Here is a 144,179-nt window from a genome sequence, read left to right on the forward strand (position 1 = left end):
AGAAAAAGGACGCAGGTGAAAAAACTAGTGAAATTTGAATAGAGTCTCTAGTTTGGTTAATAGAACTGTACCAATGCTAATTTCTTAGTTTTGATAAATGTACCAGATTAAGGTGTTAACATTAGGGGAAGTTAGATAAGGGTATAGGGGACCTGTCTGTACTATATTTGAAACTCCACTGTAAATCCAAAGTTCTTTCAACATAAAACTGTTGAAGAAAAAAATATAATTTCTTATGTGGTAGGTACACATTTAATGGTTTTATGATTCTTTACATCTAGTACATCCATTATATTCTTTTTTAAAATTTTTTATTTTGAACAGTTTTATTATTTTTTATTTATTTGGTTTAATTTTTATTTATTTGGCTGTGTTGGGTCTTCCTTGCTGCACGTGGGCTTTTAGTTGCAGCGAGTGGGGGCTACTCTTCATTGTGGTGTGCGGGCTTCTCACTGCGGTGGCTTCTCTCATTGTGGAGCCCGCGGTAGTTGCAGCACGCGGGTGCTAGAGCACGCAAGCTTCAGTAGTTGTGGCGCGTGGGCTCTAGGGCACGTGGGCTTCAGTAGTTGTCGCTCGCGGGCTCTAGAGCGCAGGCTCAGTAGTTGTGGTGCACAGGCTTAGCTGCTCCGCAGCATGTGGTATCTTCCAGGACCAGGGATCAAACCCATGTCCCCTGTGTTGGCAGGCAGATTCTTAACCACTGCGCCACCAGGGAAGTCCCCATCCACTATGTTCTTTTTTTAAGTTTATTTTATTGAAGTATAGTTGATTTACAATGTTGTGTTAATTTCTGCTGTACAGCAAAGCAATTCAGCTATACAGATGTATACATTCTTTTTTATATTCTTTTCCATGATGGTCTATCACAGGATATTGAAGATAGTTCCCTGTGCTATACAGTAGGACCCTGTTTATCCATTCTCTATAGTTTGCATCTGCTAATCCCAAACTCCCAATCCCTCTCTCCCCTACCCCCCATTATATCCTTTTATACACATGAACTATTTTATAATTTAAAAACCAGTATAGGAAAAATGTAAGGGATCTAAAACAAGCCATCTGTGGAAGGGACCTACAAAATTTTTAATACTCCAAATTCAATTAAGTTGATTTGGGGTAAGCACAGGATGGATTGTTCCAGTAGGTAAGAAGCTTTTATTTTAGCAAATATACGGGCTTTCTTTAGTTGCGTCGAGTGGGGGCTACTCTTCGTTGTGGTGCGTGGGTCTCTCGTTGCGGTGGCTTCTCTTGTTGTGGAGCACAGGCTCTAGAGCGCAGGCTCAGCAATTGTGGCGCTTGGACTTAGTTGCTCCGTGGCATGTGGAATCTTCCCAGACCAGGGCTCGAACCCGTGTCCCCTGCATTGGCAGGTGGATTCTTAACCACTGTGCCACCAGGGAAGCCCTACTGAGCTCTATCTGACGAAATGGAATATTAACAGAACAAGGATAGTCTGCAAGTCATCAGATACAAGAGTCCAAGGTAGAGGCCAAAGTCATCAATATTCCCCAGCACTGTCTAGGAGGATGTTCTGGTATCAAATCCATGCCTATACAGAAGATGGGTACATGAGGTTATGACAGCTTGATCCCAGCCATTCAAATTGGCCCGTGTAACAACCAGATAATCGTGTGCCTCCTGATGTGATGCAACAGGAAGCACACACCATCAGTTATGAAACATCTTGTTCCTCCCCCTCCCTCGAAAATAAAAACATTCTGAACTTGACTCTAATCAAGCCTCCTGGTCTAACTTCCCGTTTACAGGATATACAGGGAATAGAAGACTATTGGGGATGCAGTCAGCCATACTGGGAGAAAGTCAAAGTGACCTGGTTTTCTCAACAACAAATGCCACTAAAAAAAGAGAGAGAGGTGGAACTGTTAAAGATTAGAAAGGACTTAAAAGATGTGAACCAAATATAATGTTTGAATCCTGATTTCAACAAGCCAAATGTATACCTTTTTTTGAGACAATGGGGACATTTGTGTATAGATGGGGTATTAGATAGTATAAGGGGATTTTTTTGGGGGGGGCTGTGCCATGCAGTATGAGGGACCTTAGTTCCCCGACCAGGGATCGGACCCGTGCCCCCTGCAGTGGAAGCTCGGAGTCTTAACCACTAGACTGCCAGGAAAGTCCCATGATTATTGTCATTTTTGCTATGTGATAAAGGTAGAGGAGTTTTTAAAGTTTTATCCGTAAGAGCTACATAATGAAGAATTTTCTGGCAAAATATGATCTCTGGGATTTACTTGAAAATACTACAGCACCTCTCCAAGAAAAGGGGGAGGGATAGATGAAAGAAGACTGGCAAAATGTTGATAATTGTTCAAGCTATATGAGGGGTTCATGAGGGTTCATTATACACCTCTACTTTTAAGTAAGTTTGGAATTTTCCATAGTAAAAATTTAAAGGTAAAATCCAACTTACTGCCCTGGTTCTGATTGTCTCCTCACTAAGCAACATTCTGATTACAATGTCTTCTCCTGTAGACTTGTCAACTAGCAGAGAATGTACTAATGAGCAAATATGGGTACTTGTCTATTTGTTAAATTTCTCATTGCTGATTAACAAATTAGTAAATGTTTATATATCAGTTTGCTTTAAGGTTTAGACACAGCTTCTGATTGGTGAGGCAGAGACCATGGGCTGGGATGAATGCTACCACTGGTCAACTAACTGGGTGGCCAACTGGTCTTCCCTGAGTGGACGGATTACCTCCCAACAGCTTTACATTCACTGTTTTACCAGCGTGCCGTGCTTTCCTACTTGAACTGCAACACTGGTAAATTGTGATTTAGGAACTGATGAGCTGTGGAATTAGAACAAGGAAAGAAGGTCCACCTCTCTTCTCCTACTCATTATTTGTAACAACAAAATGAGAGTTAACACATACTGAGTGCTTACTATGTGCCAGACATTATTCTAAGCACTTCACAATGTATTTTTCATTTAATCCTTACGATTATCCTACTACCCTACATTCACAGATAAGGAAACAACGCCCAGGGGACTTGCCTAAAGAGCCATAGGAGTCTGACTTAAAAGGCATGTTCCTAGGCATTAGGACCTATTATCTTCATTGGAAAACACTGTCGTAAGTCATCTGGTTTATTCTGTAAATCACACACAGGAGCATCTCTGAACTGTCTCTAGGCTCTGAAGCAGCATATTACAGACTAGGCAAGTAAATATGTCCCTGGCAAAATGCACAAGGGTATCATATGTTGGAGAACAGAAGATTTTGTAATGAGTACTGGGGGGAGGGGACAGGGCAGTATAGCCTCTTTTACCTGTATATTGAGAGATTATCTTCTAAGTCTTGGGCACTACCTATGTTAAGACAGGACACCTAGGGAAAGCGCCAGGCTGTCCTCTTTACACAGCTCCCACTGAATCAAAAGCAGTTTAAGTGCTTGAAATTTTAATAATTAGAGGTTTGCATGGAAAAGCTTAGAATTTGTGTTATAAAATGAGGAGCCCTTGAAACTAGAAATTAATTGACTAAATGGGTACGTGAAATGTGTATAAATTGAATGGATGTATTACTATGTAATAACTTACTTCGAAATAATAATTTAAAAAATCATCATGCTAGGAAGGAGTCAAAGAGAACAACTTCTGATTTAGTTGCAAGAAATTTCTCGTCTTACCTTTCTAAAGAATTTATATTATATTTTCTGGCAAAAAAATTCTGCCCAGTCTGATATTTATTGCTCAGAGTTAGGAGAAGCCATACTTGCTTGGTGATCTGAGGGTTAAATCTCATAACTTACAATTTGATTCTAAAGTAAAAAAAAAATGAAATGAGAAGCAAAACTTTTAAAACCCCAAGTTTTGGGAATTCCCTGGCTGTCCAGTGGTTAGGACTCGGCGCTTTCACTGCCTCAGCCCAAATTCAATCCCTGGTCAGGGAACTAAGATCCTGCAAGCCGCTGTGGCCAAGCTTTTATTCTAAACTTGAATTTCAGAAACACATCAAGTAACTTGGAAGAAAAGCTAAAATATTTTAATTACAAAAGTTAGTGGTGGACAAATTCTCACGCTTTTTTCATATCTGCAATAACTTGGCTATTTTACAGTACTTGGAGCTGTCTAGAGTCGTCAGATATTTGTGTTTTACTTTTATTTGACTGTGTCATAAAGAGTTGTTTATTTTAAATAAAGGAGAGTCAAGTAAACTGAAAAGTTGTTTTCTGGCCCTGCCAGAAAGGGAGATGAAGTCAATACATGGTTATGAAGATTTCCCCTCTACCTGTGTAGATTCTCATCCGTAATAGTGACTCACCAAGGCACTGATTTTCAGCCAAGGGGATAATAAAACTCTGGGTGAGAGTGGAAGCAACTCTCCATGTGGGGTGAGAAGACTAACAGGGAATGGGAGTTTGAAAATGTCTCTCAAGTAATTCTGACAAACCCTCCCTTCCTGAGGATTTCTACTTGGTCTGGAATATTTTGCAATTTCACATTAAGGTCGAGGTTTCACTTTAGGGAGCTAGAATAACTTAAATTGGTCTGAATGTGTGAACTATTGTTTATTCAGAAGAGATAATAACCACAGCTAACATTTACTGGGTGTGAACCATGCGCCAGGCACTGTGCTGAGCACGTCATAGGCACTATCTCATTTAACTCTCACTACAACTCTGTCAGATAGCTGAGGAAGCAATGTTAGTTAATTGCTAGTAAGCTGTTATACATAAGTATACATGATACTTAAGCCTGTATTTCAAACCACCACACACTACACTATTTCTAAGACACTTGGATCTGAAATGTGGGTTTTTGTTGAAATTTTTTTTTCCCTGTATGTGGGCCTCTCAATGTTGTGGCCTCTCCTGTTGCGGAGCACAGGCTCCGGACGTGCAGGCTCAACGGCCATGGCTCACGGGCCTAGCCGCTCCGCGGCATGTGGGATCTTCCCGGACCGGGGCACGAACCCGCGTCCCCTGCATCGGCAGGCGGACTCTCAACCACTGCGCCACCAGGGAAGCCCCTGTTGAAATATTTTTTTCCTCACAGTCCACAAAGAGATTCTACTGGAATCTGGAGCTGGCAATCACAAGGTTGGAGAAAGTGAAACGACTGATAAATTTACCTCAGGAGAATGAAAAAGTGTTGTCCCAACTTTTCTCTCTATTGTAAATTGGCGATCGAGCCTGTAACTTGCTTATGATTTTGTCTAAAGATTTAGGAGTATTTAAATTATGCTCTATTGTTTGCAACTTAGATACCCTTGGTGAGAAAGTTACGTTAAACCTCAGACTATACTTCTTTTTAAATTACTTTCTTAACCAGGAGTCTAATAAGCACCTGATATTATATACAAAACGTATGTACCCACCGCTATATTTAAAATAGATAACCAACAAAGACCTCCCGTATAGCACAGGGCACTCTGCTCAGTACTCTGTAATACGGACTTCCCTGGTGGCACAGTGGTTAAGAATCCGCCTGCCAATACAGGGGACACGGGTTCAAGCCCTGGTCCGGGAAGTTCCCACATGCCGCAGAGCAACTCAGTCCGTGCGCCACAACTACTGAGCCTGCGCTCTAGAGCCCGCTAGCCACCACTACTGAACCGGTGTGCCACAACTACTGAACTCCGGACGCCTAGAGTCCATGCTCTGCAACAAGAGAAGCCACCGCAATGAGAAACCCGTGCACCACAATGAAGAGTAGCCCCCGCTCCGCTCGGCGCAACTAGAGAAAGCCCGCGCACAGCAACAAAGACCCAACGCAGCCAAAAATTAAAAAAAAGAAAAAAAATACTCTGTAATAACCTAAATGAGAAAAGAACTTGAAAAAGAATAGATACGTGTATATGTATAACTATGTTGTACACCTGAAACCAACACAACATTGTTAATCAGCTATGCTCCACTATAAAATAAAAATTTAAAAAAAAATTTTTTTAAATAAAAAACCCTGGGCTTCCCTGGTGGCGCAGTGGTTGAGAGTCCGCCTGCCGATGCAGGGGACACGGGTTCGTACCCCGGTCCGGGAAGATCCCACATGCCGCGGAGCGGCTGGGACCGTGAGCCATGGCCACTGAGCCTGCACGTCCGGAGCCTGTGCTCCGCGATGGGAGAGGCCACAATCAGTGAGAGGCCCGCGTACCGCAAAAAAATAAATAAATAAATAAATAAAATAAAATAAAATAAAAAAACTTTATGTGTATTTATATCACAGCTTTTACTATATTTTCAAAATTGTCCATATCCCCAAACAGGGTAGGATCCATTATTTTAACCACTGTTTGATAGACTGAGAGCTGTTTGATAGAGAACAAAGGTAAAGGCTGAAAATTCCTCATTGATAAGAAATCCATTAGTTTCAAATTTAAGTATTGAAGCCTATGAATTGTTTTAATATAATATCGGGGAAACTTCATCAAAGTGTCTAAATCAGGGATTGGGGAAGGATGGGGTGGGGGGTGGGGGGAGTGGGGCAGGTCTTCCTATCACTTGGGAGGCTTTAAAAAAAACCCTCTTCCCAGACTCTGGTGACCTTCCCTACCACCAGAATCTAGAGCCACCCTGTCCCCCCCTCTCCCAGAATCTAGAACAGTTGTTTACTAATGAATGCTCTTCTTAACTCCCAGTGTATTGGGGGAAGAAACAAAGAAACAAATAAGACTGGTTTAAACTCTTGCCTTCAGGGTCATAATATGTGCCCAGCACTATGCTGATGTTATTTTAAAAGATAGGCAGACTGTCAATATTTAGGATAAAGGAATTTAGGAAGTAAGTTGTCTAAAATAAACAGCTTCTAATATACTTTCTTCTGATACAGCTGTGAAAACTGAAGCAAAATATATCTGGCACCCTACCAACCTCCATTTTTCATTGATAAATTCTTTTTCCTTCCTAAGTATTTAACTATGTCTCTAGTTTTGGGAACTAGAGCAAATAAATGTGCTCCCAAGTTTTCCCATACAGCTGTTTCCTCCCTTTATAGTATTCCAGATTTCATAAGAAGGAAACACAGGAAAAATGAATAAATTTGTGATCATTGATATGACATACCCTTCACCTACTAAAATGTAATTTAATTCGGCTTACTCTGTTATTTGACCACTTCTTACAGTTAACTCAGTCAAATTTTTGGTTGATACAAGTTCTTATTTGTACTCTGTAAGTGAGAGAGTCACAAACACAGGATATAAGTACACATTTTTATTTTAACGTAAATCAGGATGAGTGGGTATTTTTAAAAGTTAAAAAGCTATAATGTGCAGTTGATTGAAAACACTGCATTCTGAGACCCCAAAATGTGGAAAATCCAAACCTGTACAGGCAGTTTTAAATAAATGATTTTTAAAGTCTTACATCTATTTAAACCAACTTGCAGAATTTATAATTTATATGTAACTTGTCAGTTTATATATGACATTTATAAATAATAGATTGAATTCATAACATTAAGGGTAATTTATTAATTTTAAACACCTTGAATATTAAGTTATTATGAACCAAAAAGCAAAGGATAAATTTGTAATACTATATACCTGATAATTAAAATATTGTGATTCTATATTTCTTCTAAAGTACTTATGTTTACCAAAGGATTATTATGAATATTGTTGCTAGTATTATTTTAAGGACTATCTGTATCAGAATTATAGATGTGCATGTTAAAAATGCACATTTCAAGCCCAGGAATTTAAATTTACAATAAGCAACCCCTATTCCCATTTTGATGTAATACTTGTTGAAGAACAGTGATGCCGAGCAGGAAACTCTGGGGCTCCTGGGCAGGGAGGCCTTTTTGTCCCCCATTTCTTGTAGGCAAGACTCCAGCCTCCATGACCTTCCCTGAGTTCCAAAGGGCAGACCTGAACAGTTGCTAATCAAGGGCCTGAGGCAAGACTAAAGGGACCAGAGAAGCTCAGGAGGTTAGGAGACCCTGCATACACCCTAATCTTGTCAGCAACCCCACCCTTTTGAAACTTTGCAGAAGAAAGAAGAATGCAAGACTGTTACTGCCTTGATCCTTATCACATACCTCTGACCACTACCCCTCACTATATAACCTCTCCCTATTCCCCAGTGAAGGGGGCACAGTTCTTGAGGTGCTAGCCTACTGTGTTCCCCTTTGCCTGGCAAAGAAAGCAAGCCACTCTTTCTCCTCCATAACACTGTCTCCATATTCCTGTTTGGCATTGCCGCACAGAGAGCCAAGATTTTGGCAACAAAACTGGGGGCTCGTCCAGGATTGACTTGTGGGCAGGAGGCCCCGTAGGGCCCTCGGCTTGATCTGTTGCTCAGGGATTTCTCTCCACGCCACCCTCCTCAGGGAGAGCAGAGGGTTGGAGGATTTTTCTGAGGCCAGATCGCCAGGGTTCCCCTGCCATAGGGCCCTGCCCTGATCACATCCAACCCGCCGTCTCAGCTGCAGAACTCCATGGCTGCGGCGGAGATGGGGGAGAGGTTGCCCTAGCAGCTGCCGAGGCTTTCTTTGCCTTGAGGACACCTTCCTTCTCCCTTCTCCGCATCAGCCCGGACACCTACTCCGAGAAAACATTAACTCTTGGAGGATTAGAAAGAGGGCGTTTGGTACGTCGCAACAAACCTGCCAGCAATTTGGTAAGTCCCCTGGAGTGCACACCATGGCCTTTTTGACTTTGTTCAGTTGGGGAACTTCGGTTCCAGTTTGGGGAGTGGGAGTTCTCCCTATGAAGGGAAATTCCATTTGTAAGGCGCCGCTTCGGACAAAGGTCACAGGTCTAGTGGGACTGGGAAGTCATATTTGGGGCATTTTTGCCATTTGGTTTTTGATTTCTGGGCATCTCTTTGCTGTTTTTTTAAATTTTGAGTGTGGCTTCCAGCTGGCAAGGTCTGGGTTCGTTTGGTTACTTTGGTTTGAGCGCGCAGACATGTTACTAACTGCTCAAGCTAGAATGGGAAGCGCTTCCTCTAGGGTTCCACCCCCACCTGGGAGCCCCTTAGAACACTTTTTGAATGACTGGTCAACCTATAGCTATGATCCAATGACAAAGAAAAATGGCCTAAAAATGGGTCTCTTACAATTAGATCTTTATTGCCACAGGATGGGAAAATGGACTGAGGTTCCCTTATGTCCAGGACTTTCCCCTATAATTGAAAGCCTGAGGAATCAGAAAAACTCTCCTGGCTCAGGGAGGAAAACAAGCCTCCCCCACTTCTGCACGTTCCCTTACTCCTTCAGATTGTTCTGATAAGCCTTAGTAGACCCTGGAACGTGGAATATCGAGGTTCCCGGCTTGGCCAAAGATATCCAGCCGGTGATTATTAAGTAAAAGGGTTATATAGTATCTAAATATAAGGTACCAATTTCTGAAAAGTAGGGAAGATCCTCAAAAATTGTTTATAAATAGATTACCAAAATAGGAGGCCACTGGTCTGACTAAACTAACCATAGCTGATATTCAGAGCCTGATAGGAAGTCTGGAAGAGGCCTTCTCCCCTAAGCTAAATGAGGAAAAGTAAAACTTTCCAACATGGGTGAATGGGTATGTCAGTCCCTCAATATCATTGAGGTAGCCACCCAATTCTTTGAAAAAAAAACAAAACTGTCCTTGTTTTACAAATGTAGTCTTTACCGGACCAGAGGTGTGGCTCCGAAAATAATTCAAACCCCACCAATCTCTTTTACCACTCCCAAAACCTTCCCTATTTATCTTAAGAGGCTTATAAATATATATATATATATTTTTTTTTTCTTTTTTGCTGCACACGGGCCTCTCACTGTTGTGGCCTCTCCCGTTGCCGAGCACAGGCTCCGGACGCGCAGGCTCAGCAGCCATGGCTCACGGGCCCAGTGGCTCCACGGCATGTGGGATCTTCCCAGACTGGGGCACGAACCCACGTCCCCTGCATCGGCAGGCAGACTCTCAACCACTGCGCCACCAGGGAAGCCCAAGAGGCTTATAAATATTAAACAAAAGGGAAACAAAGTCATCCTAGGAGGAACTTGCCTGTACCATTGAGATGCAAATGTCCCATCTGGTCTTCTCAGGAACACCTACCTCTGCCATCCTTTTACACTGGAAATTTTAAAGAGGGTAATTTAGAATTTGACTTGTCAAGGATAAATAGAAATCTTAAGTGTCTTTTCTTCTGTAAACACTAGTAAAAAGGGTTTAACCATCTAGATAGGTGACCTTGATGTGTTCCATCTGCTAGAAGCCCAATTTGAATCCAACCCCTTGTAACTGATGGCTTTTAATGTTGTATCTGACTCAGGGCTGAAATTCGAATGGAAACGATGGGGCCTCTATGTTTGTTTGTGTGTTCGTAAGTGTCTATATGTGTGTTTTGGGTGTATGGTATTGCCAAAAATGAATTCATAAAAGAGCTCTACTTAGTTGGCTTTTTAAAAAATTAAGTGCTTATATAAATAGAAAAATAGAAATAGAAATAGAAAATAATCTGGCTAGAATGAATTTCAGGTTCATGTCATCTGGAAAATATTCAGTACTAAACTGATATCTGGTATTGAAGGTGGTTTAAGCTTGTTTGTTTGATTAATATAGATATGTTAGAGTCATCAATGTCAAGTATAATACTTCTGTTGTACACCTAGGTTTACTAGAGATCAAATAAGACCTTATTCTGTATCTATTACAAATTTATCAACAAGAAAATGAACTCAATGGGAAAAAACTTTTAAGGAAAGTGAGATATGTGTTTTTAGTAAAAGAAGTTATGAAGGGCTTTCCTGGTGGCACAGTGGTTAAGAATCCACCTGCCAATGCAGGTGACACGGGTTCCAGCCCGGGTCCTGGAAGATCCCACCCACATGCTGTGGAGCAACTAAGCCCGTGCGCCAAAAATACTGAGCCTGCGCTCTAGAGCCCTTGAGCCACAACGACTGAAGCCCGCATGCCTAGAGCCTGTGCTCCACAACAAGAGAAGCCACCACAATGAGAAGCCCACACACCTCAACGAAGAGTAGCCCCCGCTCCCACAACTACAGAAAGCCTGCACGTGGCAACAAAGACCCAACGCAGTCAAAAACAAATTAAATAAATTTTTTTAAAAAGCATTAAAAAATGTGTGAAGAATGAAAAATACTGAAAAGAGTGATACATGATCAGGATTTTCTAAGACTGGACTAAATTTAGTTGGGTACATGGATTTCAATAGGAATGGGCTAGAACAAGACTGGATTTGGTTTCTCCCTCCAAAGTATTCTTTTCTTTTTTAAATCTTTATTGGAGTATAATTGCCTCACAATGGTGTGTTAGTTTCTGCTTTATAACAAAGTGAATCAGTAATACATATACATATGTTCCCATCTCTCTTCCCTCTTGCGTCTCCCTCCCTCCCACCCTCCCTACCCCACCCCTCTAGGTGGTCACAAAGCACCAAGATGATCTCCCTGTGCTATGGGCTGCTTCCCACTAGCTATCTATTTTACATTTGGTAGTGTATATATATGTCCATGCCTCTCTCTCGCAGCTTATCCTTCCCCCTCCCCATATTTTGTTTTTTACAGATATATGCCCAGGAGTGGAATTGCTGGGTCGTATGGTAGTTCTATTTTTAGTTTTCTGAGAAATATCCACAGTTTTCCACAGTGGCCCTGAAACATCCCAAAGAGAGATACTAATCAGGTTCATTTGGTATGTTAAATTACATGGGAAGTATTGTCAAATGAGTAATAAATCTTCTTAGGTTATATTGTATGGTAAATGTTACTAATACAGATATTCTAGAAATTATATGGACTTCATAAAGATCTGATATGTCCTGGTAATAAAATGTTATCGGTCATAATTCTAGTTATTATCTTAAAATGTTGTATATCACAACAGTAACCAAGTTACTCTGTCAATTGCATTGTAATCAGATTTTAAACATGGCTTTTTTTTTAAACATCTTTATTGGAGTATAATTGCTTTACAATGGTTAGTTTCTGCTTTATAACAAAGTGAATCAGTTATACATATATACGTATGTTCCCATATCTCTGCCCTCTTGCGTCTCCCTCCCTCCCACCCTCCCTATCCCACCCCTCGAGGTGGTCACAAAGCACCCAGCTGATCTCCCTGTGCTATGCGGCTGCTTCCCACTAGCTATCTATTTTACATTTGGTAGTGTATATATGTCCATGTCACTCTCTCACTTTGTCACAGCTTACCCTTCCCCCTCCCCATATCCTCAAGTCCATTCTCTAGTGGGTCTGTGTCTTTATTCCTGTCTTACCCCTAGGCTCTTCATGACTTTTTTTTTCTTAGATTCCATATATATGTGTTAGCATACGGTATTTGTTTTTCTCTTTCTGACTTACCTCACTCTGTATGACAGACTCTAGGTCCATCCACCTCACTACAAATAACTCAATTTCGTTTCTTTTTATGGCTGAGTAATATTCCATTGTATATATGTGCCACATCTTCTTTATCCATTCATCCGATGATGGACACTTAGGTTGCTTCCATCTCCTGGCTATTGTAAATAGCGCTGCAATGAACATTTTGGTACATGACTCTTTTTGAATTATGGTTTTCTCAGGGTATGTGCCCAAATCAAAACTACAATGAGATATCATCTCACACGGGTCAGAATGGCCAACGTCAAAAAATCTAGAAACAAATGCTGGAGAGGGTGTGGAGAACAGGGAACACTCTTGCACTGCTGGTGGGAATGTAATTTGATACAGCCACTATGGAGAACAGTATGGAGGTTCCTTAACAAACGTGCCTTAAGTCTTTTGTCATTATAGACACTTAGGGTTTCAATCTAATGCCTTTGCAAAAAATGCTTCCCCTTCAAGATGAATTATAGAAAGGACTTTTGGATATATACAAGTTTCTGACTTTCAGACCATAATGATGAACTGGGTAAGAAATTGAAGAATTCTAATGAAAAACCTGATGGCCTCATAAAGCTGTTAACCAAAAAAGGATTAGTTATATAGGATGGAGTGAACTGGCGAATATGGTTATTTTTATGGTTTCTATCTGAAAAAATTACCGGTTTAAACCTGTGTTTTCCAGGTATAAGGAAACCTTCCCCTCAAATTCATTGTAACTTACAGAAATTTGGTAAATTATACTTTTTTGTAAACAGAATTGAAACATTTATCTTATCTCTCTATCTGCTCCCTCCGGAGATTGGAAACTCTTAGGTTCCCTGCAGCTTTATCAGATAAATTAGGAAGGCTACCTCACTAGTGGTTACAGAAATCCCAAGGTATTTTGGAGACCTCAAAAAGGGAGGAATTCACCTACATCTGTTAGGCAAAAATCTGTGATAAGCCCTTGGCGTGACTTTCCTAGCCCTGAGAGGTCCTTTAAAAGTGCAGTCTGAGACTCCTTATAAGAGTTTCAGCAAGTAGGGCTTCCCTGGTGGCGCAGTGGTTGAGAGTCCGCCTGCTGATGCAGGGGACATGGGTTCGTGCCCCGGTCCGGGAAGATCCCACGTACCGCGGAGCGGCTAGGCCCGTGAGCCATGGCTGCTGAGCCTGCACGTCATATGATCAATTACAGTTATATAATAAATCATCAAACCAAGTTTATTGAGACCACACTTATTTTGCAATCCATTGATTCTTAATTTGGTTACATTTAGTAAAAAAGAGGGTAATTTTAGAGAGAAAAAGATTTTTCAATAAATGTTAAATCCCAGTTTTTTTTATAGTAGGTATATATTTTATGCTAATGTTGCTCTAATAAGAACAAGATAAAAATAAACACGAAGATTTCTTGGTGGATCAGTCCCGGGGTTTCTCTAAGTCTGTGCTCTTTTTCTTTTGCTCACACAGCTCTTTGATAGCATCTATCTCTGCAGGAGTGAACTTGGGGGTTAGAATCACAGCATCATAATCAAATTCTTCATCAAGTGAGAACAGCCGAACTTCACCTCCGACTATCTTTGTTTGTCTGCTCCTTTTCCAGTGGGCCTTGGCTTCACTTCAGAGGTAAGAGGCTGGGCCACAGAAGGAATGTAAGAAGGAACACTCATGCTCATGTCCTGCTCCACCTCTCCTGGAAGCAGCAGCAAATTCATTTGGGGCTTAATGTCTTCATCCAAGTCCAAATCTTCTAAATCAAGGAAGTTGTCTACCTTCACCTTTCCTGCATGATTCAGATCACCTTGAAAGGAACTGCCAACTTTTTGGCCTTCATCCATCACTATCTGTTCCTCTTCTGAACACTGTGACGAAGTACGAAGAAAGATGGCTTTATTGCTGAGATGGTGATCATTTGGTTCATTTCTCTGAGTAAATTTTACTGAAGGAAAATTGTTTTCTGAAGAATTGGTTCCAAAGGCTCCTCTTTTGGTCACATTATCTTTTGAAAGATGAGCGAAAGTGCTCAGAAATTCTTCATATGTTTGCTCGTGACAATTAACAAACTTATCCAAGACTTCTTCAATATGCCGATCTTCATCCATCACCTCCAGTTCTGGTATCTGGCAGGCATTCCTATTCATGAAGCCACATTCTCTCTCCTTCGCTAGTTTTACGTCTTGGCTCCCATTTAGTCATTTCGCGTTTTTGGCGTCTTTATTCACAGACTCCTCTCGCGGAGCCACAGAGACAAACTCCCCAGGTTTTTTTTTTGTTTTTTTTTTTTTAAATCCCAGTTTTGTTAATGGAGATTTGTAGTTACTAAGACTCATCTCTCACATAGTTCTTTGCTGTTATGTTAAATTAATTTAAAGCTTAATTGAATTATTAAAGGATACTCTAAGCTTGTTTCTGAAGCTTATCTCAGTAATTTCTTTGGGTGAAGATCAGATGCCCCATGACCTGCAACCAGGGGATTATGCATACTGGAGAAGTTATAATGGACAGGAGGACCCTTTTCAGGTACTCTTAACTATAGCTTATGCACAGCGAAACTGAAGGGAATTGACTCTTCGATTAATTTCCACTCACAAAGGGCCCCTGCACTGGAGTGGCCCATAGAGAGGATGGCTGACCTCAAAATCACCTCAAAACAATGATCCAACAAAGGAGAAACTACACGCACACCAGGGCGAGAAGACGACGACATCAGAAGTAGACAGCTTGCCCGAGATCCTCGACCTGGCTCATCTCCCTCTCACCTGGAAGCTCTCTTACATCCCTTCAAAGGGGGAGACGGAGTGCTGCTGAAGTATCAAAAAGAGCAATGACCTGAGCAGCAGAAGCAGCCTGAAGAAAAAAATGAAAGGGATCTTATCTTAGGACGTTCTTCTTACTACTCACACCTCTCTAAAATTAGATAGAGTAAAACCGTGGGTACATCATACCAGAGTAAGAAGATTATCAGCTATTGACCAGCCAAGGCTGCCTACAGCCAGCACAGACTCCTGCGAAGCAGACATCTCACCCTTTGGGAAACTTTAAGTATTTGTTCCGACAAGTGGAATGAAAGTTCTGTTTTCTTATCCTTTCTCATACCTTCTACCTATAGATTCATATGCTGATTCTTTCGATAATTCTAACTGTTAGACATGTGGTCAGCTTCCTATTTCTGGGTCTTCAGGATTGCCTTGATAGGTTTTCCCCATACAGGGAATGGTTTGGAAACAACTAGCTACAATAAGTCTCTCTGAAGTGCTGGTTCCAGACTGGGCTTCAGACTTACTCCCCTGAATTGCCAAGGAAATGAGATCTGTTCTGTCTACTAAAGTTCTAGTTGTCACTCCTCTTACTTCTAACTGGGTCTGCTACACCAAAATGGCAAAACAAAGGACTGAGATCTTAATCACATAAGACTCGGATCCAGGACTTGGAACTCAAATATTTCTAATTCGTTATCTATTCCCCCAAATTTAGGCAGGAATACGCCCCAGTTCAGCAAGAAGTAGTTAAAGCTGTTGTCGCCCCGTTCCCTAAAAGATTTGGGGAAAGATACAGCTGAAGTGGGGATGAAAACCGAGTCCCCCTAAAGCTGAGCTCCTCTGCCTAACATCTCTACCCAAAACGATTGTTCCCTTTTCTTGTCCAACATCTGTTCTCCTCAAGATTGAGGAATATCAAAGAAAAGGGAGGGACCAATGCTGAGCAGGGCCCTCTGGGGCTCCTGGGCCGGGAGGCCTTTTTGTCCCCCATTTCTTGTAAGCAAGACTCCAGCCTCCATGACCTTCCCTGAGTTCCAAAGGGCAGACCTGAACAGTTGCTAATCAAGGGAGGAGCAGCCACAAAACCACCTGAGGCAAGATTAAAGTGACCAGAGAAGCTCAGGAAATTAGTAGGAGACCCTGAACACACCCTAATCTTGTCAGCAACCCCACCCTTTTGAAACTGCAGAAGAAAGAAGAATGCAAGACTGTTACTGCCTTGATCCTTATCACATACCTCTGACCACTACCCCTGACTATACAACTTCTCCCTATTCCCCAGTGAAGGGGGGCACAGTTCTTGAGGCACTAGCCTACTGTGTTCCCCTTTGCCTGGCAAAGAAAGCAAGCCACTCTTTCTTTCTCCTCCATCACTCTGTCTCCATATTCCTGTTTGGCACTGGTGCACAGAGAGCTAAGATTTTGGCAACAACAGCTGATACAGAGGATAGCATTAATTTGGGAATGTTGCTGAATCAGAGTTTCCCAAACTTCTCAGATAAGAATCACTTGGAGGGAATTCCCTGGCAGTCCAATGGTTAGGATTCCACACTTTCACTGCCAAGGGCACGGGTTCAATCCCTGTTCGGGGAACTAATATCCCCCAAGCTGTGTGGCGTGGCCAAAAAAAAAAAAAATCACTTGGGCCATCTGTAAAATATACACACCACCAGTCTTCCCCAGACATTCTGACTCAAGAAGTTTGAACTGGGGCCTGGGAATCAGTACAAGTACACCAGTGGTTTATCTTCAAAGTCAGGGGGAAACAAATTAGATTATTATATTTAGGCAAATATTTGCACTATAATACCGAAGACCCTGGAATTGCCAAAGGAGATTAAACTACCAGTAGGAAAAAATTTGTCTATTTTTACACTGATATGGAACCGGTGTTTTGGAAACACAATCCTGAGGTTACCTTCTCAGGCTCCAGCCCTACTCCCACTGAAAAATTTCCCACTACTTTTAGAATATAGACAAAACTCCTTACCATGGTCCACAATGCCCAGAGTCATGGTTTCCTTCCTACTGCTTCTCTATATCCAATACCCATCTTTCTGGTCTTAATTTAAAGATGGCCCTTCTCTAGGCCAAGGCTAATCTCTTCTACCCTTGGTGCTCCTGAGGAAGTTTCCTCATTTGTAAAATGGGAATAATATTGATCTCATAGATGGTTCAGGATTAAATGAGGTCAGGTAAGAAGAGCTCTCTGCACAGAGGCTGGCACAGTGAATGACAGCTATTATTTAATCAAATCAAGCTCTGTTTCTACTTCACATTCAATTCAATTCTTAAACCCACTTGCCATCTGGTTTCTGCATCCACCATTCCAAAGAAACTATTTTCATTAGGCTCACCAACTGCCAAGTCCAAATGACATATTTCAGTCCTTATCTGACTAACCTTTCTGCAAATACTGGACATTGCTGACCATTCCATCCTCTGAAATTCTCCTTTGGCGTCCCCAAAAACTGTATCCGTTTTCCTCATACTTCTCTGGCCAGTCTTTTAAAGTACCTTTTGTGGTTCCTTCAAATTAAAAAAAAATGTTTTATCACAGTAATACATGCATATTTATACGCCAATGAGAGCTACTCAGCAAGGTCTTCCTTGACCATTAAGTTAGAACCCTCATCCCATACCCTCTCACATCACTTTGTTTTGTCTTCGGAGTACTTCTCTCACTCTCATTCACTTGTCTGTCTTCCTCCCCCACTAGATCCTAAACTCTCTGAGGGAAGGGGGTATGTTTTATTCACTGCTGTATTCAGAGCACAAAGAATAATGCCTGGCACCCACCAGGCTCAATCAGCATTTGACTAACTGACTGAAATATCCCCCACATTTAATCAATCACTTGTAGATTCTACCTCCTCAATTCTCTCAAATCTTTGCCCCCTGTTCTTGTTTCACAACTGACTCGTATCTTGCTTAAATGACTGCCACAACCATCTCCAGTCCTATTCTATAGTCCATAGCCCAAATTGCAGCTAAAGTGATCCAAATCCTTCAGTAGATTCCTACTGCCTTTAGGATTATGTCCAGATTCTTTAGCAAAGCATATAGAGCTCTCCATGATCTGGACCCTGGCTAATTCTAGTTTCAGCTTTTGCCAGCCCCTTCCATATGCACCATGCTCTAACCATCCCTAACTATTTATAGTCACATGCAAACTGCTTTACCTTTTCTGCTTCTACACCATGACAGCTGTGTTGCTGAGGACCTTTGGAAAAAAATCACACAATAAAGTAAATCGGTACCATTTTAGATAAACAGACTTTAACCACATTTGTGAATTGAACACCTATAACAATCATTTTATGGATCCCATGTCAGCTCCAGCTCCCATTTCCCTCATGACCATTAAAAAAAAAAATACCAAGAAACACTTCAACATTAATAGAAGGGTTTACAGTGAAAAGAATGTGCCCCTCCCCAACCCTACCTCACTCCTAGAGGTGTTAACAGTTTGAAGCGCAACATGCCAAATCTTCTCTGTGAATATGCAAATATGGATTTACATTCCTTTTGTCTCCTAAACAAGTGAAATTAAATGCCACCTACTATTCTAAGACTTACTTCTTCAAGAATATCTTTCCATATTAGCACATATAGATTTTCCTCAATCTTTTTCAACAGTTGCCTATTTTTTGACTGGACGTACCGTAATTCAACCTCTCTGCTACTAATGGACATTTAGCAGGTTTCCCGTTTTTCATTCTCTCAGCAGTTCAACACTTTTATTCGAGCTCCCATCCCATTTTCACTTTTCTCACAAGGATGATTTTACCTATTCCACAGAGGAAACTGACGCTATGAAGTGTGAATTCCTCCAACTTTCTATCTCCCTCATCTATAGGCCTGTAACTGTAACTCCGTCCCCGTCCTTCCTTTGTCTGGGGGGCGGGGGGAGAATCTCTTCTCCTATAAGAGAAAATGCTATCTATGCTAACATTCCTTCCTGTTTTCACAGAGGTCTTTCCAACAATTATCTTCTCTTGCTTTTTTCCAACCCCTCCTTCTCTATTGCTTTCTCCCTTAAGCCTACATAAGCGTACTTATTTATCTTCCATCTTTTTTTTTTTTTTAATTTTTGGCTGCGCTGCACAGGCGCCGCATGCAGAATCTTAATTCCCTGACCAGGAATCAAACCTGCGGCCCCTGCAGTGGAGGCGCAGAGTCTTAACCACTGGACAGCCAGGGAAGTCCCTATTTTTCTTCCAGCTTAAGACTCTCTCCCTCTTTTATTCCTCACAGCCTAGCTTCTTGAAAGAGTAGTCTATGATCTCTCTTGTCACTTCCTCATCTTCCATCTGTCCCTCACCCTCCTGCTTGGCTGGCTTCTATTCTCACTCTCTTGCTAGCTAAGGTCACCAGGGACCTCCTAGTTGCCAAACCCAAAGGCTCTCAGGCTTTATTTTACTTTTCTGTGGTATATATGCTAAGTATTTTTCTTTTTTCCTTTAAAACTCCTTCCTTGGTTTAAGAAATATCATTCTTCAAGTTTTCCTTCTATTTCTGACCACGCCTAAAAATTGGTCTATACCAGCATTCTGCCCTCCATACTCTTCTGACTCTACACAGGCTTCCTGTGTGATTTCACCTACTCCCAAGTTTGCACAAATCCTAAGCTTTCTACCTATCATAGTTTAAACACACAGGTTCCCAAGCGAACTTAGCTATTTCTCCTACCTTCCACCCTCAATCTGTTCAGTGAATGGCCATCACCATTTACCCAATCACCTAAGTCAGAAACCTAGATTCCACTTTTCTTTTTAACTTTCCATTATCCAATCAGTCACCAAGAGGTACCTCTCATTTCACCCCTACTGCCAATGCCTCAGCCAATTTAATTTCATTTCACCCCTACTGCCAATGCCTCAGCCAGTTTAAGTCTCCATCATCTCTCATCTGGCATCACCCCTCCCCAGCCCATCCATTTTTCACACTGTGCCAGTGATCTAAGATGAGCATTTGATCCTGAGCCTTGTAATCACTACACTACATATGTTTCCTATATTCCATCCATCCAGAACTATTTGTTGTTCCATGAACAGACCATGTACTTTTATGCCCCTAAGCATTCTGTTCCCTCTGCCTAGAATACTGCCAGGAGGACCCCGGCAAAGTCCTCCCTACTCTTCATGATCTATCTGAAGGGTTCCCCTCTATGAAGGCTTCTTATCCTTACTTCATAAGCAGAGTTGGTAACTCCTTATCACCATGAAACTTTGTAAATATTTATTGAAATGATCATTTCTTATTAAACTTATTTATATTTATGTGTCTACCACTCATTCTAGACCTTAAGTGCCCTGCCATCAGAAACTATATCTTAACGTCTGTATCAGCATCTAGCAGACTACTTGATAAAAAGGTGGCTCGATAAATGCTGAATGAATGAATGAATACCATGTACCCATCCAATCAAGCTAAACCAAAATTCTGGAAGCCACCTTTCATTCTTCCTTCTCTACTCCCAAATGCCAATTGGTCATCAAGTCCTGTTGAGTCTATCCCCTAAACAGCTCTCAAATTCATCCCCCTCCTCGCCATCTTAATGCCACAGCCCTAGTTCAGGCTCCACTACCCTATACTTGAACTAGATTTGCCCCCCTCCAAACCACTCTCCGCACTAGTGCTGGAATTTTAAAAAAATTTTTTTATTACAAAAATAATACATTCTTGTAAAAAATTCAAATACAGAAATAAAAGCACAATACCCCACCCAGTATACACACAAGCATATAGCCCCCTCCCCTCCAATCCCACTCCCCAGAGGTTATCACTGTGAACAGTTTTGTGTATATCCTTTCAGACCTTTTCCTTTGCATATACACACATATAAAAACACATATAAATACACACACATGGGTTTTGTCATTTACAAAAACGGTATCACACTTGTTACATGATTGTTCAATTTTTCTTCATTTCATATACAGAAAATTTCTAAAACACCAATCTGATTATATCACTCCACTAGAGCGCCTCATTTCTCATAATATGAATTCACACGCATTAGCATCAAATTCAAAGCTTTTGACGATACGCTTCCTATCCATCTTTCAGTCTCATCTCTAGCCATTCCAGCATTTGAGGGACTCGAACATAAACCACCTTAAATCCTTTCTGGAACAAGGCAGGTACAAACAAACAAACAAACAAACTAGAAACACACTCTGCCATTTCTGGAGTTCGGCCTTTTCACTTCATGTTACACTCTGCCTGGACTTTTCCATCTGGCAAGCTCCTACTAATTCTTCAACAATCAGCTTAAAAATTACCTCTAGGAAGACTTCCCTGACTTTTTCAGACATGATCACTCTTCTATTTTCCCCTATACTTTAGATCTAGCTTCTTAATTGCACTTATCTCACAGTACTGTAATGATTTATTAACATGCCTTGAATTCCACCCCCCCTCCCCCAACTGGATGGTGATATTGTTCAGTGAAAGGAATGCATCTTATTTAATTTTGCATCCCAACGTTTTGATGGAAATGCTTACCATGGAGCAGATGCTCAGTAACGAATCTGTTGAGGATTTTATGATTCTAGGAACATTTACTGAGTACCTACTCTCACAGAACCATATCCTAAGCATGAAAAGAAACAGAAGACAGTCTTTGCCCTAAGGAACTCACCATTTCCCTACCATTTCCCCTGGGGGGGAGGGACAGAACACATTTACATGGTGACATATTTCTGACATATAGGCTGTTTCAAAGATTTATAGTTATTTGCCTCCAATCCATTTAGGAACAAGGCATTGTATAATCAAATAAATAATAAATTAATGGGCAGTTCAGTTTGTCCAAGAGGTTTATGCTTTTAGTGTGGCATAGAGTCCACCAGAATCTAATTCTCTGTCCCAGCAGAGGGGCTGTCCCCTGTTCCAGCCTGCAAATTAGAAAACTGAGCTGATACCATGCTTGGAAATTTTCTAATACATCAAGAGGACATAAAGTTATTAGTTCTTTCATGATTTCTCTTCTTTCCCCAGGAAAGAATGATACTAAGGGCAATAAATGGAGTTAAAGGGGGCACTGGAGAAGAAGATTACTCTCTGTTAGTGGTAGGGGGAAGGGGGTTGCTTGATTTTAAATCAAAGGGTGGCACTGCCCCCGGAACATCAGGAGAGGTGATTTTTTATCATTTACTTACTTACTAATTTTTAAAGGCTACGGTATTAGTTAATCTGGTGATTTCAAGATCAGACACTGTACAAATATAAACAAATGGGGGAAAGGTGAACCACCTAGGCTGGAGAACAGGGAAGGCTGACCAAGGAGGCCCAAAGGAAGCCTCATTCATCAGAGTCCAAGTCACTGTCCCCAGCAATGGAGTGGAAATCCTCACTGTCCTCCTCGTCCTCTGACAGGTGGACCTGGCTTAGTACGCTCGGCCCAGAGCGCTGCTCTTCCTCCTCCTCATCTTCTTCCTCCTCTGATACCTCATACCCACCGATGCTGCTGAAGCTTGTGTCTTGGGTGTTCGACTTGGGATCAGGCTCCTCATAGCTCCCATAACTGAGAAGAGAAACATGTCATCTCTCAAGCTCGGACACCATCCTCTAGCTGACCAGTCCCGTTTTTGGTGCCACCAAGGGATCAGCCCATCTCACCTCCCCTGGACACTAAAATGACGGTTCTGGACTGTTCTACAGGTCCCTGAGAGAAAAATGATCCTATTCAAAAACATCAACTTGCCAACTTCATATATGCAAGAATCTGAATGAAAGAAACTCCCCTACACCTGAACAACACACTGCCAGCTTACATGACCATAAATGCTCTGAGAGCCTCATAGTTTTGTCTGCCACTTACAGCTTCACTCATCTACATATCCAATTAGTCAACAGTCCTGAAGATTCTACCTTTTCAATATATCTTGTCTCTATCCCCTCCTTTCCAGCCCTATTCTGCCTGCCTTGGCTTAGTCCTTTGTGATCCCTGGCCGTCTGCACCACTGAAATCAGTCTTCATGCCTCCAGTCTTGCTCTCCCCCAATTAATTCTTCACATTTCTGCCAGAGTGCTGTTTATTTTTGTTTGTTTGTTTATTCTTAATTTTACTTAAAAAAAACCCACAAGTAATGCACGTTACTGGTTAAAAAAAAATTAGAATATACACCAGAAGGGGCTTCCCTGGTGGCACAGTGGTTAAGAATCCGCCTGCCAATGCAGAGGACACGGGTTCGAGCCCTGGTCCAGGAAGATCCCACATGCCGTGGAGCGACTCAGCCCGTGCGCCACAGCTACTGAGCCTGTGCTCTAGAGCCCGCAAGCCACAACTACTGAAGCCCGTGTGCCACAACTACTGAAGCCCACGTGCCTAGAGCCTATGCTCTGCAACGAGAAGCCACCACAATGAGAAGCCTGCATCCCGCAACAAAGAGTAGCCCCCGCTCACTGCAACTAGAGAAAGCCCGCGTGCACCAGCGAAGACCCAATGCAGCCAAAAATTAAATAAATGAATAAATAAATTAAAAAAAAGAATATACACCTGAAAAAAAGAAAAAAAAAAAAAACACCAATAAAGCTACCACCCAGAGATGATCTTTTGGTATATGACCTTCTAAATTTTTTTCTATGCACTTCACTTTGATGCTTAAACATTTTCTTTTTATTTACAAAATTAGAATACTCTACATACTCTTCAGGAATCTGCTTTTTCACTAATGTTTATAATGAACATCTTTCCATGTCAATAAACATACATCTGTAGCATCATTTTAATAGCTGCATGGTATTCCACTGTATGGCTGTTACAGGATTTATTTCACAGTGTCTCACTAGAACATTTAAGCTGTCTTCAATTTTCCCACTATTAGAAACAATGCTGTGATAAACATCCTTGTACAAACATCTTGATGAAGGTATTTTATTGTTCCCATGGAATAACTTCCTAGATATGGAATGTGGGGGCCAAAGCTCCTGATTTATAATGATAGATTGCTGTCTCTCTCTCACCTACCCCTTTCAATTTACATTACCAACCAGTCATTTCAGAATGTCTTTTTCCTCATGCCTTTTCCAACACTGGGCGTTATCATTTATTTTAATCTTTGCCCATCTTATAGGTAAAAATTGTATTTCATTGTTTTATTGCATTTCTTTGATTCTTAGGGAAGCTACTTTTTCATATATTTATTGGCCATTTGCATTTCTTTTGTAAACTGTTAATTCATGGCTTTTGCCCATCTTTCTTTTAGGGCACAGAGCAACCTTTCCAAAATACAGGTATGATCATACTATGCTCATTCAATGTCTGCCCCAAATTTTCAGACCCTTCATGACTTGGTCCTTACCTACTTCTTTAAACTGTCTCTATTACACGGATCATGATCAAAACCTCCAGCCACACTGAGCCACTTGCATTCTCTAGAAGTGTTTCATGTTTCTGTGTCATCATACATGCTGTTCTTAGTCTCTGGAATGTCCTTCACTTTCTTTTTCATTTAGCTGATTCCTATTCTGATTCAGCTCAGTTTCTCTAACCAGCTCCCCTACTCCACTCCTACCCAAGTCCCCAAAAAATCCTGTTGTTGCCTATCACAGCACTTTTCTTGTTACACTGTGATCATCATCTGTTTGCCTGTTTTAGATTTCCCACTAGACTGAACTCCTTGAAGCAAGGACAACATCCTTGCTTTTGTACTTGTAAATATTTGCTGATGAACAGACTCTTAACTGCTTGCTGGATACCTGTGGCTTAGATGTATCTTATGTACCTTAAATCCAACATATCCACAGACAAGTTCATTTTTTGCCTCCTTTCCCACTCCATCTAATACCTGTTTTTCCTCTTTCTTCTCTCAGTGACATTCCCATTCATTATATATCTAATCTCCTTACCTCCTGAATCCAATTGATCTACCCTCTGAACAGCTCTTGAATATGTCCCTCCCCTTTCTTCCACTCCTAACAGATTCTAGCCGAATTCCTTATCACTGCCCTAGAGTTATTTAACACAAAAATTTGATGTTACTTTCTTTTCCTTAAAGTGATGATTCCCATTAACCACAATCCAAATGTCTTAGCATACCAGTTAAGGTCCTCTACAGTATAATCCCTTGCTACTTCTAGAGTCACAACGCCCAGAAACCTCCCTTCTGTCTGGAATTTACTTTGCTATATTTCTGTGCCTTTGAACATACTGTTCCATCTCTAAGGATCTCCTTACCTGCTGCCACTTATCCACTTAGTAGACTCCTATTCATCCTTTAAGGCCCAGTTCAAATGTTCCCTCATCTGTGACACTTTCCCTGATTACTCCAAGCAGAGCGAGATACTCCCTCCTCAATGGTGACTTGGCACTTTGTACTTAACCTATGCTACGTAGCTCTTATCACACTGTATTTGTAATAATTTTGTTGTATCAGTCTCTTCCACTAGACTGTGAGCTCCTCAAGGGCAGGATATGTCTTGCTCCTCTGTGTATCCCCAAGGGCCTAGCACAGTGCCTGGCCCTAGTAGGTGCTCAGGAAATGTTTGATGGATGAAAGTAATCTGATGCTGGGCCCTCTGACATCATAGCTGGGCACTGATGCCACAGCCCTGTAGCGTGTTGCTACCGATTACCTGATGTTGCTATCCTCCAAACCATGAGAAGCCTCCCCACCGTCTCCCTCATAGGACATCATGCTTTCTTCATTTTCCATGCCCATCCTTGTGTTCTCCTGAAGCATGCGGGGCCGTTTGGGTCTTATCCCACCAGATTCCACATCAGAGTCACTTCCACTTTCACTCAGCTGGATAGCTGTGAAAAGAGACAGATCCTGAGATAAGTTTGACAAAGAATTAACATCTTTGGCTTAGTCTTCCAGAACTAGTTAATCCCATGCATCTACAGAGGCATCTTGCCTGGACTCCTCACTTCAGAGGACTGCCTAGGGTCAACATTGACAAGATCCGTAGTTTGGAAAGAGAATTAAAAAATCATTTCCTTTTTCCATTGTTATCTATCTGTTCTTTTTCCCCCCATCATCTCCTCCTATACTCATCCCCTGCCATTGCCATTAATCCACAAAAAAATCCCAAAGCAGGATCTTTTTTCTTCATTTTCCTTCCCTATTGCCACATATAACACTTCTATCTCATTTTTATCAAGTATTCAAATCAAAACTGCTGCTTTGGCATTGCCTTTTTGACTGTCATCTTTTGTACCTCCTGTGTTGTATCTTTTCACCTCTTCTGAGACTAATGAATTTGATCAGCCTATGAGTGAGTGCTCAGTACCCTGAGGTCTATTAATGGGACTTCAATAAAAGGGCAGTTTCTGGTAACAGCATATGTAGCCCAGAGCTTCCTCCCAAGTCCTGAGGGTGCCATGGTGAGCTACGTACCAGAGAAAGGGTTATCTCCTTCTTCATCACTCCCGGCATCTTCCTCATCATCTTCTCCTTCAGACATAAGCAAATCCTCATACAGGACACTGGCTTGAGGCTGTTGCACAGTTCCCTCCTCTTCATCTGCAAGATCACCATCTACATCTTCACCTTCCTAAATGAGACCAGTTGAGGACAAAAGTCCCATTAATCGACCAAGTAAAAGACCAGAAGCCACCACCAGCCGCACCCCCCTTGCTGCCTTACAAGAAGTTACATAATTTTGGTGGATAGATTTGTTTAGCTGGTTCTTAAAGTCAGATTGGGCCTCACTATGGAGACCTTCTGATAGCGCCTGGGGATTTGGCCTGTCCTGTACTACTGGGGCTCCTACCATATAAGGGTATAATGTAACCATAAGCTTTCTGTAAGCATACTCACTGGGGCTGGAGTCTTAGGTTTCCCATCCTCCTCATCATCATCATACCCTTCAATATCTACATCAGAGTCTTCCTCGCCCAGCCTACCTCGGCCCTGGCGCATCTGAGTAAGGAACACAAATAGCACATCACTGAGGGACGTGCCAGTAGGAGGAGTTAACCAAGGGCTCTCACTCAGGACCGATGCTCCTCCCTGATATCCCAGCCAACCCCACAGCTAGTGGGGGCTGTTTACACAGCTCAAGCCATGTGCATTTTCCCCCATTCATTCTTTGGAAATCACAGGTAGGGTTAAAAAAGAAAAAAAACCCAAAGAACAGGAAGGCCTCGGTCTACTATTACTGTATCATCACAAGGAGACTCCTCCTTTCTAAACCAAGCTTTCCCTAGCTTGTGTTGGACTCTTTGGGACAGAAAAACCCTCCTGGATTTTGCACTCTCCAGTGGAACCCTGACTGAGATCAGCTGATAAGATTTCTGGCTTCAGAACAGGAGTATCTGCTGATACCTCTAGAAAAGGCCAAGTTAAAAAACTTAGTTTTAAAAATAACTTTAATTTAGATAACTCATATACAGTAAAGTAGCGGGGCAATTATTTTGAACTCTGTCTCTGAATGCAGTTGGTCTTTCTAGTCACCTGTCAGGTTGCTGTGATGCCTCACACATTTTTCACACTTGTACCTTCCCTTAAGTTCTGCTGTGCCTGACTCTGCCCATGGTGACAGACAGAAGATAATGCCAGTCATGAGACCTGCCGCCGTCCCACCTTGAAATCACATTTCCAGGCCTTCATTCCCAGGGCCAAGGGGTCCAATCATCGTCCTTGACACATGTCCACACATCACCACCATCACTCCCCCATCCCCTACTCCCAAGCATACTACCAATCTCACAAAGAGAAAAAGAATATCCTACCTGTGTCACCTGCTTTTCTGGAGTGGCAGTGGGAATATCCAGGACAGACATATTGCTCTCATCTTGAAATACAGAGGCATCTCGAGACATACTGAGGGATGTGTTGGTATCATACAAATCAGGAGGCTGTGGCACAAATCATACAACTTAGCTTCTATTTAGTAAAGGGAGCAAGAAATACAGAGAACTCCCCTTTAGAGCATTCACTGCAGAAAAAGGTCATGCAGAACAATCCATTTAAAGAGAAAACATAGTTTTGACATAGTTTTATGGACAGGTTTTTGGGAATCTCACAAATGTTGCTCATTCTAGTAGAGAGGCATCTGATGTATATGATCAGAAGCCTGAAGCAGAAAAGCATCAAAGCTATGGGACAATTCTATGTCCTAACTGCCTTTATGGTCAATAATCTAATTTCTTCTAAGCCTTGTCTTATTGTTTTTAGCCCCAGGGCTTCATACCAGTGCCATTTGGATTGTTTGGTTTAGAGACATCTAATAGAAAATGGGATAAAGAAATTTCAGTTCCAACCAGAGCATGGAATGGAGTAAGAGCTTATGAGCTCACCAGAGGATGCTACGAGGCAAAATGGCATGGTGAAAAACCATGGACTTCGGAGTAAACCGCCCTGGGTTTGAGTCCTGGCTCTACCATTTGCTAGCTGAGTAACTTTAACAAATTACTTCATTTCTCTAAGCCTTGATTTCCTCAACTGTGAAACACGGATGATAATGTCTACCTCACAAGGTTGTTTGGGAGAATTAAGAGATGTGTATATGCTCCTTACCCAATGCTTGGTAGTCAACAAATTATAGCTTCCTTCCTTCTTCCCTCTCCTGAAGAGAACAGGGACTTAACAAATGGACTATTCAGTGAAAGGAGGGCAGGAGGGACTAAAAAAGAACAGGCTGGAAAAGTAGGAAAACATTCTCTAAAAAGCTGGCTGAGGGTAGAAATAATTATGTGGCTATTAAAAAATGTTTTCAAAGACTATTTAATGAAATAAAAGGCTCATGATATAATGTGAAACGAAAACAAGACAAAATCATAATGACCAATTTCACTTTAAAAATGTGTCTAGAAACGTACACGTACACGCATTACAGATTTGAAACACACCAAAAATGTTCACAGTGGTTGGTTCTTTCTGACTGGTGGACTTGATTTTAGGTAACTTATTTATTCTGTATATTTTCCAATGTGTCCCAATGAACATGTTACTTTTATCAACAAAAAACCCACGTGTTACTTTGTTGTTGGTTTTGTTGTTGTTGTTGTTTTTAAAGCAAACAAACAAGGCTGATTGGGAACAGGGTTTTGGAGAAAGAGAGGCAAAACAGAATTCAAAGCATTACACTGCAAATAAACTAGTTGTGGAACAAAAGAAGAGAAAATCAGGGAATGAAACGCTATGTGGGAAAATGTAAAGCAAGCAATTTTAGAGAAAATGTTAAGCTGAATGTATGGTGCAATACAAGCTGGGTAGAAATAGTTGAGTGAAAATACATTATTGATTACCACCATTTAGAGCTGGAAGTAAAGTACGATTTCTGTCATGTTTCTACACAACAAAATTGTATTACGACAGGTTAAACTTACACAAACACACTTTAATAACATTTGGGTTTGAGAGTAGTAATGAGTAAGGACAATCACTCATGCGCATCTTCCTCAGGTTTAGAAATAATGCACTGGGCTTACTAATTTAAAACGTGTATATATGAGTGAAGGCAATGATCAGAGAGTGAACTGGAATAATGAAGAGGCAATACCTACACCCTACTCCTCATAGGAGATCCTCTTAACTGCACAAAACAACAGCTACTGCTCCAGAGGAAGAACAGTTGCCAGGTTTTCCTCCACCATTTGAGATAGTGTGGGAGGGGAAGGGAAGAAAGGAAGATGGCTTCTGGGTCTAAGGCTCTGACTCACCAAACGGTTAGCCTTAGGCTGTCATAGAGCAGAGCAAACCACACTCCACTCAGTAGTTAGACTCTCCTGGGGAATGATGGCTAAAACCCAGGCTTTAACTTACCACAAAGGGTCTTGTGGAAGCTGTGGGCCTATTAGCAAATAGGACCTTCCTGGGCAACATCACTCACCCAAGCCCCCTTGACCCAATCTGCCCACACACTCCAAGAGCCTTTCCTTGTTCTGGGCCTGGAAGAAGTATCTTAGGGCTCTTTATACTTGGCCCCTCAGTGGCCTAGGTTTTGGGGTGAAAGAGAGAGTAAAAGATAGATAAGGAGAGTGCATGAATGAGATATAGACAGCAATTATCCAACAGAGATCACACAGGTTGCATTATTAGTTCAGAGTGAAATCTGAGCAGAATGGAAAAACGTTTTCCGGTGGGAATTGGGAGAAATATGCATTAGAATATTTGGTTAAATTTGAAAGGGCCTCTGAGAACCCTGTAGGTGACTTTCATACAGATAAGGAAATAAACATTTCCTGAATGTCTACTATGTGCTGGGCAAATGACCTTGTTTAATGTCTACAACAATCTTGAAAAGTACATTTTAGAGAAACGGAAACTGGATTAGAGGGGTTAAGTTAACTTCCCAAGTTCACAAAGCTAGATAGCAGCAGAGCTAAGACTCAAACCCAGGACTGTTTTATACCAACCTTCATGTACTTTCCACTTTACCATAGTGCCTCCAATACAGTTATATTCTGGTAAGTCTTATTTTTCAAATATACCAGCCCTCTAAGAGTATAGTATAGATCAAAGAGACTCAGTATATTCAAGGGTCAGATCAGAAAGACTAAAAATTTCTTATTAATCTTGCTCTCTAGTCTTTGACATGAAAATTTAAGAACATTATAAAACATTACCTGTCTTCATTTACGGGGAGAGCGAGTCAATCCAGGAAAATGGGTGACATCTGAGCTACACTGAGATATCTCAGAGGGAATGAGTAATCAGGCATCTATAAGGCACAGGAACAATGTGGCCCATGTCTATACTCTAGGGTTGTCCTAGAACCCCGATGCATGAGGCAAGGGAGCCCCAGAGACTCAAGAGAATGCCTCTGGCCATGGTAGTCAGGAATCTGGTATTCCTAAATACTGCCTAAACAACTAAGACCCCATCCCGTTCATTCATCCCATATCTGTCTCTTCTGGATTCAACAAGGCTACCAAGACCCACGGCCCTCACTCACCTTAGCCTTTGAGAAGACAAGAAAGCACACGAAAGGCATATGAAGAGGAAGGACAGAGAAGAAGGGTATCTCAGTAAATACATCTGTTAACATGCTCCCAAGTTCCCAAACCAAAAAGAAAACTGTAAGAGGAAGCTTCTAGTCCTCAGACTCACCTGAGGTGTGTAAGGCCCTGGGGTCATTGGGTCCAAGCTTTCTAATTCTGCTTCCTCCAAAGCTGCTTCTTTGGCTGTGCAAATATCCTTCTCAAGTTGAGTCAAATGCTCATCATACTGAGAAATAAAGAAAATTAGTGAATTCATTCAACATTTGTTTTAGACACTGGGGACACAAAAGTTGTAAAAAGAGCAAATGAAAATCCCTTTGAGGAGCTTCTATTCTAGTGGCAGGACACACATGGTAATTAAAGTAAATAATTACATAGTTTATTAAAAACATTTAGTGCTAGGTAAGAAAATAGAGCAGGGAAGGAAATAAGGGATGTGGGTTGAGGTTTGGGGTGGGCTATTACATTTTAAAACAGGATAGGCAGAGAAGGCCTCCTCATCACTCTAGGGAACAAAGGGATTCCAGAAAGCTAGATCCTAAGGGGACCTCCTCTTTACCACTTACCTCAGTCAATGTCTGGTAACAGACGTTCACAATCTCCTGAGCAGTCTTGGTATACTGACTTTCAGGCCCTAAAAATGAAAAGAGAATGCCATTACCTTTGCAGACTTCAGTTCCAGAAATTTACATTCTGTCACCAGCGGTAGTGTCCCATTATCCTAGATCCAAAGAATCATGCTTCAGCTTTAACTTGGACTCTTGCTCTACTTTTGGAGGTGGAAAATTTCAAACACATACAAAAACAGAGACACTAATAAAATGAACTCCCATGTACCCATTACTCAGTGTCAATGATTATCAATACATGGTCAATCCTGTTTCATTTACACCAACTTTGACACTTCCCAAATTATTCTGAAGCAAATTCCAGCGTTTCATTTCATCCATAAAATGTTCAGTATGTGTCTTTAAGGACTCTTTAAAAAAGTAACTATGCATGATACTATAATGGTAGATACATGTCACTATAAATCTGTCAAAACCCATAGAATGTACAATACCCAGAGTGAACCCTAATATAAACTATGGACTTTGGGTGATAATGATGTGTCAATGTAGGTTCACTGATTGTAACAAATGTACCACCTTAGTGGGGGATGTTGATAACAGGGGAGGCTGAGCATGTGTAGGGGCACAGGGTATATGGGAACTCTCTGTACCTTCTGCTCAATTTTGCTCTAAACTGCTCTAAAAAATAAAGTCTATTTAAAAAAAAACAAACAACTGTATTATACCTGAAATAGTTAACAATAATTCTTTAATATTATTAAACAGCCAGTCAACATTCAAGTTTCCCCAACTGTTTTATAAATGTTCTTTTATATTTGATTTTTTGGAATCATAATCCAAATAAGGTCCACACACTGCATTTGACTGATGTGTCTTTTTAAGATACTTTAATCTATTAGGTGATTCTTAACCAAACTACAAAGCTCCCCATACAGTTTTTGTCACAAGTTGCAAACTGGTGGCTTGGTCAATCCAATTTTATTTGGCTCACAAAAAAAATCAGTTCAGGTGGTGATTGTTTCATAATGTGCAGAAATGTCCAAATCATTGTATTGTACACCTAGAACTAACATACTGTTGTAGGTCAATTATACTTCAATTAAAAGAAAATCACTTCAGTTTGTGAAAATGGATTGAGCTATGCACTCATAATATATACACTTTTCTGTATGTAAACTGTACCTCAATAAAAAGTTTAAAAAAAATCTTAGTTGGCAACATTCAACAATCAAGAGATTTCATATAAAAACCCAAATGTCTAGCTTCTCTTAAAGAAGTAAAAGATGTGGCAACACAGGGTTAGCATTCTCATAATGCACCAATGGGGTGGATCTGAGTAGCAGCTGTCCCTTTTAGATAAGGCATGTGTTTCCCAGGTTACCTTGGTCCCTACCAGGTCTGCTTAACTCATTTACGCCTGGACCATGAAGGCATCTGAGTTTTTATTCCCTGCCTTAAGTGCTTTATAATATTCTTTAACATACTGTTCATTCACCTACTCATTCATAAAACATTTTTGAGTACCTTCTAGGCGCCAGGCACTAGACACAGAAAGGAGTAAGATATAGACCATATCCTCAAGAAGTTATGGTCTAACACAGTGAGATAGACTATAAACAAATGGGGCAACACAATGCAGTGAAAAAATCTATACAGGGCTCAGTAGAGGCATAGAGGAGGAAGTGGCCAATTCTAGGATGTAAGAAGGAAAGCAGAATTAGGACAGGCTTCACAGAGGAGGTGATGCTTGAATTAAATCTACTATTTATCAGGATGTAAAGGATAAAAAATATACCACATGTGAAGTCTTTGTGCCGTAATTACTCTGATTATTGTAAGCTACTATACAAGTAAATAAGTCTCCTTCAGTTAAAATCTCTCACAAGCATAGGTCATCTGTTCATTCATTCATTCATTCATTTATGGCTGCGCTGGGTCTTCGTTGCTGCACGCAGGCTTTCTCTAGTTGCGGCGGGGGGCTGCTCTCTTCGTTGCGGTGTGTAGGCTTCTCATTGCCGTGGCTTCTCTTGTTGCAGAGCACGAGCTCTAGGCGCGCGGGCTTCAGTAATTGTGGCACTCGGGCTCAGTAGTTGTGGCTTGTGGGCTCTAGAGCGCAGGCTCGGTAGTTGTGGCGCACAGGCTTAGTTGCTCCGTGGCATGTGGGATCTTCCTGGACCAGGGCACGAACCCGCATCCCCTGCATTGGCAGGCGGATTCTTAACCACTGAGCCACCAGGGAAGTCCCAGGTCATCTATTTTTTATAAAAGATAAGTAAGCTGTGTCCTCACACAAGCTGACTGTGCCAAACACAAACCAGAAAGAAAACGCAGTCAACCAAAAGATATTCAGGACATGTATAAAGACAGCCAGAGCTGGCTCACAGTCAAGAATAGCTTGAGTGATAAGACCGAAGCTGAAGTTTCTGAGTTCTAATCTTCTAGGGCCACCAGTAGGTTGGTCCTCAGAGTACTGATGGAGACAGACTGCAACAGTTATCAGACAAGCTTTCATGCTGATAGAAATGCATGATGTTAGAGAAAACAGGCTGCATACAGGTTAGAGCCCTCCTTCACCAAGCCAGTACAACATCAGCTTATTGCAGTATCCTGGCTCTTACACCTACCTACCTGACTCATCGCTCAAATTCCAGCCTATAGAATAAGAATTCAGCTCTTCAGTTTTGAAACCTAAACATAAACCAACCCTTTCAATCTCAGTGCTCTCATAATACAAGGAAAAATTAGTTTTATACATTTGCAAAGTTTTCTCTTACTTTAAACCATTTAAAAGATGTGACCTCTTCGTCGCCCATTTTCTTTGCAACACACAGCTCTAAAGAAATACCCACGGGCTTCCCTGGTGGCGCAGTGGTTAAGAATCCGCCTGCCAATTCAGGGGACACGGGTTCGAGCCCTGGTCCAGGAAGATCCCACATGCCGCGGAGCAACTAAGCCCATGCGCCACAACTACTGAGCCTGAGCTCTAGAGCCTGCAAGCCACAACTACTGAAGCCCGTGCGCCTAGAGCCCATGCTCCGTAACAAGAGAAGCCACCACAGTGAGAAGCCCACGCACCACAACAAAGAGTAGCCCCCACTCGCTGCAACTAGAGAGAGCCTGTGTGCAGCAACGAAGACCCAATGCAGCCAAATAAATAAATAAATTTGTATTAAAAGAGCCCCTAAAAAATTTTAAAAATCCCCACTAATAAAGCCCCCAGAATATAAAAAAATACTTAACTTATATAGCTGAGATACTTCTCTGTGTGTGTTTTGATTACTAGCTGTGTCTGTTCTCAGTTTTTGACAGTCCATGCTCTCAAGAGCTACAAGGGTTTCAGCTATTTAACTCTATTACTCTACTATATGCAAAGTGGCACTGAAGTATAATGTTTTGGATGAAAGATGGTGGTGGAGTTGGCAAACCACTGTTAACACCACCAAAAAAGGATAAAAATGCACAGATATTTTCTTAACCCTACCTATATATACCAGAAATTCTTTATTTGTTTGTTTGTTTATTTATTTATTTATTTATTTATGGCTGCACTGGGTCTTTGTTGCTGCACATGGGCAGTGAGCGGGGGCTACTCTTTGTTGTGGTGCGTGGACTTCTCATTGCGGTGGCTTCTCCTTGCGGAGCACGGGCTCTAGGCACGCAGGCTTCAGTAGTTGTGGCACGTGGGCTCAGTAGTTGTGGCTCACGAGCTCTAGAGCACAGGCTCAGTAGCTGTGGCACACGGGCTTAGCTGCTCCACGGCATGTGGGGTCTTCCTGGACCAGGGCTTGAACCCATGTCCCCTGCATTTGCAGGCGGATTCTCAACTACTGTGCCACCAGGAAAGTCCCTGTACCAGAAATTCTTGAATGGAGTGGTAATGAGAGAGATCCATGAACCTCCTGAAACTGTAAACAGAATTCTGTATATAATACATATTTTTCTGAGGAGAAGATCCATAGTTTTCCATCAGATTCTCAAAGGGGTCCATAACCATCTCCATAATGCTAAAAATATTGCTCTATATTCTGCAGCAATCAGGTGCTTACTAAAAGTAGGATGATCAGGGCTTCCCTGGTGGTGCAATGGTTGAGAATCCGCCTGCCAATGCAGGGGACACGGGTTCAAGCCATGGTCCAGGAAGACCCCACATGCCGCGGAGCAGCTAAGCCCGTGCGCCACAACTACTGAGCCCGCGTGCCACAACTACTGAAGCCTGTGTGCCTAGAACCTGTGCTCTGCAACAAGAAGCCACTGCAACGAGAAGCCCGCACACCGCAATGAAGAGTAGCCCCCGCTCGCCGCAACTAGAGAAAGCCTGTGCACAGCAATGAAGACTCAACGCAGCCAAAAATAAATAAATAAATAAACAAATAAAAGTAGGATGATCAGCTTTAAGTTTCACAGCTTAGGAAGGAAAGAGTCATCCAGTGAAAAGACATACACAGACAACAGGGCCTCTGCGGGAATAATAAAGATACTGTGGCTATTGTGGGGGGAAAAAGAGGAGGCAGAAACTGAATTCCAATTTCCCAGTCCCTAAAGGATTACTATAGAGAAAATCAGAATTTATGAAGAGTAATTTCCAGGATGACATGAAAATGAATGTGAACGATAAAACTGTCTATGAATTATCACTGTGCCCTACAGGAGAACAAGTGACCCATTTGCAAAAAGAAATGTTTTTCTGAATATATTTTGTTTTTCTTCTCTCTCCTTATTTAGTAAATCATGGCAAAGCAACTGCAAATATCAAAGAAATATATTTATATTTATACTTTGCCTCATTCATAAGGATTGGCAGTAGCCTACAGAATCACATGTAGTTCAAATCAAATGTCCTTAAATAGTGATAATTCCAATGACAGCTTTGGAAAGTTGATATTCCACCAAAATCAAAGAAAACTCCTTTTGTCATTTCTAAGTTAATCTTCCTCTTTAGTAATGTCAGGAGAAGAGAAGAAAGTTACAAGCTTTGTGGTTCTAGTTAGAGAGGGAAAACAAGTATTATTGCTATCTAAAAGGTTTCAGAGAAAAATACCAGTTGAGTTGGTGAGCAGTCCTGTGCAACCAAGAGAAGAGGGTTTGTGATCACTCCTAAGCTCCTATTTCCTTTGAGAACATTTCCACAAATACTAAAAATAACCTTCCTCCTAAGAAGATGAGCACTGTGCCAAAACAAGCATACATTATTATTCTGACAGTGAACGGTGTGGGGGATATGCATGTGTTGCAATGTGAATCATTAAAATTATAAAATAAAATCTCAGTAGCAGTAGAAAGCTTAAAAAAAATCAGTGCCAGATTTAAAAAGAAAAAAAGGAAAAATCTGCACAGCTAATTCCTAAAGAAATTAGAATTACTAAATTCAATTATGCATAGTCCACAGATCCCCAAAAAGATGAGCTTGGGCTCTCCCAATTCTTAGATATTTATCTCAAACTAGGTCCAGAAAAGGTAAAAAGAGAAGTGAATCTAACCTTTCAGACTGTAGCTAGGCTCTTTACATTAGGAATGACGTAGATAAAATGCAAATTAAGATGTTTAGTTTCCAAGATAAGAGGTTTGAGCTCTCAAACCACTGTAACAGAACTTTACTCAGATTCTGGACTAGAAACTCAAGAAGCTAGAAAATCCAGAGGGGAACTGGGGTAATAAATCTCACTGGGCACGGGTAGGATTTACATTCAGGACCTACCTCATAAAAGTCCCGAAGAATGTTAAAATACTTTTTTCCCCCAAATGGACCATTCCATTTAGCAACTTAGAAAATACACACATAGGGCTTCCCTGGTGGCGCAGTGGTTGAGAGTCCGCCTGCCGATGCAGGGGACGCGGGTTCGTGTCCCGGTCCAGGAGGATCCCACATGCCGCGGAGCAGCTGGGCCCGTGAGCCATGGCCGCTGGGCCTGCGCGTCCGGAGCCTGTGCTCCACAACGGGAGAGGCCACAACAGCGAGAGACCCATGTACAGAAAAAAACAAAAACAAAAAACCAAACAAACAAAATACACATATAGCCTTAGCTAAACACACTCATCTCATATTTCTACAACAATTAGAAAAATAACAATACAGACAATTCAAAACACCTTTTCTTGTAGAATAAAATTTATAACAGCCTAACTCTTCATTTTTAAGTACTTACTGGAAGCCAGGTATAGTGCTAGGCTCTGATGATACAAAGATACAAAAATAAACAGAACAAAACAAACAAAAAACAAGAGATAAGTCCTTGTCCTTGATGCCCTTTCACAGCTTCATGGAAGATAAATATACACAAACTCGTAACTTCAATAACATACCAAGCACTAAGGGATCATAGAGAAAGTAGCAAACGTGTCAGAGAATGAGGCAGTGTTAAAGAACAAACACTTCTTTGAAACTGTTTTCATCAGGTCAACAGTGATATGCTTAACTGCCAAATCCACTCAACATTTTTCAGACTCAACCCTAGAAGTGCTATGTTACATATGCAATTGACGTTCACTTCTTTTCCTTGAAATTCTCTAAGCCCGAGCTTCTACAGCACCACTCTTCACTTATTCTTGGTACTGCACCTCTTTCTTTGGCCATTAGTTCATTCAGCAGATATTTACCGAGTGTTTACTATGTGCCAAGAATTATCCTACACACTGGGGATATGAGACAGACACGGTTCCTGCCTCCATGGAGCTTATAGCGATCACTTATTAGATTTAGGCCATTTTTCTTTCTGTGCCCATTTTTCTTTCTATACTCTTCACCTAACTCTACATGATGCCAACTGTAATAGCTTATATAGAATAAACATGGGGAAGTTAACATTGATTTATATCCTTCATGGTAATAAGGTTTTGTTTTGTTTCTCCTGGCACCACAGAAAATACACTGCCTTGACAATACATTACAGAAACTCCCAGGCTGACAGAAAGCCTATTTTTCTATATCTCCTTTTTCTTTTAATAAATAGTAATTTTTATTTTCCCAAATGCTGTTTTTGGAAATGTGGGCTTTGTTGTGTAGCCTTAGCACTTTCTGGTGCATATTTGTTTTCTAGCATATTATAATATCTCACTCACCATAAGTACAGGACTTTCAGTGAGATGATGCCTTGTAACAGATTGCTATATCACTATTTACTAGCTCAATACAGTACATAAGAGAAAAGGGCTAGTAACTTATGGACATCCTATGTCTATTCCCTATCAAACTTAAGCAGATAATGAATTCTTGAACAACAAACAAGTATTCTCACAGAAATGAAATGTCAAAAGACAATTATCACTGGGCAATCTCCCTCTACTTCAGCCACAGTATTTATTTATATATACATACACACACACACACATTTTATTGAGGTATAGTTGATTTATATATTAGCTTCAGGTGTACAACATAGTAATTCAAAATCTTTATCGATTATACTCCATTTAATTACAAAATATTGGCTGTATTCCCTGTGCCATACAATATATCATTGTACCCTTTTTATACATAGTAGCAGCCACAGTAGTTTTTTTTAATTGAAGTAGTTGATTTACAATGTTGTGATAGTTTCAGGTGTACAGCCAAGTGATTCCATCATACATCTATATATATCTATTCTTTTCAGATTCTTTTTCATTATAGATTATTGTAAGATATTGAATATAGTTCTCTGTGCTATACAGTAGGTCCTTGTTGATTATCTATTTTATATACAGTAGTGTGTATCTGTTAATCCCAAACTCCTAATTTATCCCTCCCCCCACCTTCCCCCTTTGGTAATTGTAAATTTGTTTTCTATGTCTGTGAGTCTATTTCTGTTTTGTATCATTTTTTTAGATTCCACAAAAAAGTGATATCATACGATATTTGTCTTTCTCTGTCTGACTTACTACATCTAGTATGATAATCTCCAGGTCCATCCCACGTTGCTACAAATGGCATTACTTCATTCTTTTTTATGGCTGAGTAATATTCAACTGTATGTATGTATGTGTGTATATATATATTACATCTTCTTTACCCATTCATCTGTTGATGGACATTGCTTCCATGTCTTAGCTACTATAAATAGTGCTGCTATAAACATTGGGATGCATGTATCTTTTTTTTTTTTCTTGCCATGCCATGCAGCATATGGGATCTTAGTTCCCCAATAAGGGATTGAACTCGTGCTCCCTTCAGTGGAAGCATGGAGTCTTAACCACTGGACCACCAGGGAAGTCCCCTTGCACGTATCTTTTTGAATTAGAGTTTTCATCTTTTCCAGATTAAATGCCCAGGAGTGGAATTGCTGGATCATATGGTAACTCTATTTTTAGATTTTTTTAAGGAACCTCCATACTGTTCTCCATAGCAAGCAGCCACAGTATTTTTAAAAGCAAAGTAGAAATCCAATTTAGATTTCTTTTCCAGAAACATTCAAAATGATATTCAGTTCACTCTTTTGCCTTTTTGAGTCACATACGAACAGATTTTACTTAAACAATATCACATACTTAGATGAATGAAAAATTGTCCATAATACAATGTCAACTGAAAAAAGAAAAAGTATATGGTGTGTACAGAAAAAGGCCCAGAATGCTTCACACCAAAACTAACACTACTCTGGAGAATGGGATGGATAAAGGGGAAGGACAGGGAGATTTTTCCTTTGCACTATATACAATTCTATATGGTTTGTTTTTTTTTAATGCACATGTCATTTTTTATGATGAAAACTTTTAGTTTAAGTTATATACTTGAATTTTACAGAAATAATTTGGCAAAGATTTTAAAACACTGATAATCTCCAGTGTTGGACAGGCTGTAGGGAAACAGGCATTCTCCTTCACTGTTATTTTTATTATAAACAGGTACAGCCCTTTTGGAACACAATTTTAGAACATCTATCAAAATTTCCTACAAAAATATTCCTACAAATGTGCAAGGATATCAATTATGATATATATATATTTATGCTATGGAATACATTAAAAAGAATGATAGAGATCTCTATGTACTAACAATAAGACAGGATCAGTAAAGATGTCAATTCTCCCCAAATTGATCTATAGGTTTAACTCAATTCCTATCAAAATCTCAGCAAGACTTTTTTGTAGATATAGACAAGATTCTTCTAAAATTTATGTGGAAAGGCAAAAGAATAAGAAAACAATTTAGGAAAAGAATAAAGTGAAAGGAATCACTCTACCTGATGATAAGACTTACTACATAGCTACAGTAATCACAGCAATGTGCAGAGGGACAGATACATAGGTCAGCGGAACAAAGTAAACCCAGAAAGAGACCCACACATTTAACTGATTTTTTACAAAGGTGCTCACAGCAACTCACTGGAGTAAGTCTTCTCAACAAACAATAATAGAACAATTGGACATCCACAGGCAAAAAGAAAATGAACCTCAACCTAAATCTCATGCCATATATAAAAATAAATTCAAAATGGATCATGGGGCTTCCCTGGTGGCACAGTGGTGAAGAATCTGCCTGCCAGTGCAGGGGACATGGGTTCAAGCCCTGGTCAGGGAAGTTCCCACATGCCGTGGAGCAACTAAGCCCGTGCGCCACAACTACTGAGCCTGCGCTCTAGAGCCTGTGAGTCACAACTACTGAGCCCACGCGCCACAACTACTGAAGCCCATGTGCCTAGAGCTTGTGCTCTGCAACAAGAGAAGCCACCTCAATGAGAAGCCCGTGCACTGCAACAAAGAGTAGCTAGCCCCCGCTCGCCACAACTAGAAAAAGCCCGCGTGCAGCAATGAAGACCCAAGGCAGCCAAAAATAAATAGATTAATTTAAAAAAAAGGATCATGGATTTAAATGTACAACGATAAGAGAAAACCTTTGTGACCTTGGGTTAAGCAAAGACTTCTTAGAGACATACCAGAAGCACAGTCCAAAAAGAAAAAAATTGATAAATTGGATTTCATCAAAATTAAACATTTATGCTCTTCCAAAGTTACTGTCAAAAGACTGAAAAGACACAGGTTAGAAAAAAATCTTTGTAAATCATATATCTACGGACTTCCTGGTGGTGCAGTGGTTAAGAATCTGCCTGTCAATGCAGGGGACACGGGTTCGAGCCCTGGTCCAGGAAGACCCCACATGCCACGAAGCAACTAAGCCCATGCGCCACAACTACTGAGCCCGCGTGCCACAACTACTGAAGCCAGCGTGCTGCAACTACTGAAGCCCATGAGCCTAGAGCCTGTGCTCCACCAACAAGAGAAGCCACTGCAACGAGAAGCCCGTGCACCGTAACGAAAGAGTAGCCCCCGCTTGCCGCAACTAGAGAAAGCCCACAAGAAGCAACGCAGACCCAACGCAGCCAAAAAAAAAATCATATATCTAATAAAAGACGTACCTAGAATATATAAAGAACCCTCAAAACTCATTAATCATAAGAAAACAACACAATTAAAACTAGGGCAAAGAAATGAACAGACACTTCACCAAAGAAAATATATGGATGGCAAATAATCACATGAAAAAACGTTTAAAATCAACAGCCATTAGGGGAATGCAAAGTAAAAACACAATGAGATAGATGAATGGATACAATTTTTAAAAACAGCGGTAATACTGAATACTGCAGAGAAACGATGATTCATAATTGTTGGTAGGAATGCAAAATGGTACGGGCACTCTGGAAGAGTACAGCAGTTTCTCACAAAACCACACATACATCTACCATCATATTCTTAAGCATTTATCCCAGAGAAATGAAAATTTATATTCACACAAAATCCTGTATACTAATGTTCACAGCAGCTTTATTCATAAGCAAAATACTGGAAAACTGAATGTCTTTCAACGACTGAATGGTGGAACAAACTCTAGTGAGATGGAACACTACTCAACAATTCAAAAAATGAACTACTGGGCTTCCCTAGTGGCGCAGTGGTTGAGAGTCCGTCCGCCTGCTGATGCAGGGGACATGGGTTCATGCCCCGGTCCGGGAAGATCCCACATGCCACGGAGCGGCTGGGCCTGCGAGCCACGGCCGCTGGGCCTGCGTGTCCGGAGCCTGTGCTCCGCAGCGGGAGAGGCCACAACAGTGAGAGGCCCGTGTACTGCAAAAAAAAAACAAAAAAACAAAAACAAAAAAAAAACAAAAAAAAAAAAACAACTACTGACACAATAATTTTGATGGATCTCAAGAGAATTATATTTAGTGAAAAAAATCAATCTCAAAAATATTATACTATTCTTTATATAACATGCTCAAGTTTCAAAACTATAGAGATGGAGAAGAGCAAAGAGGTTGCCAGGGAACAAGGAGAACGGTGGGTGCACGTGGAGGGACGTGGATGCAAAGGGGTAGCGTCAGGGAGTTCTTTTGTGATGACAGACCAGTTCTAAACCTTGATGGTGGTGGTGGTGGTGTGATGGCATAAAACTGCATAGAACTATACACATGCACAAATGAATATAGATTTTTTTAAAGGTGCAATCTGAATAAGGTCTGTAATCTAGTTAATGGTAATGCATCAATACCAATTTCCTGATTTTGATATTGAACCACAGCTATGTAAGATGTCACCATTGGAGGAAGGTGGGTGAAGGGTATATAGGACTCTACACTAATTTTGTAATTTCTTGAGTCTAAAATTATTTCAAAATGGAAGCTTAAAAAAGAGGACAGGATATATTCATGAGCAAAGAGAGCAAATTACAGAATAATTATCTATAAAAATGACAATTTTTGTAAAAAAGAAAACCCAAAAGTTAAAAACTATTTATGTGTAATTACTTAACATGTTTTGTATAAGTACAGAAAAAAGTACAGACGGGGCTTCCCTGGTGGCGCAGTGGTTGAGAGTCCACCTGCCGATGCAGGGGACACGGGTTTGTGCCCCGGTCCGGGAGAATCCCACATGCCGCGGAGTGGCTGGGCCCGTGAGCCATGGCCGCTGAGCCTGCGCATCCGGAGCCTGTGCTCCGCAACGCGAGAGGCCACAGCAGTGAGAGGCCCGCGTACGGCCAAAAAAAAAAAATATATATATATATATATATATATATGTGTGTGTGTGTGTGTGTAGACGGATATACACCAAACTGTTACCTCTAGGGAATAAAACTATGGGAGATAGGAGTGGGAGGGCAGGAACAAGCTTTTTTTTTTTCAGGAGAAGGATGGATTTACCACTTGCAGCAAGTAAGGAGAACACTGGGGATCTTTCCCAAAGCAGTGTCTCCGGAAGAAGCTTTAATATTTAAATCTATCTATTTCTGTATTGTTTGACCTTTTTGTAAGTATGAATTATTAAAGAGGTCTATCTGACAGGAATGTGAATGATAGGTTAGAAAGAGATAAGTCTAAAGGCTGGGACACTGGCCAGGTGACTACTTATTTTAATAATCTAGGCAAAATATAATGAGGGTTTTAGTGATATGCTGGAAGTTGGAGATTTATTCAAGGGAAAGAATCAAAAATAACTCTGAGGTTTCCAGATGTAGCTACTCAGTGACGCTAGTACCCCATTCAACCCAGATTGGAAACAGTAAAGGAGTGAGTCAAGTAAAGGACAGAGGGAGAAAACTGGAATAGAGAAAGATTGGAAGAACACTCAGTTTGAAGCATGTTTCAAGTTCCACTGGGACATCCAACAGGAAATGTTCAGCAGGTGGTTGGGATATATATAGATCTTTCCCCAGAATAGAGTTGAGAGTCATCAGGGAAGAGGTAGTGATTAAAGTTGTAGGAACAGGCAGAAGAACATTGAGTAAAGGAGATTAAAAAGGAATGGTCAAAGAGGTAGGAGGAAAGTAAGAGCTGAAAGTTGTTATGAAGCCAATCATACTACAGTTTCAAGGAAGAAATGGTCAGTAATGTCAAATACTGGGGTGAAGTCAAGATAAGGACTTGAAAAGTGCCCACTATACCAGGCAATTATGTAATACTGTTCACTTGGTATGCCGGGCAGGGTAGAACCAGATTAAAGCTAAGTGAGGCATGAATGGCAGGTAAGGAACAGGAGAGAGACGTTACATATTCATTTAAAAAAAAAAAAGAAAAGAAAAAAAAAAGAGAAATCCTCATCCATGCTACAACATGGATGGCTGAACCTTGGAAACATTATGCAAAGTGAAATACAAGCCAGACACAAAAGGACAAATATTCTATGTACTGTATGATTCCATTCATATGAGGTACCTAGAAGAGGCAAATTCACAGACAGAAAGTAGAATAGAGGTTACCAAGAACCGGGGGAATGGGAGAATGTGGTTACTGTTTAATGGGTACTGAGTTTCTGTCTGGGATGATGAAAAGGTTCTGGAAATGGATAGTGGTGATGGTTGCACAACACTGTGAGTGTACTTAATGCCACTGAATTGTAAACTTAAAAATAGTTTAAAAAGGTAAATTTTTATGTTGTGTAGATTTTACCATTTTTACGATCAAAAGAGATTTTATTCTCCTCAATGATGTGAGAGACTTAACCTGTATGTAGGAATACTTATACCTTGGCCCCAATCTAAGGAGAGTCATCGACAGAAAAAAAGAAAACCTTAATATTTATTAGTGGCCAAACTTACAGAGTAGTCTCAAGGACAGACTTAGAAACTAGTATACAGAAATACTTTAAGCATTATATTAACCTATGAACAATACTATTCTTCAAACTGATTGAAATCTTTAGATTTAATAATCATTTTGGGGGCGGGGAGCACATGTACAACAGTAGCAAAACTTTTAAATCAACTAGGAATAGGGACTTCCCTGGTGGTGTAGTGCTTAAGAATCCGCCTGCCAATGCAGGGGAAAGGGGTTCGATCCCTGGTCCGGGAAGATTCCACATGCCGTGGAGCAACTAAGCCTGTGCGCCACGACCACTGAGCCCACGCACCGCAACTACTGAAGCCCACGCGCCTAGAGCCCATGCTCTGCAACGAGAGAAGCCACTGCAATGAGAAGTCCGCGCACCGCAATGAAGAGTAGCCCCTGCTCGCTGCAACTAGAGAAAGCCCACGTGCAGCAACGAAGACCCAATGCAGCCAAAATTAAAATAAATTTATAAATTAATTAATTAATTAATTAACTAGGGAAAAACTCAACAAGAAAAATGTAGATGCTCAACAGCAACAAAAACTATAAAACATATAGAAATAATCAAAAGATGCCTAGAAATTATACAAAAAACCTAGAAGTCTTTGTTGCGGGGAGTAAAAGAAAATTTGAATAAATGAAGAAACATGAGATCCTAGATGAAGAAACGTATTATTATAAAGATATACACTCTCTTCAAATTAACCCACAAATTAAAATGTCAATATTATCTACCTACCTACCTATCTATTTATGGACAAGATAGAATCTAATAAAAACGATCCTAGAGTGTATTTAGGATACTTGGGTGAAGACAGTCTAGCAGAGGAATTTAAAATGATAAAGTATGAATGATGATCACAGTGATACTATCTGGTGGTAACAGTGCAGACTGGATAAACAAACACATAAAACAAAATAGAAAGCTCCAAAATAGGTTCAAGAATATATATAAGAATTTAGTATATGATAAAGGCGGTATTTTGTACTAATGTAGAAAAGGATAGACTATTCCATAAATACAACTTGAACACTTTGGCTAATCCTTTGGAAGAGAAAATAAGTTAGATATTTACTTTATACCTTAGATCCTATTTTTAAAAATCAATAAACATTCAAACGTTTAAAATGTTATATGTATTAGAAAAAAATACAGTTGGGTATCTTGGGGGTAGGGAAGGTCTCTTAAACAATTATACCAAAGACAGAAATCATAAAGGCAAAGACTGATAAATGTAACTACATAAAAATGAAGTTTCTATATGTCAAAAATACCATAAACCTAAAAGACCTCTGGGCATGATAGAGTAACTGCTATTGGACTAGTCTTCCCACTGTAACCAGAAAACTGGAAAAAACACATGAAACAACTGTTTCCAACCAGGAAGTATAGGACTGTGATTTTTGAGAGAAAGGAAGTAAAGGAAGTGAGCCCTATAATTGTCCTTGGCTTTCTGCCAAACCCAAGAAACGCACAGCAGTCTCGCTAAGCCATAGAGCCAGACAGTGGAGTCTGAGGAGGCTAAAACAGCTGTAAACTGCAGGACAGATCTGGAGAGAAGAGAACTCCACAGAAAAATAACCTAAGATTTTCAGAAAGGCTCTCTTGAGTCTTCAGCTGAATACTAAGCTGCACATGTACATAACGAAACTCCGGAAAGAGTCCTATAAGCAGAACAACTATTAGAGCTCACACAGGGTTGGGAATTACTCAAACAAAAGTGTAGGAAAAAAACTACCCTAGAGATTTTTTGGGTAAATTTATTTTTTATCTAATCTAGATTGTAGGGTCCCACTGAGCATTCTAAAACGTCAGGAGCTCAGATTTTATGATATATTATCTACTTATCGTAGGTAAGATGGCTTCTTCTTGGGGTTGACTTGTTGGTTTGAAGAACACCGGAGGAGGAACTTGCTAGGAAATTCTTTGGGAAAAGGGCTTTCGTCATGAATAGCTCGGCATCATCTATTGGTACAGACTATGCAGTTTACCTTAAATTTACATCAAACATTAAGTATTAAGGCCTCTGCCAACGATTTAAGACTTTGTGGCTTTGTTAAGACCAGTAAAAAATGCGGGCTGTGTTTTTCAGACAGGATTTCTTTATCTGTATGACTCTCTCACTGACATGGAATGTTGTGTGCCTTTTAAGACTAGTGCAAATAGTTCCAATCCCAAGTTTTAGGTTTCCTTGATTATTAACGTTCCTTCAAATGTAAGTTGAACATGAACAGAGGCTGAGATTGATTCAGTACCTATGTGGTATCTGGAAGGCCTAAAGGCCTAAACTCCAATATCAGTGTGCAGTCCATCACCACTACCTCAAGTACAAGACTGTGCCCTCCAATGTGTACTGCATACTTCCAGATGCAGTTTCATCTGGAGTACTACTTATCTTCCACTTGTTGCCCGATGATAACCTTAGTGTTAAGCATTCTAGCTATGTACAATATAGCTCATGTGTCATATACATGATTATACAGGATAAGTCAATGAAGGTATATAAAATGCTATGGAAATACGCCACTATGCAGTGTGATATTTATTATGTGTGAAGGATCTGAATGGAAAGAGTCAAAATAATGTTAACTAGAGATACCATTCTACTAATTTTGGTTAGTAAATTTTTTTGAAATAAAAATTTTAAAGCAGGGAATAGATTCCACATGGATTTTGTTAATTATATATATATATATATATATATATATATATTTTTTTTTTGCAGTACGCGGGCCTCTCACCGCTGCGGCCTCTCCCACTGCGGAGCACAGGCTCCAGACGCGCAGGCTCAGCAGCCATGGCCCACGGGCCCATGGGCCCAGCCGCTCCGCGGCACGTGGGATCCTCCCGGACCGGGGCACAAACCCGTGTCCCCTGCATTGGCAGGCGGACTCCCAACCACTGCGCCACCAGGGAAGCCCCTGTTACTGTTAATTAGAAAGAGGCAGGTTCGTATCTGGCCAAACCAACACAGTTTTAAACAAAAGTATTATTTTGTGTATAGTACCTGATGGCAGGAAACATCTCATATGTGCCTTCAACTCCATGATGGGTGTCCTTTTAGTATAAAAAATGTGACATTTCAAAAAAAAATGTGACATTTCTTATCTCATGACACCATTTACCCTTACAGCCCTATTCAGAGGTTACTCACACTCTCACCCACTGATTAAGGATGGGGGGAAGACAGCCTTCTAGGCTGTCCACTGCTGCTACCAAATTATTATTTACTTCCCCTTGGGGAAAAGAAAAAAATCCCTCCTACTTTGAGGCTTGTTCTCTACTATGCCAGAGGTTGAAAATCAGCTACCTTGGAGCCAGATTTGGCCTGCAGATAGATGTTTTTATTTGGCTTGCACAATTAAAAAAATTTTTTTTAACTATTTGCAAATATGTAAAAATTGGGAAATGTTATACACACACAAATCCAGATTTTCAGCTTCTCTTGAAAAATTAAGATACCTAGTGACACTGTATACTCATCTCCTTAGGAAAACAATCAGATGTAGTAAAGTACAAGCCTCTTTAGATGGAATATGTACTCTTCCAGTTTACCACAACCCACACCTGGCCCACCTCACTCATTTGCATTACTTGCCTGGCCCCTATAGGCCACTTGAGTCTGAGATCTTTGCTCTTCACCTTTACTCACCATCATTAACCTACTCACATTCACCAAGGACTTGCACACCTGGCACAATCTTCTTGGCTCCAAATCCCTCCCCATCATGGTGGGTTACTCTAACGTTCACATGTACCACCCATCCAAAATCCTTGCAAATCCTCATGCCAATGGTTCACACCTCCACTCCAGCCAAATATATACACGACTATATCCAGAATGTTCTTTACTAAAAACTGCTTCAGGGCTTCCCTGGTGGCGCAGTGGTTGAGAGTCCGCCTGCCGATACAGGGGACACGGGTTCGTACCCGGTCTGGGAAGATCCCACATGCCGCAGAGCGGCTAGGCCCGTGAGCCATGGCTGCTGAGCCTGCGCGTCCGGAGCCTGTGCTCTGCAAGGGGAGAGGCCACAACAGTGAGAGGCCCGCCTACCGCAAAAAAAACAAAAAACAAAACAAAAAAAAAAAAAAAAAAACTGCTTCACATCTGAAAGTTTCAATGTCAATATCCTACACTTCCTTATCACAGCCTTGTATCTGTCCAGTTTTTTCATTCTCTCTCTCTGATCTCAAGGAAACTTGCATCCCCATTAACTCCTGTCTCTATCAAGCCTCTCCTGGCTTTAGTTCAAAAACTAAGGCAATGTGTAGCAGTATACTGAAGAAAGCTATAGGATCACTGTCATTTATCTTTCTTCATCAGCAGTTTTACTTGGAGATGGAGGTGAGGGTGGGGGAGGATATAAAATAATTTGGTAAGAAATTTGCAACATGTTAAAGTACAAAGAGATTTCGCCTAATACAAAATCAGTATAAATTTAAAAGATAAAACATGAATTGCCAAAGAAATTTCAAGCTTTTGTAGAGCTGCTTTGGGATACTCCCCCCAAACTAGAGGCTATGTAGTCATAATCCTCTGCTATAAAGGGACCTTTGGTGACAAAGTTTGAGAAGCTCAACGATCAACTTTTTTTTTCTTGCTAACACTGTCAATTCCCAATCTTTGCAACACATCCAGAAACAAAATCCCAATCCTGAATCAATTCTACCATCTGCCTTGTTTCCTCATGTGGTTTGATGAGCACTGACAAGTTACCCAACTGTGCCAATTGATGCTGTTATAAAAATGAATGATCTCCAACTTCAGCTGGACCCTCAAAGGCTGCTCAACATTTCTGAAATGTCTCTAAGTCAGCTCCTTTTCAAATTTCCTACAACAGATAATTCAAACCCTTATCTACATTTCTCTTCAAATTCTCTCTCCCACCACCTCACCCACTCTTAGCAAAAAATCCCATTTGCTACTTTGCAGAGAAAATGAGAGGCTACTGGGCAGAAACTTTCTCAATGTTTATATTCCCATTCTCATAGGGATCCTATCTTATATTCTTAATTTTCTTCTCTTTCACCTATACAAACATCCCCTCTGTCCAACTGCCTTCGTCCCCTCCAAAACATTGATTACAGTCTTCCGTCTTCCCTTCACGGGCAAATTTCAGTCTCCACTTAATTCTCACTCATTTATATCCTCTGTAGTCTGGCTTTTGATTCTACCACTGCACTGAAATAGCTCTTCTAATGACCGTTCTCTTTGGTCTTCTCCGTAGCACTTGACCTGTTGGCCATTTTCCTCTTCTCTTGGTTTCCAGGACATCACTCTCTTCTGGTTTTCCTTCTTTCATTCTGGTCACCCCTCAGTATTCTCCACCTGATCCCTTAAATGTTGATTTGGTATTTGTTGAGTATATTCTCATCCTACATTCTCTCTTAACAGTGGTTCTTAACTTTTTTGGGTCACATACAACTTTGGTAATATGATAAAGCTATGGTCTGAAAAACATACAACCATATTTCACCTACAGCATCAGGGGGTTCAAGGAATGTACCCTACTCCCTATTTGAGCTCATCTACTTATATTTTTATATGCTGATGATTTGAAAAAAATATCCATATGTACAAATAGTACAGACTTCCCTTCTGAGCTTTGGACCCCTATATAGCTAACTACCTACTGAAAGTCTTCACTTGGATGTCCTACCTTAATACAATATAGCCCAAATTGAACTCTACCACATTTCTCCAAAACCACTCCTCCTATATTTCCTATTATAGTCATCCCTCTGTATCCACAGGTTCTGCAACCATGGAAATCAACCAACTGTAGGTCGAAAATATTTGCAAAAAAAAATTCCAGAAAGTTCCAAAGAGCAAAACTTGGTTTTTCTGCACACTGGCAACTATCTACATTGTATTTATAACTACTTACACAGCATTTACATTGTATTGGGTATTGTAGGTAATCTAGAGATGATTTATTAAAGTATATGGGAGGGGCTTCCCTGGTGGTGCAGTGGTTGAGAGTCCGCCTGGCGATGCAGGGGACATGGGTTCGTGCCCGGTCCGGGAAGATCCCACATGCTGCGGAGCGGCTGGGCCTGTGAGCCATGGCCGCTGAGCCTGCGCGTCTGGAGCCTGTGCTCCGCAACGGGAGAGGCCACAACAGTGAGAGGCCTGCAAAAAAAATTATAAAAAAAAAAAAAAAAAAAGTATATGGGAGGATGTATGTAGGTTATATGCAAATACTATGCCATTTTATATAAGTGACTTGAGCATCTGCAGACTTTGGTATCCATGGGAGTCACGGAACCAATCCCCTGCAGGTATCGAGGGACAACTGTATTAGTCAATGGCACTGCCAGTTTGCCCAAGTCAGAATTCTGAATGTCATCTGACTTAGCCATCCTTCCAAAAAATGGAAATTTCTTTATTTTTAATTACAAAAGTATTTCATGCTCAATTAAAAAAATTCAAACACCTAAGTACAAAAAAGTATAAAGTGAAGATTATCCTCCACCTCTCCCTTTAGTAATTCTACTCTGTGACAACAATTGAACAAAATAGTGACTGAGCCCTTTAGATGGGGGATGTGCTCTCCAGTTCATCCAGTCCTACTGAGCCTGTTTTACTCATTTATGTTACCTGTCTGGCCTCCATAGGATCTGAATTTGCAACTCCTGTAAATACTGTTGAGTGATCTAGTTTTCAATAGTACATATCCTGGATATATTTTGATATCAGCATTTGTAAGGTACAGCTTTATTTGTTAGCTGATCTACCATTCTGATGGCTAAACAGTATTCCATCATATAGATGTACCATAATTTAACTAATTTCCTATTGTTGGATATTTAGAATGCTCCTATATTTTTGCAATTACAAACAATGTTGCAATTACAAACATATGTACATTTGTACGTATGCCTTTGCAAACCTGTGTGGAGTATTCCTTTGAGATGAACTTGCTTAGTCAAAGGGAATACACATTTATAGTCCTCTAAAAAGTCTGTACTGATTTATGTTCTCACCAAGAGCATAAGAGTACTTGGCATCATTTTGAATTCTCCCTGTCCTTTACCCATACTCTCAACTTCCAACCATTTATGAAGGTATCAATCCTACTTCCTCAGTATCTCTACCATCTGTCCCCATCTTTCCATTCTTATTGCTACTTAACTTAGTTCAAGCTCTCAGTACTTTTAACTTGGACTGTTGTCAATAGTTTCTTTACTGGTCTCCATATTTCATGTCCCCTCCTATCTATTCTTCAGGTAGCTTCCAGAATGATCTTACTAAAATACCTGTTATGGTGGTCTGTCCTTTTAAAGGCATACTAGGCCTTTCATGACTTGGTCCCATCTAACTTTAAAAACTAATCTCTTAACACCAAAACTAGCTCCCACTTTGCACCCTAGCCAAACTCAGCTATTTGCACTGCCCTATCCAAGGCACTCTCATCTTTTTAGCATTTGCACTATCTACCTGGAACTTCTTCCCCACCCTTCTCCACTTGACTATTTGCTTGGCACAGCAGGTGCTCACTAAAAAATTAGCTACAATAATCGTCATCCTTCAAAATTTAGCTCAAAAATCACCTCCTCATGCAAGAGTTTCCTGCCTTCCATACCAGTAGAAAACTTGGAAAACATACAAAAGATGAAAATGAAGACAACTGTAACCTTACATCTCAGAAATAATCACTTATCACCAGCACGTCTTTTTTCTATGTATCTTTTCTTAAAAGCATAACTGAGATGACATAAAGTTATGTTCTGCTTTCCTCACTTAACATTCTAAGCACTTTTGTCATTAGCTTTTTTTTTTTTTTTTTCCTTTTGCGGTATGCGGGCCTCTCACTGTCGTGGCCTCTCCCGTTGCAGAGCACAGGCTCCGGACGCGCAGGCTCCGAGGCCATGGCCCACGGGCCCAGCCGCTCTGCGGCATGCGGGATCCTCCCGGACCGGGGCACGAACCTGTGTCCCCTGCATCGGCAGGCGGACTCCCAACCACTGCGCCACCAGGGAAGCCCTAGCTTGTTTTTTTTTTAACACCTTCATTGGAGTATAATTGCTTTACAATAGTGTGTTAGTTTCTGTTTTATAACAGAAAAATATGGAACGCTTCATGAATTTGTGTGTCATCCTTGCACACGGGCCATGCTAATCTTCACTGTATCGTTCCAATTTTAGTATATGTGCTGCCGAAGTGAGCACTGTCATTAGTTTTTAAAATAAGCTTTCAATCTTTACACAGCAATCCATCATACAGGTGGCACAATAACTAGTCATTCCCTTTACATTAACCGTTCAGGTTATTTCTAATTAATATAAATGACATTATCATGAACAGCTTTGTCTGTATCTCTGATTAGGATAGATTATCCTACCACGTGCTAAGCACTTACATGCATTATTTTATTTAATCCTCACGATAGCCCTCTGAGGAGGGTATTATTATTTTCCCCATTTTACAGAAAAGAAAGCAGAGTCTAAGTTATTTGTCCAAAGTCACAGTGCTATGAAGTGGTGGGGCCAAAATTCAAATTCAAGTCTACCTGACTATAAAGTCTGTTCACTTAACGATTTTTAAGTCTCAATGCTGTCAAAGAGCTTTCTAAAAATGTCTAACAATGTTACACTGCCAACAGCATATGTGAGAGTAACTGTCTCACTAGCATATTGAATACTTCCATTAAAAAAGAAATTGAAAAAAAAAGAGAAATTGAGCTCATCTAATTAGGCAAAAAAATGGTCTGTTTCAATTTGCATTTCTTTGATTACTAGGTACAAGTGAATTTTCATTTTCATTTGGTATTTAATTTTTGTCTTCTGTGATTTGTCCATCTGCCCTCTTCTCATTTCAATTAGCATCTTCTGGGTTTTTCTTGTTGCCTTACATAAGCTCCTCATAAATCTGCCCTCTATCTTCAGGCAGCCATTACCAGGCCAAGCATCCTCTCTGTAACACTCCAGCTTGCTTATTACTTGTTATACTCATTTTTAGACACCTGTGAGCCTGCCAACTTCTATTACCAGAATTTTGGCTGATTAGCTTTAGGTGTTTTCAGGAGACAATAATGGAGAAATAAATGACCCGACAGAGGTCATTTCCACTTTCCAATCAGCAATAAGAAGGGCACAAGGGACAACGCAGATTCTTTTAATGCAACCCAGACGGAAGAAAAATGGAAGGCTCATCTCCTACAACTTCTCTCTCTTTTTTTAATTTATTAATTTAATTTATTTATTTTTGGCTGTGTTGGGTCTTCGCTGCTGCGCGCAGGCTTTGCTCTAGTTGCGGCGAGCGGGGGCTACTCTTCATTGCGGTGTGCGGGCTTCTCATTGCAGTGGCTTCTCTTGTTGCAGAGCACGGGCTCTAGGCGTGTGGGCTTCAGTAGCTGTGGCTCACGGACTCTAGAGCACAGGCTCAGTAGTTGTGGCGCATGGGCTTAGTTGCTCCGCGGCATGTGGGATCTTCCCAGACCAGGGATCAAACCCGTGTTCCCTGCGTCGGCAGGCGGATTCTCAACCACTGCGCCACCAGGGAAGCCCTCCTACCACTTCTCTTAATGAAATATATAGGTTCTAGTCAAGTACAGTTCCTTGAACTTACCCTGTTCTTTCATTCCTCCATGATATTCTATTCTCTATACCCAGAATACCCATTTCCTCATCTGTCGTTCTGGTTGTCCCCTCCGTCACCTCCTCTTTCTAATTCTCTGTCCCTTCTATCTGGCAAACTTAGCAGCCACACTACTTGGGTTCCTGAATATTGTGGAGAAAAGTCATACAATCAGGTGGATTTTTAGCTGAGACCTCAGTATGCTAGGCAATTCTCTCAAATGCCCTTAGCTCCCTCTTCTGTTTTGCTTCAGGAGTTATTTGGGATTGTCATTTTGCTGCCTAATTCTTTCAACGTTTTTCCATTTAGGATAATGTAAAAGCTCTTAAGTATGACATATGGCATACACTAGGCCCTCTTATGATCTGACACCTGTCTACTTCTCTATATGTAGCCAGTCATCCATCAACATGTACACTTAACTGCAACCCCAGTAACTTGTTTCTTAAACCCAAGATGTAATTTCAGGTCTCTGTGCCTTCATATATTGCTGTTCTCCCTGCCTAGAACGCTTTCTCCTCATTTTTTGGTTAGCAAACTCCATATCCTTTAGAACTCAGCTTAAGAAAACTCTCTTCCCACTCTGATTTAGATACCCTGTTTCTGTTTTCCTTTGGCACTCTGTGAATGCATCTAGCATAATACTTAAGTTCTGTAATTTTTTTTTCTGTTTTCCCAACTAAACTATAACCAATTTGGAGGCAGAAAACATATCTAATTTGACTTTATATTTGTATCATCTATCAGTGCCAGCACGTATTAGGTGCTCAACTGATGTTTACTTAAGTGAGCCATTCAAAACTGAACTGTATTAACTTGTTTATGAAGGCTTCCCTAACCCTTAGGTGAAGGTGTCCTTCCTCTCCTCTAGGGCACTTTGTACATCCTTCTAATATAGCCCTTGCCAAGCTGCATTTTAACTGTTTCTCTTCGTTGACTTGAGGACAATGATGTCTTTCCCACTGGTAGATTAAGCAGCTAGCACAGCACCTGAGATACATTATGCAATCATTTCATATATTGAGCAAAAACTCCATGCTCTGAGGAAGCACACCATGGTCTATATTTAACACATTTCCCTAAGCTCCATCTAAGGGCCTGGGGCATAGGTGAGTTTTTACATCTCATGGAAAGCAGTGATGGCCCAAAGTAATACCCAGTTGATTTTCATTCTCATCTCATTTTTCGGTGCTTTCCAAAGTTTAGAAAATAAATATACGTTGTTTTTTCATCATTAAACGTTATTAGCAAACGTTACAGAACACACTAAAGTACGTGCCTGTTTTTAAAAAAATGCAGAGTAAGTCACATGACTGATTCTACTGACTATCATGGCTCAAGGCTGCTTTATGCACTTAAATTTTAATAATGCTAACTAATGTTGGATGGATATATTGATGGAAAGAGAAAAAAAGGAGAAATACCCACCATTGTATTTAACACTGTTGGCCAGAATAAGGTTGACATCGTCTAGAAAGCTCTCCCGACTCTGATACTTGTGCTTGGAGATATTCTGTGATTAAAAGAATCGGGGATTCAGATACACAAAGTTACTTGATTCCCAAAAGACATTTTAGACCAAATCACTCACCTTACGTATGGTCTCTAAATCCATTGGACTGACAATCACTTTGTAATAATCTGGAACAAACTTCTTATTAACTGGGTGATGAAATGGCCAAGACTAGCAAAAAGAAAGCATGAGAAATTAAATGGAAACCATTCTTTATACCAGAGATTCTCAAACTTCACTGGGTCACAAATATTCTTAAGACTCCGACAAAAGCTATGGACCCTTTTCCCAGAAAGACACATAATCATACAAAACTATGCATATGATTTAAGGGGATTCCTTTATGGATTCATGTGCCCTGGTAGGGTAAGGACCCCTGCTCTATATTCACAATTAAAATCTCTCATTCCCTTGTCCCATGCAGAAGGTTTATAGCAGGGGTCCCCAACCCCTGGGCCATGGACCGGTACCGGCCCGTGGCCTGTTAGAAACCGGGCCGCACAGCAAGAGGTGAGCGGCGAGCAGGCGAGCGAGCGAGTGAAGCTTCATCTGTATTTACAGCCACTCCCCATCGCTCACATTATCGCCCGAGCTCGACTCCTGTCAGATCAGCAGTGGCATTAGATTCTCACAGGAGCGTGAACCCTACTGTGAACTGCGCATGTGAGGAATCTAGGTTGCGTGCTCCTTATGAGAACCTAATGCCTGATGATCTGAGGTGGAGCTGAGGTGATGATGCTAGTGCTGGGGAGTGGCTGCAAATACAGATTAGCAGATGATAATTAATGATAATTAGCAGAGAGGTTTGACTGCACAGAGACCATAATAAATCAATTGCTTGCAGACGCATATCAAAACCCTATCAGTGAGTGGCAAGTGAAAACAAGCTCAGGCCTCCCACTGATTCTGCATCATGGTGAGTTGTGTAATTATTTCATTATACATTACAATGTAATAATAATAGAAACAAAGTGCACAATAAACGTAATGTGCTTGAATCATCCTGAAACCATCCCCCACCCACCATCCGTGGAAAAATTGTCTTCCACGAAACCGGTCCCTGGTGCCAAAAAGATTGGGGACCGCTGGTTTATAGCGTAACTGCATCCACAACATATGCCTACAACACAAAAGGAAACTCAGTTCAGAATTCCCTAGGGAGGATCATTACAACAAAATGATACATAGAATCAACATGGGACTCCTGCCATAAAGTTGCAAGACAAAAAATGAAACAAAAAACAACCAACGCGGGACTTCCCTGGTGGCACAGTGGTTAAGAATCCACCTGCCAATGCAGGGGACATGGGTTCGAGCCCTGGTCTGGGAAGATCCCACATGCCTTGGAGCAACTAAGCCCGTGACCCACAAGTACTGAGCATGCACTCTAGGGCCTGCGTGCCACAACTACTGAGCCCATGTGCCGCAACTACTGAAGCCCGCACGCCTAGAGCCTGTGCTCCACAAGAGAAGCCACCGCAGTGAGAAGCCTGCACACTGCAAAGAAGAGCAGCCCCCGCTCACCGCAACTAGAGAAAGCCCGCGCACAGCAACAAAGACCCAACGCAGCCAAAAATAAATACATTAAAAAAAAGAAAAGAAAAGACAACGAATGCTGGGTAATTATCAAACTCTCATTTGTTAAGAAGCACCTCTAAATCCAAAACCTCCCATTACCTGGCATCCTAATTTCTCTCCAGGGCTATTCAGGAGCATTAAAATACTGAATGTCAACAACAGGTATAAAGAACCTCTCTATATCACAGATTCCTGGCCTCTTTGATTTCAATGATAATGCACTCATAGAGCAAAAAGGTTTCTTTTTAAAATTATATACCAGTTTGAACTGACAAACACCACACTCCAGACTCCCAAACATACATACACATGCACACATCCTTTCACCCTTTCCTCTCCCCTGTCCTATCTTCACAATATTTAACACACAGACCACTTACATCTGGAACTGCCATCATTTTCTGGGTGACAATGTTGTCCAGAATAAAAGAAAATGCCACTTGGTCATCATCATCCAGCAAGGGGTTGATAGCTTTCTCTAAACGAGCCAATTTGTCTTCTTTCTGACATGAAACAAAGCAAAGGAAAGGCAGAGGTTTCCCTGAGGTATAATCACCATAGAGTATTAAGGATAATTTAAGGTTCAGTTGTCTATTTCCCTTGTCCCAAAAAGTCTAACTTTGAATTGTGGTCTATTCAGTTCCAGACAAAAAGTCCAGATAAGAGAAATAATATTCCAGTAAAAGGATCAAAAGAGATGTACTGACCAATTCCTTTAGGTATTCTATCTGCTGTTCTTGTAGATCATCAAAAATACACATCATTGGGCATCAATAGCTTAGCTCCCACAACAAAAACATCTTCACCAAATTAAGTTTTAATATCAGACTGCTTTTGTCGTAAAACTATTGCTGAAAACACTGAACACATTATTGTTGAGTAGTGACTTCTGTGTAAGGGAATCTAACCCAATAAATTGATTTTAGACTGTACTAGGAAAAAATTTGTGTCAACTGCTCCATATCCTCATCCAATAAAACTCAGACTTTTGTTTTTTTAAGTCTTTTTAAATTTTAGCCTTCTAAGGGAGGTATGCAGTGTTAACTAATCATGGCTTAAATTTGTATCTCCCCAATGATCAATCAAATTGAGAATCTTTTCATGTTTACTGGCCATTTGGTTATCCTCTTTTATGAAATTTCTACTTCAATATTAACATCACCATACTTATATTTTTTAAGCCTATTAAGGTGCCATTTTTTTTTTGTTGTTAAGAAGATGAAATACAGATAGAGTATCTTTTAAAAATTAAAATTTCTCCCTGCCAAAACAGTCTCTTAGCTTCAGCTGACTTCCTGGGAAGTCCATTTCCTCAGAGTTATGTGGATTTTATATTTTAGTCGTAGCCCTACTGTTTAATAGCCATGATGCCCAAGACAAATTAGTTTCTTCTATGGACCTCGGTTTTTCCATCTACAAAAGGGAGGGATTAGACTACATGATTTCTAAGGTCCCCTCCATACTCTAACATACAAAAGACCTGCTACTCTCTCATTTCTCTACTCTTCCTTCTGTTACATTCCCTACTTCCTCAATACTGGTACCTGCCAGCTTCATTCTACTGCTTTTCCCTCATTTTAAATGTCTTACCTCTTTAAGTTTTTCATCACAGAGATCCAGCATGGATTGAGAGATCTGGGTCAATGAGTGCTTCGGCCCTAGATTACAGAGGAACAATAAAAGAGATGGGACCACTAAAAATGGGAGGCAAAGAGCTACCAACACCTCTCCAGACTTTTAACTCATTTAGTTAATCACCTAATATGTGCCAGGCACCAGCCTAGCTGCTGGGTTAGACAGATGTATCAGTCTTATCTCCATTTTTCAGTGCCTAACACATAGCAGATGCACAATATGGATGAATACTAACTAATTTTAACTCTCTCCCTTATTTGTGTATATCCATACATAGCGGTACTACTGTCGATACTGCTGCCTTTAATACCTTGAAAATAAAACTATGGATGGGGAATGACAATTTGTTTAAGGATGTCTAAGGAGACCAATGAATGATTTATAATCTTTCCATACTCAGCATACAAAATTTGTGACTGCAATTTTTGTTTGCAGAACTCATGGTTTGTGATGTCCACCCAACATACGGCCAATCCAAAGCCTCTGTCAGAAAAGAATCTCCACCCCACCTCAGACTATTACTTTAGTTTCCCTGAAATCCGTAACAAGAGCTTCACAGAATCCTCCAACTATCTCCTACATTCCCTGCTTATGGCTACCCTAATTTAAGCTCATCATAAGGATAGTGAAAACATTTTCATGTAAAAAAAACAGTAATTCTGGCTACTTCCTTTCAGTATACTTTCTTATCTTCCTCTGTCAATTCTTTCGTGTAAGTGCTCCCCAGAGCCTAAAACTCAGCTCTTTTCTCAACTACTTATTAATTAATTAGCAGGGATTTGTTTATTCATTCAACAACTGTTTAATGACTGTCTGTGATGTATTCAATGTTGAGAATAAAGGGAACATAAGACACAGTCCCTACCTTAGAGAGTTCTTGGTTTAGTCAAAGAAAATGATATGAAAATAAAGCACTGCACGACAGGGTGTAAGTGCTTGAAGTACCTACAGATGAAATGATATGACGTCTGGAAATACAGGCTAAACAATGAACAAGACTGGCCATATATGCTGGTGATTGTGGAAATGGGCGAATAGGTGCACTGAAGTTTATTTACTTTCTCTCTACTTCTGTATATGCCTGACAATTTCCATAATAAAGTTTTTAAAAAGTGAGTGTAGGGCTCCCCTGGAGGTACAGTGGTTGAGAGTCTGCCTGCCGATGCAGGGGACACGGGTTCGTGCCCCAGTCCAGGAAGATCCCACATGCCGCGGAGCAGCTAGGCCCATGAGCCATGGCCGCTGAGCCTGCGCGTCCGGAGCCTGTGCTCCGCAACGGGAGAGGCCACAACAGTGAGAGGCCCGCATACCAAAAAAAAAAAAGAAAAAAAGAAAAGTGAGTGTAAGTGCAAATAGAGGAATACACTGATTACTATGAACTATGGAGGGGTTGCAACGTGTTTTAAGTTGTTTTACAACAATTAAATCTGAGTACCAGGGAGGAGTAGGGAAGGCTTGTTGTGAATGACAATCGAGCAGTGTTATTAAACAAGAGAAGTCTATCTGGTAGACAGTAGGGTTGAAAAACATTCCAGAGGGAGGAAAAAGTATGCAAAAACATGTTAAGTAAGCAAATTCATGGAAACATGAAACAATACATTTCACAACAGGAATCACAAGTAGTTTGGTACAACTGGAATACAGGTAGGTATGTGTGGAGGAGAAATAGGAAATGGAACTTGGAAAGGCAAGAAGGGACATATTACAATGGTCTCACAGGAGATACAAAGGCACTGGAGATTTTAAGCTAGAGAGTAATTTTTCAAATTTGTGTATCAGAAAAAAATACCCTGTCAACAGTGTGAAGAATTAAGGCAAGCAGCAGAGAGAAAGTCTGGAAGCTATTGCAAGAGGTCAAACAAGAGACGACAAGGGCTTCAACTAAGATAGTAGCAATGGAGACCAAAAGGAAGGTAATGTATTTCAGCAAAATTTAGAAGGTACAATTTATGCAACTTAGTGATCTATGAGTATAGGGCAGGGAGAGTGGAATAACAATGGCCAACATTTCTAGGTTGTACAACTAGATGGACAGCAATACTAGCAATGGTGGCACTACTACTATTATCACCATTATCAGCATTTGGGTATGAGGAAGAAGGAAGACTGAGTTAGAGGGGGATGTGGAGAAAGTCATAACTTAAGTTCCCAAATTTTTACGAACACTGCCACCTAAATGACCCACAAGTACCTCAAGCTCTGTATTTTCAAAGTTAACTCTTACCTTCCCATTCCCCTTCCAAGCTGATTTTTGTTTATGCATTTATCCTTGTCACCTTGAATGACAGTTGGGACTAATAAATTTCTTCTTCCTCTGTATGTGTCTAGTACTCTGCTAGGCCCTCGGAATACAAAGATGAATAGTTTCTCTAGAAGGTCACAAAGTGATGGGAAAATCGGATATATAAACAATTATATGTAACACATAAGAGCCATAAAACTTGATTTAATTGTGCTAGGGGGGGCACAGAGGATTGAAAAAAATGGGTACTTTGGGCAATCTGAATAAGTCTTCATGAAGAGATGATATGAGTTGGTCTGGAAATATGAATGGAAATGGAATAAAGGGCACTCTGCGGACAAAGACTATACAAAGACATGAAGACATGGTATAGGATATTTAGTTAAATACAACACTGAGCATAGCCGGAGTCTCTATCTATAGTAGGTCTGGGAGCCAGTCTCTGGAGATGAGACTAGATAAATGGGTCAGGCCTGCCTGTGAAACGTATTAAAATCTAGGTACTACTATTGTCCCATGTGTACAGGTAAGAAAACTGAAGAGGCTATGAGAGGTTAAATAAGTTGTCTAAGGTAACTCAATTAGTAAGTGGCAGAGCCATAGTTCATACTCTATCTGTAACCTTAATCCCTACACTAAGGATAGAACTGGAAAGAAGAAAACTTTATCCTCTGCATGCAGAAGCTATACTGTTTCTTGAACTCTTTAAGACTCAGAAAACAGATTTCTTCCTCCTTGCCTTTCCAGCTTTTGAGCAAAGTAGACATATAACAGCCCCTGTAACAGATTTGTAGACCAAATCAAAGACAAATATAGTCAACAAGCATATACTCTGCAGGGGTTCCATCCACACTGAATGCCTCTCCCTTCTACTTATTTAGGCTCACTCCTATCTCCCACTGCTTCTCATGCAATTGTTTCAACAGATTTTCTAAATTCTCTAGAGGATACATAAAAAAGCGGGAATAAAAAGAAGCAACACTTATTAAATGATTAAAATGTACATTACCTGATTTTCATAACCCCTGAATGCACTAATACATTGTAGGTCCCTTCAGTCAGTCCAATCTAGTCTAAATTTAGGACTAGTAAGGGATAAATAAGGATCTGAAAGGTGACCTTTGCAGTCAAAGAACAGGTGATTCTTACCATTGTAGGTTGCACTATTTTTCACAATTAGCTCCAAATGCTCTCTGAACTCTTCCCGAGATGGGTAAAGGCGTTTACGCACATTTTCACGGAGCGTTTGTAAGTCCATTGGTCGGGTGATAATTTTGTAGTAGTCCTTTACAACCTTTGCATTGACTGGAGTGTGGAAAGGGTACGTCTGTGCAAACAAGAGCCAGCACCATCCATGAGCAAAGAACAATTGCCAGACCAATTCCTGAAGACTTTCTCACACCTTACCTGTCTCTACCTGGCCATGAACTCTCAAAGGAATCTCTCTAGATGGAGCAGGTCTGTTTCCTCTACTAAACTATTAAAAATATAAATGAAAAACTATATCCCAAAGAATTAGGAGTTCCAGGTTCCTAGGACTATACTCTACTGCCATCTATCTGAAATCACACAGAACAGCCTTGCCATCCATACTGTAGGTCTGAATGCAATGAACTCACATTTGGAAGATCTCTCATGTCATTGATGATAGACTCCAAAATGGATGACAATGTCACCATGGGGTCTGTCCGGCGCCGGTGAATGGACTTATGAGGTCTCTAAGGAAAAACAAGAAATCAGAATGCTTCTTTAGATTAAAAAAATAATAAACACAATACATATATATTTTGGAAACCCTGTAATGAACAGTACATGTAATTCTCAGGGCAAGGCCAAAGGGAGAATCTAAGGCTATATCAGGGCCATGGCTTAGAGGGCTGGGGGAATGAATGAGAACCCTATGTGGTCAGAAAGCAGCAATGTCAATACTCACATTCAAATAGTCACAGTGAACAGTGGTTCCAACTCGCCGTTTCTTCTTGGGAGGAAGTTGCTGCTTAGGGAACTTGAGAACCAGAGATTTTCTGCGAACCTCATCTGCACTGCAATAAATAACACTTTCATAGTGTGCAGTCCCTATTTCTAGTCCCCAGAAAAAAAGCAACTACAATGAAGAAGTCCAAGGTACCCGAGCATGAGCCTGGGGAGGAAAAAGCCAAACCAAAGGCCAGACATCCACATTCTAAGGCTCAGATCAGGCAAGGCCTCATAGGATCTCCAAATTAATAAAGAACTAGGCAAGCCACAACTTCACCTCAGTTTCCTATTTGGAAGATAAGGCAACTAGGCTAAAGGAATTTCAAGAATCCTCCCAGCTCCAACATTCTATCTTTAGGTTAAAGGGCTAGGAAATTTAACTCACTCAGAATAGAAACAAGGAAGAAACTATAGCAGGTTTGAAAAGAAAAACTAATTTGAGTCTCCCTCAATCATTAAAAGCCCATCCACCTTTTTCCTTTCCATCATATGGGATCAAGATACTACATTTTCCTTTTCTAATGTGCTTCAAAACATGACTACTATAGACACTGATAAATTAAATTAACGAGGATGGAAAACAACCCTCAAATCTAAACAGAAACGGATGAATATAACTGCATATCAAATTAATTAAAAATCATATACTCAAAAAAGAATTCAAATATATTTTGAATAGAATACCCTGACTGTACAACTTCAGTGGCACATAATCCAAGGACAACTGATTACAGAAAACACCTTGAACCTACTGTACAGATTTGTTGTTGGTAGTAGTATTGGTATTGTAATTCTCAAACTATTTTGTACATATCATAGGATAGAGCAAGATGTTGGGAACCAAAGAAAGGATACAAATATGAAACGGAGGAAGATAAGGAAGCTGTAGATACAATTTGAATTGGAGCTATTGATATGAAGTTGTGATTTACAATATATGTATATTTCCTAGTTCTGTCTACTAAGAGCCTAGAAGCAATGACATCTCAGTGGCAATGAGCATACCTAACACCTAGATATTGGTTTCTAAATACCATTCCCCAATAAAAGGAACCAGGACTCTCTGAGAAATGGCTGATTCTGGGTCTGGGACAGGGAAATTTCAAGGACAGCCTGGAACATCTCGTGCCAAAAAGCAAAGAAGTTTTCAAAATTTATAGGGTCATTTCAAAAGGACACAGGTCAGGCTTGAAGGGATCAAATTTGGGACAATCTGGCCATCAAAATTAATAATGATGTTAATAGATTTTAATATATTAAAGTTTCCAAAAGAAAGAATTTCAGAATCTATAGTAATACCCAAACAAAAAAGGGAGGGGGAAGCTCTTTACAGAATGCCAGTTAACGCAGAAAGAATGAAAAGAATTAGAAAAACCACCATTAAGCAACCCCCAGTGTAATAACTGAGTTATCAGGTAATGATCATCAATGGATGTTAAAACTATTGAGAGAAAGATTGTTAGCAGGATAGACTGCAGTCCCTAGCGACACCTTGAAGGCAGCCTCTGAGCAGAGGACCCAGCTGAGCTGGGCCCAGACTCCTGACCCACAGAAACTGTGAGATAATAAATATATGTTGTTTCAAGCTACTGGGAAAAAAAAAAGGGACTTCCCTGGTGGTGCAGTGGTTAAGAATCCGTCTGTCAATGCAGGGGACACGGGTTTGATCCCTGGTCCGGGAAGATCCCACATGCTGCAGAGCAACTAAGCCCACGAGCCACAACTACTAGTGAGCCTGCACGCCACAACTATTGAAGCCCACGCACCCTAGAGCCCACGTGTCACAACTACTGAGCCCACATGCTGCAACTACTGAAGCCTGCATGCCTAGAGCCTGTGCTCCGCAATAAGAGAAGCCACTGCAACAAGAAGCCCACGCACCGCAATGAAGAGTAGCCCCCACTTGCCACAACTAGAGAAAGCCCACGTGCAGCAATGGAGACACAACACAGCCAAAAAAAAAAAATTTTAAAAACCCAGGATATTCACCCACATATTAATTACAATGGGAAAAACATATCTTTATTATAGAGGAATCTGGGGATTAACACTTTAATAAGATAATCAAAATACTAAGAAAACCTGACGTTATCTGCTTCCTGATGTGGTGCAGTAAGTACATAATACCACCTATGCTGTAATCTTGCCAAAGACATTTACTCTGAATATAATCAATGCGAAAACAGACAAATCCAGAATGTGGAATATTTTATGAGACCACTGGCCTGGACTCTTCAAAACATTCAAAGTCATGAAAACCAAAAAGGTGGGGAGGACAGTTCTAGATTAAGAGAGACTCAAAATACTTAAAATGTTTGAACTGGAATTGGATCCTGAAGGGGGGTGAGGGGCAGGCAATAAAGGACATTGAGACAACTGGGGAAATTTAAATAAGGACTGAATACTAGATCCTACTGAATTAATGTTAATTTTCTTACATGTAGTAATAGTATCATGTTTGCCACATCTTTATTGTTAGGAGATGTGTGCTAAAGAATCTGAGTGAAATGCCATGATGCCTAAAACTTCCAAATGTTTCAGCAGAAAGAAAATGTTTTAGATATATAAAGATGAAACAAATGTGACAAACGTTAACAGCTGGTGAATTAAGAGGAACAACAAACTTAATTATTCCTTCAGCTTTTCTGTAGGTTTGCAATTTTCAAACTAAAAATTTAGGGAAGAATTTTTTTTTATTTAAAAACTTTTCTACTTGCTTATCAAATTCTCTGAGGGCAAGAGACAGATAAGTATAAGCACAGTTTGTCTCCTTAATCTTTTTGGATGGTCCATTATCAGAACATCTGAGATCAGGGACCTTACAAATATTACAAGTGCCTGGAAGTAGAATAGGAAGAGCATCTACTACATGCCAGGCACTATACTACATTTTTTATACAGTCTCCCTCATTTTACCTTCACAGCTACCGTCGTAAGGGTGATTTTATTTTGTAAATAAGGAAACGAAGACTCAGAAAAGTTAGGTAGCATGCCCAAGGGCAAGTGGTGGAGCTTAATGAGTGCTTCACAAGACTAATTTTCATTACTGGCAACAATTAGTGAGGAAAATCCATCAAAGTTCCTATGTCCTCAGTTCCACTTCAGAGAACACATCACATCCACCCCTGCCACCCATCGATACCACCAACCTCCAACAGATCTCTCCCACCTGCTATCTCTTACCTCTCAATTAGCTGTTTCCCTAAGACAATCTTGGTCCCTTCAACCTTGATAAGTTCTTCATTATCATTATGAATGACTGTCTTTTCCAACTCTTCCTCCTGCTCCTCTGTCATGGCAACAGGGTTGGAAGGTGGAGCATTTGTTTGATAATAAAGGGGGCAAAATTTGTTTGTTCTCATGTGCCCAATGGCACCACAAGCCCCACATTTCAGCTGCAAAAGGAAAAGTATCAACATGTCAGAGGTAAGCAGGCTTCTTCATGTGAGCTTTAAGAAATATATAGAAGGCAGACAAGAAACAAAGGCAGGCCCAGAACTTTTATTCTAACAGAATCGTTATACGCCTTTCAACCAGAAGGCACTAGACAAAAGTGCATGTATGGAAATGACACATTAAAAACAAAATGAAATCCAGAGACTGAACATTACTTTAAAAACCAAGTGAGGGAGAAAACGGAGAGGATTTCTATCCCCAATTCAAGTTGTAAACTATGAAAATATTAAATATGCATAAGAAAGGCTATTGGAAGCCCAAGGCTGCATTCAGCCTCACAGGCAGCCAGCATGGGTGTATTCCCAGCCTTAAGGAAAAGGCTTAATAATACCAAGTCTCTGGGAATTCCCTGGTGGTCCAGTGGTTAGGACTCTGTGCTCTCATTGCAGAGGGCCTGGGTTCAACCCCTGGTCAGGGAACTAAGATCCCACAAGCCGTGCAGTGTGGCACAAAACCCAAAAAACAAAAAAACCAATCTCCATCTTACTTTTGCAACTGCCCTCAGTTTCATCTGTAAAATGGATCAATACTGCATCATACAACACTTATATAATATCACATAGAAGAAACATTAAAATACTTAATGACCTCAGTACATGTTAATAGCAGTTCACATTTGTTGAGAATTTTACAGTTTATAAAGTGCTTCCCATGCATTATATACTTTAATACAACACCAGTGTGAGATAGGTATCATTTTATAGAAGAGAAAACAGGTTTGGAGAGGTTACGGTCACAAAGCTACTAAATGGCAGAACGAGAACCTGAACCCAGATCTTCTGTTTCCAAGTCCATGGCTCTTTCCACTGTACCACAGTTGCATCATTTTGTGATGCACGTTACAGTTACACTGCACAGTAATATCTGGAATCCCACCTAAATTATGCAAAGCAACCTGTATTGTATGTTTTTTTCTGTTGCTTCTTTTAATACATGCAATTTAAAAACAAGATGTGTTCACATATGTACATACATGTACATGTTAAAAAAAGTCCACCACACCTATCTCAACTCACAGAAAATATTTCCAATGGATGAAGTATAAATGACACCCAATGACACCAGATCAAGTCTGGTGTTGTCAGTACCAGTCACAATAGTACTAATAACACCCAAGTGGCCACATCAATTCAAACTAGTTTTCCACAATACTGCCCTCATTCCCAATAAGGGAGGATGCCAAAAGCTAAGGGAAAAGGTATGCTTTCTTAGTTATGATCACACCACATATACTTACTTTTAGGTCAGGACGCTCCTTCATTTTTTTGGGCTTCTTCTCAGGAGGACCCTTAAGCTTCTCCTTTTCCTGGTTTCGCTTAAGCCGCCTCAGTTGCTCTTGAATCCTCCGCCGTTCTTTTCGCATCTCTTCTCGATGCTGCTCATCAAAAAGGGCAAATTTACGACTAAATAATGGGGAAAAAAAATCACAGATCCATAAGCAAACTTAAACCAAGAAGACTGTCCTGATAGCAAACATCTCAGAACTAAAGTAATCCATCAAGAATGAAACAAAAGGGGCTACCTGGCATCCCCATCTATCCTGTTCATCATTCTTCCACGTGCAGAGAGGCACCTCTCTCAGAATGAGAAGCCCTGAGGAGTCCCTAAGATTTTTGCCAACCAACCAATGAAAACACAAAGGACCCAGTGGAACTAAAAACATGCCTTTATTTTGCAGCAAATTTGGAATTCTCCCTGTGATTTGGCTTTGTTCAAACCCAAAGTTCTAAAGGCAAAATGGTTGCCAATTAACACAGACTTCCAGGGACAACTGTGCAGAATCCTGTCACTAAAACTCAAGCAACAGGAGGAACCAAGATGGCGGAGTAGAAGGATGTGCTCTCACTCCTTCTTGTGAGAACACCAGAATCACAACTAGCTGCTGTTGGACAATCATCGACAGGAAGACACTGGAACTCACCAAAAAATATACCCCACATCCAAAGACAAAGAAGAAGCCACAATGAGATGGCAGGAGGGGCACAATCACAGTAAAATCAAATCCCGTAACTGGTGGGTGGGTGACTCACAGACTGGCAAACACTTATACCACAGAAGTCCACCCACTGGAGTGAAGGTTCTGAGCCCCATGTCAGGCTTCCCAACCTGGGGGTCCAGCAACGGGAGGAGGAATTCCTAGAGAATCAGACTTTGAAGCCTAGTGGGAATTGACCGCAGGACTTCGACAGGACTGGGGAAAACAGAGACTCCACTCTTGGACGGCACACACAAAGTAGTGTGCGCATCGGGACCCAGGGAAGGAGAAGTGACCCCAAGGGGAGACCGAACCAGACCTACCTGCTAGTGTTGGAGAGTCTCCTGCAGAGGCCGGGCGGGGGGGGGGGGGGGGCGTGGCTCACCATGGGGACAAGGACACTGGCAGAAGAAGTTCTGGGAAGTACTCCTTAGTGTGAGCCTTCCCCCCAGAGTCTGTCATTAGCCCCACCAAAGAGCCCAGGTAGGTTCCAGTGTTGGGTTGCCTCAGGCCAAACAACCAACAGGGAGTGAACCCAGCCCCACCCATCAACAGTCAAGTGGATTAAAGTTTTACTGAGCTCTGCCCACCAGAGCAACAGTCAGCTCTACCCACCAACAGTCCCTCCCATCAAGCCTCTTAGATAGCCTCATCCACCAGAAGGCAGATAGCAGAAGAAGGAAGAACTACAATCCTGCAGCCTGTGGAACAAAAACCACATTCAGAGAAAGACAGACAAGATGAAAGGGCAGACGGCTATATACCAGATGAAGGAACAAGATAAAACCCCAGAAAAACAACTAAATGAAGTAGAGAAAGGCCCCCAGAAAAACAACTAAATGAAGTGGAGATAGGTAACCTTCCAGAAAAAGAATTCAGAATAATGATAGTGAAGATGATCCAGGACCTCGAAGAAAGAATGGAGGCAAAGATCGAGAGAAGATGCAAGAAATGTTTAACAAAGACCTAGAAGAATTAAAGAACAAACAAACAGAGATGAACAATACAATAACTGAAATGAAAACTACACTAGAAGGAATCAACAGCAGAATAACGTATAAGTGATCTGGAAAACAGAATGGTGGAATTAACTGCTGGGGAACAGACTAAAGAAAAAAGAATGAAAAGAAATGACGACAGCCTAAGAGACATCTGGGACAACATTAAATGCAACAACATTCACATTATAGGGGTCCCAGAAAGAGAAGAGAGAGAGAAAGGACCCGAGAAAATATCTGAAGAGATTATAGTGGAAAACTTCCCTAATATGTGAAAGGAAATAGCCACCCAAGTCCAGGAAGCACAGAGAGTCCCATACAGGATAAGCCCAAGAGGACACACACCGAGATACACAGTAATCAAACTGGCAAAAATTAAAGACAAAGAAAAATTATTGAAAGCAGCAAGGGAAAAACGACAAATAACATACAAGGGAATTCCCATAAGGTTAACAGCTGATTTCTTAGCAGAAACTCTACAAGCCAGAAGGGAGTGGCATGCTATACTTAAAGTGATGAAAGGGAAGAACCTACAACCAAGATTACTCTACCCAGCAAGGATCTCATTCAGATTCGATGGAGAAATCAAAAGCTTTATAGACAAGCAAAAGCTAAGAGAATTCAGCACCACCAAACCAGCTCTACAACAAATGCTAAAGGAACTTCTCCAAGTGGGAAACACAAGAGAAGAAAAGGACCTACAAAAACAAACCCAAAACAATTAAGAAAATGGTCATAGGAACATACATATGGATAATTACCTTAAACGTGAATGGATTAAATGCTCGAGACACAGGCTTGCTGAATGGATACAAAAACAAGACCCATATATACATACTGTCTAGAAGAGACCTAGGGACACATACAGACTGAAAGTGAGGGGATGGCAAAAGATATTCCATGCAAATGGAAATCAAAAGAAAGCCGGAGTAGCTAACTCATATCAGAAAAAATAGACTTTAAAATAAAGACTGTTACCAGAGACAAGGAAGGACAATACATAATGATCAAGGGATCAATCCAAGAAGAAGATATAACAATTATAAATATATATGCACCCAACATAGGAGCACCTCAATACATAAGGCAACTGCTAACAGCTATAAAAGAGGAAATCGACAGTAACACAATAATAGTGGGGGACTTTAACACCTCACTTACACCAATGGACAGATCATCCAAAATGAAAATAAACAAAGAAACAGAAGCTTTAAATAACACAACAGACCAGATAGATTTAATTGATATTTATAGGACATTCCATCCAAAAACAGCAGACTACACTTTCTTCTCAAGTGTGCACAGAACATTCTCCAGGATAGATCACATCTTGGGTCACAAATCAAGCCTCAGTAAATTTAAGAAAATTGAAATCATATCAGGCATCTTTACTGACCACAACACTATGAGATTAGAAATGAATTACAGGGAAAAAAACGTAAAAAACACAAACACACGGAGGCTGAACAATACATTACTAAATAACCAAGAGATCACTGAAGAAATCAAAGAGGAAATCAAAAAATACCTAGACACAAATGACAGTGAAAACATGACGATCCAAAACCTATGGGATGCAGCAAAAGCAGTTCTAAGAGGGAAGTTTATAGCTAGACAAGCCCACCTCAAGAAACAAGAAAAATCTCAAGTAAACAATCTAACCTTACACCTAAAGGAACTAGAGAAAGAAGAACAAACAAAACCCAAAATTAGCAGAAGGAAAGAAATCATAAAGATCAGAGCAGAAATAAATGAACTAGAAACAAAGAAAACAATAGCAAAGATCAATAAAACTAAAAGCTGGTTCTTTGAGAAGATAAACAAAGTTGATAAACTATTAGCCAGACTCATCAAGAAAAAGAGGGAGAGGACTCAAATCAATAAAATTAGAAATGAAAAAGGAGAAGTTACAACAGACACCGCAGAAATACAAAGCATCCTAAGAGACTACTACAAGCAACTCTATGCCAATAAAATGGACAACCTGGAAGAAATGAACAAATTCTTAGAAAGGTATAAGCTTCCAAGACTGAACCAGGAAGAAATAGAAAATATGAACAGACCAATCACAAGTAATGCAATTGAAACTGTTATTAAAAATCTTCCAAGAAACAAAAGTCCAGGACCAGACGGCTTCACAGGTGAATTCTATCAAACATTTAGAGAAGAGCTAACACCTATCCTTCTCAAACTCTTCCAAAAAATTGCAGAGGAAGGAACACTCCCAAACTCATTCTATGAGGCCACCATCACCTTGATACCAAAACCAGACAAAGATACTACAAAAAAAGAAAATTACAGACCAATATCGCTGATGAATATAGATGCAAAAATCCTCAACAAAAGACTAGCAAACAGAATCCAACAAGACATTAAAAGGATCATACACCATGATCAAGTGGGATTTATCCCAGGGATGCAAGGATTCTTCAATCAATGTGATACATCGTATTAACAAACTGAAGAATAAAAACCATATGATCATCTCAATAGATGCAGAAAAAGCTTTTGACAAAAGTCAACACCCATTTATGATAAAAACTCTCCAGAAAGTGGGCATAGAGGGAACCTACCTTGACATAATAAAGCCCATATATGACAAACCCACAGCAAACATTCTCAGTGGTGAAAAACTGAAAGCATTTCCTGTAAGATCAGGAACGAGACAAGCATGCCCACTCTCACCACTATTATTCAACATAGTTTTGGAAGTCCTAGCTATGGCAATCACAGAAGAAAAAGAAATAAAAGGAATACAAACTGGAAAAGAAGAAGTAAAACTGTCACTGTTTGCAGATGACATGATACTATACCTACTATACATGATACTATACTATACATGATACTATACATATACAAGAATCCTAAAGATGCCACCAGAAAACTACTAGAGCTAATCAATGAATCTGGTAAAGTTGCAGGCTACAAAATTAATGCACAGAAATCTTTTACATTCCTATACACTAATGATGAAAAATCTGAAAGAGAAATTATGGAAACACTCCCATTTACCACTGCAACAAAAAGAATAAAATACCTAGGAATAAACCTACCTAGGGAGACAAAAGACCTGTATGCAGAAAACTATAAGACACTGATGAAAGAAATTAAAGATGATACCAACAGATGGAGAGATATACCATGTTCCTGGGTTGGCAGAATCAATACTGTGAAAATGACTATACTACCCAAAGCAACCTACAGATTCAATGCAATCCCTATCAAATTACCAATGGCATTTTTTACGGAACTAGAACAAATCATCTTAAAATTTGTATGGAGACACAAAAGACACCGAATAGCCAAAGCAATCTTGAGGGAAAAAAACAGAGCTGGAGGAATCAGGCATCCTGACTTCAGACTATACTATAAAGCTACAGTAATCAAGACAATGTGGTACTGGCACAAAAACAGAAACAAAGATCAACGGAACAAGACAGAAAGCCCAGAGATAAACCCACGCACCTATGGTCAACTAATCTATGACAAAGGAGGCAAAGATATACAATGGAGAAAAGACAGTCTCTTCAGTAAGTGGTGCTGGGAAAACTGGACAACTACATGTAAAAGAATGAAATTAGAACACTCCCTAACACCATACACAAAAATAAACTCAAAATGGATTCGAGACCTAAATCTAAGACCAGACACTATAAATCCCTTAGAGGAAAACATGGGAAGAAACACTCTTTGACATAAATCACAGAAAGATCTTTCTTCATCCACCTCCTAGAGTAATGGAAATAAAAACAAAAATAAACAAATAGGACCTAAAGAAACTTCCAAGCTTTTGCACAGCAAAGGAAACCATAAACAAGACAAAAAGACAACCCTCAGAATGGGAGAAAATATTTGCAAATGAATCAACAGGCAAAGGATTAATCTCCAAAATATATAAACAGCTCATGCAGCTCAATATTAAAGAAACAAACAACCCAATCCCAAAGTGGGCAGAAGACCTAAATAGACATTTCTCCAAAGAAGACATACAGAGGGCCAAGAAGCACATGAAAAGCTGCTCAACATCACTAGTTATTAGAGAAATGCAAATCAAAACTACAATGGGGTATCACCTCACACCAGTTACAATGGGCATCATCAGAAAATCTACAAACAACAAATGCTGGAGAGGGTGTGGAGAAAAGGGAACCTTCTTGCACTGTTGGTGGGAATGTAAATTGATACAGCCACTATGGAGAACAGTATGCAGGTTCCTTAAAAAAACGAAAACTAGAATTACCATATGATCTAGCAATCCCACTACTGGGCATATACCCAGAGAAAACCGTAATTCAAAAAGACACATGCACCCCAATGTTCATTGCAGCACTATTTACAATAGCCAGGTCATGGAAGCAACCTAAATGCCCATCGACAGACGAATGGATAAAGAAGTTTTGTTACATATATACAATGGAATGTTACTCAGCCATAAAAAGGAACGAAATTGAGTCATTTGTTGAGACGTGGATGGATCTAGAGACTGTCATACAGAGTGAAGTAAGTGAGAAAGACAAATATCGTATATTAACATATGTATGTGGAACCTAGAAAAATGGTACAGATGAACCGGTTTGCAGGGCAGAAGTTAAGACACAGACAAACAAATTAACCAAAAAAACAACTAATACTAAACTTTCTTTGGGTTATTTGTATGGACATACGTTAATATAAATGTTTCAGACATTACATGAAATTTCTAAAAATCTTATATGTTCCGGTATAATGTTATAAGTCATAGTTCTAGTTATTATTTTAAAATGTATATCTCAGAAACAACGAAATTTCCTTGTCAATTGCATTATTATGAACTTTCATCAAATCTTTAACCGTGGTCATTTTTAAGTCTTTTGTCATTTACAGACAGTTCTGGACGTACTCTGATGCTTTTGCAAAAATGTTCCTATAAAAGTTTTTCATCTTCAAGGAATTCATGGAAAAGACTCTGACAAGTACAGGTTTCTGGTAACTGACTATACTGCTGAACTGAATGAACAAGCATTTTCAGAACTCTAATGGAAAACTGATGAATTCATAAAAGTGCTAACAAAAGATCAAGATGGGGCTTCCCTGGTGGCGCAGTGGTTAAGAATCTGCCTGCCAATGCAAGGGACATGGGTTCAAGCCCTGGCCTGGGAAGATCCCACATGCCACGGAGCAACTAAGCCTGTGTGCCACAACTACTGAGCCTGAGTTCTAGAGCCCATGAGCCACAACTACTGAGCCCATGTGCTACAACTACTGAAGCCCGCGCGCCTAGAGCCCGTGCTCCGCAACAAGAGAAGCCACAACAATGAGAAGCCCGTGCACCGCGATCAAGAGTAGCCCCCGCTCGCCGCAACTAGAGAAAGCCTGCGTGCAGCAACAAAAACCCAATGCAGCCATAAATAAATAAACAAACAAATAAATATTGAAAAAAAATCAAGATAAAAAAATTAATTACATGGGACTGAGTGAACTGATGAGGATGATTATAATTTTTGTGACTTTGTTTGAATAAAAAAAAAAAATCCACCCCCCCCCAAAAAAAATCCCACAAGGACTGAGAGGCAAAAAATATACAAATCAATTTTCACTGCAAAGTAAAGGAGCTGTTACAGTGGAGGATTACTGGACTGAATGTCAATACTATGACATAGTATGAGTGTGTTTCGTGTTTGGTAATTGCAATCATTGTTGCTTTTGTTGTGGTCATCCATTTACAATGCTTGGTGTCAGTTTATTTATCTCTTGTAAAAATAAAATACTGTGTGTGTGTGTGTGTGTGTGTGTGTGTGTGTGTGTGTGTGTGTGTGTGTGTGTGTGTGTGTGTGTGTGTGTGTGTGTGTGTGTGTGTGTGTGTGTGTGTGTGTGTGTGTGTGTGTGTGTGTGTGTGTGAGTGAAAATAAAGAATATTCAAAAAATAAAAAAATTTTTAAAAATTTAAAAATAAAAAATATAAAAAACTCAAGCATCCACCCTCACTCCCTTCCCCATCATTATCATTCTCCTTATCGCACTGGAAAGTGGGGAGGGAGTCAAACTCACATGAATTCCTCATCTTTTGTGGTCCGTATACGCACGTAGGCATCAATGACAGCTGGCTTTCGGACGGTCTCACAGCGAACATATTCTTTCCCCTCTTCATCGCGAAATGTGCGACAAATCTTGAGACAACGGCCAGTGGCAGAAGAGTTTAGGCTAGTCACAGAAGCTGTGTCATCATCTCTGTGATTGTTTCCTGATGCTGCTGAGCCTGCTGCTGCAAGGCAGAAAAAGGTTTCCACAAATTCCCCCTACCACCCAAATGGCCATTTTCTTGGGGTTGAGTGGAGACCCTGAAGCTCAACATGCCACAGAACTATGTTTCTACAGAAAGCATCAGTCACCACCAGCCCCAAGGATACACTGAGTTGTCCTTTCCTGACTTCATTTTACCATTGTCAAGTTCTCATTTTTGTAAGTACAAAAAGTTCTGAAAGGATCTCAAAGAAACACGTTTGTTATATAGGGGACAGAAGAGCAGTAGCTGTATTCTGATTCCTCTGAACAACAGCACAAGAAGAAAGTCCAAGCAGGAAGCAGTTGATGGTCACATTATAGAAAAGCACCCAAGCACCCAGGGGAAAAAGATGGCACCACAGAAAAAATCCAGAGTCTCAAGGTCTAGAGTATGCTTCTCAGACTATTAATATGAACGAATAGGAATCATCTGAGGATCTTGTTAAAATACAGATTCTAATTCAGTAGGTTTGGGGTGAGACCTGAGATGCTGCATTTCTAACAAGCTCCCATGTGATGTAGATACTGCTGGTCCAGGACCACACTCGAGGAAAGGCTTTATCACATCTTTACAAAGTAGCCAGAACAACAGAATTACACAAAGCTTTTAGAGAGAGGAAACAAAGGAAAGACTACTGTGAGTGAAAATAGTCATTTAAACCTTCATCTTCAGCCTTTATCCTCTCTCTCAGTATCTACATCCAAGTTTTCAATTGCCTACTTGACATCTATACTGGGAGTATCATGGGGACCTCAAACACCACGTATTACACCTTTCCTTCTTAAACCTGCTTCTTTTTCTGAAATTTACTACTTTAATCAATGGTACCACCATCTTTCTAGCAAGCAAGAGTGAAATCTTAAGGTCCCTTTTTCTCTTTTCATTCCCAGTGACCAAATCCCAAACTAGTTTAGGCCTTTCTCATCCTCACCGTCAACTTATGCAATTTTGGGTTGGTGATTTTAAACTTTTTAGGGTCTAAGACTCCTTTAAGAATCTTCTGAAAGCCATGGATTTTCTCAGAAAAGGCACATTTGCACAGAATTGTACATGTGATTTCAGAGGGTTCATTAACAACCCCCCAATTCATCCACAGATTCTGTATTAAAAACTCTTACCCTCTAGGATGAATGCACAGAAAACTCAACTGATGTATAGCACTGATAGCCCTGGCTTGGCCAGGCCAAATACAGACAGAGGCAGTAGTGGACTGGCAACATCTCTTCAATTTGTGCCCCACAGACAAACCTAGAGTCCAGTTTGCAGAATCTCTCTACCTCATCAACAGGCTTTTCTACACTCATCCCCTACTTCTTCTGCCTCCAGCTTTACCTCAGTTATTAGCGTGGTTATTTACACTTTTTTTTTTTTTTTGCAGTACGCAGGCCTCTCACTGTTGTGGCCTCTCCCGTTGCGGAGCACAGGCTCCGCACGCGCAGGCTCAGCAGCCATGGCTCACGGGCCCAGCCGCTCCGCGGCATGTAGGATCTTCTCGGACCAGGGCACGAACCCGTGTCCCCTGCATCGGCAGGCGGACTCTCAACCACTGCGCCACCAGGGAAGCCCATTTACACTTTCTTGATCTTTCTTTTTCTTATCTGTCTGTGAAGTCACTACCCTCACCCAGTAGCATCCGCTGCAGTTCCTTCCGCTCCTGCTCCTCCCGCTCACGTGACAGCTGAGAGCTTGTTTTCTTATTCTGCAACATGTTCTCGATGTTCTTTCCCATCTCCTCAAAGTCACTGTCTTCAGCTGAGCTGCTATCTGTGTCAGTTGATAAGATTTCAGTTGATGACAAAACCCTAAAAAGAAAAAACGTTAAGAAGAGGGAATCATAAACGTGTAGAAACAACTGAAGAAATACAGTTTTAGTTTAGGCAAAAGTAGGAAATTGAGAAATCAACCTTAAAAAAGAAATATTCAAAATCCACTAAGACATGGGACCCTGAACAGAGAAGCTCTACAAAGTTTTCCCAGAAACTTAGTCACAAGGCAAGTTCAAAATATGAAATAGTACTGCAACTCTTTCACAATTCCTGGAAAAAGCCTGAGAAACAAATCAGTACACTGGTCATTTTTAATAGGGCATTACCATCCTCTAACCACTAAGCCTACTGTTGCCTATCACCACTATAATGGCTGCCAGGCCCAAGTAGGCCACAAAAGTTGCCATGGAACCTAGCACTTCTTGCCATTCAAAACCTTTGCCGAGCTGCTTTGAAGGGAGTAGGTCCTCTAGCAGTATTATGAATAGACACCACCCTGAAATCTCAGATACCCGACCACCAGTCACTTTATTAGGTGACCTTCTCTTCACTATAAAATAATGTCTGGGACCCCCAGCTTTCCAGCCTGGATTTTCTACAGCACTAAAACAACACACTTGTTCTGCAGGTCAAAGATGCGCTGACATTCCTCTTTGTAACGCTCTTGATGCTCAGCCACAGAAAACCTTGATCCACGGGCAAATTTACTCATGGGCCCCTCTCCAGAGCGGGCCTGTTCTGTTGACATTGTGCGTACTACATCGATCACTTCCCAGCGGGACAACTTTTTTATCTATAAGAGACACACACAAATCATTCAGGGATTTCAAAGGACAAACCAGGATACATGGTTAGAGTTAGACAAAAAAAAAAAAAAAACAACAATGAAATCACCCAAAACAGGTTAAACAGAAAGCTTTGGGAAAGCTAACTCCTGAAAAACTATCTAAGATCCAGTTTACCACAACCTACCCTACAAAATTCTCCAGATTAGTTCCTAACATCTGCCTCCAAGCTTTTCCCTCTCTATACAAAGCCCCTAGGAGCCTGTAAGTCTTCCTCTTCCACACCCACCTCTTCCTCAGGCACGCCAAATTTACGTAGAAGTTGCTTGGCATTTTTCAGTGAAAGGCGACGGAGGTCTGCATCTGTTCCTGTCACTGTCTTCTTCACTGGCTGAGGCTCCTTATCATCCTACCTCAGAAACAAAACAAGAGAGAACACTAGTAAGTTGAATTCTTTATAGTAGGCATTTAAGTCATCCTGTCAACATTTTAATGGCTTTCCAGATCCCCACCCATTCATCTGCATTCCTTAACCTCTATTTCTTCCTCCCTTGATTTTTAACCTCTAGAAATTCAGACAGTCTCACCTTCTGCTGTGTTGGTTTGTTTGGAATCTTCACATAGGAGAATCCTTCACCACACCCTGTGGGATCTGCCACCCCAGTCACCTCCAGGAGACACTTGCCCTTCATGGCAGCAATGAAGGCCCTTGTGGTGTTCCAAGGAGCAGTGCGAACCTGAGGTAGAGAAAAATATTCAAAGGGTGGTGGGAAACATTTGCTCTATGTCTAGCCATACTTAGAAGGTGGGGATAATTACAATAATGTACAATTTGATGCTTTCTTAAACTGCCTACAGAGATCAATAGTTACATAAAGCTGCCCAGTACTCAGCCTGCTGTTCTTTCCTATGGTACTTAAATCATGATAATAAATAGAGGCCAAGACCTCAGTCAGTATAAGTAGGAATATGTGGAACAGTGGTACCTCCAGCCCCATATCCCTTGGGTTTGACTGAGAGTTCTCAAAGACAGTGTTGCCCCCACTCTCATGATGCTCAAAGAGTTAAGTTAGATTGATGACCACATTTGACTGTCCAATTGCTCAAATGCCTTCTTGAGAATGACTCTCACAATTAGATGATAAGCATGCTTTACAAAAGCACTGGCCCCAATCCCAGTAGCAATAAATTAAAGTGTATTCTACCTCTGCCACTGGTTTGGTCAAAAAGGCCTGTCCTCTCCTGGGACCCTGAATAGTGTTCATCGACCCCATTAAATAATCAGGCAGTTAAGACAAGGGGAATGTGCTTGTCCAAACAGACCAGTCAAGAGTATAAATTATTAGCTAGAAAGAGGCCAATTCTCTACTCGAGATTCAATCTTGAAGGCCATTCAACAGAATCTTTAATTTTGGAAATTCTTAGACATCCACTCATTGTTAACTCCAACCTCAAAAGAACAGTACAACAATGCTTCTTTAGTCACTCTGCCTGACCTCACTGACAATCATTCACTCATTTAACAAATATTTATGGAATATCTACCACATGTCAAGCACTACTTTCTCAAGGACCTCATATTAATGAGAGAGAGACAAATAAACCAACAAATTCAATACTGCATGATCAGTGCCATGATAGGAAAGTAAAAAGTGCTGTATGTACACAAAGAAGGAAAGGATGGTGATCCAATCTGAATGAAGGGTGGGAGTGAGGGCAAGAGTTGGGGAAAGCTTCCAGGAGAATATAACTTGTAGATGAAGGTCAGATGACAGAGGAGTGGAGAGAAAACATTCTAGGCAGAAGCAATAGCAGTTGCAAAATCCCAGAAGAGAGCAGAAAGAAATTAAGGGAACTGAATGAACTTCAGTATGTTTGGAGCTTACAGTATAAGATGGGCAGTGACAGATGAGAGGAGGTGATAGCTGTATTACAATACAAGACCAAAATCATGCAGAGCCTTATGAATCATGTTAAGGATTTCTTCCTACAAGAAATGAGGACCCAAAGGAAGTCTTTGGGCAAGAGAGTGATATGACCAAATTTTTGTTTTAAAAGATCATTTAATTTTTTGACAAATGGTACTAGAATAACTGGACATCCATATGCAAAAAAATGAACCTTAGGGCTTCCCTGGTGGCGCAGTGGTTGAGAGTCTGCCTGCCAATGCAGGGGACACTGGTTCGTGCCCCGGTCCGGGAAGATCCCACATGCCGCCGGGCGGCTAGGCCCGTGAGCCATGGCCGCTGGGCCTGCGTGCCCAGAGCCTGTGCTCCGCAATGGGAGAGGCCACAACAGTGAGAGGCCCGCGTACCACAAAAAAAAAGAACCTTAATCTACACCTTGCACCCTAAACAAAAATTAACTCAAAATGGATGTAACCATAAGATCTAAAACAATAAAACCTTTAGAAGAAAATATAAGAAAAAAACTTTGCAACCCTGAGTTAGATTAAAATATAACACCAAAACCACAAGCAACAAAGGAGAAGATTTACAAGTTAGACTTCAGCTCTTCATAAGACACTGCTAAGACAATTAAAACACAAGCCTCAGATTGGGAGAAAAATCTTTGTAAATCACATACCTGGATAAGGAACTCGGACCTAGAATACATAAAGAACTCTCAAAACTTTAGAAGAAAACAAACAACGAATTAAAAATAAAAATGGGCAAAAGAGATACAGACCCTCAACCAAAGAAGATAACTGGATGATAAATAAGCACATAGAAAGATGCTCAACATCTTTAGCTATCAGGGAAATGCAAATTAAAACTGCAATGACAGACCACTTCACACCCACTAGAGGCGGGCAATAATAATAATAGTAATAATAATAAATAGAAAATAACAAGTGTTGATAAGGATGTTGGAAAACTGGAACCCTCATACACTGCTAGTAGGAATGTAGATGGTGCAGCCACTGTGGAAAAGTCTGGCAGTTCCTCCAAAGGTAAAACAGAGTTACCATACAACCCAGCAATTTCACTTCTAGGTATTTACCCCCACACACAAAATGTATGTCCATATAAAGATTTATACATGGATATTTAAAGCACCTTTATTCATAATAGCCAAAAACTGGGAACAACCAAAATGCCCTTTGACAGGTGATTAAACAAACTGTGGTACATCCATACTGTAGTATACTACACAGCAAAAAAAGGAACAAACTATTAATACACACAACCACCTGGATGAATCTCAACATAATTAGAGTGAAGAACACAGACAAGAAAAAATTTATACTTTCAACAAATGGTGCTGGGAAAATAGAATACCCACGTACAAAATAACAAAGGTGGACCTTTACTTTACACCATATACAAAAATTAACTCAAAATGGGACAAACACCAAAATGTAAGAACTAACGATGTAAAACTCTTAGAAGAAAAAATAGGGGAAAAGCTTCCCAACACTGGATTTGGCAACGATCTCCTGGATATGGAACCAAAAGCACAAGCGACAAAAGTAAAATTAGGTAAACTGGACTACATCAAAATTTAAAATTTCTCAGCAACAAAGGACACAACCGAGTGAAAGCCAACCTATGGAATGGGAGAAAATATTTGCATAACATATATCTGAAAAGAGGTTAACACCCAGAATATATAAACTCCTGCAACTCAACCACAAAAAGCAAACAACACAATTCAAAAATGGGCAAAGTGCTTGAACAGACATTTCTCAAAATAAGGCATACAAACGGCCAACAAGCACATGTAAAGACACTAATCATCAGGGAAATGCAAATCAAAACCACACTAAGATACCACCTCACATCCACTGAGATAGCTATTTATCAAAAAAACAATAAATAACAAACGCTGACAAAAGTGTGGGGATGCTGGAACTCTTATACACCATTGAGAGGAATGTAAAACAGTGCAGATGCTTTGAAAAACATTATGGAGGTTCCTCAAAAAACTATTGATAAAAATAGAATTACCGTATGATCCAGTAATTCCATTTCTGGGTATATATGGAAAAGAATTGAAAGTAAGGTCTTGAAGAGATAGCTGCACACCCATATTCATAGCAGCACTATTCACTACAGCCAAGAGGTGGAAACAATGCAAATGTCCATAAATGGATGAATGGATAACCAAAATAATATTCCATGATATACGTGTGTGTGTGCATATATATCACAGAATATTATTCAGCCTTAAAAAGGAAGGAAGGGCTTCCCTGGTGGTGCAGTGGTTAAGAATCTGCCTGCCAATGCAGGGGACATGGGTTCGAGCCCTGGTCCGGGAAGATCCCACATGCCGTGGAGCAACTAAGCCCGTGCGCCACAACTACTGAGCCTGCGCTCTAGAGCCCATGCGCCACAACTACTGAAGCCTGTGTGCCTAGAGCCACAAGAGAAGCCACCGCAATGAGAAGCCCGCGCTCCGCAACGAAGAGTAGCCCCCGCTCGCCACAACTAGAGAAAGCCCGCGTGCAGCAACAAAGACCCAACACAGCCAAAGATAATAAAAAACAAAACAAAAACTCTCTAAAAAAAAAAAAAAAAGGAAGGAAATTCTGACACATGGTACAACCTGAATGAACCTTAAGAATATTATCCCAGATGAAATAAATCAGTGGTATAAAAACAAATACTGTATGATTCACTTAGGTGAAGTACCTAAAGTAGTAAAATTCATAGGGAATTCATAGGGACAGAAAGTAAAATGGTGGTTGCCAGGGGCTGGGGTAGGGAAAAACGGGGAATTACTGTTTAATGGGTAATAGAGTTTCAGTTTTGCAAGATGAAAAGAGTTCTGGAGATTGGTTGTATAACAATGTGAATGTACTTAACACTACTGAATACACACTTAAAGGTTAAGATGGTAAATTTTGTGTTACATGTATTTTACCACAGTTAAAAAAAAAAGAGTACATGTAACTGTATGATTCCATTTATCTAAAATTCTAAAAAGTGCAAACTCATCTATAGTGACAGGAAGCACATCAGTGGTTGTCAAGGGACAGGGAGGGTAGAGAGAAGGGAGGAGAGTGGAGAAAGGGATTTCAAAGAGGCACAAAGAAACTTGTGGGGGTGACAGATACACTCATTATCTTGTCACGACAATTTCACAGGTATAAACATACAACAAAACGTACCAAACAGCACACTTTAAATATGTGCCGTTTATTGTATGTCGATCATCTCAATAAAGCTGTTTTTTTAAAAAAAGGATAAATGGGATGTACTAATAAAGATTAAAGCCATACCTCATCATCAATCTTCATCTGGAAATCTTCCTCATTTTCCTCTTCTGGAGCAAAAAAGGACTTCTCACCATAGCCAGCATCCTGGAAAAGGACACATCCATGCGTAAGACAAAGCACAAGTTTCACTGAATACCAAGTACAGAACACCAAAGCCCATTTTGCATACAGAATGGATTCTGTAAAGTCTTAGGCATACCTATCACCATTCTACATCCTTAGGCTAATACATGTGGACAGTTAAGGCCCATAAGGAAGCGGAATAGAGATGCTCATTAACTCAGTGGGACAGAGTTGTGCTATCTCACCCCAGCTAGATCTTTCCTATTTTGGCCTGATAAGGACATTATGCTTCTCTAAACCACATGTCCAGCACCATCATCATCTCTGCCCACCTGGAAGGCTATGGAAAACAACTAAGAAGTACTTTCCCTGCTAACACAACTGTCTTACAAAGAACAGAGATTAAAACCACCACCCAAATGAATGAGCGACCATTTTCAAAGCAAAACAATATGCCCTAAGTCCCTCACTAAGCCTTCCCACTGGTATTTAACTACAGTGCAGTTTACCCCAGAACTGATGTACACAGAGTACATCATACAGTTTAACTTTATAAACAGTTGGTAATAATCTAGTAACCATCATTCGTAAGCCAGTGAGAAAAGTCTTCATCCTCATCTCTCTGAAAAAAACCCATAGGCATAAGTAGTGCCTAAGAGGAAGGTATTCACCTTCAGCCGCTGCTCTGCCGCTATCATGCTATAATAAGCGCAGCACTGCTCTGGAGACACCATAGCCCTGATCTCCTCCTCAGTTGGTAAACGAAAATCAGACTTCAGCACCCACCAGTTTGAGTCCATGCCTGGAAAAGATAGAGAAAATGAGACCATTCTGAATTCCAAAGGCCCTTTCATTGACAGCAACAGGGATAGCAAAACAAGACTGAACTAGGCAATGTCCTAGAAGGTATCAGGCCTAGCCAGTTAGCCTGACTGTCCGGCAAAGAAAAGCCCTGCTGCTAGGTTTCCTACATCTCATGTAAGACATCCAACAATCACACTGAATTTCCTGACAGGCAAGATTAAATAGCAAAAAAAAAAAAAAATTAAATAGTAATCAGAGCCTCCATAATTAGAAGATTGGCTACCTCCTTTTGATGACTTTATTTTTTTTTCTACTTTATTAACTGTATGTTTATCCTTTTAACTGGAAGCCCTAATTCCTTTCTTGGAGAGAGGCAGAGAGGACATATAATCAGTCACAACTGATGACCTGTGCGTTTGAAGTCAGCGCAGAGCTTTAGCCTCTTCCGGATGCTGCTTTCTGAATGGGAAGGAAAGGCTTTTTTTATATCTTCCATTCGGATCCGCCGTGGCCGATCTTTACTCTTCCAGAACAGGCGGTAAATAAAAACCTGCCCAACAAACCGAATTTTTTTTATTTGGCAAAGTAAGGATAAAAGTCCTCCCCAGGGCCCCTTCCCCTGTTATCCCCGATGTGTTTTGATCTTTCCTGGTATGCCCCCAAATCCACATATCCTTTTATGTACACCCAGACCCCCTCCCTATCCTCTCATCCTTACCTGGAGAAAGTCTCGAATATGTGTATTGGCCCTTTTGGAGTTGGGCCCAGGAACTTCAGACAAGGGGCACTGTTGTCCAACCACAAAAATATCCACTAATTCCCGAATATAGTAACCTTGTCTTGTGCGAATGATAAGGAAGTCAGTTTCTGGCATCTTATGAAGATAAATTGGAGCACGAAAAAGATTGTTCTCAAATGCCTAACAAAAATAAAAACACAAAAGTTATATACAGAAAAACCCTGGAAATTTAGTAAACTAATGAGAACGGAAAATCGAGCTTGTTTGCTCTCTATCCCCATTATGCCATCTAAGGTCTATCGAATAACATAAACAAATTATAACATGGAATATCAAATGAGATTAGACAGATAATTTTTTACCCACTGGCTACCTTTAAGAGTCAGTAGTAGGGAAACTACAGGATTTGGATTCAGATGACACTGGCTCTGCTACTCACTGTATGATGTCAGATAAATTACTTAATATCTATGAGCTTAATTTTCCTCATCTACAAAATGGAGATATTTAAAACACCTATACCTCACACGATTGCTATAAAGATTACATATGAAAATCACTTTATAAACTAACAAGTACCATACTATTACCCTAGACCTAGACATAGCCCTTGACATAATATGTGAGATCAAAACATTTGTTAAGTAAATTAATAAAAAAATAAAACAACAAAAACAACTAATGAATTAGAAAGTATGCTAGAAAAGACAGACTAAACATGCAGGACAGAAACATTTGAGCTTGTTTAAGTAGCAGCCAGATGAGGATCAACTATCACAAGAACCTGTGATTCTAAGGAAAGACTTCTCAAAAAAATCAGAAAAGTAGAAAGAGGGAGGATCTTCAATAGATAGGTGTGGAAAGAAAATTCTAAATGTGAAAAAGAGTTACAGGGGAAGGTAAAAAAGGATCTCTCTGAGAGACTACAAAAGTAGCCACAAAAGAAGGGGATGGACTGGTAGAAAATCTCAATAGAAAGTTACAGGGATAGGAACTCAAGGAACAGTATGAAGGTGATACTCAAAATCTGGTGGGAAATGGATTACAGATGTAAAGGATAAAAAAACAATGTGCTTGGTAGATGCTTTAAGAGAATAAGCAATAGAAGCAATGGAATAAAGTAGGTACAAGAGCAGGTAAAATGGTTAAGATTGCCAAGAGAAATGAAGTGGGGCGGGAGTGGGGGGGAAACAAGGTAGAAGAGTGCTAAAGACTTCCTCACATCATTTGTGGACCTCTGTACATTCCCTTAACAAAATATGTAAAAGCTAGGTTACCAGAGGGGATATCTCTATACCCATCAGAACAAAGAGGGGAAAAAACCATTTCACTACAGCTGGGGACTGTAAGTAGCACAGTTCAGGGTGGTTCAATACTCAAAATGACCACGACTAATATAATTAAAACATACCCATCTTACACATACAAATTAAACATTCATAAATTAACTATAGTAAATTTTTTAAAGATTTTTTTTAATGTGGACCATTTTTAAAGCCTTTATTGAATTTGTTACAATATTGCTTCTGTTTTATGTTTTGGTTTTTTGGCCCCGAGGCATGTGGGATCTTAGCTCCCCAACCAGGGATTGAACCTGCACCCCCTGCATTGGAAGGTGAAGTCTTAACCACTGGACCACCAGGGAAGTCCCTATAGTAAATTATTAATCCCAGGTTGACTTCCCTATGCCACCCAGATGTTTCTGGACTTCTTACCACTATGTATTTTCAAAAAAACTATTTCAAATTTAACTTACTGAATAACATAATAAGGAGCCAGTTTCAATAAAAAGATGCAAAAAATTTTGGATTATAATCATTTTTAGTTTATATTGCTTTTTCCCATACCTGATATATAAATAGTATCTCAATCAACTAGAATTGGTCCTTTCTGGGCTGACTAGCTCCTCATCTATCAATTTCCTTAGGGAAGAGTTACAACAGGAAATAATTCCTTACCTGCAGTAATTGTCCAGGATGGAGTGAGCCTAGAAAAGGAGATGTATGGCAGTAAACAGTTTCTCCATATTTACAATCTGGGGCTCCAGGATCTTTTCCGGGTTTCTATAAGGAATGCAGCAGACCCAGTTACTATCCCAGAATATAATCAATAAGCCTACACAAAATATTCCATGAGCATAGCATTCTTCTAATAGTACTACCTGCAAAATGGATACCATTCCTTTCTCCCAATAAATTTCTAGTATAAAATAACAAAATACACGTTCACATATGATCACTGATATTTAACTACAGCTATGCTAACAACAAAGATTTTCTGAGCAAACTCACCCGCTTATAGTAGTTCTTAATCTTGGTTGCCATGCCAACCTGCATCATTAATGGTCCATTTTCCTCACTATATTCTGCAAGAATAAGATCTCCATCTTTGCCTGTGAGGTCCTGAGGTGTGCGCATGAAAAACATCTCTCCACCACCTGAAGCTTGCCTCTCTTGTTCTCTCATCTGCCGAGAACAGACAATACAGTACAGCTACTGACAGGACAATAATTACAGAGTGATGTTATTCAATGAGACATCAAAAACTTTTACTTGCCTTTTTTTTCCAATTTCATTGCAAAAATTTTCAAACATAAAGTCAAAACTATGAACACCTATTATCCCACCACTTAGATGTAACTTTGTATTTTGCCATATTTGTTTTATCTGTAACTATCTCTCAATAGATTTTGCTGAACCATTTTTCAAAGTTGCAGTTATCATGGCACTTCACTGCATTTTCACATGCATATCCCAAGAATAAGGACATTCTCCTAAATAACCACAATAACATTCTATCACATCTAAAAAAATAAATAATTTCCTAGTATCATCTAATATCCAGTCCATCTCCCCCATTTGTACTCCAATGTCTTTTTTTTTTTGCGGTACGCAGGCCTCTCACTGTTGTGGCCTCTCCGCGGAGCACAGGCTCCGCATGCGCAGGCTCACTGGTCATAGCTCAGAGGCCCAGCCGCTCCGCAGCATGTGGGATCTTCCCAGACCGGGGCACGAACCCGTGTCCCCTGCATCGGCAGGCAGACTCTCAACCACTGTGCCACAAGGGAAGCCCCTCCAATGTCTTTTATAGCTGTTTTTTCCTAACCAAGATTCAATCATACCTTAGCCTTCTTTTTGATGTGCTTTAGCAAGGGCTGGACTGAGTGGGGACCTGGCTGAGATAGTGCCCCAAAAGAGTACTTCTTCAGAGGTGGGCGATGGAACTGCCGTAGTTTAATGGGCCCCATGTGGGTGGGAAAGAAGGGCTGCCGTAATTCCACAGCAGGAATTGAGTGCTAAGAGAAATATAAGGGTTCAAATTAAACTCCAGCCTAGGCAAGATTTACCCATATCCTCCATCAGAAGAAAGCAGTGGTTCCCATTCACCACAGAAAAAAATGCTACTTTTACCTGGATAATATTTCCTCCAAAGGTGCCTCGAAGACCCTGTTGCTTAGGGTAGTAATATTCATCATTGGAGAGATTCCATGGATCTTTCACTTCTGGCTGAGACATGTTCTAATGATAGATCATCAAACCTTAGTCAGACTATCCTTCTCCATTACCTTTCTTCGTTCTTCTAAACACCAAACCCCTTTTCCCTTCACAGACCTGCTGTGGTTCCTCCTTGATGACTCCTGTTTTCCCTAACAGAATTCGACTCTTCTTCAGAGATGATTCCTTCTTACTCTCCTTGGAGGGGGAGTTAGAAGTAGCCTCTTCCTTTTCATCTGGAATTTCTAAGGAAACAAAAGTTACCGTGGCGTTATCCTTGAAGATTCACCTTTCCTAATGACACCTTCGCAATTCCTAACCAGATTTCTCATCCTTCTCCAGACCACTTCCAGTCCATAATCAACTCCAACCAAACTACACTCCTGACATCTCCAAGGTACTACTTTCCAACATTCCTACCTTATGAGTTTCCCCTGAACAATACACAAATACTAGACTGACAGCCACAACTTTGCTGTCTCAAACTGCTATCAAGAAGCTTCTAGTCTTGACCTTCCCAACCCTTCTGATTTGCTTCTGCCCCTGACATTTGCAGAGCAGGCTGTCAATTATGGAGGATAAACACTGACCCAGCCAGTACCATACCCAAAATGAGGTTCTCATCATTGGGATCAAGTGTCAAAACAGGAGGCTCCAAGAGCCGGGGCATGGCCTGGGCGTCCCAAATGATATTGTCCTCCCAGCGTCCATACACTAACTCCTCATTGTCAATGGGAAAAATGGAGTACCAAGGTTTGTCATCATCCAGGGTTGCTGCAAAACCTAGTCAAAACACGAGGAAACAATAACAAACAAAACATTTATGCCCCCTTCAATTCTAGCAAAGGGAAAAGGAGCAATGCTAGTAGTTACTCATGTGGCTACTGAAAAGGAACCTAGTGGATACAGTGTATTTTAAAAAATGTTGCAGACAAAAATGTTCACTGCAATGTTTTTTTATAATAGTCAAAATTTAAACAGCTAAGTGTTTAATAATGGACTGATTAAATAAATTATGGTAATAAATGATATGGTAAAATGCTAACAATAAATGTAGTAAAATATATTATATTTAAAATACAATAATTATTGGTAAGTTATGAAAACATCCATGTATGACTGCTATGTAACTAATAAAGTGTTTAGATAGATGCGAACGAAAAAGAAAAAAAAACTATTAGATTTAAAAGACATTTTTGGTTTTCCTCTGAATATAAAAGAAATCCAGATTAACTCAATAATTTGGAAAATACAGGAAAGGTATAAAGAAAACTGCAAAGCTGTTTGTGATCTTACAAACTAGAAGGAACCACTGTGAATCCCACAGTATATTCCCTTTTAGTAAACTTTCTGTTTATATAGTGTTTTTTTCTTTTTCACTTATGCAAACAGGGTATCAAATATGCCACATCATATCTGGGTTTTTTTTTCCTTTTAAAATGAGTTTCCCATGTCATTAAACATTGATAATCTCTAGATGGTAGGATTACCAGTGATCTTTGACACTGTACTGTACCTTCAAAGTTTTCTACATTAAGCATAGCATACCTTTTTTTGAGTGTCCACGTCTATTTAAGGAGGAAAAAAGCAAATTCTAGAATGATAAAGATAAACGGCCTTTGAAAACAAAAGTAGACTGTAAAGAAAAAAGCATTGTTACAGTTCAGAAAGATCTTTTTTTAAAAATTTTATTTATTTATTTATTTATGGCTGGGTTGGGTGTTTGTTTCTGTGCAAGGGCTTTCTCTAGTTGCGGCAAGTGGGGGCCACTCCTCATTGCGGTGCCTGGGCCTCTCACTATCACGGCCTCTCTTATTGCGGAGCACAGGCTCCAGACATGTAGGCTCAGTAATTGTGGCTCACGGGGCTAGCTGCTCCGTGGCATGTGGGATCTTCCCAGACCAGGGCCCGAACCCATGTCCCCTGCATTGGCAGGCAGATTCTCAACCACTGCACCACCCGGGAAGCCCCCCACAAAGATCTTTAATTTCAAAGTAGTTTTCACATTTTTCTAATGAGAACCGGGAAGCCCCCCAGAAAGATCTTTAATTTCAAAGTAGTTTTCACATTTTTCTAATGAGAAATCAGAGTCCAACCTAGCTCATTAACAGTTTAAAAAAAAAAACATTAAAGACTAGAATCAGGGCTCAGATTCAAAACATTTTACTGTCCCTCAGCAGCCAAGATCACAGCTAAGCCTACTTAAGATGACTGAGATGAAGGACTGTTTGTGCTGGACACTGCGGGCATAGATGCACACCTTGTTGAACATTGTAAGCCATGGCATTCCTAGTCATGCTGGAAGGAAGCCAGCCGGCCAAGCTTGCACGCTGTGGTTTTGTCCCTTTGTGTTTGACATCCTCTCCATCCCAGATGATATCATCTTCCCAATGCAGCTGTGTCACCATCAGGAAGTTTTCATCAGCCAGAAGATCAGTGCCACTGCTTTCCTCAAGTTTCCTGAAGTCCTACACAAGTAGAAGAGGAACAACAAATCCCTGAATGGTCACTCATCAGAGTTCCCACTCCAAATGCCACAACCGATACATCAAATGTGGTCCCTGACTTGAGAGAAGAACCTGATAACAAAGGGGTATCTGCCTCCTCCCCCTCCTAGTCTGGCGCAGCACTCATCTCACTAACAGAATCCTTGCAGTGGGGCCAAGTTGCCAGGGTGATATACCACACCAAACAAAAGGCCTGGACACCTCAATCTCCCACCAAGGAAACCCTACCCAGTGTCTCCCCAGTTGAAAAGTAAAGTAAAACTGATAGGGCTCTGGGCACAGTGATTCCTTTCTTACACACCAGTGTTACTTACCTCCATCATTCTACATTTCATCACAGGTTCAAGTTCCATCTTTCTCAGTTTGAAGCCATAGTCAAACCCACTGCCATCTTCAGGAACACCTAGCATATCATACCACAGTCTAGCAGGACCATAACGCCACTCAGCCACTCTTGGTTTGGTGTCTGTCACTTTATCTGTATCTCCAGTTGACTGGGAAAACTTGGACTCCACAGGAGCCATCATTGTGATCTGTAACAGAATAAAGTAGAAGGGGAGGAAGATATCCTGATCCCAGATGCCCTAAGGCTACAGGGAGTTAACAGGCAGGAGGGGAACTTAGAGGAGCCATAACAATGAATCTTGAACAGGACTGGAGTTCGAATGTAAACAGTGCAGGTATATCATGGCATACTCTTATCATTCAACTTTCCTACTCATCAGTGTATCACCATCTGCCTGCCCCCAATACTTTTCTATTACAACAGGGAAGGGACAGCCACTGGGATTGAAATCATGATTACTTAATAATTATCAGCACAGGACACTGCCTGTTAAGGTATTATTTTCAATTTAGACATAAGCTAGGGAGAACTCATTTGTTCCCCTCTTAGGTCTTAATTCCAGATCTCTACTTTGCCTACTTCATCATCAGAGAGACACTGCTCTGGAGGTGGTGGTGGAGCGTAGTCATAGTTCCACAAATATTTCTGGTTGACTTCTGATTCTACTGAGCACTCCACCTCCTGGATCTGCTCTTCCTGTATTAGTTCACGGTGCTTCTTCTTCCTCTTTCTCCGAGCACTCCGCCAAACAGATGGGACATTCTTCCCTGGTCCAAAAAGACGTAGGAAGCGTAACACCTAGAACACAAAACATGCTTCTATGTCAGAGACTCAATGCCAGATAGGAAAACCAGTAGCTCTGAGTCTGGAAACTCCCTTGAGGATTCTACTCAACTGTGACGGAGGGATCAAGAAATGCTGAACTCGGACTTATAACATCTGCCAAGAAAGTAAAGTGTTCCTTAATAATTTGGATTAGTTCTTTTAAAACAGAAAGGACAATTTCTAATGAGAACTATATAAATCACTGTACTATCAATGCACAAAACTTAAAAAAAGGAAACCTTTAGATTCTACCCATTCCATATTCAGTATCTTAACAACACAACTCAGTATCTACAAGAGGGCAGTGGTTTGCAATGTGGACATTCTCCATAGAAAGTACGTTCCCGGGCTTCCCTGGTGGCGCAGTGGTTGAGAATCTGCCTGCTAATGCAGGGGACACGGGTTTGAGCCCTGGTCTGGGAAGATCCCACATGCCGCAGAGCAATTAGGCCCGTGAGCCACAACTACTGAGCCTGCGCGTCTGGAGCCTGTGCTCTGCAACAAGAGAGGCCGCGACAATGAGAGGCCCGCGCACCACGATGGAGAGTGGCCCCCGCTTGCCACGACTAGAGAAAGCCCTCGCGCAGAAACGAAGATCCAACACAGCAAAAATAAATAAATTAATTAATTAATAAACTCCTACCCCAAACATCTAAAAAAAAAAAAAAAAAGTACCTTCCCAGGACGAAATTCTGGGAAAAGTTCTGTGACACTCGGCAACAGCTTGGTGGCATCATGCTGCATAATCCCAGCCAATGGTAGGGTCAGCTTTCCATCCTCTGATTCTGCCTGTGTTGCTTCCTGAAGTCCCATCTCAGATTCTGAGTCAGAGGAACTACTGAAGTCCACTTTCTCTGAGGCCAAAGAGGAAGGGGCAATGATGGAGGGCAAGATGATGCCTTCTCCATCCTCAGACACTGCAACAAGGAAGAGAAACCCCTTTGGCATGTAACTGTGAGCATATTTCCTCAAATTCAGCCAACACCCACTCTAGGCTTAAGCATGGCTCAATGGCAGGGGATACAGTTCCAAGCACCCAGATTACTAGTAGGCAACCCAGAGAACTCATTCCAACTCATTATCTCCCACCATCCCCAACTCACCTTGTACCTGGTACCCTGGGGTTGTGATAAGAGAAAACAAACACTATTACTACATTTACTACTTTCTGTAAGTATATTAGGTTAAAGAAATGTGACCAATAGAAAAATTACATAACACTTTTATACCAGTCAGGCCTTATGTCTGATTCAGGGACCCATAAACTGGAGAGATTTTTCAAGTCCACAGGATAACAATGAAATTATTTAGCATAAAATAACATCTATGCCACAAAGTTACCAAATGCTACTTAGCCTGCAGACTAAAAAGGAAATGGCTTAAAACTCTAATAGGAGACACTTAGGTTGACATAAGCCTCAAAATACAGGAGATCAAAGACACTGCTCTTCCCCAATCTTCTAGCCTAGAACAGGGTTACTTACTGCTGTTGCGGACATAGGAATAGGTGAGATGATCATTAAAGACCCTGTCTTTGAAATCTCTGATTCTGACAGCTGGCTCTAAATGATTTATACACATTCTAGATGCCTTCCTATTTAATCATTTCTTTTAAAGAGAGTCATCTAAACAGGTAGTTTCCAAATACCAGTACAGATCAGTTGCATCAGAAATTACTTGGGGGAATTCTCTGAAATCCCTGAGCTCTACCTCAGATCTTCTGAATCAGATTCTCAGATTTTTAAGACTCGAGGTGATTCTGATGGGCAGCCAGATTTGAGAACCACACTGACCTAAACTACTTTTTCTTGAGCACTTGTTAAAATACTCTTGTCAAATGTTTTAAAAATAAAATTTCCCTTTAATACTGAAATTTGAAAATTGTATGAATCACTTCTAGAAGTTGCGTCCTTTCCTAGCAGCTTAATTTTAATAGCTCACTATGAGCATGCCAAAAATTTGGACCAGGAATGGAACTTGCTCCTTAGACAAAAATAGACAGTCTCTACTTACCACCAGTAATAGCATCCTGGTCCTTATCCTTCTTCATTGGTCCTGGGGGTGGAGGTGGAGGAGGCATCAACTTGCAATCAATGTCTTCACAATCAGCATCATAGTCATCCTCATCATAATCTAATAAAACCAAGAAAGTGATCTCCTCAATATCCAGAATGTCACACAACAGCCTTGAGCTCCCTTGTCGTTCAAGAATTTAAAGCACCACATGAAGAACTAGGCAGATGCCTTGAGAACACACAAGAGATGCAGCTTCTGCCTTCAGAAAGAGATGACACCATATCGCCAAGTGCTGTTAACACCGTGTATATCTCACACAGGAATTTAGGAAGCTCCCAAGAACTGTTTAAAACCTTCGCTCCTTCTCCTGGTCAAACCCTGTTCCTTTATTTTCATGCTACTCAATCTCATAACTGAATTTAACATTCTTCTTTCCTCTGTCAGCTTAAGACTGGACTTTTTTCTCACCTCCCAAGTCTCTGACACATTTTTTTCTGTCTACCTTCTGTAGTCTGTTATTCTTTTCACTACCCTTTAACCAGTGGCATCACTCAATACTTAGTCCTGAACACTCTGCTTTTATTCCTCTATACACTCTCCATTCCCTTTCTAAAGAATCACCTTTATCCAGACTAAACTCAAATCTGTTAAGTCTTGCCCTGACTTAGCCCCTCTACAATTGCATGTTCTGCTGCCTGAAGAGCTTTTCCATTCATATATTCAACAACCGCATTCCGTATCACACTGAAATATCCTTCAACTCTTTTAAATTCCCTTTTGTTACTATCAATACCTCCTCCATCCTCATTTTCCCAGCTTATGATTTTAGCCTCCTGTCTCCTTCATCAATCTCTTACCCCCAACACACCTTTTCCAATCAATCATTAATAGTAGTCATTACAGCAACTTCTATTCACTGAGCTCCTATTATGTGCCATGTACATTTAGCTATTTTATCTATAATCCTCCCAATAATGCTACAGAGTAGGAATTACTCTGAGATACAGAAGCGAAGTGACTTAGGGTCATACAGTTTTAAGTGACAAGGTCAGAATTCAAGCCTGGTTTAACAACAAAGTGTCTTTCCAACACGCTTCCTCACTCACCAAGTCCTACCGATGTTTTATCAGCAACTCTCAAGTCTGACCCTGCCTATCATTTTCCACAATTGTCACCCTACTCCAGACCTTGATAACTTTTGATAACTTTACATCTAGCCCACAAGAACTGTCTCCAAGTTAGTCTGCCCCTTCACCCTTTTTCTAATCAAAACCCCAAAGCAACAAGCATCACTTTTCATTTTCACTTAGGAAGGAAAGACAACTAACATTTATGGAGCATCCACCATGACACTGTTCTATGTAGGTGTTTTCATACCATGTGATAATGAACTTGAATTCCCACCAAAGTCCTATTAATGAGGTAGGTATTAATACACTTATTGCAGAAAGAAAACTGACGGATTATTACAAATGAGACATCCAAGCCTCAGAGACTGAGCAACTTTCCCAGGGTCAAACTAAATATGGAGGTGGGACTTGAACCTATGACATTCTGACTCCAAAGTCCATCTTCTTTTCATTATACCATCCTGCTTCTTACTCAACAATCTATATCAGTTTACAATTCTTTATGGCAGCAAACCCCAAGTAATGCGTACATAAAGGTGCTGTCAAGTTGCTCTATGGTTGGTTCTTACTATTTGGTGTATGTTTCCCACTCCTTCCAAGAAAACCTGCTGGCCAATTCCCCCCACACTACTTGCTTATTTCTATCTCCAAACCTTTATGCAAGCCATGTTTACAAACCACAATACCCTGCTGCGTCCTCTTCATCAAACCTTATCTTTCAAAATTTTGCTCAAAATTCACCTCCATGAAGCCTCTTCTAATGACCTCCATCTACTTCTAATTATTCCAAAGAAACACCCTTATCAGTCAAGCCGTGTGAAGGGGCCAATGCCAGGGAAGGAGGAAGCTAAGGGTATAGATGAAGGTACCCTCAGAGGACAAGAGAACTTGGAAATGAGCTTCCCACAGTACTGAGACTCTATCAAATACAGCATCCTCCTTTTCCAGGAGGCCAGCTCACACAACCCAACTAAGAACCCCCACCTATCCTCTTCCTTGCCATCCCTAGCCAAGACAACAAATCCAAAACTGAAAATTACAACAAGCCCTGAAAAATCAGATCTGCTACCACCTCCCCCTCAGCCTAAGTCAGGGTGCTCAAACAAATAGTTATGCTACTTGACTTAGCTAGTCTGGCAGCCCTTCAAAATTAAGTATAACACTCTATACAGAAGTATGAGCTGGCAACTGGTTTATGTCTTCTTATTATGAATAATTATGTTTTGCATTCATTTACCTCACCTTCCCCAAATGATAACAATATCCCTGAAAGTAAGGTCTGTATCTTCTATTTTTCTAGGTTACTTCTTGTGCATGTGGTGCAGTTAATTCTCTTTATATAAGAAGCACCCAGGGCTTCCCTGGTGGCGCAGTGGTTGGGAGTCCGCCTGCCGATGCAGGGGACACGGGTTCGTGCCCCGGTCTGGGAGGATCCCACATGCCGCGGAGCGGCTGGGCCCGTGAGCCATGGCCGTTGAGCCTGTGCGTCCGGAGCCTGTGCCCCGCAGGGGGAGAGGCCACAGCAGTGAGAGGCCCGCGTAACAAAAAAAAAAAAAAAAAAAAAAGAAGCACCCAAATATATTAACTGGCTCTGAAGAAACTAAGTTCAGCTCTTTACTAAGGTTTTATCTATACTTCTCAGCAGCCTGAAATCTAATTCAAAGAGGTGGATAATGAATAAACAGTGAACAACTTCATACAAAAGTCCCAAACAGTGAAAGGTAGTACAGGGCAGTGGAAAGAATGAACTAGGATCAGTAAGTCTAGGTTCCAGACCACAAAGCCAAGCTCCTCAAAAATCAGAAAATGGATTTTATTATCTTTGTACTTTACTATCACAGTTTATAACACATAACGGGTGCTCAATGCCTAATAAACTGAAATGCTGAATTAGTCAAGGTCTGCCACTAGTAACTACAGAACTTTTGATAAAGTTCCACATTTTATTAAAGTTTTCTGAAGTTCCAGGTTTCCATATCTATGATGAGCTTAAGAATAAATAATCACTAAAACCCTCAAACTCTGACATTTTGATTCTATAATGTAGCACCTTATACCAGGAGGAAAACCTATGTTGTGAGCAAGCATTAAGCGCACTGTGTCGGCATACAGGTAGTGAGTGATTAGCGGAAGCTGAGCCGATAAATACATGTGCTCGTTTATATACAACATAGCATACTTAATCTTTCTTGAACTACCAATTCCTTGAGGGCAAAGACTGAGTTTAAATAGCATCTAAAACAGTACTGTGAACCCCATAGGTACTCAAATACCAGATGATAAGGAGAAAAGAATTATCATCCTTATTTGGCATTCACCAAGAATTTGGGACCAACCAGTATGAGGAATAAAAGCCTGAGTATAGTAACGCTGCCCCAGAACACAAAAGAGGACAGCAGCTACTTGGAACTGAGCTGACAAAGGGAGAGAAGCAAAGACATAAAGAGCAGAAACAGTGACAAAAAGCTTGGATAGAAACAAACTGGACTACACAGCAAGAAAATGTACTGGAGTGCTCTTACTGATGGCACCAAAGAATCACCTGCATGGCAAAGGGACTGCAAGGTCCCCATTGTTTGCTGGTATCTTCGGCTTTCATCTTCTGCTACTTCATTAATGTCTGAATAGTCCACAGCATCTTCTGTACTCCTGATCCATCCTATAAATAAAGGGGGGGGGGTAGATCTAAACAAAGAGCAAGAAACTTTCACTCCCTTAGATAATTCCCATTGAAAAGTACATGTACAGTAAGTGGCTAGCCTCCTCCCCCACCTTACTCCCCATGACCCAGACTTCACCTTCATCATTTACCAGGGCACCGTCAATCCCAATCAATTCTTCATTTGCTGTGAGTTCAGTGATCAGGGTGCCCAGACCCAAAGCCCCCAGGCCTGCCAGGTGCTTCTTACACTCCTGAAAAAGAGACAGCACCAGAATCAAAGACAATACCTAAACCTAAGTTTCCCACACCGCAAGGCTTATTTCCCAGATCCACGACAAAGCTATAAATCCATCTGAAAAACGACTCGGCAGCGTGCTAAAAGCAGCATCACATCCGAGAACTGGAAAGTACATCTTCCACTAAACTCCACATTGATCAACACATCATGTCCAATTTCATCACCATCCTTTAAACTAATGTAAGGAAAGATTATTCAAGGAACCCCCACCAAGACTAAATAAATGGAACAGCAGTTGCCTGAATAAAGGCTAAGGAAACTGAGGTCATTCTGATCAGAGAAAGCAAGGCAAGAACTTTACTGCTGTCATTATTGTGTGTTGCAGAGAATGAGGAATATTGGTCAGTATTTTCTCCGTGAGGAGACGAACTTAAATGAAGATAGGTGAGTGTCAGGCACAAGAAACTATTTCATGAATGTCAGTGAACGGTGGGAAAACTATGTAAGAAGTGCACTGGGACCAGAAGGGGTCTGCCCTGGATGGTTTGAACACTGGCTGTTCTAAGAACTGGGACCTGAACCACGTGATTTGGTGCAGGTCCTGTCCTCTCGCTCTAGAGCCACCTCTAGTCAGCGATGGCACAAACGCAGTTTCAAGAATCTCCAAGGTTCTCGTAGCAAAGGTTTGAAAGCACTCTCACTAGGTTAAGCTGCTATTTTTCCATCTATCTAGCTCCAAAGCCACCCATATCAGCGCCACTGACGTCCCAGAGCTTGCCTACTCTTCTCTCGTCTCCACCATCGCCCAAACTGAGCCCCCTCGCTTTTCCCGGTTCCTAAGACCACTCAACTCTCCTCACTCCACCTTTTCCTTAGCCGATCCACCCCCAGCCCTATCCCCACGCCCACCCCCTCACATCATCCAAGACGCTTTCCCCCTCCAGCTGCCCGGCTCCATTGATGTTGCCGAAAAGGAAACCGGTTAAAGAAAATGGGCGGCCTCCAGAGGAATCTTCATCGCTGTCCGTATCTGACATGATGGCGGCAGCGCTGCTGGCAGCCGCTTTGAAGAACACCAAATCCCACTCTCGCCCCATATGCCGGAAACAACGTGGCCCAGAAGTGATTCTCATAGTTCAGTGACTCTACCAGCCCCTACCGGATGCGGAATAAAGAAAAAGAGAACCGGAAAGGCCGCCAGTCCTACGAGAAAGGAGAATTATATAACAAACTCCAGGAGGCTTTTGATTGGAACACGTGTGAGGAGGCTGGATCTGTGAAAAGAGGTTTTTCGGTCCCGCCCCCTTCCGCCTATTTAAGCAGGAGCTGTCTCAGTGCACGGGGGGGAGAGCGTGATTCCTAGGTCACGTGATTACGTCCTACGTAACCACGCCACAGGACACGGAAGTAAAGATTAGAACCGGTTTTTCTTGTCTGTGTTGTCTCCTTCTGTACTGTTTCGATCCAAAGAGAAACTGGCAGTGTGCCAAAGGTACCTCTGCAGTTAGTTGTTTTGAATTGACATTTACCCTTAGAAATGGATTTCTTCCCCCCTTTTTTTTTCGGGAAATGTGAAAGTAAAAGATAAGTAAAACGAACAGGCGACCCTTCACCTAGATTCACAGTTGTAACATTTTGCTAGGTTTTTTTTCCTGAACCATTTAAAAGTGGGTTACAGATATCGTGATTCTTCACCCCAAAAAATACTTTTTTCTACACAACCACAATACCATTTGCACATATTTAAAACTTAACATTAATTCAATATCATTTAACATACAGTCCGTATTTAAATTTCCTCAATTGTCCTAATTGGAGCATTTTACATTTCAATCCGGGATCCACTCAAGGTTCATGCATTGTATTTGTTTATCTCCCTTTAGTCTCTCAATCCAGAATCCACCAGCATTTTTCTTTGTGTTGCATGACACTACGTATTTGGAAGAATCCAGGGAAGTTGTCTTGACAATATTCTATATGCTGAATTCGTCTAATCTTTTCTTCAAAGTGATTCCGGTTAAATATCTTACCGGTCATCAGAAGGCACAATGTCAGGTTGTCCCAATGTTGGTGATGCTAAATTTGATCACTTCAAAAAAGTGGTGTCCACCAGATCTCTCCATCGCAATGGCACATTTTTCCTTTTGTATTAGTAAATAACCTATGGGGTGGTACTTTGAAATTCTGTGAATATTCTGTTCCCTATCGCCCTTGCACCCAAAGGTTTTAGCATCCGTCGATGATCCTTGCCTGAATCATATTGGAAGAGTGCAAAAGGGTGATTTTTCTAATTCTTATTTCCTTCTACATTTATTAACTGGACTTATTCAGTAAAGAACTTTCCCTTTTCTTATCTCCTTTCTTGTATTTTTATTTTAATGTGTTACAATCTAACACCATCATTATCCTTTTTGATCCTCAAACTGTTACAAATTTGTCCAATGGTTACCACTTCACTCTGGCTCCTGTGTCCTTTTGACATGACCCATGACCCCAATTAGTCTTTGAGCACTTCCTTGCTTTTTGGCACAAGATGTTCCAGGCTCACTCTGTGCATTCCCTGTCCTGGATCTGATATAAGCCATTTCTCCAAGGAGCCCTGGTTCCTTTTAGTGGGGAATGGTGTTTAGAAACTGGGGCATCGGGACTTCCCTGGTGGTCCAGCGGCTAAGACTCCGCCCTCCCAATGCAGAGGGCCCAGGTTCAATCCACATGCGGCAACTAAGAGTTCGCGTGCTGCAGCTAAAGATCCCGCACGCCGCAACGAAGATCCCGCGTGCCACAACTGAGACCCGCCACAGCCAAATAAATAAATAAATATTTTTTAAAAAAAACAAAACTGGGGCATCATTGCTTGTAGGCCCTTTCAGTGGAGAGAGAGAAAAAATTTTAAATGAATGAGTTTATACTACTACCTTCGATTCAAATCTAATACCACAGGGTTCTCCCTCGCCGTTCCCCATTTCATATTTGTATCTTGCTTCTCTTACAATGAAAACTCTGGTTCCTAACACCAATATATTACTCTTTTCAGAATTACAAACCAATACCACTACCAACAATTAACCTAAGTTCAGAAGTGCTTTGCAGTTTTCTGTCCTTAGACTATATCCTATTAAAAATTATGTGGGGCCTCCCTGGTGGCGCAGTGGTTGAGAGTCCGCCTGCCGATGCAGGGGATACGGGTTCGTGCCCCGGTCTGGGAGGATCCCATATGCCGCGGAGCGGCTGGGCCCGTGAGCCATGGCCGCTGGGCCTGCGCATCCGGAGCCTGTGCTCCGCAACGGGAGAGGCCACAACAGTGAGAGGCCCGCATACCGCAAAAAAAAAAAAAAAAAAAAAATTATGTGAATCTTTTTTTTTCCTCTGTGGAGTTGTTTCTGTTTGTATTCAACTTTAGGATTTGCTTTTATTGTCCTTTTTAATAAAAAGGATAAAAATTTTATAAAATTTTTATTTTTAAAAAATGTAAACTTTTACATGGTTCAAAGTCAAAACTATATAAAAAGCTATTTCCAGAGAAGTCTTGTTCCCATGCCTATGCTCTCTGCCCCATTGTCACCCACTCCCTGTAACCATTTTCATTAATTTCTGGTTTATCCTTCCTGTGTTTATTATTTTTCTCAATTGAGGCGTAATTGACATTAACATATTAGTTTCAGATGTACAGCATGATTCACTATTTGTATTTCCCGTTTCTTTTTGCAAATATATGCAAATGAGTATGTTCTTATCTCTTCTTTTTCATTATATACCCATGTATTGTTTGATTCCGTTCATATGAAATGTTCAGAAAAGACAAAGATTAGTGGTTGCCTAGGGCTGGGGGTGGGAATGGGGATTAACCGCATGAGGGATCTCTTTGGGGTGATGGAATTGTTCTCAAACTTAATTTTGGTGATGGTTGCATGACTCAGTAAATTTACTAAAAATCATTAAATTGTACACTTGAAACAGGTGAATTGTACAGTATGTAAATTATACCTCAATAAAGCTGTTTTTAAAAAAAACAAAAAACATGGTTTTGCACTTCTTTACTCGTGCACTTACTAGTGTACCAGCGCTATTTACAGTTGCCAGCCAGGATGGGGGGGGTGTTCTTTGTGGTTTTTTGGGGGTGGGAGGAGATCGAACCCACTCTCTCAGCAGTGAAGGCACAGAGTCCTAGCCACTGGACCACCCACCAGGGAATTCCCTAGTTCATTTTTATAACAAACGGGAAGGAGATTTTTCTGATATAACTGGAAGAGGCAAAAAATATTAAATGATATATCTTATCTTCACAACCCAGCCCCTAGCAGTCAAGCCTGTAACACAGTAGGAGCTTGATAATTGTTTACTGAACGTAGTGTAATAAGTGAGGAAAATCACCAACAGGGAACTAACTGGTCTGTCATTATTGAAAACCAGGAAATGAAGCTAAATCCTGGGGATGAATAGGTAGGGGGTGGGCAGGAACTAGACAATCAATGTTAGCAGGGCAGACAGTTCCTTACCCTGATTATCTGATGTAGAGAAATAAGCACAGCTACACATAGGTGCCATGTGCAATATGACAATTATAGTTATTTCATCCTTTGCAAGCTGAAAAGCATTTAGAAACCATTCAAAGCAAAGGGGTGGTGGTGAGGAATTGCTTTGATTTTTAGAAAGCAATGGACCCAGTAAAATCAGAAAAGTTTATTACCATTCCTTATGAATAATTTAAAAGTGATATTAGCATGTTAGTCTTCATACAAATTCCTTTCAAGTATAAAAACCAAGACGTCAGTGTATGCTTAAGACTATTAAATCAGACCAATACAAAACCACTCTCTCAGACTTGTGGATCACACCTCCATTTATTAGAGGACACAAATTTGCCCAAACCAAACCCAGGCTTACATTTGGGAATTTGCAAGGCAAAGGGAGAGCAGGAGGCACTATTAAATTAAAAGCCAACTTAAAAGATTTCAGTAGCTAAATAGAAAGTTCCCAGAGACCCAGGTGACAGCCATGTTTCTAACCCCTTTGAACCATGAAGTCCTGTGAGCACCCAAGGTGGCATCAATCAGAACATCCTGAGACTGGAATACACTTTCATTTGGCTGCCTTTGGGAAAACCCAGTGACTCTACCCAAGGGCAGTGGGCACAGTGCCCAGAAGCCAGTTGACTTCTACAGTGGCCACGTTACTGTAACAGCAGCCCCACTTTCCAAAGTGCTACTGGGCCTTAGTTGAGGAGGTCCACCCTCACCCTCTTCCAGTTGACTCACTTCTCATATAGAATCCCTGCCACCCCCAGGAGGCCCTGAGTCACACACTGGAAAATAGATACAGTACATTGGACCTGAGACAGAAGGCAAGCGCTGGACAACAGTATTCATCCTGGATCCTCCACAGCTTTAGACAATCAGCAGTGTAGAAATATACACCAATGAAGTACTATGTGAAGTGGAGGGTACAGTCACGAAGGAAAAAGAAAAGAAAACACTAGTCCAATGTGAGGGAAAGGGCAACCAGAAGAAAAGGAGGAAGAATAGAGAATTTACATAATCATTTTTAGAAAATATTTATTTATTTATTTTGGCTGCACCGGGTCTTAGTTGAGGCAGGCAGGCTTCTTAGTTGTGGCAGGCGGGATCTAGTTCCCCGACCAGGGACCAAACCTGGGCCCCCTGCATCAGCAGCGCAGAGTCTTACCCACTGGACCACCAGGGAAGTCCCTACATAACCTTTTATCTTCTATCAGTACTTGATATTTGACCTCCAGGTTCCAGGTTCTCCAAGGGTAGAGTTGCCGGATTTAGCAAATAAAAATACAGGATGCCCCATTATATTTGAATTTCAGATAAACAGCAAATAATTTTTTAGTGTAAGTGTGTCCCAAATATTGCATGGAACACACTTATACTAAACAATTATGGTATTTTATCTGGCAACCCTATCCAGGAGGTTCAGTTAGCCTGAGGTTACTCTGATCATATCCCGTCAAAGAGCAACAGCAAGATGATCACAGAGTGAAGCTCAGGCACTCCACCCACCCCAAGGGGAGGTATGTGTTCCTTTCAGCTCCATTTCCCAAACTCTCAAAAATCCCATGCTATTCTGGCAGGGTGAGAGGATATGTGCACGGTGGAGTTGTCAACCACTATTTGCCAGGTAGAGAAGTTAAGGTTTCCTTCCATATCAAATGAAGAAGGTCAAAAATACAGCTAGGGAGAAGGAGCAGCAGGCCCGCTAGGATATGGAATCTGAATCCTTCCACCCCGAGAGAAGGCCGAGCAACTCCAGCAACACCACCACAAGGGCGATGACAGCCCTGCGGCCTGGAAACCCAACGTACCCCAGCTCTCTTGGAGCAACCTCAAAAGGCACACAGGGCTGAACACACACACAGGGAGATACACAGAGGCGGGAGGAACAGGAAGAGAGCAAGGTAGTCTTTATAGTAACTCAGAGGAATGACAGCAGAAGAGAAGTATCAGAGGGAATCACAGAACCCCCTGACAGTGACTGGCAGGACATTTTATTTCGTTGGTCGTTTCATTGGTTTTATTTAGGGGGTTAATCTTCAGTGGTCTTTCCTTCAAGCGGAAGGATGATGAGAGAAAAAAGAGCCACACAGAAGCCTCAGAGACACAGCTCTTCAGAGGGACTGTTCATTACACATCACCATGCCTACTGTGCTAACAGAATCCAAGAGCAGATCTGAACATCAGATCCCACAGCCAATATACTATCGTGACTAAGTGCCAAACCCACCTCCTGAGGATGGAAGAGGAACCAATAACAAGGCCATGGCTGGTAAACATTCCTGTCAAAGGCATGAAGAGGGAAACAGCACAAAGAACAGGACCACATTATGCTTTTTTCAGTCTCCACCATGAGCATTCCCAGTCCCTTGTAATCCAGCATCTCTGAAACTGTGTTCCCAAAGATGTTAATAGGTGTTGCATGGGGCCAAAAAACAAAAGTTCAGTGAAATAAGTTTGGGAAATATTGCATACTTATTAAGTTATAACTTCCTGCAGTAGAAGAGGAAACTATCCGGCATTATTTAAATCACTGGTCCCTGCCTTATTTGACCAGAGAACCCTTTTAAGAAACATCTATTACCATCTCACAGAACTCTAGAAATGCTGCTTAACCATTACTGCAAAAATATCTCCTCTCAAGAATGGAAAGAGCATGTCAACATTGGGAACACCTAGGAATCACACATAAGATGGTTTCCAAATATTAGTGTATCAGAAAGCTTAAGGCAATGACTTGAAAACTTGTAGAACCTTGTCCTTCTGTGAGGCACTTGCTCAACGGTAAATACAGCCAGGAACGCTGAAATTAGATTTCAAACAGCCAAGCAAAAGCCTACAAACAACAGTGCTAGGCTGCTCTGCTTAGTCGTGGCCTGGCCAGGACAGAAAACAACGGCACTTGGTGGCATCTCCTCTTACCACTTCGACAGGAGAGACACACACACTCTCACTCTCTCAAACTTCCTCCAAAAGGTTCAGACCAAACTTCAAAGCAGCCAAGTGCAAACTAGCCTCTCTTTGTTCCTCCAAAAGCTGAATAACCTGGAGTCTAGGGTTTCCAGGGGAAGAGATAAGTGGCTCACGCTGGCATTGTTAAATGCTGTCAAAGGAATTCCCCCTTATTCTGCTTAGGTGCAGTCTCCAAGCAGCACCCCAAAAGCTATAAGAGGACACACTTCTTGCTGTTCTTCTTTGTGGCAGGGTAAAGCACAGCCCGGACAGCTTCTGAAAATACCTCATGGACCCCATCCTGCATCAGGGCTGAACATTCCAGATACTTCACAGCCCCCACCTGCTTAGCCAGGGAAGTGCCTTGCTGAGGAGTTGTGGGCACTAGGCTCTGTTCCTTCAGCTTCTTCACTGTCTCAATGTCACTTCGCAGGTCCCTCTTGGTGCCTACCAGCAAAACAGGTACATTGGGGCAATGATGGGAGACCTCTGGGTACCACTTATGCCTCACATTGGCATAAGAAGATGGGTTGCCAATGGAAAAACAAATGACGAAGATATTGGTCTGGGGGTAGGAGAGTGTTCGCAGTCGGTCATACTCCTCTTGGCCAGCTGTGTCCCACAGGTTCAGGCTGACGATCTGGCCGTCCACAGATGTCTGGGCACTATAGTTGTCAAAGACAGTAGGGATATACTCCTCGGGAAAGGCGTTTGTTGTGTAACTGATGAGGAGGCAGGTCTTACCTACAGCCCCATCTCCCACAACCACACATTTAATTGTCTGCATTCTTCCCTTGGAGTCCTACGGACAAGAGAGAAAGAAAGAATGTTCACAGACGTCTGGTTAATTTAGGGAGCCTAAGCCATATAAACATTTCTCTCTGAGGAGAAAGAAAGGAGGTGAGACCCCCCCACCGCCACCACCACTTGCCTGGCCTCTTAACACTATGGAAGAGTCAGCTGCGAAAGGTTGCAGAGGGCAAGAATTCTTACCATGGAGTCCATGGACTGCTAGAGGATAAGCTTCAGTAGATTCTAGAAGCCACCTCTGCAGTTGTGTGCAATATTATGTGCATAAGGAAATTTTTCTGGAAAGAAGATCCAAAGCTGTCATCAGACTCTCAAAAAGGACTGTGAGCCCAACAAGATAGGTATTTATGTTGCAGTATCGTCATAAGGTCTGCATATACAATATCAAAGGTTCTAAAATATAGCAGATGCTAAATAAATGTTAACTAATTAAAAAACAAAAAAAAAATGGTATAGAAAGAAGGTTCCCAAGGTTGAAACGAAAGGAAACACGTCTTTTACTTTGGGTCTGTGGCTATAGACTCAGCAAAGTCTATAAAACTCAGCACTGTTTTCTCTTCCTGAAAAACAGTGACATCATAATATTGGAGAGAAAGGTAGGCCAGTCAGACTCAGCCATATAGAGAAGTGGCTGAGTCCAGACTCTGAAGTCAGACCTCCTGGAGTCGAAAACCAGTCCTCTCTTTTCCTAAGCTTTGTGAAACTCGGGCAAGTTTTTAACCTGAAGCTTACATGAAAGAATGCATGTGCTGTACTTATTAGTGCCTGCCACATAGGAAGTACTCATTAAGTGTCAGAAGCTACTATGACTTCACAGAAATTACTAATGTGCCGGGGAAGGCAAAAGTTCTATAATGTGAGTACAATGCTAGACAAACCAGGGGGTCTCACCCCTTCCGACCTTATCTGAGTAAAACTACAGGTCATAACACCACTATATTCTCGTCAATTTCTTCATGAATCAAGTATTTGCGAGTTAATGGTACAACACAGATGATCCCCAAGGAGCACGTTTACTATGAGCTCCCATGTCTGTATCCCCTTATTAATATTCTGTCAATGCCCTACTGTGTCAGTGCCTCCACAGCACTCCATTTTCTTTAGCTTCTTAACTAGTACCCTAGTTTCAGACCCGATCCTCACAGCATTAACTTCAAGTGTCCGAACATGGAGGAAAGGGGACACATTATCATATGTATTTGATTATGGAAAAAAATTTGAGAATCAATTAGTTTCTTACCTTGGGAGTGTGGGGGAATAGACACATTCCCCCATCCTGCTGTTTTATTAGCTAAGGTCTACATTAGGTCCATATCGTAGACAAAAACCAGACAAAACAAAACAGCTCACTTTGGGTCAAGGTAAAAAAAAGTTGGCCTTCTCAGCATGCTTCGCACAGGCCCGCTAGGGGTAGCTCTCTCCTCACACAGCCGGCTCTGCCCAGTGAGGCGTTCCACCTAGAAGCCTTCCTTTCTTTGGCACAGGTCCCACAGCTAAAAGTCCAGAGCCTGATTCAGCTCTAGTAGGCAATCATCCCAGAAGACTCACTGACCATAGCTGTCTTTTTCCATCTAGGAATACGCATGAGGATCAAACACACAAGGTCAATGGAAACAGGGCAAAGTCACCACCACACTCCTTGAGAATAGCCTTCCTTGATTTTCCCAGTTTGGATTAATTTCTTTTGCCTTTGATAGCAATCACTGCCTGTACAACTTACCTTCCCAGCTGCCTCTAGGTATCATCCGGTGTCTCTGCTCAAAGTGACAATAGTGCATCTGAGGGGGTTGCTGAACCAGAGCAAAACTCAGGCACAAAGACCATTTTGCATCCCAAGTTCAGCTCCTCACCTCTATAACTAGGAAGAGCCATCTACACTCTTTTCTACTTGTTTACGTCTACCAGTACTCCTGGTATATATAATAAATACCAGACCTACATGATGAAATGCACCTAGAACATGCCAGGTCTGAACAAAACCAAAACATCCTCACCTATAGCAAACTCTCAAAGAAAGGGAAGGTTCAGCAGAAGCGGGGCGGGGGGGGGGGGCTGCTTTGTACAGTTGACTCATTCATTCAGCCCACATATTCATTATACGATTTTCTCTGCTTGTGTGTATATTTGAAATTCTCCATATTTAACAAGTTTAAAAATAAGACTAAAAAATATAATCCAAAAGAATTGAAGACAGGATCTCAAAGAGATAATTGCCCACCCATGTTCATTGCATCATTATTCACAATAGCCAAGAGGTGGAAGCAGCCTAAATGTCCATCGATGGATAATGGATAAAGAAGAAAAAAAAAAATATATATATATATATATATATATATATATATATAATTCAGCCTTAAAAAGTAAAAGGAAATCTTTTCATACACTACAACATGGATGAACCTTGAAGACATTATGCTAAGGGAAATAAGCCAGTCACAAAAAGCCAAATATTGCATGATTCCACTTATATGAGGTATATGAGGTATCTAGAATAGTCAAATTCATAGAAACAGAAAGTAGAATGGTAGTTGCCAGGGGCAGGGGGAGGGGGAAATGGGTAGTTGTTTAAGGGGTACAGACTTTCAGTTTTTCAAGATAAAAAAATTCTAAAGATCTATCGCACAAAAATGTGCATATAGTTACTGTTACTGTACTGTACACTTTAAAATGGTTAAAAATACTAAAAATAAAAATAATACTTTTTAAAGGGCTGGGAACTCTGAGAGAAGGCTAGGAGTTACAAGAGAGAGGCAAATATTCTGTTTATCACCAATATGAGAAAAGCTTGTTTCGTTCAGCTCCATCATCCAGCACAATGCTGTCCGGTTACAGATCACCCACAGCTTTTCCCTTATCACCATCACTATCCACACACTCTCCCAGGCACTACTATGCACAATGCACTGCTAGGAGAGACTCAAAAAAGGGGTTAAAAAAAAAAGAACGATGATAGAAGTTTATAGTCTTAGGGTAAACGCAGGACTTCTATAAAAAGGTAAACAATAATACACAGTAAAGCATGGTCCAGAGAAAAGTAAGTTGCTATGAGGAAACAAGGGGAAATTAGAAACTGAGAGCCTGTTACAGGCATTGTGTAAAATACTCTCACATATCTTATTTAAGCTTCATAGTAGCACTGTAAAGTAGAAGACATCACCTCAGCTCAGAGATCATTAAATATGCCTCTAGGATTGGAAATTGGAAGAGGCCTGGAGCTGCAGAGACCAACACCTCAGAAGGCATTCACTTTTAACCTTGGAATTACAGTTTCTTCTAAATCTTCCATTCTCATCTGACAAAGCATCCTTCTTCACATGTACGTTTCCCAGCAGTCACTTTTCTCCTAGGTTAGAGGCACAACATAAAAGACCCCATAACTGGACTTCCCTGGTGGCGCAGTGGTTAAGAATCCGCCTGCCAATGCAGGGGCACGGGTTCGCTGGTCCGGGAAGATCCCACATGCCGCGGAGCAACTAAGCTGGTGTGCCACAACTGCTGAAGCCGGAGCGCCTAGAGCCCGTGCTCCGCAACAAGAGAAGCCACTGCAATGAGAAGCCCGCGCACCCCAACTAAGAGCAGCCCCCGCTCCCGCAACTAGAGAAAGACCGTGCGCAGCAACGAAGACCCAACGCAGCCAAAAATAAATAAATTTTTTAAAAAGACCCAGTAGCAGTAAAGACAAGAATGCAGCTCAGAGTATTACTATTTCTAGCACATTCTCCCCCCGAGTCTCACCCTTTCCAAAAGTCAAACCCACTTGAAATCACTCTAACTTTCTGAAACTAAAACAATTCAGCAGAAGACCCTCATTTTTACTTACTACTTTCTGCAACTTAGTTATCTACTAAATCTGGGAAGCTTTTTCACATTGAAGACTGACTTTTTGGTTCAAGTCCAGTCAAAGACACCCCAGGGCGAAGGAAGCCATGTGAACACTCCCCAACCCGGAGCCAGGGGAGACTATCCTGCGCTTGGAAACTTAACCAGAGAGGCAATTCTAGTGACCCATCGATAGCCACCGCAAGCCCGCTCGGCCCTTCCCTCACATCCTTTCCACCGAGGGTCCTTGGTTCTGGGACTTCAGATGGACTCGTGAGCCTGGGACAGAGAGGTGCCTCACGTCGGATTCACAAATAGGAAGAGCTGGCTCGATCTCCCCCGCTATACATACAACTCATCCCACTCTCAAATCCCTTCCATCCAAGGAGTGGCTCATATACTAAGGTAACCGTCCCGGGGATGGGGAGACTCGAGGAGAAAAGAGCGGATCACGGGGCCGCCTGGGGGGGGGGGTTCTCCATAAGGATTACCCAGCAAAGTAGTCGTCCTCCCGCGCTGTTGTACCGCAGCTGGCAGAGCCTCCCAGGCGTCCCTCGCTGGGCTGGGCAGGCTCGGCGGGCTCGGCGCCACATCCGGGCAGCTACCGAGTCCCGCCCCCGTCGTCGGACGCAGTCTCCACCCGGTGCCCCGCGACCTCCTGGGAAATGGAGTTCTAGCCCCAGCCGCGTGCTCTGCAAGTCACTGGCTTCTAAACTACACCTTTGGGTAATCAAGGATCTCCGGGGTCCCAGTTCCTCGGTTCGGAAGTCCCCGAGCTTCACATTTCCCGTGACAAAGTGAGGCCGCCTCCTCCTCCCCAGACCGCTGTTTTCTCCTCAAGACAAATATTAACATAAAGAGGCAGTCAGGGAACTGAAAAAGTGTTAGTAAAAACGGAGGCGATAAAAGAAAATGTGGTAGTGAGTTAAGGTAGCTGTCACCATATATTAGTTTGCATTTTCTAGAGTTTTATATAAATGAAATCATACAGTATGCACTCTTTTTTTAACAGCTTTATTGAGATATAAATTCACATACCATACAATTCACTCACTTAAATTGTACAATTAAATAGTTTTTTATATATTATATTATTAATTTTTTAAAATAGTGGTAAATATATATAACAAAATTTGCCATTTCAACCATTTTTAACTGTACAATCCAGTGGTGTTAAGTACATTCGCAATGTTGTGGAACCATCACCCTTGTCTATTTCTGAAACTTTTTCATCACCCCAAATAGAAACTTTGTACCCACTAGGCAATAGCTGCTCATTCCCCTCTTCCCACCACCCCTGAAAACCAACCTCTAATCTACTTTCTGTCTCCATGAATTCGACTTTTCTAGCTACTATTCATCTATTGCTGGACATTTGGGTTGTTTTCAACTTTTGACTATTGTGAATAATGCTGCAATGAACACTGGTGTACAAGAATATGGTTTTGTTGATTCTTCTCTATTTTTTGTTTTCTATCTCACTGATTTCCACTTTGATCTTCATTATTTTTGTTCTTTGAGTTTTATTTGCTCTTCTTTTTACTGAAGTGAAAGCTGAAGTTATTGTTTTGAGACTTCCTTCTGTTCTGATATAGGTGTTTAGTGCTTAAAAATTACCCTGTAACTATTGTTTCAGCAGAATGTCATGAATTATATAGTGTGGTTTCATTTTCATTCAGTTCAAAATATGTTCTAATTTCTTTTTTGATTTCTTCTTTGTCCCATGTGTTGTCTAGAAGTGGATTATTTAGTTTTCAAATATTTGAGGATTTTCCAGAGATGTTTCTGTTATTGATAGGTAATTTAAATTCCATTATTCATATTTTGTGTGACTTGAATCCTTTCAAATTCATTGAGACTTGTTTTGTGGCCTAGAATATAGCCTATCCTGGTAAATACTCCATGCACACTTGAAAAGAATGTGTATTTTGCTGCTATTGGGTGGACTGTTCTATAAATGTCAACCAGGTCAATTTGGTTGATAGTGTTATTTACTTCTACTATATCCTTGCTCATTATATGCCTACTCGTTCTATCAGTTATTAAGAGTATTGAAATCTCTGACTTGAATTGTGGATTTGTTTATTTCTCTTTGCAAGTTTATCAGTTTTTGATTCATGGATTTTTTTTTTTTTTTTTTGGCCGTGCCACGCAGCATGTGGGATCTTAGTTCTCAGACCAGGGACTGAACCTGCATCCCCTGCAGTGGAAGTGCAGAGTCATAACCACTGGACCACCAGGGAAGTCCATGATTCACATATTTTGTAGGTCTTATACTAGATGCACAAGCGTTTAGAATTGTTATGTCCTCTTCATTAATTGACCCTCTATCATTATGAAATTACCTTCTTTATTCATGGTATCTTTGCTCTGAAATCTACTTTGTCCAATATTAATATAGCCCCTCCAGCTTTCTTTTGACTAGTGTTATCATGGTACATTTTTTTTACATACTTTTACTTTTAACCTATTTGTGTCTTTGTATTTAAGGAGTATTTTTTGTAGGCAGCATACGGTTGGGTCCTGCTTTTTTTACCCAATCTGATCATCTTTACCCTGTAACTGGGGTGTTTAGACCATCTACATTTAACGTGATTGTTGATTTGTGATTGTTAGGTTTGAGTCTGTCATCTTGCTATTTGTTTTCTATTTGCCCCATCTCTTCTTTGTTCCTTTTTCCGCCTTCTTTTGGATTAATCAATATTATTTTTATTCCATTTTATCTCCTTTGTTGGCTTATTGGCTATACCCCCCCCCTTTTTTTTTTGACCACATCAAGCGGCATGTGGGATCTTAGTTCCCCAACCAGGGATCAAGCTCACGCCCCCTGCATTGGAAGCATGGAGTCTTAACCACTGGACCACCGGGGAAGTCCCTAGCTATACCTCTTTGTTTTTTTATTTTAGTGGTTGCTTAAAGGTTGATAGTGTACATCTATAAGTTATCAGTCTACCTTTAAGTGTTTATTATACCACTTCACAAAGAGTATAAGAACCTTACATTATTATACTTCCATTCTCTCTTCCTGGACCACTCGTTATGCATTCTACTTTTATCTCATGATACGTTGTTATTATTTTTGTTTAAACAGTTACTTTTTTTAATTTTATTTTTTTTTTGGCTGCGTTGGGTCTTCATTGCTGTGCTCGGGCTTTCTCTAGTTGCAGCAAGCCAGTGCTACTCTTCGTTGCGGTGCATGGGCTTCTCATTGTGGTGGCTTCTCTTGTTGCGGAGCACAGGCTCTAGGCGCCCTGGCTTCAGTAGTTGTGGCACGTGGGCTCAGTAGTTGTGACTCGCGGACTCTAGAGCGCAGGCTCAGTAGTTGTGGTGCACAGGCTTCGTTGCTCCGCAGCATGTGGGATCTTCCCCGACCAGGGCTCGAACCCGTGTCCCCTGCCTTGGCAGGCGGATTCTTAACCACTGTGCCACCAGGGAAGCCCTAAATAGTTACTTTTTAATACTGCATTATTTAGAGCAGTTTCAGGGTCACAGAAAAATTGAGCAGAAGGTAGAGAGTTCCCATGATATGTCTGTTACAATCAACAAACCTACATTGGCACATCATTATCATCCAAAGTCCACAGTTTACCTTAGGATTTATTCTTGGAGTTGTGCATTCTACGAGTTTTAACAAACGTATTCACCATTATAGTATTATACAGAATAGTTTCACTGCCCTAAAAATCCTCTGTGGCCTGCCTATGCATCCCTCCCTCCCTCCTAACCCCTGGCAGCCACTGATCTTTTTACTGTCCCTTAGTTTTGCCTTTTCTAGAATGTTATATAGTTGTAATCAATCTTTAGCCTTTTCAGATTGGCTTCTTTCACTTAGTAATATGCATTTGAATTTCATCCGTGGCTTTTCATGGCTTTATAGCTCATTTATTCTTTTTTAAACATAGAGTTTATTTTTCAGAGTAGTTTTAAATTCAAATCAAAATTGAGCTGAAAATAGAGAGTTCCCATATATTCCCTGCCCTCTCACATGTACAACCTCCACCATGATCAACATCCTACACTAGAGTGGTACAGTTTTTACAATTGATAAACCTACACTGATACATTATTACTACCCAAAGTCCATAGTTTGCATTAGAGTTCACTCTTGGTGGTGTACATTCTATGAGTTTTGACAACTGTATGATGACATGTATTCACCATTATAGTATCATACAGAATAGTTTCACTGCCCTAAAAATCCTCTGTGGTCCACCTATTCATTCCCCTCTCCCCCCAATATCTGACAACTACTGACCTTTTTATTGTCTCCATAGCTTTGCCTTAGTTGGAATCATACCATATGTAGCCTTTTCAGGTTGGCTTCTTTCACTTAGTAATGTGCATTTGAGGTTCCTCCATGTCTTTTCCTGGCTTGATAGCTCATTTCTTTTTAGGGCTGAATAATATTTCATTGTCTGGATGTACCACAGTTTATCCATCTACCCACTGAAGGACATCTTGGTTGCTTCCAAGATTTGGCAATTATGAATAAAGCACTATAAACATCTAAGTGCAGGTTTTTGTGCAAACATAAGTTTTCAACTCATTTGGATAGACACCAAGGAGCGTGATTGCTGGACCATATGGTCAATTATCTTTTTAAAACAGCTTTATTGAAATATAATTTACATACCATAAATTCATTCATTCACTTTAAGTGTACAGTTAAATGATTTTTAGTAAATTTACAACATTGTGCTACTATCATCACAATCTGATTTTAATATTTAATTTTTTTTTTTTTTTTTTTTTTTGTGGTACACGGGCCTCTCACTGTTGTGGCCTCTCCCGTTGCAGAGCACAGGCTCCAGACGTGCAGGCTCAGCGGCCATGGCTCACGGGCCCAGCCGCTCCGTGGCATGCGGGATCTTCCCGGACCAGGGCACGAACCCGTGTCCCCTGCATCGGCAGGCGGACTCTCAACCACTGCGCCACCAGGGAAGCCCAATATTTAATTTTTAAATTTTTTTCATGTCTGGTTTTAAAACATTTCCATCACCCCAAAAAGATCCTTCACGCCCAGTTACATTCACTCCCTGTTCCCAACCCCCAGGCAACAACCACTAATCTACTTGTCTCTATAAAGTTGTCTTTCCTGACGATTTGACATGAATGGGACCACACAGTATATCATCTTTTTGTATTTGGTTTCTTCCACTTAGCATAATGTTCTTGAGTTTCATCCACAATGTAGCATGTATCAGTATTTCATCCCTTTCTATTGCCAAATTATATATTTTCTTTTTAAATCAAATATATAGATGTATAATTTATATACCACTAAATAAGCTCATTTTAAGTTTATAGCTTGATGACTTCTGACAAATGTATGCACCACGTAATTACTACCACAATCAAGACATACATTTCCATCACCCCCAAATAGTTCCCTTGTACCCCTTTGCAGTCAATCCTTACCACCCCTAGCCCCAGAAGACCACTGTTCTGCTTGCTGTCACTGAAGATTAATTATACCTTTCTAGAACTTCATATAAATGGAATCAGAGCATTTACTCTTTTGTGTCCTTTTTTTTTGGAATAGGATATCTCAGATAACTGAGCAACTGCTCCAGAGAAGCATGGTTTTCAGCACAGTTTTATATCTTGTCAGAACAAAGAACATCAAACAAGTCAGGGATACATTCCTTCAGAGTTTCAGAAAAAAAAAAGCAGATCAGTACATACACAGTGAGTCTCTATGGCCCTGGCACCTGGGAAGGGAGTCTTATCATTGAAGGAGTACTAGCACTGGTATCCCAAAAGGGAGGCATTTAATCTTTATTTTTAATATGGACATTATTTCTGGTCAGTGTACCCTTTTCTTTAATAATTACAGCAGGTGTACAATGTATGTTTGATAGGCCACGAGCAGGTTGTTTTAGCTAGCATAAAATTCAAGTTAAATCATGTATAAGCCAGAATGACTTCCCTCATACCTCAATATGTGAAAATTTCTTTCATCACATTGTGTATGATAGCTTGATAGCTACCTTCTTAACTTGTATAAGTATTTTGGTTTTTCAAAAAACATGAGCTGCTAATCATTTTCTCAGCACAATATTTCTGAGATTTATTCGTGTTGTGGGGCATAACAGTAGTTCATTCCCTTTTATTGCTTAGTAGCATTCAATCGCAAGGATATACAGCAATTTGTTTCTAGTTTGGGGCCATTATGGATAAAGTTGCTATGAATATTGTATATAAGGCTTGTTGATGAAAATAATAAATAATCTATAATAGGAAGAGAGAAGAGTTTTATTTGAGCCAAACTGAGGACTGTAGCCCAGAAGACAGCCTCTCAGATAACCCTGAGGAACCGCTCCAGATAAGCATGGTTTTCATCACAATTTTATATCTGGTCAGAGCAAAGAACATCAAACAAGTCATGGATACATTCTTTCAAGGTTTCCAAAAACAAACCAAAAACCAAATCAGCATGTGCACAGCGAGTCAGTACTGGCCTTGGCACCTGGGAAGGGAGTCTTATCATGGAAGGAGTATCAGTATTGGCATCTCAGGAAGGGAGGCATTTAATCTTTATTTTTAACATGGACATTGTTTACGTCTGGTCAATGCGTCCTTTTCTTTAATAACTAAAGCAGAGTTACAATCTATGTTTGTTAGGCCACAAACAGGCTGTGTGAATAAAATTCAAGTTAACTCAAGCCACAGTGACTTCCCCATACCTCAATATTTGAAAATTTCTTTCATCAATCAGTCTTTTTGTGGACATATGTTTTCATTTCTCTTGAGGGATACCTAAGAGTGGAATTGTTGGGTCATTGGGTAGGTGTATGTTTAACTTTGTACGTTTAACATTTTTAAAAACTATCAAATAGTACAGCAAAGTGGTTGTACCATTTAAAATTCTAATGTATGAGAGTCCCAGTGCTCCACATCTTCACCATCACCTAGTATTGTCTTTTTAATTTAGCAATTCTAGTGGGTATATATAGTGGTATTTCACATGCATTTCCCTGATGCCCAATGACTTGAGCAGCTTTTCATTTACTTAATTGCTATTGATACATCTTTCCTGGTGTAGTGTCTGTTCAAATATTTTGCCTATTCTGTTATTAGGTTGTTTTCTTATTTGGAGTTGTAAAAGCTCTTTATATATTCTGGATACAAATCCTTTATCAGATATAGGTATTGTGAATATTTTCTCCCACTCTGTGGCTTGCCTTTCATTTTCTTAAATGAAATAGCAGAAGTTAATTTTGATGATGTCCAATCAAATTTTTCTTTTTTGCTTAGTGCTTTTTTTTCATCCTCTTCTATATAAGAGAACATTGCCTATATTCTTATATATTTTACAGCTTTTTTTACTGTTGTGAATGAAATTTCATTTTCTACTTAGTTATTGCTTATATAGAAAGTTATTGATTTAGATATATTTTAAAAGTGGCCATCTTGCATGTAAATATTTCTTTTTTGTTTAATAACTTGTAAGTTGACTCTCTTGGATTTTCATATCAACTGGAAATAATGACAGTTTTGTCTTTTTCTTAATATGTATTTACTTATTTATTCGGTTGCACCAGGTGGGCTCCTTAGTTGCAGCTCGCCGGCTCCTTAGTTGCAGCATGCAGGCTTCTTAGTTGTGACATGTGGGATCTAGTTCCCTAACCAGGGATCAACCCAGGCCCCCTGCATTGGGAGCATGGAGTCTTAACCACTGCGCCACCAGGGAAGTCCTGACCGTTTTGTCTTTGCCTTACCAGTATTTATACCTCTTATTTTGATTTCTCATTTCATGGCATTGGTCAAGACATCCAGCATAATGCTAAATGGTAGCTAAGATACCTATGAAGGTCCGAGATTAGATTTTGGAGAATAACAGTGAGACTGGAGAGAAGCTAGAGTCACTACAAGGAAAGAATCAACAGAACTTGGTAACTAACTGAATAAGGGGAATGAAAGAGAAACACAGGTTAGAAATAATTAGGATGTTAAGCTTAGGAACAGGGAGAATGAAATATCCATTATCAGAAATGAGGAAACGAAGAGAATTACTTGGCATGGGGGAAACAGTAAGCTCAATTTCAGATATTTTCAGTTTGAGTTTACAATAGGGCTTTCATGCAGAAGTGTCCTGTAGGCAGTTAGAAATAGAGAACTGGTGTTTGGATGAGAGGCCTGGGCTAGAGATGAAGATTTTTAGTCATTAACAAAGGTGATGTTTATTTTTTAATTGATGTATAGTTGATTGACAGCATTATATTAGTTTCAAGCAAAGGTGATAGTTGAAACAGTAATGTAGATTAGTTACCTGAAAAGGAAAGTTAGAGAAAAAGAGAAGAGTTCAACACTGGGCCTCAAGGGTACAGGTAGGAGGAAGTAGAGGAGCCAAGAAAAAATAAAAAAGAAGGATTTAGAACAGAAGAACATGCAGAATAGCTTTAAAAGTTATGAGGAATAGCCAACAGTGTCAAATAGGAAAAAGAGCTTAAGGGAAACAAGGAGTGGGAGTGGCAGAGCTTCCGAAATTGTCAATAAAAATATCTGAAGGATGGGGCTTCCCTGGTGGCACAGTGGTTAAGAATCCGCCTGCCAATGCAGGGGACACAGGTTCGAGCCCTGGTCTGGGAAGATCCCACATGCCATGGAACAACTAAGCCCATGCGCCACAACTACTGAGCCCGCGTGCTGCAACTAATGAAGCCCACGCGTCTAGAGCCTGTGCTCCACAACAAGAGAAGCCACCACAATGAGAAGCCTGAGCACCGCAACAAAGAGTAGCCCCTGCTTGCTGCAACTAGAGAAAGCCCGCGCGCAGCAACGAAGACCCAACGGCAGCCTAATTAATTAATTAATTAATTAATTAATTTTTAAAAAAATCTGAAGGTTGACAGCTGCAAAGTAAAACATTTTTGAGCTACTAAAGGAAAACTAAATACAGACTAGGTATTAGATGATATTGAGAAATTATACATTTTATTGAGTGTGATAATGTTATTGTGGTTGTATTTAAGTCTTTATCTTTTAAAGATATGAGCCAAAATATTTAAAAGTGAAATAATATGATGTCTAGGATATGCTTTAAAATACTCCAGCAAAGTTTTAATAATAATAATATTAATAATAATAAACGTGAGGGATAAATAAGACAATAATAACAGAGTGTTCGTTATTATTGAAATGGGTGATGGGTTCATAGGGGCTCATTATTCTATTCTCTCTTCTTTGTATATGTTTGAAAATTTCCACAATGAAAGGTTTAAAAATGCATAATTTGGTATGACCTCCAAGATATATTGTTAAGACAAAAGCAAGATTCAGAACATGTGGATGGTATGCTATCATTTGGATAAGAAAAAAATTAAAAGAAAGACCATGAATGTTTGCTTGTATATGCATAGAATATCTCTGAAAAGATTCTCAAGAAACTGATAACTTTAGTTGCTTCCTAGAAGGAGAACCTGTATGGCTTGGGAACAAGAGTGAGAAGGAGATTTTAAAATTGTATATCCTCTTAAAACGTTTGAAATTTTGAAACTATGTAAATATTCAAAAAAGTAAATAACACTAAAAATAAATAATTTCTGATAATATGGTTTTGACTGTTGTACAATTGTTAAGAAAGGATTGCTAAAAAAATTTTTTAAAGGAAAAAAAGCATTCCTAAAATAAAAGGTATAATGTAGCCAAGAATTTTAATAAGCCTAGAACCAAAATTTCAACTAATTTTACAAAAACATTAGAGGTGGGAAAGAAATATGAGGGGAGAACTATAGGTACTAAATAATTCTTGCTATGTACAGAAAAAGTGTAAGTTTAAATATGTTTTTAATACAGGGGTTATTACTCATTGACTAGAAATAAGAACTAGAATTAGAGGGAAAAAAGGAACAAGGACAACTTGATCAGCCAAGCAATCAGACAGATCAATGCAGAAACAGAAGACTTAAACAAGACTATAAACCAGATGACTGTTGGCTTGGGGCTTCTGGATAGCCTCAGGATGGGAGGTGATAGCCAGGGGAACCAACCATGTGATTAGAGGATTGGAACTTTCAGTCCCATCCCCTGACCTCCAAGGGAGAGGGGCTAGAGATTGATGTAATCACCAATGGCCAATGATTGAATCAAACATGCATATCAAACATGCACTCCCAGAAATATCCTAACCAAAGGAGTTTGGAGAGCTTCCAGATTGGTGAACATGTGGAGGTACTGAGAGGGTATCGCACCCAGAGAAGTCATGGAAGCTCTGCACTCCTTCCCTCATAACTTTATGTATCTCTTCCATCTGGCTATTCCTGATTTTTATCCTTTTATAACAAACCAGTAATCTAGTAAGTAAACTGTTTTCCTGAGTTCGGTGAGCCATTCTAGCAAGTTATCAAGCTCAAAAAGGGGGTTGTGGGAACCTCCGATATGTAGCTGCTTAGTCAGAAACACAAATGACAACCTGGACTTGCAATTGGCATCTGAAGTGGGGGCACACTTGTGGGACTGAGCACTTAAATTGTGGGATCTGATGCTATCTCCAGTTAGATAGTGTCAGAATTGAGTTAAACTATAGAACACCCAGTTGGTGTCCGCTGAGATCTGGAGAATTTCTTGGTGTGGGAAAAACACTCACACATTTGGAATACAGAAGTATTCTATGAGTAGAGTAAATGAGTATGTCCCTTTCACAGACAATCTACCAAAAATGGCCCGTAAAGAAATAGAAAATCTGAAAAGACCTATAACTAGTAAGGAGATTTAGTCAGTAATTGAAGACTTCCCAACAAAGAAACACTCAGGATTAGATGGCTTCACTGGTGAATTCAATCAAACATTTAAAGAAGAATTAATACGAGTACTTCTCATTCTCTTCTAAAAAATTGAAGAGGAGGAAATACTTCATAACTCACTCTATGAGGCCAGCATCACCCTGATACCAAAGCAAGACAAAGACACCACAAGAAAAGAAAACTACAGGCCAACATCCCTGATGAACATGGATGCAAAAATCCCCAACAAAATACTAGCAAACTTATTTCGATAGCACATTAAAGGGATCATATACAATGGCCAAGTGGGATTTATCCCTGGGATGCAAGGATGGTTCAACATATGCAAATCAATCAATGTGATATATGATATTAACATAATAAAGGGTTTAAAAATCACATGATCGGGCTTCCCTGGTGGTGCAGTGGTTGAGAGTCTGCCTGCCGATGCAGGCGACACGGGTTTGTGCCCCGGTCCGGGAGGATCCCACATGCCGCGGAGCGGCTGGGCCCGTGAGTCATGGCCGCTGAGCTTGCACGTCCAGAGCCTGTGCTCCGCAACGGGAGAGGCCACAACAGTGAGAGGCCCGTGTACCGCAAAAAAAAAAAAAAAAAAAAATCACATGATCATCTCAATAAATTATATATATATGTATGTATACACACACACACACAGTTGTAGGGAAAAAAGTGATCTACAGATTCAGTACAATCCTGATCAAAATTCCAATGGAATTTTTTGCAGAAATAGAAAAATCCATTCTAAAATTCATTTGGAATCTGAAGGGACCCTGAATGGCCACAACGGTCTTGAAAAAATAACAAAGTTGGAGGACTCACACTTCCATATTTCAAAACTACCAACTACTACAAAGCTACAGTAGTCAAGACGTGTGGTACTGGCATAAGGAAAGAAATATAGATCAAAGGAATAGAACATACAGCCCAGAAATAAACTTTCACATATATAGTTAATTGATTAGCAACAAGGTGCCAGAAGATTCAATAGGAAATTGACAGGCTTTTCAACAAAAGCACAGGCAACAACAACAAAAAATAGATAATTGGAATGTATCAAAATTAAAATCTTTTGTGCATCAAAGGATACTATCGAGAAAGTGAAAAGATAATGTATGGAATGTGAGAAAATATTTTCAAATCATATATCTGATAAGGGAATAATATCCAGAATAGAAAAAGAACTCCCACAACTCAGAACAAAAAAACAAACAGCCCAATTCAAAGATGGGCAAAGGGACCTCCCAGGTGGTCCAGTGCTTAAGACTCCAGGCTCCCAATGCAGGGGGCCCGGATTCAATCCCCGGTCAGGGAACTAGATCCCTCATGCCACAACTAAAGATCCCGCGTGTCGCAACTAAAGATCTCGTATGCTGCAACAAAGATCTCGCACGTGGCAACAAAGATCCCGCATGCTGCAACTAAGACCCGGCACAGCCAAATAAATAAATATTAAAAAAAAAAAGATGGGCAAAGAGCTTGAATAGATATTTCTTCAAAGAGGATATATACAAATGGCCAATAAACACATGAAAATATGCTCAACACATCATTAGTCATTAGGGAAATGCAAATCAAAATCACAATGTGATACAACTTCATACTTATTAGGATGGCTATGATAAAAAATGGAAAATAACAAGTGTTGTTGAGGATGTGAAGAAACTGGAACTTTGGTCAATTTATGACAAAGGAGACAAGAATATACAATGAAGAAAGGACAGTCTCTTCAATAAATGGTGTTGGGAAAACTGGACAGCCACATGCAAAAGAATGAAACTAAACCACTATCTTACACCATACACAAAAATTAACTCAAAATGGTTAAGACTTAAACGTAAGGCCTGAAACCATAAAACATCTAGAAGAAAATATGCATGGTAAGCTCCTTGACATTGGTCTTGGTGATGATTTTTTGAATCTGACAGCAAAAGCAAAAGCAACAAAGGCAAAAATCAACAAGTGGGACTACATCAAGCTAAAAAGCTTGTGCACAGCAAAGGAAATTATCAACAAAATGAAAAGGCATCTTATTGAATGGAGAAAATAATTACAAATCATACATCTGAAAAATACAAAGAACTCATACAACTCAATAGCAAAAAAACAAAACAAACAAACAAAAAAAACCCCAAAGAACAATCTGGGCAGAAGATCTGAACAAGACATTTCTCCAGAGAAGACATACAGCTGACCAACAGGTACATGAAAAGATGATCAACATCATTAATCATCACGGAAATGCAAATCAAAACCACAATGAGATATCACCTCACACTTGTTAAAATGACTATTACAAATAAAAAAAACAAACACACACAAAAAACCCAAGAAATAACAATTGTTGGCAAAGATGTGGAGAAAAGGGAACACTTGTGCACTGTTGGTAGGAATGTAAATTGATGCAACCACTATGTAAAACAGTATGGAGCTTCCTCAAAAAATTAAAAGTAGGACTACCATATGATCCAGCAGTTCCACTTCTGGGTATTTATCCAAAAAACCCAAAAATACTAATTTGAAAAGATATATGCACCCCCATGTTCATTGGAGCATTATTTACAATAGCTCAGATATGGAAACAATGTAACTGGCCATCAATGGATGAATGGATAAAGAAATATATATTATTCAGTCATTAAAAAGAATGAAATCTTGCAATTTGCAACAACATGGATAGATCTCGAGGGCATTATGCTAAGTGAAATAAGTCATACAGAGAAAGACAAATAACGTATGATCTCTCTCATATGTGGAATCTGAAAACAATAACAACAACAACAATCTCCAAGCTTACAGATACAGAGAACAGACTGGTGGTTGCAAGAGGCAAAGAGGGGTTTCAAGAGGTGGGGAGTAGGGGTGGGAGAAATGCGTGAACTGTTTGTTTTGTTTTTAGTTTAAATAATTTTTTTTAAAAAAGGAAATTGGAACTTTTGTACATTGCTGGTGGAAAGGTAAAAATGTTTGCAGCTGGGCTTCCCTGGTGGCACAGTGGTTGAGAGTCCGCCTGCCAATGCAGGGGACGCGGGTTCGTGCCCCAGTCTGGGAGGATCCCACGTGCCGCGGAGCGGCTGGGCCCGTGAGCCATGGCTGCTGGGCCTGCGTGTCCGGAGCCTGTGCTCCGCAACAGGAGAGGCCACAACGGTGAGAGGCCCGCATACCCCAAAAAAAAAAAAAAAAAAATGTTTGCAGCTACTGTGGGAAATAGTTTGGTGGTTTCTCAGAAAGTTAAACATAGAATTACCATACGATACAAAAACTCCACTCCCAAAGAAATTGAAAGCAGGGACACAAACAGATACTTGTACACCAATGTTCACAGCAGCATTATTCACAATAGCCAAAAGGTAGAAATGACCCAAGTGTCCATCAACAGATGAATGGATAAATAAAATTTGGTACATACATGCAATGGAATATTATTCAGCCATAAAAAGGAATAACATTCTGATATATGCTACAATAAATATGAATCTTGAAAACATTATGCTAAATGAAATAAGACAGAAAAGTTCAAATATTGTACAATTACACTCATATAAGGTACGTACAATAGGAAAATTCATAAAGACAAAAAGGGGGCTTCCCTGGTGGCGCAGTGGTTAGGAATCCACCTGCCAATGCAGGGGACACGGGTTCAAGCCCTGGTCCAGGAAGATCCCACATGCCGTGGAACAACTAAGCCCATGCACCACAACTACCAAGCCTGCACTCTAGAGCCTGCAAGCCACAACTACTGAGACCACATGCCACAACTACTGAAGCCTGCACGCCTAGAGCCTGTGCTCCACAAGAGAAGCCACTGCAATGAGAAGCCCGCGCACTGCAACCAAGAGTAGACCCCGCTCGCCTCAACTAGAGAAAGCCCACACGCAGCAACGAAGACCCAACAGAGCCAAAAATAAAGATAAATAAATTTATATTTAAAAAAAGACAAAAAGTAGAATAGAGTTTACCAGGGCTGTTGGGAAGGGACAATGGAGAATTACTGTTTAATAGGTACAGAGTTTCTCTTTTGGATGATGAAAAAGTTCTAGAAATAAATAGTGGTGAAGATTATACAACATTGTGAATGTACTTAATGCCAATGAACTGTACACTTTAAAATGGTAAATTTTGTGTTATATATTTTTTGCCATAAAAAACGCAAAAAAGGGGCTTCCCTGGTGGCGCAGTGGTTGAGAGTCCGCCTGCCGATGCAGGGGACACGGGTTCGAGCCCTGGTCTGGGAGGATCCCACATGCCACAGAGCGGTTGGGCCCGTGATCCATGGCCGCTGAGTCTGCGCGTCCGGAGCCTGTGCTCTGCAACGGGAGAGGCCACAACAGTGAGAGGCCCACGTACCGCAAAAAAAAAAAAAAAAAAAAAAAAAACGCAAAAAGAAAATCAAAGGCCAAAGGAGAAATTCAGAAAATATATTTCAACCCACATAACAGAGGCCTGATTTACCTAGGATACAAACATCTTTTACAAAGCAATAAAAAAGAGAAATAGAAATAGAAAACTAGGCAAAGGACATGAGCAATACACACACACACACACACACACACACACACACACACACACACACACACATATGAAAAGAAATATATGTGACTTCTAAGTATATTAGAAAGCTTAGGGAATTCCCTGGTGGTCCAGCGGTTAGGACTCTGCACTTCCACTGCAGGGGGCACGTATTCAATCCCTGGTTGGGGAAGTAAGATCCTCATGCCACACGGCGCAGCCAAAACAAAAATAAACAAACCAAAAAAAGCTTAACCCTACTCATGATAAAAAGATTGTATTAAGATATCACTCTTTTCCTATAAAGATGGCAATATCAGAAAGTTTGATAATATATTGTTTTGGCGAGGCTGTGGAGAAACACTCTCATATTCTGTTGTTGGACTGTAAATTGGTATATTTTTTGTAAGGCAACTTATCAAAAAAATTTTAAAGTATGCTCACTTTGGCAGCACTCATACTAAAATTGGAACGATACAAAAGATTAGCATGGCCCCTGCGCAAGGATGATATGCAAATTCGTGAAGCGTTCCATATTTTTGAATGCATGTATAACTGAATCACTTTGCTGTACACCTGAAACTAACACAACATTGTAAATCAACTATACTCCAATAAAAATTTTTTAAAAAAGAAAAGAAATTTTAAGTACATATGTCTTTTTATTGGTAAGTAACAGAAAACCCAACTCCAATAGGCTTAAACAATAAAGAGGATTTAGGGCTTCCCTGGTGGCGCAGTGGTTGAGAGTCTGCCTGCCGATGCAGGGGACACGGGTTCATGCCCTGGTCCGGGAAGATCCCACATGCCGCGGAGTGGCTAGGCCCGTGAGCCATGGCCGCTGAGCCTGTGCGTCCAGAGCCTGTGCTCCCCAATGGGAGAGGCCACAACAGTGAGAGGCCCGTGTACCGCAAATAAATAAATAAATAAATAAATAAATAAAGAGGATTTATCAGTTCAAATAACTGCAAATTCCAGGGGATGAGTGAGCTTTGAAATTGGTTTGATTTTGTGGATCAACAATATCACCAAGGACCTAATTTCCTTCTGTCTGTCAGTTCAGTCGTCCAAAGTGCGAGCTCCACTGTAAATCTGACTCCCTTCTTGGTAGCAAAAGGGCTGCAGCACTTGAAGTCTTCACACCAGCTACACCATACTGTCCAAAAGAAGAGACAAAGCTGGCTTTTGTTCTCTCTCAGAAGAGCAAAGAAAAACAAAAACAAAAAAACCTTTCTTCCCCCAAATACTTCAAAAAAATATCTTCTAACATTTCACTGACTTGCCTCATTGGCCCATTCCTGAAATTTTCCCTTGACAGGACAATAGTATGCATTGATTGGCTAAGGCCTGGGTTGCTTGAACCAACAACTGAGGCATGGGGGATGGACTTACCCTGATTGGGTTACATGTGTGGTGTACCCTCTCCAGAAGCTGGGAGTGAACCCCCTTCAAACTTTGACTGCTAAACAATGGGGAAGATATGGAATGGATGTTGGGCAGGGAATAACATCAACCACTATATACTTTGATACAGCAACCATACTTCTAGGAACTTATCCTAAAAATATGCTGACCCATGTGTACAAATAAGTATGCTCAGGGAGATCATTTGTAATAACAGGATATTGGAAACACCCAAAATGCCTGGGACTGGTTAAATAAATTATGATGTAGCCATACAAAAGAATAAGGCAGATGTAAATGTATTGATATGACACAATCTCAAAAATATATTAAGTGAAAAAAGCAGAGTGAATAGCCTGCTACCGTTTGTGACAAAAAGAGAGAAGAAATGGATATATGGATATGATATATTTTAAGTGAAAAAAGTATGATAAACTCCCATTTTCATCAATAACCAGACAGCTAGATATCCAAACGCATGTGCACACACACATATATACCCATTTATACTTGTATATCCATGGTTTGCATAGAATATATCTGGAGGATAAGCAAGAAACTGACAGTGGGGTTCTCTGGAAACGGAACCAAGGGAACTAAGGAATAGGGGTAATATATAACTTTAATTGTATATCCTTTTATATTGCTTGAGTTGTTTTTTACCATGTGCATGTATTTTTAGTTAAAAAGCAAAAATATTTATTAGTTATAGGTTTCTATTTTTTACCTGTCAGATTGTCAAAGATAAAAAATATTTTTTAATAGCTTTATTGGTCAAGGTGGCATAGTAGGAAGACTCTGAGCTCACTTCCTCTCACAGCCACACCAAAATTACAACTATTTACAGAGCAACTATTGATGAGAAAGACCAGAATCTAGCAGAAAAGATCTTCTACAACTAAAGACATAAAAAAGGAACCACAATGGGGCTTCCTTGGTGGCGCAGTGGTTGAGAGTCCACCTGCCGATGCAGGGGACACAGGTTCGTGCCCCAGTCCGGGAGGATCTCACATGCCGCGGAGCGGCTGGGCCCGTGAGCCTGTGCACCACACCCCAGGGTGGGCAACCCACAGATGGGAGAATAATTACAATTGCAGGGGTTCTCCCCATGGAGAAGGGGGACTGAGCCCCACATCAGGCTCCCCATCCCAAATGTCCAGCATCAGGAAGATGATCCCCCAGAAAGTTTGGCTTTGAAGGCCAGTGGGGCTTACTTTCAGGGGAGCCAGAAGGCTGTGGGAGACAGAGATTCCATTCTTCTTTTTTTCTTTTTGCGGTACGCGGGCCTCTCACTGTTGTGGCCTCTCCCGTTGCGGAGCACAGGCTCCGGACGCGCAGGCTCAGTGGTCATGGCTCACAGGCCCAGCCGCTCCGCAGCATGTGGGATCTTCCCGGACCGGGCCACGAACCCGTGTCCCCTGTATCGGCAGGCAGACTCTCAACCACTGTGCCACCAGGGAAGCCCAGAGAGATCCCTTTCTTAAAGGGTGCACACAAAATCTCACACACTCCAGGACCCAGGGCTACAGCAGTAATTTGAATGGAGCCTGGGTCTGACCCACCTGCTGATCTTGGAGAGTCTCCCGGAGAGGCAGGAGGCAACTGGAGGTCACCCTGGGGACACAGACACGGGTGCTGGCAAGCGCCATTTTGGAATAATCCCTCTAGTTTATTAGCCTGGGGACCCAGCCCTGCCCCTGCCCACCAGTCTATAGGCACCCATACTGGGATGCTTCAGGCCAAGCAACTAGCCAGGCAGGGACAGCCCCACCCACCATCAGGCAAGCTTCCTTAAGACCCCCTGAGCCCACAGCTTCCCCTGGACACAGCCCTATCAACAGAGGGCTCAGAACCCAGCCCCATACACCAGAGCACAGGCACTAGACTCAGGACCCCCAGGGTCCTGCAGCTAGAGACCGCAGGACCCAGCTCTGCCCACCAGTGGGCAGGCACCAGCCTTACGACATGTTGGGATCTGGACCCACCCACCAGTGAGCAATCTCTAGCCTTGGAACCAGCCTCACCCACCAGTGGGCAGACACCTGCCCAAGGACAACTGCAGCCCCACAGCCTGCCATGGCAGGACTCAGACCACCTGCCAGCAGGCCAACACCAGCTCTGAGACATCTTGAGGCCCTCAGCCAGCTGCTCTAGGATCCATCCTCAATCACCAGTGGGCTGACACAAGCTTCAGGACACCCCAGACCCTGCAGCCATGTCAAGAACTGGCCTCACCCACCAGTGGTCAACCCCAGCTCTGGGACCCCTGGGCCCTTCAGCCAGAGACCCCAGGACCTGGTTCTACCCACCAGTTGGCTGGCACTAGCCCCAGGACCCAGCTTCACCCACTGGCAAGTGGGCACCAGTGGCGAGATCTCCTGTACTCAAACCTCACCAACCAATGGGTGGACACCAGCTCCAGGATCACCACAGCCCCACAGCCTGCCTTGTCAGTACCCAGCTGAAACACCAGCAGGCAGAGAGTAGCCCTGGGAACCCCACAGACCATGACCCTTCCCACCAGCAGGCCAACTCCAGCTCTGGGACACCTTGGGCTCCTCAGCCAGTGGCCCTGGAATCCATGCCAGTGGGCTGACACCAGCTTCAGGACACACAGGACCCTGAAGCCGGAGACACCAAGACCTGGCTCCACATACCAGTGAGCTGGCACTAGCCCTGGGACCCCCTGGGCCCTAGCCACGCCTACTAGCAGGCCAACACCAGCTCTGAGATGCCTTGGACTCCTCAGCCAGCCACCCCAGGATCTAGCCCTATTCACCAATGGGCCAGTACCAGCATTGGGACACCTGGGAACCTGCAGCCAGCAATGTCAGGAACCAGCCCCACTCACCAGGAGGCCAACACTAGATCCAGGAACTCCAGCCCCACAACCACCCACCCTAGAGCAAGGTTCTGCCCACCAGTGAGCAAGCACTAGCCTGGGACCCCCCCAGGGTCCCTCAGCCAGGATCTCATGACCCGGCTCTGCCAACCAGCAGCTGGTAGCCTCCATGCAACGCAGGGCCTGACAACCAACCAAACCAGGGGTGAGCCATGCCTATGAGACCACCCACAGTAGTCAGCCCACCATAACAAAAGGACCCACCCAGCCAACATAGGGGGCACCCCTAGAGCATACAGCTCTGGTGATAACAGGGAGGTGTGCTGCTGGGACACATAGGATGTCTCCTACAAAAGGCCACTTCTCCAGGGTTAGGAAACATAACCAACCTATCAGATACATAGAAATAAAAAAAGCAAGTTAGGCAGAACGAGGTGACAGAGGAACATGTTCCAGATGAAGGAACAATATAAAACCCCAGAAGAAAAACTAAGTGAAATGGAGATAGGCAATCTACCCAATAAAGAGTTCAAGGTATTGATCGTAAAGATGATCAAAGAACTCAGGATAAGAATAGATGAAGAGAGTGAGAAGTTAGAAGTTTTTAACAAAGAGTTAGAAAATATAAAGAAGAACCAAACAGATGAAGAATACAATCAGTGAAATGAAAAATACACTAAAAGGAATTAACAGTAGACTAAATGATATAGATGAATGGATCAGCAAGCTGGAAGATAGAGTAGGGGAAATCACTGAAGCAGAACAGAAAAAAGAATAAAAAGAAATGAGGACGGTTTAAGAGACCTCTGAAACAACATCAGGCATACTAACATTCACATTACAGGGGTCCCAGGAGGAGAAGAGAGAGAGAAAGGGACAGAGAAAATATCTAGAAGACGAAATACCTGAAAACTTCCCTATCCAGGGAAAGGAAACAGAGAGCCAGGTCCGGGAAGCACAGGGTCCTAAACAGGATCAACCCAAGGAGGACCACACCAAGACACATTGTAATTAAGATGGCAAAAATTGGAGGCCCCGGAGGAAGATGGCGGAAGAGTAAGACGCGGAGATCACCTTCCTCCCCACAGATACATCAGAAATTCATCTACACGTGGAACAACTCCTACAGAACACCTACTGAACGCTGACAGAAGACCTCAGACCCCCCAAAAGGCAAGAAACTCCCCACATACCTGGGTAGGGCAAAAGAAAAAAAGAATAAACAGAGACAATAGGATAGGGACGGGACCTGCACCAGTGGGAGGGAGCCGTGAAGGGGAGAAGGTTTCTACACACTACAAGCCCCTTCGCGGGCGGAGACTGCAGGTGGCGGAGGGGGAAAGCTTCGGAGTAGCGGAGGAGAGCACAGCAACAGGGGTACGGAGGGCAAAGCGGAGAGATTCTGGCACAGAGGACCGGTGCCCTCAGGCACACACCAACCCGAGAGGCTTGTCTGCTCGGCCGCCGTGGCGGGCGGGGCTGGGAGCTGATGGCGGGCGGGGCTGGGAGCTGAAGCTCGGGTATCGGCTTTCAGTCCGAGCGCAGGGAGAGGACTGGGGCTGGCGGCAGGAAGAGAGCCTGAAGGGGTTAGTGCACCACGGCTAGCCCGGAGGGAGTCCGGGGAAAGGGTCTGGAGCTGCTGAAGAGGCAAGAGACTTTTTTCCCTTTTGTTTCCTGGTGCGCGAGGAGAGGGCATTAAGAGGGCTGCTTGGGGAAGCGCCGGAGACAGGCACGAGCCGCGGGTAAGGCGCGGACCTCGGAGACGGGCGTGGGCCGCCGCCGCCGCCGCCGCCCGCCGCCGCGCCGCCCGCCGCCGCCGCCGCCGCCGCCGCCGCCCGCCACGGCCCGCCGCCGCCGCCGCGGGGCCTGTGTGCGAGCGCGGGTCACTGTCCGCCCCGCCTTCCAGGGGGCCTGTGCACCCCGCCACTGCCGGGGTCCCGAGACCCGGGGACGGCTTTCCCGGGAAAGCGCACGGAGCGCCACGGGCTGCTGCAACGTCACGCCGGCCTCTGCCGCTGCAGGCCCGCCCCACACTGCGCGCCCCTCCCTCCCCTCTGCCTGAGTGAGCCAGAGCCGCCGAATCAGCGGCTCCTTTAAACCCGTCCTGTCTGAGCGAAGAACGGACGCCCTCCGGCGACCTACGCGCAGAGGCGGGGCCAGGTCCAAGGCTGAGACCCGGGAGCTGTGAGAGCAGAGACAGGGAAATCTCTCTGTGCAGCCTCGGAGGCAGCGGATTAAAGCTCCACGGTCCATTTGATGTGCCCTGCGTCTGTGGAGTGCATGAATGGACAGCGAATCATCCCAAATTGAGGAAGTGGACTTTGAGGACAAGATTTAAGACTTTCCCCCCTTTTCCTCTTTTTACAAGGAATTATTCCAAATTAAGGAGGTGGACTTAGAGAGCAAGATTTCAGACTTCTCGCCCTTTTCCTCTTTTTACAACGAATTATCCCAAATTGAGGAGGTGGACTTGGAGAGCAAGATTTTTGATTTTTCCCCCTGCTCTCTTTTTGTGAATGTGTATGTGTAATCTTCTGTGTAAGATTCTCTCTGTATAGCTTTGCTTCCACCATATGTCCCACGGTTCTATCGGTCCGTTTTTTTTTTTCAATAATTACTTTCTAATTTTAATAACGCTACTATATATCATACTTTATTCTATTTTACTTTACCTGCTCTTTCTTTTTTTCCTACTTTCCCTTCCTCCCTCCCTCCCTCCGCTCCTCCTTCCCTTCTTTCTTTTTCTTTCCTCCCATCCACCCTTCTTCTTTCCACTTTCTTTTTCTTTCCTTCCTCCCTCCCTCCCTCCTGTCTTTCTTTCCTTCCTCCCTCCCTCCCTCCTGTCTTTCTTTCCTTCCTCCCTCCCTCCCTCCTTTCTTTCCTTCTTTCTTTCCATCCTTCCTCCCTCCCTCCTTTCTTTCTTCCTTCCTTCCTTCCTTCCTTCCTTCCTTTCTTCCCTTCTTCCTTTCTTTCCCTCTCTCTTTCTTTCTTCTACTAATTCTTTCTTTCTACTTTTTCTCCCTGTTATTCTGAGCCGGGTGGATGAAAGGCTCTTGGTGCTGCAGCCAGGAGCCAGTGCTGTGCCTCTGAAGTGGGAGAGCCAACTTCAGGACACGCGTCCACAAGAGACCTCCCAGCTCCACATAATATCAAGCAGTGAAAATCTCCCAGAGATCTCCATCCCAACACCAGCACCCAGCTTCAGTCAACGACCAGCAAGCGACAGTGCGGGTCACCCTATGCCAAGCAACTAGCAAGGCAGGAACACAACCCCACCCATTAGCAGAGAGGCTACCTAAAAACATAATAAGGCCATAGGCACCCCAAAACACACCACCAGACGTGGACCTGTCCACCAGAAAGACAAGATCGAGCCTCAACCACCAAAGCACAGGAATTAGTCCCCCCCACCAGGAAGCCTACACAACCTACTGAAACAACCTTAGCCACTGGGGTCAGACACCAAAAACAACGGGAACTACGAATCTGCAGCCGGCAAAAAGGAGACCCCAAACACAGTAACATAAGCAAAATGAGAAGACAGAAAAACACACAGCAGGTGAAGGAGCAAGATAAACACCTACCAGACCTAACAAATGAAGAGGTAATAGGCAGTCTACCTGAAAAAGAATTCAGAATAATGATAGTAAAGCTGATCCAAGATTCTATTTCCAAGATCCATAATCTTGGAAATAGAATAGACAAAATGCAAGAAACAGTTAACAAGGACCTAGAAGAACTAAAGATGAATCAAGCATCGATTAAAAACACAATAAATGAAATGAAAAATACTCTAGATGGGATCAATAGCAGAATAACTGAGGCAGAAGAACGGATAAGTGAGGTGGAAGATAAAATAGTGGAAATAACTGATGCAGAGCAAAATAAAGAAAAAAGAATGAAAAGAACAGAGGACAGTCTCAGAGACCTCTGGGACAACATTAAATGCACCAACATTCGAATTATAGGGGTTCCAGAAGAAGAGAAAAAGAAAGGGACTGAGAAAATATTTGAAGAGATTATAGTTGAAAACTTCCCCAATATGGGAAAGGAAATAGTTAATCAAGTCCAGGAGGCACAGAGAGTCCCATACAGAATAAATCCAAGGAGAAATACACCAAGACACATATTAATCAAACTGTCAAAAATTAAACACAAAGAAATCATATTAAAAGCAGCAAGGGAAAAACAACAAATAACACACAAGGGAATCCCCATCAGGTTAACAGCTGATCTCTCAGCAGAAACTCTACAAGCCAGAAGGGAGTGGCAGGACATAATTAAAGTGATGAAGGAGAGAAACCTGCAACCTAGATTACTCTACCCAGCAAGGATCTCATTCAGATTTGATGGAGAAATTAAAACCTTTACAGACAAGCAAAAGCTGAGAGAGTTCAGCACCACCAAACCAGCTTTACAACAAATGCTAAAGGAACTTCTCTAGGCAAGAAACACAACAGAAGGAAAAGACCTATGATAACGAACCCAAAGCAATTAAGGAAATGGGAATAGGAACATACATATCAATAATTACCTTAAATGTAAATGGACTAAATGCTCCCACCAAAAGACACAGAGTGGCTGAATGGATACAAAAACAAGACCCATATATATGCTGTCTACAAGAGACACACTTCAGACCTAGAGACACATACAGATTGAAAGTAAAGGGATGGAAAAAGATATTCCATGCAAATGGAAATCAAAAGAAAGCTGGAGTAGCAATTCTTATATCAGACAAAATAGACTTTAAAATAAAGACTATTAGAAGAGACAAAGAAGGACACTACATAACGATAAAGGGATCGATCCAAGAAGAAGATATAACAATTGTAAATATTTATGCACCCAACATAGGAGCACCTCAATACATAAGGCAAGTACTAACAGCCATAAAAGGGGAAATCGACAGTAACACAATCATAGTAGGGGACTTTAACAACCCACTTTCACCAATGGACAGATCATCCAAAATGAAAATAAATAAGGAAACACAAGCTTTAAATGATACATTAAACGAGATGGACTTAGTTGATATTTATAGGACATTCCATCCAAAAACAACAGAATACACATTTTTCTCAAGTGCTCATGGAACATTCTCCAGGATAGATCATATCTTGGGTCACAAATCAAGCCTTGGTAAATTTAAGAAAATTGAAATTGTATCAAGTATCTTCTCCGACCACAATGCTATGAGACTAGACATCAATTACAGGAAAAGATCTTTAAAAATTCAAACACATGGAGGCTAAACAATACACTACTCAATAACGAAGTGATCATTGAAGAAATCAAAGAGGAAATTAAAAAATACCTAGAAACAAATGACAGTGGAGACATGACGACCCAAAACCTATGGGACGCAGCAAAAGCAGTTCTAAGGGGGAAGTTTATAGCAATACAATCCCACCTTAAGAAACAGGAAGCATTTCGAGTAAACAACCTGACCCTGCACCTAAAGCAATTAGAGAAAGAAGAACAAAAAATCCCCAAAGCTAGCAGAAGGAAAGAAATCATAAAGATCAGATCAGAAATAAATGAAAAAGAAACGAAGGAAACGATAGCAAAGATCAACCAAACTAAAAGCTGGTTCTTTGAGAAGATAAACAAAATTGACAAACCATTAGCCAGACTCATCAAGAAAAAAAGGGAGAAGACTCAAATCAATAGAATTAGAAATGAAAAAGGAGAAGTAACAACTGACACTGCAGAAATACAAAAGATCATGAGAGATTACTATAAGCAACTCTATGCCAATAAAATGGACAACCTGGAAGAAATGGAAAAATTCTTAGAAATACACAACCTGCCAAGACTGACTCAGGAAGAAATAGAAAATATGAATAGACCAATCACAAGCACTGAAATTGAAACTGTGATTAAAAATCTTCCATCAAACAAAAGCCCAGGACCAGATGGCTTCACAGGTGAATTCTATCAAACATTTAGAGAAGAGCTAACACCTATCCTTCTCAAACTCTTCCAAAATATAGCAGAGGGAGGAACACTCCCAAACTCATTCTACGAGGCCGACATCACCTTGATACCAAAACCAGGCAAGGATGTCACAAAGAAAGAAAACTACAGGCCAATATCACTGATGAACATAGATGCAAAAATCCTCAACAAAATACTAGCAAACAGAATCCAACAGCACATTAAAAGGATCATACACCATGATCAAGTGGGGTTTATCCCAGGAATGCAAGGATTCTTCAATATACGCAAATCAATCAATGTAATACACCATATTAACAAGTTGAAGGAGAAAAACCATATGATCATCTCAATAGATGCAGAGAAAGCTTTCGACAAAATTCAACACCCATTTATGATAAAAACCCTGCAGAAAGTAGGCATAGAGGGATCTTTCCTCAACATAATAAAGGCCATATATGACAAACCCACAGCCAACATTGTCCTCAACGGTGAAAAACTGAAACCATTTCCACTAAGGTCAGGAACAAGACAAGGCTGCCCACTCTCACCACTCTTATTCAACATAGTTTTGGAAGTTTTAGCCACAGCAATCAGAGAAGAAAAGGAAATAAAAGGAATCCAAATTGGAAAAGAAGAAGTAAAGCTGTCACTGTTTGCAGATGACATGATACTATACATAGAGAATCCTAAAGATGCTACCGAAAAACTACTAGAGCTAATCAATGAATTTGGTAAAGTAGCAGGATACAAAATTAATGTACAGAAATCTCTGGCATTCCTGTACACTAATGATGAAAAATCTGAAAATGAAATCAAGAAAACACTCCCATTTACCATCGCAACAAAAAGAATAAAATATCTAGGAATAAACCTACCTAAGGAGACAAAAGACCTGTATGCAGAAAATTATAAGACACTGATGAAAGAAATTAAAGATGATACAAATAGATGGAGAGATATACCGTGCTCCTGGATTGGAAGAATCAATATTGTGAAAATGACTCTACTACCCAAAGCAATCTACAGATTCAATGCAATCCCTATCAAACTACCAATGGCATTTTTCACAGAACTAGAACAAAAAATTTCAAAATTTGTTTGGAAAAACAAAAGGCCCCGAATAGCCAAAGCAATCTTGAGAACGAAAAACGGAGCTGGAGGAATCAGGCTCCCTGACTTCAGACTATACTACAAAGCTACAGTAATTAAGACAGTCTGGTACTGGCATAAAAACAGAAAGATAGATCAGTGGATCAGGATAGAAAGCCCAGAGATAAACCCACGCACATATGGCCAACTTATCTTTGATAAAGGAGGCAGGAATGTACAGTGGAGAAAGGACAGCCTCTTCAATAAGTGGTGCTGGGAAAACTGGACAGGGACATGTAAAAGTTTGAGATTAGATCATTCCCTAGCACCATGCACAAAAATAAGCTCAAAATGGATTAAAGACTTAAATGTAAGGCCAGAAACTATCAAACTCTTAGAGGAAAACATAGGTAGAACACTCTATGACATAAATCACAGCAAGATCCTTTTGGACCCACCTCCTAGAGAAATGGAAATAAAAACAAAGATAAACAAATGGGACCTAATGAAACTTCAAAGCTTTTGCACAGCAAAGGAAACCATAAACAAGACCAAAAGACAACCCTCAGAATGGGAGAAAATATTTGCAAATGAAGCAACTGACAAAGGATTAATCTCCAAAATTTATAAACAACTCATGCAGCTCAATAGCAAAAAAACAAACAACCCAATCCAAAAATGGGCAGAAGACTTAAATAGGCATTTCTCCAAAGAAGATATACAGACTGCCAACAAACACATGAAAGAATGCTCAACATCATTAATCATTAGAGAAATGCAAGTCAAAACTACAATGAGATATCATCTCACACCAGTCAGAATGGCCATCATCAAGAAATCTAGGAACAATAAATGCTGGAGAGGGTGTGGAGAAAAGGGAACACTCTTGCACTGCTGGTGGGAATGTGAATTGGTACAGCCACTATGGAGAACAGTATGGAGGTTCCTTAAAAAACTAAAAATAGAACTACCATATGACCCAGCAATCCCACTACTGGGCATATACCCTGAGAAAACCATAATTCAAAAGGAGACATGTACCAAAATGTTCATTGCAGCTCTATTCACAATAGCCCGGAGCTGGAAACAACCTAAGTGTCCATCATCGGATGAATGGATAAAGAAGATGTGGCACATATATACAATGGAATATTACTCAGCCATAAAAAGAAACGAAACTGAGCTATTTGTTATGAGGTGGATAGACCTAGAGTCTGTCATACAGAGTGAAGTTAGTCAGAAAGAGAAAGACAAATACCGTATGCTAACACATATATATGGAATTTAAAAAAAAATGTCATGAAGAACCTAGGGGCAAAACGGGAATAAAGACACAGACCTAAAAAAAAAAAAAAAAAAAAAAGATGGCAAAAATTAAAGATAAAGATAGAATATTAAAAGCAGCAAGGGAAAAGTAACAAATACCATCCAAAGAATTTCCATAAATCTATCAGCTAACTTTTCAGCAGAGACCTTTCAGGAGAGAAGGGAGTGGCACAATACATTTAAAGTGAAGAAAAGGAAAAACCTACCACCAAGACTACTCTACCCAGCAAGGCTTTCATTCAGATTTGATGGAGAGAGCAAAAGTTTTACAGATAGGCAAAAGCTAAATGAATTCAGCACTACCAAGCCAGCTTTACAAGAAATGTTAAAGGGACTTCTCTAAGTGAAAAAGAAAAGGCCACAGCTAGAAACATGAAAATTACTAAAGGGAAAAACTCACTGATAAAGACAAATATAGTAAAGGTAGTAAATCATCCATGTACAAACCTGTAGGAAAGTTTTAAAATAAAAGTACTAAAGTAATCTACATCCACAGTAAGTCATTAAAGACTACACAAGACAAAAAGATGTAAAATACAATGTCAAAAAAGCAATAATAGGGAGAAGGGAGTAAAAATGCAGGGCTGTTAAAATGCATTTGAAATTAAGAGATAAGCAGCTTAAAGTAATCACATATATGTGTATGTACATTGATATATATATATATATATATATATATATATATATATATATATACCTGATAGTAACCACAAACTGAAAATCTGTAATAGAGACACACACAAAAAGAGAAAGGAATCATGCAAACTAACACTAAAGATAGTCATCAAATTACAAGGGAAGAGAACCAGAGAAGAAGAAAGGATAAAAAAATTACGAAAACAATGCCCAAATAATTAACAAAATGGAAATAGGTACATACCTATCAATAATTACTTTAAATGGAAATGGACTAAATGCTCCAATCAAAAGACACAGAGTGGGGACTTCCCTGGTAGTCCAGTGGTTAAGACTCTGCACACTCCCAATGCAAGGGGCTGGGTTTGATCCCTGGTCAGGGAACTAGATCCCACGTGCCACAAGTAAGACCCAGAACAGCCAAATAAATAAATAAATAAATAGTTTTAAAAAATGACATAGCATGGCTGAATGGATACAAAGACAAGACCCATATATACACTGCCTATAAGAGACACACTTCAGACCTAAAGACACACACAGACTGAAAGTGAGGGGATGGGAAAAGGTATTCATGCAAATGGAAATCAGAAGAAAGCTGGGGTAGCAATACTTATATCAGACAAAATAGACTTTAAAACAAAGACTTTACAAGAGACCAAGAAGGATGTTACATCATGATTAAGGGATCATTCCAAGAAGATACAACAATTGTAAATATATATGCACCAAACATAGGAGAACCTAAATACATAAAGCAAATATTAACAGACATAAAGGGAGAGATTGACAGCAACACAGTACTAGGTGATTTTAACACCCCACTTACATCAATGGACAGATCATCTAGACAGAAAATCTGTAAGGAAATTCTGGCCTTAAATGAAATATTAGTCTAAATGGACTTAATAGATATATATAGTACATTCCATCCAAAAACAGCGGAATATACATTCTTTTTAGTGCACATGGAACGTTCTCCAGAAGAGATCATATGCTAGGCCACAAAACAAGTTTCAATACATTTAAGAAAACTGAAATCATGTCAAGTATCTTTTCCAACCGCAGCACTATGAGTCTAGAAATCAACTACAAGAAAAAAATTGCAAAAAAACACAAACACATGGAAACTAAACAATATGCTACTAAACAAACCAATGGATCACTGAAAAACTCAAGGAAGAAATTTTTAAAATATCAATACCTGGAGACAAATGAAAATGAAAACACAATGATCCAAAATCTATGGGACACAGCAAAAGTAGTTCTAAGAGGGAAGTTTATAGTGATACAAGCTTACCTCAGGAAATGAGAAAAATCTCAAATAAACAACCAAATCTTACAGCTAAATGAACTAGAAAAATAAGAACAAACAAAACCCAAATTTAGTAGAAGTAAAGAAATCATAAAGATCAGACAGAAATACATGAAATAGTGACCAAAAAAAAAACAATGGAAAAGATCAATGAAACTAAGAGTTAATTCTTTGAATAAAAACAAAAATAAACAAATGGGACCTAATGAAACTTAAAAGCTTTTGCACAGCAAAGGAAACTATAAACAAGACAAAAAGACAACCCTCAGGGCTTCCCTGGTGGCGCAGTGGTTGAGAGTCCGCCTGCCGATGCAGGGGACACGGGTTCGTGCCCCGGTCTGGGAAGATCCCACATGCCGCAGAGCGGCTAGGCCCGTGAGCCATGGCTGCTGAGCCTGCGCGTCCGGAGCCTGTGCTCTGCAAGGGGAGAGGCCACAACAGTGAGAGGCCCGCCTACCGCAAAAAAAAAAAAAAAAAAAAAAAGACAACCCTCAGAATGGGAGAAAATATTTGCAAATGAATCAATGGACAAAGGATTAATCTCCAAAATATATAAACAGCTCATGCAGCTCAATATTAAAAAAACAAAAAACCCAATCAAACAATGGGCAGAAGACCTAAATAGACATCTCTCCAAAGAAGACACACAGATGGCCAAGAGGCACATGAAAAGATGCTCAACATCGCTAATTATTCGAGAAATGCAAATCAAAACTACAATGAGGGACTTCCCTGGTGGTGCAGTGGTTAAGACTCCACACTCACAATGCAGGGGGCCTGGCTTCGATCCCTGGTCAGGGAACTAGATCCCACATGCATGCTGCAACTAAGAGTTTGCATGCCACAACTAAAGGAGCACACGTGCCGCAACTAAGGAGTTGGTGCACCAGATAATAAATAAATAAATAAATAACTACAATGAGGTATCACCTCACACCGGTTAGAATGGGCATCATCAGAAAATCTACAAACAACAGATGCTGGAGAGGGTGCGGAGAAAAGGGAACCCTCTTGTACTGTTGGTGGGAATGTAAGTTGATACAGCCACTATGGAAAACAGTATGGAGGTTCCTTAAAAAACTAAAAATAGAATTACCATATGACCCAGCAATCCCACTCCTGGGCATATACTCAGAGAAAACCATAATTCAAAAAGACACATGCACTTCACTATTCATTGCAGCACTATTTACAATAGCCAGGTCATGGAAGCAACCTAAATGCCCATCAACAGATGAATGGATAAAGAAGATGTGGTACATATATACAATGGAATATTACTCAGCCATAAAAAAGAACGAAATTGGGTAATTTGTAGAGATGTGGATGGACCTAGAGACTGTCATACAGAGTGAAGTAAGTCAGAAAGAGAAAAACAAATATCATATATTAATGCATATATATGGAACCTTGAAAAATGGTACAGATGAACCAGTTTGCAAGGCAGAAATAGAGACACAGATGTAGAGAACAAACATACAGACACAAAGGGAGGAAAGTGGGGGTGGGGTGGCATGAATTGCGAGATTGGGATTGACATATATACACTAATATGTATAAACTAGATAACTAATAAGAAACTGCTGTATACAAAAATAAATACAATTAAATAAAAAAAATTTTAATTAAAAAAATAAAATTGTACCCTACAAACTTGCCATAAAAAAAGAGTTATCTTTTCTTTGAAAAGATAAATGAAATTGATAAACCTTTAGCCACACTCATCAAGAAAAAAAAGGGTTCTGGGCTTCCCTGGTGGTGCATTTATTAAGAATCTGCCTGCCAATGCAAGGGACACTGGTTCGAGCCATGGCTCAGGAAGATCCCACATGCCGCGGAGCAGCTAAGCCCGTGCACCACAACTACTGAGCCTGTGCTCAAGAGCCCGCAAGCCACAATGACTGCGCCCACGTGCAACAACTACTGAAGCCTACGTGCCTAGAACCCGTTCTCCACAACAAGAGAAGCCACCGCAATGAGAAGCCCACATACCACAATGAAGAGTAGCCCCCGCTCACCGCAACTAGAGAAAGCCCATGCACAGCAACGATAACTCAACATAGCCAAAAAAAAAAAAAAAAACCAACAACACAGGAACAAAAAGGACCATAAGAGATTACTACAAACAACTATATGCCAATAAAATGGACAACCTAGAAGAAATGGATACATTCCTAGAAATGTACACTCTCCCAAGACTGAACCAGGAAGAAATAGAAAATATGAACAGACCAATTGCCAGTAATGAAACTGAATCAGTAATAATAATTAAAAATCTCCCAAAAAGCAAAAGTTCAGGACCAGATGGCTTCACAGGTGAGTTCTACCAAATATTTAAAGAAGAGTTAATACCTATCCTTCTCAAACTATTCCAAAAAATTGTGGTGGAAGGAACACTTCTGAATTCATTCTACGAGGCCAGCATCACCCTGATACAAAAACCAGACAAGGATATCACAAAAAAAGCGAATTATAGGCCAATATCATTGATGAACTTAGATGTAAATATCCTCAACAAAGTACTAGCCAAACAAATCCAACAATACATTAGAGGATCATACATCATGATCAAGTGGGATTTATCCCAGGTGTGCAAGGATGGTTCAATATCCACAAATCAATCAGTGTGATACACCACATTAACAAACTGAAGAATAAAAATCTTATGATCATCTCAAAAGATGCAGAAAAAGCTTTCGATAAAATTCCACATCCATTTATGATAAAAATAAACTCTCCACAATAAGTGGGTATATAAAAAAAGGGGGGGGGAATTCCATGGCGATCCAGTGGTCAGGACTCTGCACTTTCACTGCCGAGGGCCCAGGTTCAATCCCTGGTTAGGGAACTAAGATCCCACGAGCCATGCAGCACAGCCAAAAATCAAAAAAGTAGGTATAGAGGGAATGTACCTCAACATAATAAAGGCCATAAGCCCACAGCTAACATCATACTGAATGGTGAAATGCAGAAAGCATTTCCTCTAAAATCAGGAATAAGACAAGGATTCCCACTCTTGCCACTTTTATCAGCACAGTATTAGAAGTCCTATCCACAGCAATCAGACAAGAAAAAGAAACAAAAGGCATCCAAATTGGAAAGGAAGGAAAATTGTCATTTTTTACAGATCGCATGATACTATACATAGAAAATCCTAAAGACACCACCAGAAAACTACTAGAGCTCATAAATCAATTTGGTAAAGTTGCAGGATACCAAATTAATATACAGAAATCTGTTGCATTTCTGTACACTAACAACAAACTATCAGAAAGAGAAATTAAGGAAACAATACCATTTACAATTGCATGAAAAAGAAGAAAATACCTAGGAATAAATCTAACTAAGGAGGTAAAAGACCTGCACTCAGAAAACTATAAGACACTGATGAAATAAACTGAAGATGACATAAACAGATGGAAAGACATACTGTGTC

At 40.9% G+C, this 144,179-nt stretch overlaps 1 protein-coding gene and 2 pseudogenes across 9 annotated transcripts; all 3 read right to left on the minus strand.

Annotated features, from left to right (window-relative positions):
- Positions 1-13,481: 13,481 nt before the first annotated feature.
- Positions 13,482-14,428, minus strand: LOC308609183 (intraflagellar transport-associated protein-like; annotated as a pseudogene). The gene has a single exon. The product of its transcript is annotated as an intraflagellar transport-associated protein-like (transcript).
- A 570-nt stretch (positions 14,429-14,998) lies between these two features.
- TAF1 (TATA-box binding protein associated factor 1) lies at positions 14,999-99,967 on the minus strand. 7 transcript variants are annotated; one of them, XM_081222737.1, is made up of 41 exons: positions 99,760-99,967; positions 98,741-98,855; positions 98,485-98,601; positions 94,810-94,929; positions 93,472-93,713; positions 92,551-92,769; positions 91,940-92,158; positions 91,379-91,586; positions 89,725-89,901; positions 89,236-89,363; positions 89,035-89,142; positions 88,746-88,919; positions 87,916-88,089; positions 87,583-87,687; positions 85,604-85,804; positions 85,294-85,435; positions 84,753-84,883; positions 84,022-84,102; positions 79,385-79,534; positions 79,087-79,206; positions 78,630-78,805; positions 77,870-78,048; positions 76,012-76,225; positions 68,249-68,414; positions 66,739-66,950; positions 63,512-63,620; positions 63,198-63,296; positions 62,728-62,905; positions 59,292-59,359; positions 58,082-58,204; positions 56,202-56,294; positions 56,039-56,123; positions 31,510-31,577; positions 31,053-31,169; positions 27,731-27,856; positions 26,817-26,918; positions 26,394-26,550; positions 25,630-25,807; positions 18,228-18,268; positions 17,449-17,574; positions 14,999-15,133 (listed from the first exon to the last, which is right to left on the minus strand). In XM_081222737.1, exons 1-41 carry the CDS (start codon positions 99,937-99,939, stop codon positions 15,099-15,101), a joined length of 5,763 nt encoding a protein of 1,920 aa, XP_081078863.1. In that variant the 5' UTR covers positions 99,940-99,967; the 3' UTR covers positions 14,999-15,098. The 7 variants fall into 7 exon arrangements, with proteins under 7 accessions (XP_081078863.1, XP_081078864.1, XP_081078862.1 ...); XM_081222738.1 differs by lacking the exons at positions 14,999-15,133; positions 17,449-17,574; positions 18,228-18,268 and adding an exon at positions 20,808-22,576 and having other exon boundaries at positions 93,472-93,650; XM_081222736.1 differs by lacking the exons at positions 14,999-15,133; positions 17,449-17,574; positions 18,228-18,268 and adding an exon at positions 20,808-22,576 and having other exon boundaries at positions 76,012-76,222.
- A 3,708-nt stretch (positions 99,968-103,675) lies between these two features.
- Positions 103,676-111,530, minus strand: LOC308608507 (rho-related GTP-binding protein RhoG-like; annotated as a pseudogene). Its single transcript, XR_014017883.1, has 2 exons — positions 111,429-111,530; positions 103,676-107,110 (listed from the first exon to the last, which is right to left on the minus strand). The product of XR_014017883.1 is annotated as a rho-related GTP-binding protein RhoG-like (transcript).
- Positions 111,531-144,179: the final 32,649 nt, after the last annotated feature.

Source organism: Mesoplodon bidens (assembly GCF_964165515.1).
Source record: "Mesoplodon bidens genome assembly, chromosome: X".
Classification (NCBI taxonomy): domain Eukaryota; kingdom Metazoa; phylum Chordata; class Mammalia; order Artiodactyla; family Ziphiidae; genus Mesoplodon; species Mesoplodon bidens.

Excerpts from the sequence above, each read along its gene's own strand:
- TAF1 (XM_081222735.1), bottom strand. The coding sequence starts at position 99,939 with ATGGGGCGAGAGTGGGATTTGGTGTTCTTCAAAGCGGCTGCCAGCAGC. Across the intron at positions 92,770-93,471 it reads CAGAATTTCGTCCTGGGAAG|GTGTTACGCTTCCTACGTCT; the intron begins GTACTTTTTTTT and ends TTTGTGTTCTAG. Across the intron at positions 87,688-87,915 it reads TTAAGAACTACTATAAGCGG|AAACCCGGAAAAGATCCTGG; the intron begins GTGAGTTTGCTC and ends CATTCCTTATAG.